General features: G+C 33.8%; 1 protein-coding gene across 1 annotated transcript; it reads left to right on the top strand.

Moving 5' to 3' along the window:
* Window positions 1-35,276: 35,276 nt before the first annotated feature.
* On the top strand, window positions 35,277-87,799 carry PIG-U (phosphatidylinositol glycan anchor biosynthesis class U). The gene is made up of 12 exons (XM_035354532.2): window positions 35,277-35,606; window positions 38,942-39,006; window positions 42,301-42,372; window positions 58,865-58,927; window positions 59,037-59,137; window positions 66,332-66,432; window positions 67,136-67,233; window positions 67,341-67,486; window positions 72,547-72,690; window positions 73,091-73,215; window positions 77,013-77,155; window positions 87,474-87,799. The coding sequence occupies exons 1-12, from the start codon at window positions 35,465-35,467 to the stop codon at window positions 87,579-87,581; spliced, it is 1,308 nt and encodes a 435-aa protein (XP_035210423.1). The 5' UTR covers window positions 35,277-35,464; the 3' UTR covers window positions 87,582-87,799.
* The last annotated feature ends 38,465 nt before the right edge of the window (window positions 87,800-126,264 follow it).

Raw genomic sequence — 126,264 nt, 5'->3', positions numbered from 1 at the left:
AAAAATGCTTTAAAAAAAACAAAAATTTTGCATCATACGCAAACTGGTAGCTTAAATTCTTCATTTCTATGACTCATCTTTCTGGAAAGTTGCCATACAAGAAACGTAATTATTAGCTCAGTCGGCTCTAGACTTCATAATAAGAAAATAATGATACTATTTCGCGGTATCCTGCTGGAGAATGGTTCGAATAAAACTAAGTGGTAAAAAAGGATTTTCTTATCCTTTTTTCTGTTACTTTTAGAGATACACTGTAAAGTTTTTTAAAAATATACTTTTGTCTATAATCTGTTGAAAAAATTTTAAAACAGCCATATAACTATTCTTTTTAATCACTCTTGAATTAAATGTAAAATTAACCGCACCTGTATTCGTATGTAGAGACAAGGCAAGATAAAATAAAATGTAAAAATTTTATCGTCGGTAAAAAAGCAATCCTTATTGATAAAATCATAAGGCTTAATTATCTACACCTATCATAATTCAAGATCATCGCTGAATTTTTAACAAATAAATTAAATAAAACATTTAGTGTTTGCAAGGAATTTTTAAGAGGTATTAAAAATTTAACATTTTATTAAACTACAAATGAATTAACTGGCAGCAGAGAAATCCTTAGACAAATAAAGATAAAAATATTAGCAGATTTTAAGGCAGCCTTAAAATTTATTTCTGCATTGTTTACAAAGATCATTTTTTCTACTAATGTTCATATACTAAATACATGAAAGCAAATACTGTACTGTTTCGCTGATTAATTAATATAACAAGGTCAGCAACTCCATAATTTCTGTTAAGTAGGAGAGTTTGATAAGCCCCGTACTATAGCCACCAACTGCAGTTTTTTTTTTTTTTTTTTTTTTTTTTCTTCTATTTTTTGACTCGAAGCATAAGATATTTTATGTTTTAAATTTAATCAGGAAACTCAGCGATATAAAAGAAGTGTATATTTGTCTTTTGAATTTAATAAACAAAGAATTAAAAGAAATGTGTTGTTACTGCCCGAAATAAAATATTTTTATCTTCCACGCGGCAGTGTGTTGTCGTTCGGAAAATAGTAAGATATTATTTTTTTATATTTAATCTGTCTGTTATTAATTAACAAACTAAATTCTTTAAAAGCAATATATGCGTATCTTAAAGACGTTATTATTATTATTATTATTATTATTATTTTACTTTTAAATCTGATTAATTTTGTTTTTACTTTTAACATGACTGATTTAAATAAATACATTTAATTCATCATATATCTAATTAAAAACATTCAGTTTTTTAATGGATTTCCATTACATATTAATACGAATCACATATTATACGAATTACATATATACAGATGATATTTAATGTTCCCATGTTAGTCTAAATGCATATTCATTTAATATACTATAAAATGTTTTGCTATTCCACCTGAGCCACTTCTATTGATAATTCCTAGGGATAAACCATACTAAATTTTAAAAGAATGCTTTCCGACGATGGTTAAAACCTGAACTCTTTCAGACTTTATTTTTTTTTAAGACTACGTTAAACCAGTAAACTCATAATTTAAAAGTACAATTAAAAAAAATTCATTAACATTTACATCGGTATTAAGTAATGATTAAAATAAAGAAATATCTTTATATATATAAGCGGCTTAAGTGTTTGTCGCCGATAGTTTATTGTTGCCACTCTGGAAAATGAGCGCAGAAATTAACGTTACCGCAGTTTTTAATTAATATCTCCGCCCATTAAAGTCGTACAAAGATGAGAATGGTATCGATGGATTCGGAGAAGTTTTTGGAATCTGAGGATATGCGTCTCAAATTTCAACTCGGCGCCTTTCCGTAGATATTCGAGAAAAAAGAATTTGGCACGTACGCAAATCCCTCTATTATGGAAAACCCAAGAAAGTGGAAAATGCAGAGAAAACGTAGGGGAAAATTAGTTTTTAATTAATATCTCGGCTAGTTAAAGTCCCACGAAGACGCGAATGGTCAAAATGGCGTGCCACGGACCTGCGGAATCCAACGGTGCGCTTCGCTAAGCCCGGGAGCAGCCGTTTCGGAGGAGATGACTTAGACACATCTATATTACCGAGCTATTGCAGGCGCCACGTTGCTGGTTCCTTAAATTAAGCCCAAGGGCACATGACATAATGAATTCTGGAAATGGAAGACATCTCGGAAGAGAAAACTGAGAAAGGAAAAGTGAGAGGGGTTACCAAAAGGAACAAGGCCAAAGGCATCTGGCAGGTGAACGGAACTTGACAAGATGAAGAAAATACGAATGAATCCATGGCAATTCAGAGCAATGACAAAGGAGGAGATGATGTTACTTCCCCCCCATATATATATATGCGGGTTAAGTGTCTGTTTGTCGCCGATAGTTTATTGGTAGCTTGCGTAACTGTAGTAACAAATGGGGTGGAGTTGCCACGTCACAGGGCTGCCGTTTCAATTGAGACGTAGACAATTTCCTGTAAAACTTTGCCTTTGCTATGACCATTAATAAGTATCAGGGCCAAACGCTTCAGCGTGTTGCATTTTTTTACCTGAGCCTGCATTTGCACACGGTGAACTTTATGTTGCCTGTTCAAAAGTTCATGAAAGAACGGACGAAAAGTTAAAAATAATTGATGGTCCTCTGCAAGGCGAGCTTAAAAATGATGGAAAGATCTACACAAGAAATATTGTGTAGCAAGAGATCTTTGACATGTGAAATAACATTTTATTACTTAAATCACTTTTATTTATTGAGCTAGAGGTGGCTTAGCCACCGCTAGCTTTAAGAGCCACCGCTAGTGGTTTCTTTCATTGCACTCTACTTTAAGCAATTAAGCAAGTAGAAGGGGGAAACCCCGTTGGGTAGTAAGCAAAGGGGCGTCCTCGCCGCTTGCCTTGAGTTTGAATTAGCAGACACCTTTGCACAAATCATTTTAATTACGATTTATAATATCTAGAACAGCGGTCATTACGTATGTCAGCCTGGCTTTCTAGTATATATATATGTATATATGTATATATGTGAATGTCATAATATGGAAATGGAAACCAGAATTTCCATTTCCATATTATGACATTATCCATTCAGGTTTCCAGAAATGGAAACCAGATTCGAAATTTAGTATGTCGAAGAATGGAACGCCAATTTAAAATTAAAACCTGGGCTAACTGTTTTTCTTAGCCTTGAGCTCGGTTTATAAAGACAGAATACTCTAAGTATTTCAAGGGTGAGCAAGGTGGATTTCTATTATTCAAAGTGAAGAAAAGTTTTGCAGAATATTTTAAATAAATCGGTTATTATCCAAGACCATCTCTAATTTTAGCAAAACTAAATTGAACAAACTACTTAATTTTTCAAAAGTACTATATTGTGATTTTTTTTGAAGGAATTTGATTGAATGTTAAATTTTATCAAACTGAAAATATGAAATAAATACAAAAGGGTAAAAATAAAACTTTTATTAAATTTTAGATATAAAAATATTAAATTAATATAAAATTTCAAATAATATCTTTAAAATTCTACTAAATTAAAAATGTATTAAAGTAGAAAAAGGAATAAAATTTTGCACATATTTTTACTTCTCGAGCAAAGATTATTAAACGATTTATTAAAAAGGCTCGATTTTCTCATTAAACAAATATTAAAAATACTCCAAATTAAAATTCAATTTTGTCTAATTTACTGGAAAATTTCCAGTAAAGACATAAGTTCATAAGTTCTGTTGATAAGACTTGGAGTTTTATGCTGAATTTGTTTCCCTCGCTGAAATTACCACTTATGTTATCGAAGTTTTACTTGTTTTTTGCACGTAAAAAACATCGAAACATATGAACAATGTTTTATCAGTCAGATATTTTTCTTTTTTCCCCATTTAAGAGCTAACGCTGAACACCACTTAGGAAGAATGATGAATAAAGGAAAGCAAACAGAATTCTACTGATAAATTTTGGTATACTTTCATGTACTTTCAGAAGGTTTTGTATATAACACAACAAGAAAAATTTAAGTGGTTAAGTGCCTCATTTTTAAAATATGCTCTTTTCTCAGAGATAGGATTTATCCCAAACAGTTAATTTTTTTTATTTCTATTTTAAAGTAATAAACAGGAATAAAATTTTAAATGATAGATAAGTAGTCAGCATAAGAAAAAGAGAAGAAAAAGACCAGTTAATGGTATTCATAAATCCTGTTTTATCAAAATGGTGGGGAGAAATGCAGAATTTGAATTAATGAAACCAAGAACCATTATCTCTTTTTTAATTTTTTTTTATTTATTATCAGTTGCAATATATTTTATAGTTTTAGCCCAAAAGGAGTTATTACTATCGAAATGGAATTTTGCGTCGAATCACTATAAATGCATCGTTTCACTTTTCATTCGAATTTGTGGCCATTCGGCAAAATGTAAGACATTTGTCTTTCAAATTGAATATGTCTGTGGTGGATTAAAAACTAAGCTATTTGAAAGTAATAGATGCAGTTCTTAAGAATATTTGTTTCTTACTTTTGAATCGGATTAATTTAAATAATAAAATGTATTTAATTAATGATATATCTAATAACAAATATTCAGTATTTTCATAAAATGTCGCTATGTATATCATTTACTTCATATTTTCAAAACTTTAATGAATTTTAGATTAACAAGCTCAGGGATCTGAAAGCGAGCAATGACGACACTGTACGGAATAAAACATTTTTACTTTCTTGTACGAAGTAAAGGAAGTACTATAATTGCGAAAAATTTTGAGTGTCGTATTTCAACAGAAATATTAATTTTGAAAGTTCTGAATCCATTTCCACATTTTTTTTTCTTGATATCTGTACGTATGGACACAACAAAGAACTTCTTTCCCAAAACAAACTGTAAAATAGATTCGGAAGTGAATTTTTTTCGTGACATCTATGTACGTACATTAAGAGGATATATATATATACATATGGGAAAGTTTTATACTCGTTATGAAAAAATAAAATTAGAAGAAGTTTGATTGCCATACAAAAAAAACTGACCGGGAATTTAATTTCAAAATTTTCAGTTTTTGATGTCATTTTCAACCTGTCTTGAGCGATCTGCTAATTATGTTAGAATCAATCGAGGAAATAAATGTAAATGAAATGCAACCAAATAAGTGTATAATTTAATAGAACCCTACAGGGAAGTCATGTTGTGGCCACACCAGATTTTTAGAAGACAGTTTATCGGAAATTCTAAACATATGCTGCTTTTGAATATTTTGTTATTTTGATCTTCAATTGAATTTTATTAGGCGTAAGGGCGAAAACCGTGATATGTAATAAATAAAGTTAGCACACAAAACTTTAATAATAAAAAGACAAAAGAAAAATAGGTAGCTATCTTGCAAAGAAAACTGAACACTGATATGATGAACCAAGAAAAGACTGAAAAAAATAGAAAAACATATGCCAACACTTAACACTGCATCACGAATTCTAAACATAAGCTGCCATGCAGCTTTAAATTTTTTGTTATTTTGCTGTAGAATTTCATATGGCGAAAGTGCGAAGAAAACGATGCTTAATAATAAAGCTAAAAATACAAAAAAAAGGGGTTAGACCTACCCCTTAAACGCTGTTATAAGGTATTTCTCTCGCCTTCTTAGCTCGACACGTATTCCAGAGGTCTGTGGTTCGAGTCCCGGTGAGGGCATTGCTAATTTTTCATCTCGCCTGCTTCCAAAAATACCTAACGTCGTTACAAAGTAAACAGAGCGTTATCACTGCATGTTGCTTCTTTTCTGTAGAGAACTGTTTCCAAAAGTTAAGAAAAAAATTATATGAACGAAAAAACTACATGAAAGATTTTGATGAAATATGGGCCAAACACGAATTATTATTTACAGAATTACATAAAATTATTTTGACAAAAAATTAAACTGTAAATGATATTATTGAAAATAATGCAGAGGAAAAGTATCTATAGAATAAAGTAGCATAAAAATCTATAAAGGATGTTCCAGTTAATCGCTTCAATAAGTAACAGCCGTTACTCCCTTCTTCCTGGCAAGCGTTAGGTAGCGGCGTGAGTGCAGTACCATGCCTCTAGAAAGCATCTCATTCGTACTCAGTTAGATTTTTGATAAATATTTAGTATTCAGAGATTGAGTCCGCCAGGCCATGCTCACATGGATAGCATGGATAGCCTCTAGCAAGCTTGAATTTCAGTAGGCAGCAATATTAAGGAAGATTTTTAGTTTGCATTTATTGTTACGTAGAGCACCCTTTAAAAGTGTTCCATAAAAACCAGTGAAACATTTTATCGGTACCCGTAGAATTCCTATGGTAGCTACTAACTTTTACTCGTTTCTCTACTGATTTTGATTTGTAGTATCAAAATGCCTCGAGAATCTAGTAAAACTTTCTACCGGTACCACCTATACAATTCTACTGGTTTCTATTAATCTTTACGGGTTTTTCTTAAAGGGTATCAATTGATACCCATACAACCAACATCGATGTCAACAAAACTTTGCACTGGCTTGTGTTGGTTTACGTATACTGACTTTTCTTACTGCGTGTTACTGTTTTTCTTATTTCTATCAATAGAATTATATTGGTACCAGTATGGTCGAAATGGATGTCATTATACCTTCTATTGGTTTATATCGGTTTGTGCAAATTTTCGAACTGACACCAACAGACCTATTATAAACAATGAAAGCTTAGAGAAATTAATACTGGTATCAGTAAACCAAAATTCATTGGTATTTATGGTGTCTACTGCTTATTTTAAATTATTTTTTTAATTATTATTTTGTTTATTTATTTGGTATTAATGCGATTAAGTTTATTTCAGTTTTGTTACTATAGGAACGTTTAAAATTAAAAATCATGCAGTGAGCCCTCTCGTTCCGACCACTTCCCTAAGATGACAATCTTTGAAAGTGAAGTATCGTGAAAGTGAAATTATTGCTAAGAAAATAAATAAAGAATTTTTTGACTGAACTGTGCGGAAAATTTCTAGCCGGACAGTGATACGAAATTGGGGGCCTGAGAAGTAATTTTACATGGCCAACAGGGGGCTGTGTATGTATGACTCTCGGCGATACCATGCCTAAATGTTTTAAATTAATTAAATTCGTTGTAAGTACGTACTTTTCATACAGTTTGTCTTATGTAAGTACTTAGTGAGTATGAAATAAAAATTTTACTCACATTGAGCACTTTTTTTAAAATTTGGGGCCGGTAATCTAAGGAAAGTACGTGGGCAGTCAATGGCCTAGGAACGGTCCTGCACTACATTTCAGTTCTGTATTTGCTGTCAATACGATGATTATATGTAGTTTTAAAAAATAGATGTGGAATGAACTTGTAGAGACATTAGGATTTTTGATGCTGAGAGGCGTGCAAAATGAGCAATGCCCTCGCGGGGACCACGAACCTCTCCAATACGCGCCGCGCCGAGCGTGCTGACCATTGCACCACGAAATCATGCTAAGAAAGGCGGGAGAAGTACCTTATAAGCTGATCCGTGCGACTGCTACCGAACGAAAAAGCGACAGAATCAAAACATTGGGTCTTCTTCGTTATATACTCATATTCGTATCCCAAGCCATGCGACTGGGATAAGGAGGGAGATCTTCCACTTTGAAACAATTAGGAAATTTAGTTCGACAGCTGATGGTGGTGCTTCAGTATTCTAGATTTTCGATTTTTGATTTTATTTTATTGAGTTGATTTTTCTGGCAATGTATCGTAATGTAATATACGAGTGTGCTGCAACCCTCCTGACTAATAATAATCCGCCTCGTGGTTAACGCAGTACACCGAACACAGACAAACAGAAATACGTTAGAAGAATTAAAACAAAAATACAGTTAAAACATCAAACCAAAATGTCCAGTATTGTTCTATAGCTATTTATAAATTTCATCTAAGCCTTTGAAAATCTAGACTCTTTATTGCAGCAGTAGAATTCCTTTATGTTACCATGTTTTTCTCTAACATGTAGCAATAATACGCAGTCTTCGGCGAAATGTCATGCATTGGCTTCAGCACTAAAAAAACTATAGAGATTATTGTTTTGAAAAATTAAATCTTTTCCGGTACGCCAGGAAGGGTCCGTGTTCAGTAATTTTATTGTACTAATACAAATCACATATCATTCTCATATTTTTAGAAACTTCAAAATTCAACAAATAATCTTTCCTTTTCCCGAAATGTTCCATTTCTCTTTCCAGTAATGATAATAGAAATCCTTGATTTTACCAATAACATTTTTTTTTTTTTTTTTTTTTTTTTTTTTTTTTTTTTTTATGCTTGATTATTGAACGCATTCCCGATATTACTCACAGCAGCCTCTTTGGCCAGCATGTCGACTCTCTCGTTCATTTTTCTGGTATATATTTTTCTTGATTAAATAATTTTTAAATATAACTCAATCTGGGCAGAAGTAAATATATGTGTTATAAAAATTAACGAACTGTTGAATTTAAATTAACTGCTCCCTCCATACTTGTAAGAAAAAGAGAAAAAAATTAAACGCAAGAAAGAAATGTTAACATACCTGCATTATTCTCATTGCTAATTTAAAAAAAAAAAATGAATATTCTTAGTTATTTGCCATTCTTGTGTTTGCTTACGCGTTTAATGGCATGTGATCAATAAATAAAGCAAATGATATCTGTAACATTGTGTTAGTCGAATAATACTTAAGCAGCAGGAAATAATAAATAAAGACTCTACAAAATAAGAACAGAATTTAATACAATAAACAAAGCTTTTTTTCAAAAAAAATTTAATTTTTGGTAACAAATTTTTCAAAAGGTAATTGGTCCCATATATATTTTCTCCCTCCTTCCAGCATGCCTGCCTGATGCCACAGTTAGAGCACTCGGCGCGTATTCGAGAGGTCCAAGGTCGAGTCCCGGGAGGGCATTGCTCATTTTTCATGTATCCAGCCTCAAAATAACCTAATGACTCTACAACCCTGCATATCAAAAGAATATCACTGTTAAAAATAGCATTAAGATTAGTATCAATATTAAACTATTTGAATACATCTTAACAATAAAAAAATGACACTCATGTCCAGTGGCTTTGATGAGAAAATGTGCATATAATTTAATCTGACTCACGAAATACATTTATTTTTATTTGGGAAGGTATCATCCCATCCATGAATAGGTTTCTGCCTCCTGAAAAATATCTTCACTGTTCGAAATTTAACAAATACTTTTATATTAAAATTGCTCAATCTTTATTGAGGACGAGATGGGCGACGTCTACCGATGAGCGAGAAAAATATCGAATAACAATCTAATTATAGATAGCTCGCCATCCATTCAAAACATGTTGAGGTTGACGGTTTCGTTCAACCCCCATTATATTATTGCGTGTTGCATTACAAGGAAAAACGCGAAATTCGAATAGGAAGGCTATCATTACTTTTAGCAGTAATGTGTTCTTCGTATGTTTTCCTTAAACAATTTTATTTCCTTTCTTTTCTTGTTTAAATCACCAAAATATTTAATGTTTCAATGGTCATAATACATTTTTGAGCCGCTCCTATATAGAAGGCCAATTATTAGTTTTCAAATGTTGAGATGGAAAATATTACGTATTCTCTTTAGTATGAAAAAGGAATCGGCATTTTTCACTTGAAAGGTACTTTATTGTTAAATGCTTTAATTGGGAAGAATTTTGTTCACGTTCTGTCAAAAAAAAAAAAAAAAAAAAAAAAAAAAAGTACCAACTCGCACTTTTTATTTTCCCCTTGGAGGAAAAAAAAAAAAAAAAAAAATTGCACCCATATGTTTGGCTCTTTCCGCAGACCAAACGTCGGTCTAAAGTAGTATCGATTTTGGAAGGGCACGCGGAAGTTACAAACTAGTATCGATCTTTGGAATGACACGTGGAAGTATGTGACCGACTTCAGAAACAATGTCAATCATTGCGAAACGCTTACAGTATTGCATAAAATATTTAACCTAAACACTATTATAGGAATATATCTGTATACAATAATTACTATACTGTAAATGTATTAATTAGTATTCCATTGCTACCCGCATAGTTTGCGCCATCTTATAATTCACAGTCCTGAATTTTTAGCATGAAGTTAAAAAATATGCTTATATATTATATGGAATATATCAATGCTGAATAGTTTTAACATTGCGTCTTCGGCCATTGGTTCGGCCCTGGCGAAAGCGAAATCGGCAAAGACCTGTGATCGGGGGGTGGGGGGGAATTAATGAATACGCGGTAAAATTTATTTTCTGTATAAATTAGAAAACCGTTATGTTGGCATTCGAAAAGCATTACAACCGCGCTAAATTTGGATACTCTAATAGACTTAGCCAAAATCGGCCATATATTTAAGCTAAATTTTATAAACAAAACTTTTTAAATTAGGTTGGTATCAGTTTTAAAAATTTTACTATAAAATCAAAGCGAAAATAATTTTATATCTGACACTGATGTTTGCCTCGATTACATAGCCTTAAGACTTTTTAAAATAATAAATAAATAAATAAAGTAAAAAATTAATAAATTTTTCTGAAGCACATACATTTTTCTCTTCACACACTCTTCTTTTCAGTTACGATGACTTTAGAAAATGAATTTAGTTTTACTTTATACCTTCAACTACTACATTTAATGCAATGAAGTAATATAAGTTTTGTGGCCTTCAAGTTCCTATCTAGGCTATGTGGGCTTCTGTATAGATTTTTTACACACTACTGCTGTAGGTATTTTACATAGTTTCCGTATCATTCACAGTACAGATCAAATACCGTTTACGAATTTTGTACATATACAAATAATTTTAATGAAATTACTCGCGAAATTAAATTATTGTATAATATAATAAGAATTGGAGCAATTCAGCTTCCAAGATTGCACACGATAAGTTCAAAGAGCCACTTATCTGAGCTCTGCTATGAATATTTTACATTTTATTTATTTATTTAATTTGTAGTTACAGACATATATGATTTCTTTTATCTAATTTTAATTTCATGGGGCGGAAATTTTGCATATTATTTTATTTTTAATATGTTTGAAAAAAAAAAAAAAAAAAAAAGCTTTGTAGAAAGTGATGATGGCAAAAGTAAATCTCTTCTATTTTTATTTCCTTGCAGGAAATAAAGGAAGTATTCTAATCACAAAAAATTTCGGATATATTATTTCAACGGAAATACCCATTTTAACGGTTCTCGAATTCGTTTCTACTATATATATGTAATTTTTTGAGTGACATCTGTACATATGGGCAGAATAAAGGACTCTTTTCTCCGAAACAAATTGTAAAACGTATTCAAAAAGTATTTTTTCATGACGTCTGTGTGAACGTACGTATGTAGGTATCTCGCAGTACACGCCCTTTAACCAGCTTAGAAATCCTTACAGCTGGACTTTAGTTTTGCAGAACAAATGGCGAAATCTAACTTATAATGCGATATGCCGGTTCCTATACTTATATTTCGTAAAATCTTATACTCATTATGAAAAAGATAAAATTATAAAAAATTGGTATAAAAAGTTTGGTACGATAAAAATTAACCTGGTACGATTTTGGTACGATCAAAATTTCCAGCATTTGATATCATTTTAAACATGCTTCGTGGAATTCATTAATTAATTTAGAATAATTCGAGGAAATGAGTTTAAATGAAGAAAGAAATCTTGTGGTGTTCTCATCAGATTTTTTACTTCCTTGTCGTATTGTAATCGCGAAAAAGTAAAAAGGAAGTATTGCAATCGCGAAAAATTTCAGGCATCATATTTCAACGAAAATATCCACTTTGACCGCTATCGAATGCAATTTAACGATATTTTTGCGTGACATCCATACGTAAGGATTGAATGAAGGACTCTTTTCCCCCAAAAAAATTATAAAACTGATTTAAAATGATTTCTAAAGAAAAATTTTCGTGGCGTCGGTGCATACGTATGTACGTATGTATGTACGTATCTCGCAAAAACTCAAAAACGAGTAGCCTCAGGACGTTGAAATTTTGAATATGGGATTGTTATAGCATGTATATGTGCACCTCATATTTTGGTTGCAATCGGCCGCACCAAATATATATATATATATATATATATATATCCACTTTGTTACTCGGCTCAGTAATCTCAGTTTCTTTATTCTTATATGTTTGTAAATTGTGCACTCTTAGCTTTAAAAATGATTGAATTAAGTTGTTCTTATCTTCCGGTTAAGGTTCTTATGCCTTTAGTAAATCTGCATAGAATATTTTTGGAATTATTAACAATTTAAAAGTTGTTTAAGTGCCGCTAAGCCTAATTATTTTTGCAATGGCGGCAATGTTTGTTTACATTTGAAACAGCAGAATAGTAGATTTGTTGCCAATCTAAAGAAATAAAGCTTCGCAATAACAAAGATAACGCCTTCTTTTATTATTGCAAATTAAATCATTCTGGAATTTATTCGATAAATAAGTGTTTGAGATTTACTTCATAATTTTCAATACAGATATTTTGAGTTTTTATGTATTTTTTCCTTGTCGCGAAGTGAAAACTGAATTAATTGAATGAGAAATATGAATCGTCTGTGAAAATCTTTTTTTTTTTTTTTTTTTTTTTTTTTTTTTTGTGTGTGTGTGTGTGTGTTTGTTGTTGTTGTTTGCTCAATTTCTTTTATACATCGTTTTAGTTTTAGATTTATTATAGTTTTTGAATAGAACACGTGGCAACGATTAGATAATTCTTAAGATGATATAAATTTTGTGCATTCTGAGTACAAAAAATGAATGAAATGTAACTCTGTTAAGTGAACCTAGGACCAGAGTGTCGATATGGTAAACAAATATAGTGAATTTTAAAGAGTGCATTTATTATATTATGGTCTGTGAGCTAACGACGAAATAAATTTAATTCAATCCAATAAGTTTAAACGAAATGCAAGAAAAATTGCATATAATTTTATATTCTGTACAAGGAAGTCATGTGGTGTATACATCAGTTTTTTTTTAATTTTTTTAAATAAGCCTCTTCGTGTATTTTTCGAATTTGCTCCATCCCAGTTCGTTCAAGAGAAGAGGTGCGTACTGTTAGGGTTTCGCAATTCTTAAAATTTTCTAAGGAGACTGGATAAAAATGAAAATTTGACTATTTATTGAACCTTCAAATGATAACAGCTATTACGAATAATTAAACATATCTCTACATACCTTTAATCAAGCAAAGGCTGGAAATATTTTATGAACAATAGCTGACCTGAGCAAAGCCTGACATTTACAGAGTATTTTGTCTCTACAGCACTGCAATGTACAAGCAGATTAGAGTAAAATAGAAGAAAAATTAATTGTATAAATTAATTGTAAGGTTATAAGGTTATATGTAAATAACTATACGGGTAAGGCTGACATTTACAGAGTATTTTGTCTCTACAGCACTGCAGTGTACAAGCAGATTAGAGTAAAATAGAATAAAAATTAATTGTATAAATTAATTGTAAGGTTATAAGGTTATATGTAAATAACTATACGGGTAAGGCTGCTGCTAGTCATTAGTAACATCTTCATAATAGGCAGTGAATGGAGAAAGACTATTAGCATATCCTGGAAACAGTTCTTTGTTCTGAGTTTACAAAAATGCGTTTCTAAAAGCTTCCAGATGGTCACCAAAGTTGGCAAGAAACAGCCGAATGCTACCACTTGGTTGACAAAGTTTGCTGCCAAAGCTCAGTTTTCGCAACTTATATCTCCGATTCTGCTGATGTAATTTACACAGTTCCAGTGTGTATTTTCACATGTTGTAAAATAATAAAGAGTTATATAGATAAAAATGCAGTTAATGAACATAAATTATAAATTACGCAAATTGCACAATGAAGGAATAAGAAACAAATAAAGAATGATGCCAAGCCTGCAGTCTGAAAGTTTCAGATTAAAGTTTAACTCCTGAAAAATAGTTTTAACTTTAAATCTTGTAAAAAAATTTTTTTAAATATGCAGAACACTTTTTTGTAACAATTTTTAATAAATAATGAATTTAAAAAGAAATGTAAAATATTGTATAAATATTTTGTTTTTCTTCTCAAATAAAAGTAATATGTTCTTGCCAACCCAAAAATTAATAATTTTACTGACGAACAATATTGCAAAAGTAGTGAATAAAAAATCACAACCCGAATAAATGAATGGAATGTATAAGAACTAATAACACAAATAAATGAAAAATCACAACATGTGTGATATTGTTAATGTGCGAGTATGCTTTTGACACTAAACACACCTTAACATATACTCTGCAGTTATACAGAAGGTATTGTATATTTTGCAACATTTGAAAAAAAATCCTAGAAGAGCAAACCAACAATTCTCTTAAATTCCTAATTTAAGAGAATTGATTTTAATTCAATTTTGTTGAAAGTGCTAAAATAGAGTTAAAATTTATATGATGTACTAAGGCTTTTAATAAACTCATTTTGCTACAGTCATTTAACAAACGGAATTTACTTATCGCTTGCTGTCACTATTTCAAACATCATTATGTATTACAAATGAATTCTAAATGCAGTCCCTACATTTAGAATCATATTATATTCTTCTGCTTTCTTATTTAGTACGTTACTAATTTATCTCATTAGTCTGTGCTCTACAGAGCAAGGAAAGAAGAATGGAAAATTAGAAGAAAAATATAATTACATTCAATTAGTTCTAATAGTCAAAATATATCTATTCTCAATTTATACGTAGAATATTCTTTTCTCCATTCTTTATAAAGTTCTAGTCTTGGAAATAAAACTGCTTAGTTGGAATATCTATCATGATTGTGGCGTCAGCCATTTCATCCATTTTGGGAAAATGTAATTAATCTTATCGCATGTTTTTGCTCAATTTAAGTCAGATTCATTCTGTTGATTTTCAGTGCAGGCACACCGGTTCATATTAATAAAAGATGCATAATATTATATGGAATAAGTGTATCGCCTTATGTATTACCATTGCTGAAATTGCTGAAATTCAATTTTCAATAAATTATCAAAATTATTTCAATAAATTAATAAATTTTTCAATAAATAAATAAATTAAGCCTGTGAATGCTAAATTAAAATATTCTGTTACAAAATATCTTTGGAGTCAAATCAATTATCTAAATTATAACATGCGCTGTAACACAAAATAGTATAATGCAACTTAAACACAAAATAATATGTACATGCAGAATGAATTCAATTTTAACTATATGATTGGGTCCTACTTGAATCTAATTCGCTTAAAAGGCTGCACATAGCAAAGCTGAGTCAAAAATCTTAATATAATCAACAGTAAATGGTTAGTATAAATATTCAGCTACAGAGTTATTTGCAAACATGCAGCATAACTCATTCTCGGGGTAACCCGCTCTACTCGTAATTAACTCTTCTGCTGTGAACTCTTAAATTGTGCTACTTAAATACTATTTACGAACTCATTGAAATTTACATATACGTCATTTAAATTTGCATTTTGACAGGCAATTGAAACCAGAAGAGTAAGGAAGGTTTCTTAAAATAAAAATAAATTATTAGTATAAAATACGGTCTTTACAACTCTACTTGCCATTAACATTGCTGCACCATGAAGGCGGCACGAACAAAAGTCGAGCTTGCATGAAAGGCATTACTTGTTGGATATACAGATGATTAGCATTTCAGTGCACGCTCACAAAGCAGGTATGAGCAACGCTACTTACGTGTATAAATGAAAAAAAAAAAACTATACAGTGGGTTTCTCAGTTGGAAATCGCGTTTGAACACTAGTTGTTTGTTTAAATGGTCGTGTTATGCATCGTGCAAAAAGAAGAATAAACTTCTACAACCGTATGTTTGAATTCGACGGCGGTAGTGGCGTATTGAACTGAGGTTTATTATTTTATGGTATTGCTGCTCGCGTTTGTCGAAATCCCATGACTCTCAGGCAAATATGGAATCGAAAGGTCCAGGAAGACCATACCGAAAGCCATAGAAGAACTCAGTTGCTCCGGGTTACTGACACTAAAGAGAACAGACGTATTATCTTCTCGATTTCAAGATCGAGAAGATGTGGCTATACAGTCCCTCAAGGGACTGTACAGCCACATCCGTACCCTGAGTCAGAACTTGGCTCGCGCACAGGAAACAAATGTTCGTAAGAACAAGTGCCACGACGTTTGAGCAGCATGGACTGTCAGCAAGGTAACTATTGCTGCTATTTTCCTTGACACTGCAGCAGAGACAGACGGGCCTACTGTGGTAAGGCGAACGACGACACAGGAATGACACCCCGTCGTTTCAGACGAATCCCGTTTCTGCGTACAACATCCTGATGGACGCATCCTCATGTGGAGATCAAACGTTGTCATCCTGCATATTGTCATCGGCATATTGTCTCAGCACTTGGTGGGTAGGTCTGATCACGGCCAGGTCACGATCTGAGATGCCACTGGATACGCATTCTGATTATCTGTTGTTCGCATAGCCCGGTAATGTGGACAATCGCTGTTACAATTCTGACGTGTTAAGGCTATGCCCTGTCCTGGAGGCCTGCGTGATGCCATTGCAACAAGATATACCAATTACCTGTTGATCCAGTTTTAGTAAATGTACTGTTGAAGAAATACCTGTTAAGAAGTGGACAAAAGCAAGCTGGATGTCTCCATCCATAGCCAACATAACCGAACTACATGTTGTTCGTACTGTCCTGACCTTTCTCGATATAGAGGGTGTTCGAATGTTTCTCTGGCCTGCATGTTCTCTAAATTTCTCACACATTGAGAACATCTGGTCATGGGCTGTCGAGAGACTGACAAGCCACCACTCGAGAGCCAATACGATTGAGGAGTTTTGGCATAGAGTAGAAGCCAAATGGAATCAAGGATTCGTATCCATCATCCAAGCTCAATTTGATTCTATACCTAGCTGGATTATAGCAGTTGTTGTTATGAGTCGTGACAGCTCTCCGTACTAAATTCTGCACTTTGAATATCCCAAACCACTTTCAATTTTCATCATGTCTTTCTCACATTATACTGTATATGTAGAAATAAAATGCTGCTATTTGGCTTTCCCTCCTGGTGGAGCAATTTTAATGGACAGAAGTATAGTATATTCGCCTTGTGGTCTAGAAGGTAATCATGTCTCACCATCAGCACAATTTTCTGACTCCATCTTTCCTGCATTCTTCTACTCATTTCCTCTAAATCATTATATCAAAATATCTTGAGTTTTGAAAACTCTACAGCTTTTATTGCTCTTGTTTATCTCATTTAACAATATTGTATTTTGTTTACTTATACTACACTTTAACGCCAGGAATCATGTTAATTAGGTCATCTGCTGATAAATTTTCAGCATAAAGTCTTTATTCTCAACGGGTCAGTGATCAGCGCCCCCTCCCTCTCCTATGGATTAATGTTAAGATTTAACTTCCTTCCAAACCCTTTAAATAAAACTTCTGCATCAAAAATCAACAGTATATTTCCAGTTAAAATTTCCTCAAGTTCTTTAATTACCAGTACGCGAATTTCTTAGAGGAGTGGGGAGGGATTATGCACATCCATATACGGATAATTGGGATTTTATTCTATAAAGGTGAATATACAGATACAAAACTTAGAAAATATAATTTAGAAATTAAGCTCCACATTTCTAAACATCCAAACACTTTCAAAACTCATAATTTATTTTTAAAATAGAGCTGAGACCGAATAAAGGTCTCTTCTCAGCTGTAATCTGAGAATCGCTAACCGTTACACCACGAAAGAATGCCGAAAGGAGGAAGAAAATACTCTATAGAGCCTGCAATCAGAAACATTGGAGTAACCTTTAATGAGTGTAAAGCAGATTGCATGGCAGTAACTAGTAGAGTTCATAATCCCCTCCCACTGCAACTAAATTCTTATACTTTCGGGGGCGTTTGACAACTACCGTAACCAGGTACTATCATCTCTAATGATAACAATATTCAACTTGAAATTTAAAATATATTATTTAGAGCTAATAGATGTTGTCATAGTTTCAAGAATTTGTTAGTGTCTAAATTATTAAACTGTAAAGTAAAAATAAATCTTTTTACAACTCTTATTAGACCTATTATATTGTATGGTAGTGAATACTGGTCATTAAAAAAACACATGATAAAAAGACTTCTAATCTTTGAAAGAAAAATACTGCGAAAAATATATGGCCCAGTTACAGAAAATAGTAGTATTTTGGAGAATTTTGTTTAACCGTGAAATATATAGATGATATAAAGAACATAATATTGTTCGAGTCATCAAATCTTATTGTATCAGGTGGCTTAATCATATTTTTAAATGTGGCAACTTAACCCTGTTAAAAAGGCGACCTTTGCAAGTGTAGAGGGGACCAGGAAAAGAGAAAGACCTCGCACAAGATAGATAGACTGTATGCAGGCAGACCTCAAGACTTTAAAAATGAATCGTTGGCGGACCGTAGTGACTAATCGGATCCGTTGGATACGTACCTCGTAATTTAATCTCTAAACAAGAGAGTAAGTGTATTGCATGGAAAGTTGAGGAAAATTTTTTAAAGAAAATTGACAGAGATTAATCTCTTCAGTTTGCCGAACAGAATTACTTTTTAGATTAAAACATTACAATAATTTGTTTTCTTTAGAAAGAATGTATGCCAAAATAGTCAACAGTTTTGTACCTCTTAATCCAAACCAACAGAGCTTTGTCAAAGCTAAGCCTGTTTTATCTTATGTATTTTTATCTACAATCGGTTAGTGTTAAAATTCGAAAACACAGAAAATACCTTTTCATCGCATTTTTACTCCTCGAAACATGTGCATCATTTAATCTATAACATTTTTTCCTGAAAAAAGTAATAGATGAGAAGAAGAGGCTGGGGAAAATCTGAAATTAGTCCTTGGCAAATTTTGATGCTAGAGAAATCATAAGACATTTAATCAATCTCATTGTCTGTTTTGTTCGGCAAAGAAGAAGGCTTCTAATTTACTTTTCGAATTTTGAACAGTCTACTGTTATTGAGTAACAAACTGAATGGTGCAAAAGCAATGCATTATCAGTGTGGGAAACAGGAGACATTCGGTTTATTTTCCATGCTCCTTTAAATGCAATCTACGCTATTATGAAGCTATTCGGCAAAAGTTTTTCTTTTGTTTCCAGTGACGGACTCTAGTCTTTACAGGCGTTGGTCGCTACTAAGGGCAGAAGCGGTAATCACTTTATTATGGAGGCACTTAACAGGTAGGCCTTTTTTGCCTCCTATGAAGAGACAGACAGTTAACATCCCTGCCATCTCCGGGATTCGAACTCAGGCTTTCGGTACGGCAATCCGAATCACTAATCACTTTATCGTCTGTGTAGCATTTGGCAAAAGATAAGTCCTGAAATTTATCTTTCAAATTTAACTTGTCAGTTATTAATTAAACACTGAGCGATTTAAAAGCAAAAAGCGCGATTCTTGTTAATTTAAATCATGATATGACTCTTTTTAAAAATGATAACCATGTTATTTCATAAGATTTGGAAATTTCAAAGCAAGAACTATAATAAACCACATTTCAAAATTCGTCATCAAAATCGTTTTTAATACGGGATCTCTGTATTAAAATTATCTCTGTATTAAATTTAGTTGTTGCCAGCATTTGTTAAAAGTGCCTTGATATCCCTTTCAGAAACTTTAATCTTAACTAAATTATTATAAATAAATCCTCCAATTTCGCTTTTGGATATATAATTTCTGTGACTAAAGTATGAAAATTGTTGGGTTGGATTTATTTTTTTCCAGTTGCCGGTATTTGTAATACATAAATGTTCCATAAAATATTTTCTGCTTTTGAAATTAGAAGACGATTGTGATATTTAACCAAGAGGAAATAATCCAAATTTAGACCTTATAAGGTATTTCTCCCGCCCTCTTCGTATGCCTTCGTGGTGTGGTGGTCTGCACACTGGGCACGTATTCCAGAGGTCTGCGGTTCGATTCCCGGCGAAGGCCTTGCTAATTTTTCAATTTTCCTGCCTCGAATTAACCTAATGTCTCTACAACCTACTACTTTTGGTAAAATGAATATTTCAGAAGTGATATTAAAAGTGAATCTAAAAAATGATGTGAAAATGAATATTAGGAAGTTACCTTAATTAAGTGATTTTTGAAATGTAATTAAAACGGATTTGGTTTCTTCAATACTACTTTTCGTTTAAGGTGAGATATAAATTCATGTGTGTAACTCTGTCTTCTTTTGTTTTATTGTTACTACTGAGGAAGAAGAAAGTACTAGGTCTGATAGTAACTCATAGAATACTATGTGCTTCATTCTTCTAGTTTTTTTTTTTTTTTTTTTTTTTTCGCATGATCTCAGCTAAAACCTTTCTAGACATTTTTGTGATTTTTCATTCGTCAAAAGTTTTTAAAATTGTTGCAATTTGAATTTAACTTGCCTTAGTGAGGAGGCTGCCTGTACAGCCAGTATACTCTATAGTTCTGTGAGCAGTCTTATAAATAAAGGCGAGTAGCTATCTATTCGCCTTTATTTATAAGACTGCTCACGGAACGGAAGAAATTTCAGAATTTCCTCTTACCTTGGCCGTGGTCAACTTGAATAAATGAGCTGTTGTTGGCCGCACTTTGGCTCCCATCCATTGTAGATATTCGATAACAAGAGAGTTCGAAAAACTTTCAGACGTTGTCACATTTGGCAATGTTACGGCAAATGTTGACCCCTTCTTGTTAAATTTATCATCTAGTCCGGTAACTATCAAAAGACAATTTATTTAATTTTACTTGAGTACTTTTTAACTAAAACGCAATAAAACATTTATGCCAATAAATGTACAAAATTACAACAGATATGCAATGCAAATATACTCAAACTTTCAGCAGCAAAAAGTTAAATGTGCATAAATCCAACTGTATGCTATTGTTTTAAATGGCCGAACATTTGCAGCTTAATGGATGGACAATACCCATCCGTCATTTAGTTGTCTTATCACCGTGAAGATTGCTGAGAGTGCACTACAAGGAACGACCGAGTTATGCATGTGAGACAGGGAAAGTTCCGTTTCAGTTTTAATGGAAACACCCTCGGAGACGTATGCGATGGTCTCCTACCCCTCTTTTACAACTAAAGCTCTGGAGAAGACTTTCAGTTCACCAATATTTTAGCCTCTCCCTGCCACACAAAAGCACTATCTACCAAATATATATATATATATGTATCCCAAGTAGCACAGCAACGTCGTAACGACGTTGCAAATTCGTCGCGGATGTCATAGCAAAAACGTTGCAATATGTCGTCTTTAAGACGTCCAGATGTCCGCGAAACTCCACTGTTTTGCAACCGTTGCAAAGACGTCTTTATTACGTCTTTCGTCTTTGCAGATGAGGTTTTTGTCACATAGACGTCGTTATTGCGTCTTTCGCAGGTGATATTTTGGTTGTGAAAGTATTGTATCACGACGTCTTAAGACGCCTAAATGTTCGCAAAATTAGTAGTTGATTGCTCCTTTTTTACCACGTTACGGAATCCAACGCTTCCACAGACATACGGATAGCAGTTAAACATCGTTGAATTTCATCCGTTCCGTCATCCGTCGCCGCACGTCGAAGGACAGCAGATGTCAATCAAAATGAATTCGCTTCCTGATTGGAGAAACGCATACGGAACCCGTTAATAACCCAGTAGTGCAATTCATATCCCGGCGAATAAGTTGTTTGTATGGGAGTTTTTCGTGGTTCTCTCCCAGAAAAAATGTATATGTTACTACCAAAGCCCGAAGTCGGCAGTTCGCGAATTGGGCGGCCAAGTCGCGAAACAGCCAATATCACCTCACAATGACTGGCTAATGTCCGATCTTTCCTTGATTTCAGGTTTGGCCAGCCAGTTCGCGAAATGGCATGGAGCCATCGGCCAAAGTCAGAAGAAAAAGGTCATGAGCAAATTTTGGGTGTTTGTATACCGTTGTGAAAAATTGTATCTTTCAAATATTTACAAACGTAAGTTATTATTTTGTTTATATTTTACTTATATCTTTGAATAATGCGTGCTGAATTTCATTTTTGACGTGTTTGTAGCTACGCGATTTTTTAGTTGTTAGGTTCTGGCAAAAGTAAAAAATATTGCTAAGTCTGTTCTATTCTTTTTTAGTTTAAGATTAAATTATGCAGTTTTATTTTAGTTATAGGAAGAGAAGGCATCTTTTGTGATATTTAAAGATGCGCATAATGAGTTTCGATGTCCTTACGTCTAATAAATGTGTTTTATTAAACAACTTGGAGTTTTAATGAATCCTTATTGACTTTGAAGTATTTTGGGAGGCAATTATTTGTCAACCGTAATGCTAATGATAATCACATTATAGCCAGAAGAGTTTTCCGACGAATCCGCCCCTCTTAGGCGCTTAGGATCATCCTTCGGAACAAAGGCCAAGGAGGTACGGTGGCCCTAGGTGGGCTGTAGTCTGAAGGGAGAAGTTTTAGTGAGTAAGGATTTCACAGTACAAGAAACCATCTGGTGTCTTATGAAAATTTCCTCTCCCTTGGAGAAAACAAATAAACAAAAAGATAATCACTTTATCTACTGAATTAGTTTATTACAGAAAATTATAAGTATCATCACTTGTTACAACAAGATGAACTTTTAATTCGAATTTCACAGCAGTTTGTTATTTTTACATCTGCAGCGATTTGTTGAGCACTTGGTAGTGCAACTGCATCGAGTGTAGCCTTGGAAGCCGGTCAGCGATTGTGAAGAGGCAACGGTTCGTAATGATTTTTCCTCTGTGCTCACGGATTCCAATGTATATAGTTTGCAAAATGGAAAACTCACTTCTGGAGTACACTTGTTAGAGAACACCATGTCCTGTTCCTAGCTTGTAGAAAGCGCCCTCAATGTTCATGACAACTGCAAGGACGCTTCGTGGATCACCGCGACCTCTGTCAACATCTGGTATGCGGATGTGTACATTATCTCCAACTTTCGCTAGTGGAAATTTTGCATCTGAATTTTTTAGCATCTTGACACCTCGAGTTTGTAAGCTAGCATGGGCAGCTGACCTCTTATTCGTGATTTCTTGTTTATTATAATACAGTCTACAGGTAATTTTTCCTCCTTCGTCTGCTTCATCGCTTATTCCACAAATTGTGTACACAATCTTTCCGAAGGATCCACAAGAATAAGCCGAACTACACTCTTGTTGACATACTACACAAAATTTGTTCCCTTTTTTCTTTTATTTATTTATTTATTTATTTTTCACAGCAGAAAAATTTAAAAAGCAGAAAAAAGGAAGCAGAATTTAAATATGATGTTCCCATTTTGGAACAATGGTCCTTAAAGCGTTAAGAAGCATATGAGCACAAGATTCTTTGTTTGCTTTTAGTTGCTTTTATATCAAGAAAATGTTCAAATCCTTTATATTTAAATGACTCTTTTTTTAGAATCGAAATTTTCAAATGATTGAAGTAAAATTGGATTTATGGACGGTTGAACAGTACTTTGGCACTGAGAACCCCTAATGGCACTGAGGCACCTTCTAATGGCACTAAGCACCACTCGTAAAATTTTTCCTAAGTTTATCACAAAAAGCTCATTTCAGTAAATATTAGGAAACCTAATAAATAAAGCCATAAAAATTCTAGATACCTGTGAGCAGTAGTTCCTGAGAAAAGCTACATCGAGTATAAAAAAATCACGTTTGAGGGGAAAACGCGTTTTTATGTAAAAATCTTCATTGGTCAAAGCAGTCGATGACAAATTAAAACTAGATTTTTTACAGTTCTAATTTTTATAGAGATTAAAGAATGGTATTTTTAGAAAGATAAAAGTATAGAGAATTTGAAAATGCAAAAATCCAAAATCACCATTTTTGGAAAATTTTGGGGTTCCAACACCCCTTACCCCAAAATAAATATCAGTTCAGTATCCAAAATTTTACGTAGAATGGTTCAAAATTGGTAACTGAGGCAGTTTTAAAGATATCCCTAACGCTCTCTGAAAAAAATATCGAATAATTTTTCCACGTTCTTGCACAACTCTTAGCTGAATATTTATTAATAGTATTCGTCAAATAATTTATCATTTGAATTATATTTAACAGAATGCCAAACATTGCGCTTGAGAAATTTTTCGTTGAATCCACCGACTCGTTATGGTTTCCAAACTCTACAAATGGCTATTGAAGGCTATTTGAAAGGGGGGAGAGTACTTCCATCAGTCCTTACGAACAGATCTGATTGGATTCCGTTGAGGAATTAAGCTTGATAACTGATCAGGATCTTGATCGTCGCCGTCATCATCATCATCGTCAGAGCTGGGATCGCACCTCCACGGCTTCAGCTGGCTCACATGAGCAGTGGTAGTGAAGTAGCGACCTCGATTCTTCGCTTCTAGTTGAGTTATGCTGTGGGTATCGCTAGGTAATATTTCGGTTATTATAAATGTCTCTCGATATTTCGGCTGTGTTTTGGTAGGTTGACCTGTAGCCTTAGGAGCATATCTCATCACAACTATTTCTCCTTGCTCAAATATTAGTGTACGACCCCTCCTCCCATCGAATCTCTCTTTCATGTTCACTTGCTGTTAATCAATTCTTCCTCGCTCTTGGATTTCTCGCCGGCCTTTCCATGCATCTGAATCTTCATCTGCTAACTTCCTAAGTATTCCATCATTAAATCTGGGAGAATACCCATATAGCATTTCAAATGGAGTCTTATTTGTAGTTTTGTTTACCACGTTGTTAAGATTTCTTTCTGTTTCTTTTATTTTTGAATCCCAATCTCTGTGTTGTTTATCCGTCAAACTTGTCATTATCGTTCCTAAAATTGTTCTGTTGACGCGCTCTACAATACCATTAGCTTGGGGGTGTTTGGTAGAATTCAAAGTATGATGTACTCCGTTATCTGTACAACATTGCTTAAATTGGTGAGAAGTAAAACAAGATCCTCTATCACTTGTTATTCTTTCCGGTAGTCCAAAATCATTAACAAAATTCTTCAAGGACTGTAAAACATTTTTAGTATACTAGTGTATTATCAGGTTCTGTGTTCCTCCTTACTTGCTTAGGGAACATTTAACGTCCTGACTCGGAACAGGGAGCTTACTAAAGCTATGTTCAATAAATTTGGGAAGTAAACAATACACACAGGAAGGGTATACGAAACCCTTTATTTTTCTCTCTTTACAATGATTTCCGGACTTCGGAATACAGAGACCAACCACTTGTGGTCTGAACGTAAGAATATAAAAATATTAACTAAACTCTAACTAAACTAACTTTGGACTAATCAAACAAGTGCCTACTCCAAGATTGGCCGTAAATCAACAAGAAGCCGTATGTAGTACAGAGAACTGCTAACACTACGATACGTTTAAAATTATCAAGAGGATTAAACCTCTGTCCTTGAAGGCAACCAGCAACCGAGTAAAACTACTATGGCAAGCGGCCTGCTTCTAGTAGCTCCTTCCTCTCTCTTGCTTGGCAAAAAGCCATAACTTAAGTACTTGGCGTTCGCAAGACAAATTTGCATAAATAAGTTAAAGCTTTTAATTCTGGCCGGAAGTAGAAAATAAGAAGTGATAGTAAAGATTTAAAATAAAATAAACGTTAGTAAAACTTAAGATCCTTACAGTATTCTTAACTTCAAAAATTCTCACGAACCTAGTCATGTTATCAATTACCACTAATAGTTCTTGATTACCTCTCGCACTCTTTACGAAAGGACCCAAGTGATCCATGTAAGGAATTGAAAACGGTCTTTTACCAGGTTTTATGGGATTTAACAGTCTTTGTTGCTTGCCATCTGTCGCTTTATTCATAAGGCACTCAATACATGCTGATATATGTCTTCGTACGCATCGTTTCGGGCTTGGGAATCTATATAATTCCTTAATTTTTCTAACTCTTCTATCCACAGAAAAGTGACCAAATAAATCATGGAATTTCACCACTATTCCTCACGCGTTTAGGAATCACATAGTCTCTCCCTTCCATCCACTACGGTTTTCCAAAACAGTCTATTCTTTTTAAACACGTAATTCCTAATTATTTTTTTCTCCTCAGCAGTTCGTTCCTCTTGTTTCTTCTTGAAAATTTCAACAATTCTTTTCAGGTCTAAGTCAGCATTTTGTATCATTAGTATTTTGCTCTTCTTCGGTTAGGGCAAACTTCAAAATTTTCAGCTATTCGCGTCATCGTATCATCAGCTTCTGATACAGGACCTCTGCTCAAAGTATCAATATGAGACAGTCTTTTTCCTGAGCTATGCTTTATCTCAAAATTTTATTCTTGAATCAAACTTACACCAACGGGCTATTTGACAATTTGTAGTCTTCTTCGCATTCATATACATTAGAGCTGGACAGTCAGTAATAATTGTAAATTTTATGCCAATTAAGAACTGTCTTAACCTGTCCAACGTCCATACGATGGCCATTAACTCCAATTTGCTGGAATGAAACTTTCTCTCTGCTTCTGTTGTTTTCTTGCTGATGCAATAAACAAGATGCTATTTTCCATCTTCATCCCCGTTGCATTAGCATTCCACTCAAACCTCCTGCACTTGCATCACAATGGACTTCAGTATCTGCATGCGGTTGATAGTGAGCTAATATGGGCTTATCAGTCAGTTGTTTCTTCAATAGTTCGAATGACTTCTTTTGTTCTTGCTTCCACTCGAAGTCTCGATTCTTCTTTGTCAGTCTGGTCAATGGTTCGCTTTTTAACGCATACTTCGGCACAAATCGTCTGAAAAATCCAGTCAGGCCCAAAAATCTTCGCACTTCGTGCACATTCTTTGGTTCTGGAAATTCTGTTATGGCTTTTATTTTTCTAGATCCCGGCCTAATATCATCTTCGTTTACAATAAAACCCAAGAAATCTACTTCTCTTTTCCTAAATTCACATTTAGATAATTTCAAGGTTAAATTTGCTTTTCTTAGGCATTCTAATACCTTCTTTAATTTGAAAATCATCTCTTCCCAAGATTTTCCAGGAATAAGTATATCATCCATATAACACAACACCTTAGTATTCAACAAGGGGCCTAGGACATATGACATTAGGCGCTGAAACTCAGCTGGAGCATTTACTAACCCAAATGTCATCCTTTCGAACTGTCCTATTTCATCTGGAGCAATGAACGCCGTCTTTAATTTAGCGTCTTCACTTAACGGTATTTGCAAATAGCAATGGGCTAAATAGTGCTAAATAGTGAAAATTTTACATCCTCCTAAACATTCTAAAACATCATATATTCGAGGCAAAGGGAACTTATCCTTTATCGTCTGATTATTAAATCAATTACCAGTCTATATCCCCCTGCTTTTTTCTTTTCTAGTAACACAGGACAAGCGTAAGGCGATCTAGTTTCAGAAACTATCCCATTATCTTTCCATTCCTTAACAATTTCTTTCATTACGTTACGTTCAGCTGCATTCGTTTTGTATGGGCGAGAAGACACAGGCTTACTCCCGTCAATTTCTTTGATGTCCATTTTTATTACGTTCGTGCAACCAAATTCATTTGAATTAAGAGCAAAGCAATCCCTAAATTCATTTACTAATTTTAAGATATCAGTTTTATCATTATCTGTAGTTGCCTCATCAAATTTTATATCATCTATCTTTATTTGGTGAATATTTTGAGAAATGGAAAATATACATGGTTTTGTTCTTCATCTTTGTTTATATTGGTAGTGTCTACTTCCTTTAATTCCCAATCTTCTGTTATATCTATTACCCTGCTGATACACTGATTTTCTTTTAATCTGATATTATTGTGTCCTATGTTCATAACTGGTACTATTACCCTACCATTTGTAACCTCCATTACTGAATCCGGACTTCCATGCTTGTTTTGAAATAAGATTAGTCCATTATTTATATCTGGGGTTACAGAATGCACAAAGTTTATCGTGTTACTTTTTATTTCTATTGATTTCTCAAAATATAACTTAATGTGTTTACGATCCGTTTCATTTATCAGTTGCGCGAATGGAATTTTATTAGCATACCATATGTTAAACGAATCCCCTATTTTCCCATAAGCCAATATTTGATCGTTTAAAATATCTCTCTCAATAATTAGGTCATACGGCTGTACCTCATCATTTACAATAAACAAATTCGTGGTTGTTTGAATTTCGTCGATTCGAAGTGAAACATGAACTTTTTCCAAGGTCGCTGACGCGGGAGGCATTTGGCGTCACAATCAAGCTAAAATGTTTACGCTTACATGTCAAGCAGCGCTCTTTTAATTTACATAACGAACCATGTGATTTTTTTGCAGACATAAAAATCATCTCCCGTTTCGTTTCAAACTTTCTAATTTCTGTTCGCGTTCCTTATCACAATTTTCGGAATTGTGCTCAGAATTATTGCAAAAAATGCAAATTTTCTGAAATGTGCTCAGTGCGGTTGAGTTAGTAATCGAATATTGCTGCTTACCTTTAAACTTCTGAAGTCTATTCCTCTTTTCCGAAAATTTATTAATTGACAATTTATAGTCTACGCTTTTAACTTATTCATTATTTTCCCTTGTTTGTCGAAACAAAAATGTTCGTTCTCGCGTTTCTATTTCCCTTCTAAGAAATTTTAATAATTCTGTTACATTCCAAGAATCGTCTTTTTCATGCTATCTATAAAAATATAGCACAATGGAATCTGGAATAAGTTTGGTTATTAGTAGTGGAAACAACAAACTTCCATATGAATTCAGTTCGACACCAAGAGTTTGTAAACCCCGCACTTGGATTTCTATCGTATCGTATAACTCCCTTAACTGTTTCAAATACGAAGCTGATTTTACTGCATTTAAATTTAACAAATGGTTAATATGAGATCTTACAATAATTTCTTTTTTCCCGTACCTTTCTTTAAGCAATTGAACTGCTAAATCATAATTATTTTCCGATACCAATAGTCCTTGAATACTAATTAAGGCTGGTCCTTTCAAGAAAGCTTTAAGATAATTATATTTGTCTGCTTTAGATGAGCGTTCGTTACTATGAATCGCATTACCCAACTGTGACCAAAATTCCTGAAACTTCTCTAAAATACCCTCAAACGGTTCTACATGAAGTTTCGGCAAATTTATTCTCGGTTTGTCTGGTTCACTATTCGAAATAAGTGAAGAATTATTCTTCAACGACAAATCTGCCTTATTCTATCTGAATTCTGAAGATAATTCTTAACTTTCGATTTCGCGTAGATAATACGTTCTCTGTATTCCTGATTATTCTCGACTTCTGATTCCAGATCAGATACTTCAGAAATTAAATTCTCAATTTCTAGATCTAACTTAAATATCTGATCTGCGTTTTCTTGTACATTCATCTTACATTCTTCTAATGATTTTGTATCTACAATATCCTGTTCCAATAATTCAGATATTCTGTTAATTACTTGTGTTGTTAACCTTCTTAAAGTTTTATGTTTCGTTTTTGCTTTATCTAAAGTTTTCTTTGCATTCTCATCCATAATATTACCTAATAATATAATTCTATACTTATAAATTCTGTTAGAATTATTCTACAGTTCGCATGCATTCAAATCTTTAAAAACGAAACTTACCCCTTCTTCCACGTTCTTGGCATGCGAGTCATTCAATTGCATGTTTGCATCAATCACCCCACTTCTGAAATGCTAGCTTTAATTTCCGTTATTAATTTCAGGACGGCTAGGGGTAAATTGGGCTTTCACTTTTCATTCAATCGGGATAATTCTTGCATTTTATAAATGCTTTATTATTACAGTAAATATATACATATATACATATCATTACGGAACATTCTTAACCTTAATCACATTCGCTCGCCTCTCGATTCTCGATTGCCATCATGCGTCCCCTATCGGCGGCTTTTCTACAATGCCATCTATCCGCAGCTTTTCTACAATACGATCTATCGGCTGATAACACTACGTACATCCAAAACCAGTTCAACTCTGCAGACGACACATAGGCGTGGGAAAAAATTCGCCAATTTTCTTACTTGGCGAAAGATGCAATGACGTTACCGAAACCTTTAGGTTTACGAAGTATTTCAATGTAATCGATGTATATGCCCATTTTGTGCTGTAAAAATAACATTTTGATGAATGAATTGTGTCATGGTGAATCTGTAAATGTTACTTCGTTTCCTGAGGTAAAAAATTAACCATTTTAACGTCAGAAGAATTAAATGCTCCCCCAAAATTAAAATTGACCATTTACCCAAATAGAGTTGTGGCGCCCTCTATTTTTCAATATTGATACTAATCGAAAAAACGCTAGAAAAACAAATGTGATATTCGGCAAGCATTTTTTTAATAATATAATAACGTGTGCCATTTGGCTGTTCAGTAATATTCCTCAATGCCGTTGTGTATTGTCCGCTCTGGCGGCAATCCCAAGCTGAATATTTGAACGTATGCCATTTTTTTTTAATTCAGCAGAATTTTGAGGATGTATTGTATATAGCAGCAGACTTTTGCAGTACTTCACGGCACTTTTTTTACGCGATGATACACCGCTAAATTTGCGGTAAGACATTTGTCAACAAACCGCCTTAAAAGGTTTGAGAATTTGAATTTTGTAAATAAACGGGTGTCAACCTTTGTAGTGTCAACTTATGTTTATGCAATGCTGATTTTGTCAAGAAAATAATAAAACGTTTCGAAACAACAATATATACAAATGCTAAATCTTAATGAATTATCAGTTAGTGATCTACAATGAAAAGTAAATAAAAGCATATAAATAAAAAAATTATTAAAATTATTAATTAAAATCAACTAAAGCTTTAATTGCAGATATAATTAGCAAATTAAGCTAAGTAATGACTTAACACATTACCCCTAATATTTGAAGACATTTTTAAATCCGTTTTAGTCATGCTTAACCCTTTCGCCGTCCTCTCTTGTCCGAGAAAATTTCCCCCCAACTGCCGTCTGTTTTTCGTAGCGTGTAATGTTGTTTTCTCTGCACATCATAACTTCCCATACATAACTTTCGTAGTGGATGAATGTCAATGAATATTAAATAAAATTAATGCAAAGAAATTAAATAATGAAGAATCTGCATGAATACATGTACGTTTCTTGCACTGGGACAAAACCGACAGTATCTAGAGCCATCAAATTTTGAATAATGTAATCCTCTACTCGAACATGCGCATCTGGACGGCCGAATTTCGAACACTGTTCGGAAAATAACAATTTTATCTCCAGTGCGGAAATTCTAAAGATATTCTGTTTTCAAATGTATGTGGTTTACGGGCGAAGAGCATGATATTCAATAAATATAGGTAACACACAAAACTTTAAAAAAGTTCCCTTTGGACGTAATATAAAATCTGAGTGCTTCTAGATTTTATTTCATTTATCTTTTTTTTCCTATTATTACGCTCAGAAAATTTTATGCTCCGAATTTTATGAATTATTAAAATAACTAATTCACTTTAATGTTAATAATTTAATGATCATATAATCAAATAAATATAATGGTTTTGTAATATTATTATAGTTTGTAAAATCACTGACTGAAAATGTTCATTAAATTTTAAAAAAAATATCAGATCTTGTTTAGGTGCTACTTTGGTAGAGGGTTGCACAGATTTTGGCAATTTTTCTTTTGGCGAGTAATACGACTTATGGTAAACCCATTGCTGGATAAGTTATTTATGGTAACCGATACTTTGTTGACATTTTATTTAAAAAATAATGCGTGTTATTATGCATAAATTCCGTGTTTTAAATATTATTTATGGCTTCTAAATATTAAAAATCAATTTAATTTTGCATTTTTATTTGAAATAAAAATTTTATTCTTTATCATGTTTAATGAAATTTTATGCTGTGGATGATGTAATCAGTGACGTCACTTTACTTTAAAAGTAATTGGTTTTAATATCTATAAATTTAATCTAATGTTTTAAACATTATTTATGGCTGTTAAATATTAAAATACAATTTAATTTCTTTTTTAAAATGATTTTATTATGTATGATTATTTAAATAATTTTAATTCTAGGCGTGATGTAATCAGCTCTCTGATTGGTTATAGAATATCTGTGTATTAATGAGCTGTAAGTAGCTCCCTGGTAGGTTGCTGAAAATTTGTGCCTTAAAATTTAATTCATATCTTCGAATTCCTTCAAAAATGTCTCCTTCAAAGATGAACGTTGTTTTTGATAAGTACCAAGAATTTTTGGTTTCGGAATCAAAAAATTGTCCTTTGAGACCTTATTTTCGCCAGCCTGGCTTTCCTAATCAAAGATTTATTTATAAATTCTTACAAGGGTTAAACAAAATTTATTTTATATTTTTGGAGGAAACGTCGCTAATTGTTTCTTCAATGAAGTGCGAAAATATAGATCACAGATGAAGACCGTTAGAAGAGTCGATTCTGAGACGGCCGTATATGATATTGTGGTCATGTTGGAAGAAATAACCGCTGTAACGGTAAGAAAATTATTAGACATTCCTCCTTTTTTACCGACAATAAACTAATTGCTGTCATTTTAGCTCTAGTGTACGAAGCGTTCTTATTTACTTATTTTAAAGTATTTAATTTAAGTAATATTTTAATTCTTTTAAACGTTGGTATAATGGTTTTTAATTCGATATTCAATTTACGTAATATTTTAATTCAATTAAACGTTTGCGCAATGTTTTTATAGTGGTATTTTTATTCTATTTCTATGCTATATGAAAGTAATAATTTAACCTTTCTTTAGTATTTTCATACTCGTAGTAAATGTATTTATTCTATATAATATATATATATATATATATATTATATTCTATATTACGTATTTTAAAGTATTTAAATTTAATAATATTCTAATTCTTTTAAATGTTGGATGATGTTTTTTTTTTTTTTTTTTTCGATATTCAATTTCAGCAATATTTTAATCTAATTAAACGTTGGCACAATGTTTTTATAGCGGTGTTTTTATTCTCTTCTTTGCTATATGAAAGTAATAATAACCTTACTTTAGTATTTTATACTCATAGTAAATGTATTTATTTACACTTGCCTGCCATCTTAAAAAACGACATTTTCAACAAAAAAATTAATCCATTATTTTTAACGATATTTATTTTTTTTTTTAAGTTTCGAATACAGTAAGACCCCGCTTAACGCTGTTTCGTTTAGCGCTGTTTCGGTTTAGCGCTCTTTTATTTCAACCCGGGGATTCCACGAAATCGCTCGCAGCATACGGGTATTCCCGGAAATATGCAGCGATAGGTTTCAAATACATATCCGAAAGAGTGTACTTGTATTTCTTGTTTGGTGCGGTGTTGTACAGACATATTTTGAAGGGGTAAATATGGAAGATGTCGAAGAAATAATTCAAGAAGCAGCGGCTAGTCTTTCTAATGATGAGCTGAAGGAATTAACTGAACAAGAAGAAAACAAAAATGTTGACAGCAGTGATTCAGAAGAAGAGCAAAAAGAACTTTCGATGGCGTTTGTAAAAAGGAGTTTGTCTACCATAACTGAAATAATGGATCAATTCATTGAAAATGATCCGAATTTTGACAGGAGCTCAAAAGTAAGGCGTGGTGTTAGAGATGTTCTATCCGTTTATGAAGAACTTTTAAGAGAACAACGCAAAAGAAAAAGGCAAACAACATTAGATGCTTTTGTCACAAAAAGGCAGAACACTGAAAACGCGGAAGGCTAACTAAATATGATTGACTTAGAATTTTATTTGTTTTTTTTAAGAATATTCGTTTTGTTATTTATATTTTGTTTTTATTTTTGCAAGAAATAATAATGTGGTATTAATTTGGGCTTTAAGAAATAAATGTTTGGTTTTATTTTTATTAAAAAAACATACTTTTTAAATTTAATACCTAACCAATTTCCTAGCCATCTTCCACTAACCCCAATATTTACATGTAAAGATAGCCTCGTTTAGCGCTGTTTCGCATTACGCTCTACTTTGATGGAACGTATCCCCCGCGTTAAGCGGGGTCTTACTGTATTTTAAATGATAAGTGTTTTGGGGCTATCTCTAGATTTGTACTAAAATTTATGTGTTTTCAGGTTGGAGATCTTAATTAGTTTTCTTTTATTGGGAGATAGCAGACTGATGATTTTGTTATGGAAATGCATTTCACATTTTGTTTTAATAAATAATCTTTGATTCTAACAAAACACCAGGGAGCATATTATCTATTTATTCTTTAATTTAAAGAGTTGAATGAATTGATCTGATAAACTTTATGAGTTGTGGTTTTAAGTGAATTTTGTTTAACCTAAAGAAGTTTTGTATTCAAAATCTTAATGAGTAAGATAAGATTTTGTTTACTTTGATTGTAAGAGTTTTTTTAGTTTTAGATTTTTATGTCGCGGCACCAAACAGAAGTTAAGTAAAACAGTAGTTTAAAATTAATTTTAATGTTTTTTTTTCTACGTAACAAGATTATAAGAATTTTGCTGTATTCCTTTACATTGATTAGCTATAAAATTGCACACATTTTACATGAGTTCACCTTTTGGGTTGTTTTTTTCTTCTTCATCAATAAAATTTGCAGTTCTGTACGTTTGCAGTTTACTATGCGTAAAAACAGCGTTTTTCAAGATGGCTGACGTTTGTAGAAACTGCGCCAACGTAAATCGCCAAAAATCCGTGCAACCGTCTACCAAAGTAGCACCCTAGTTTAATTTTACCTTATTTATTCCAAAGTATCACGTACTATCAATCTTATTTAATTTTACTTTATTTTTACGCAAGATTAAGTTCATAAATTTTGTGCTTAGAGTTTTTACCGTTTTACCAAAGTAAAGATGTTTGTACAAGAATTATGCGTGAAAAAAATGCGCGAAAATGCAGTAGAAAGTGCTTTAATGAGATATATTAAATCCTATTTGGAGAAAACTGTGGCTTTCATAATCTCATCACAACACAATGTATCACATTTAGTAATTAAAAAGATTTATGCGAAACAAACGCCATAGGTTTCAGTGTTAATGAAGTGCTGACATTGAATTCAGGTTTTGAGAAATCATGCTTGAATTCAGATTTCACTCAGAAACTGAGACACTACGAAGAATTCTTTCAAAGAAGCCCAGAAGGTTCCAAAATTTATTGTTTAAGCTCTCTATGCTTATAAAGTCAAAATGATAAGTCGAATAAACTTCACCGTACAGAGAACGCAATTTCTCTGCCTTCAAAATTTTCTTTTTGCGTATAGAGGGTGTAAATATATTCATTTGTGTAAAGGAGCTATTTTATTTTGTTATTCTTGGCGTCTTCCAAAGAAATCTTGCATATTCTCAAATATTATCATGCGCGTCTTCAGCAAACCAGCCACACACATTCATCATTCTCAGAGATGCAATTTCATCTAATGGCAGTATCGCAACATTGTTTTGGTGCGGTTTCGTTTCTCTCTGCGGAAAGCCGCTTAGCAAAAGCTATTTGTCAGTGTTTTTGGCAATAATTTTTATGCAAATAATCATACGTGGCCTTTTTGAAACAATGTGTTTTAATTGTTGTTTTAATTGTAAAATTAAGTGAAATTTATAAGTGAATGCAATGTCCGTTCCACCTCCATTGGTGTTTTTATGTTTTTCTCTAGGATTTTTAATTCGTTTAGTATTTTTGAAATCAGCTTTTCTAACCAATGCTCTTGCCTCTCGAGTTGAAATATCAACACCATTAACATCCTGGAAAAGAGGTAGTTACTGAAATCACTTTTAATAATGCACTGTATTCGTTTCAAAATACTTAGTAGAAAATCATGCTTTTAATGATAAGCCAAATAATTTACTACAAATTTATAAAATAGTTCATTCTGGCTGGATTTTAATCAAACAGAATACGAAAATTAAATTTTCCACTTACTTTTCTTTAAGTCTACTTTAAATCAGATGTAAAAGACTGAGTGATATTTGAATTACTTTCTAATGAAGTGACTATCCAACATGTATTTGTATTAATTTGGGAAATTTATAATAACAGATGTATTCATTATGAGAAATCTGATTGATAAAATACTTTTAAAGAATTACATCTAGTTCCATTCTTTAGTTTTGTTTAATTTATTCATAGTGTTGATTAGAAAGTCAATTCTCATGTTCGAATGAGTTCTCTGCTGTAAGATTAAAATACATGATATTAAAGATCTTTGAGGAAGTTATTTCAAGCAACTTTACACAGATATATTTCACTTCAGAAATTTATTTCAACTGTGTATCTTGGCCAAGCTAGTTAATGAATTATTTGAAATCAGGGTTGGATCCTAGCAGAACCCACACCCTTGCCACGATAACACGAATGATTTTGGTTGGCGATAGTTGTGCCAATCTTGGTAACCCTACTTTGATACACTAGATATTCGAAACACATAAATCCTTGAACTAAATGTAATGTGCAGAATCACCCATTTATATGTTGTGTATCGATGTGTACATGGACAAAGTCAAAGGAGTGTGTAATGCCAAGTTTGTGCAATTCTCTAATGTTTTAAGTGAAAATAAGTCGATGTGTACATGGATACAAAGTTTGTGCAATTCTTTGACTTGGTATTTTCCAAGTTGGCAATTTTGAGAAACATGCAAAGCAGTGGGTGATTCTGCACTTTCCCAGTTTGTCGCCAGCTCTCCTAGAATTTTACCGAAATCAGTATGCTGATATTGTTTTTAGGAACTCACTTTTGCATTCCAGTAATTTAGAAGTGAATGCAAGTCCTGTGCTTGAATGAAATACTTTTCTATTGATTGTGGTATATGTGTTGAAATTTCTGTTTTCTGTATATTTCGTTCGTTTATTAAATGTGAAAGAAGTCATTGATGAGTTTTTGATTTAGTTATTTGTTAGCTGCAGATTAATTTATATTATAAAAAACAAATGAGGAAGTGTAATCAAAAGATTCCCTTTTGTAAATGTAAATTCTTTTATGATATAATTTCATGAACTGAAATATGTTTTTAATTGTATAATGTTAAAAATGATGTACTTAAAAACCAAAATCAGATGAATTATGTAGTTACATAAGTAAGTAATCGAAATCTGCACTAGACTAAGGTTGCCCTTTTTTTTTTTTTTTTTTTCTTCGCTAATTTAAAATTTGACATTGGTGCATTTCTCTTCCATTTGATTTGTTTAATTATTTAGCCTTCTTGAGCACTTGAGAAAAAGAAAGGTTAGCTTAAATGCCTTGTTTCTAAATCAGAATACTACATTCTTAAATTCCCTCATGTTTGAATTAAAACTTATTAAAATACGTAGGTTGGGGCCAACTATTTTTTTTCTTGAAGATGCCAGTCCGGTTGGAAAATGTGACATATGCAGACGAAAGGATAAGGTCTTAACTACATGTGTGGACAATGAATAGCACTGAAATATCGTAACACTTGAATTTATTACGGTAGTATACAGGGCTATATGGCTTTCACCGTGCAAAAGAATGATAACACAATACACATAAAGTTGACATGACAAACCTGGGCCTAAAGACCCTCAATGTAGTCCCCTGCTACTGTCACCACGTGCTGCCAACAATGTGGAAGGTGCTGTATACCATCAGCCTCAGCATTTGCTGCACCATGTGTGAATCGGGTCATCTGTTGGCGCACAGCATTAGCAATGTCCTCTCAAACCACCTACCACGTATTGGTTCCTTAATCTTGGGAATGAGATCAAATTAACAGGGCGAAAGGTCAGGAGAGTACGGTGGGTGCTTCCAATTCTTCCCATCCCAACGTCGGAGTGGCTGCCGTACACACTTTGCTTTATGTGGTCTTGCATTGTCATGCAGAATTATTGCACTGTCCACAAGATCCGGACATTTATCCCGAACGCCATGTCATACGTGTCGCACCAGGAAATCCCTGTAGTACTGTGTGGTCACTGTTCTGCCATAAGGAACAAAGTGGCAAAAAATGACACCCCTGATGTCATATGTGACGATCACCATCAATTTGATTGGGGAAGGATTCTGACAGACCTTCTGCTGCCTTGGTGATCCAGGATGTTGCCACTCCGCAGACTGACGTTTCAGTTCTGGTTCGTACACCCTGGCCTAAAATTCATCAATGGCGATTATTCGTGACAAGAATTTATCGCCGTTCTGTTGCCAGTGGGTAAAGTGGTCGGAGCATATTGCATAGTGCACCCACCTTTGAACTTCCATCAGTGCATGCGGTACTCACCGCGAAGCGATTTTGCATAGCTGTAGCTCATTACACAATATCCTGTGGACGATGCGTTTCTCGATGCTACTTGTCCTCTCTAACTCCAGTAACGTCCATCATCTGTCTTTATTCATGAAATGCTCGATTACAGCACTTGCCAAGTCGGTCCGCACACTTACTGGTTGTCCTGAACATTGCTCAACACTGGTTGACAGACGTCCTTTCTGAAACTTTCCTACCCACCGTGCTACGGTATGATATGGTAGGGCATTATTCCCACGGGCTTCTACTAATTCACTGTGACATTCCATCGCATTTATCCCCCGGAGAATGGCTATTTTGATGTAAGTGCGCCGCTCAACACGAGTTACTTCCATCTCACATGACACTCACCAGCTGACTGATTTCAGAACCCTCGCTACCACAGAGACAACTATCACAGAGCCATCTGTTGTTCTGCATACGTACTATGCCTGCAGAACTTCCAAACAATACATATACGTTTTGTGATTCGTTCACATATCTACAAGAAAAAATAGTTGCCATGTCTTTTGCCCCAACCCTCGTATATTATTCTTAATTTTATTTTATTTATTTAGTTGAGTTGCCAGTACATGTTATTGACCTGGTTTGAAAGTGTTTAATAACATGAATTTTATAAATATTAAAATCCCCTACACATATGAAATTCAAGGGAACATTTTTAGTAACTTGATGTAGAAATATTGTCATTAGCCAAAGAATAATTAGAATAATTTCCTAGGTAAAGCAGATAAGGTACTTTCATGTTTGTATCTTTGTTCCTTTTTTTTGACATAATGAAAAGTCTGTTTTTGAAACTTTATATATGCTTCATTAATTATGGTTCTTATTATAGCTGTTGAAGGAGTAAGTTTATTGAAACATGGAACAGATCCTTATGATAGTGATATCTTTCATGAGGTGTGTATAGTTTCAGATGTTTGTATAGTTTCAGGTGTGTTTAGTTTTCATTTCTTTCAACTGAAAAGCATAAGTTTGATCTCTCATTATAAAATTTTAAATAACCCTTTGGATATTTAAAAAAAGGAAAAAAAAAAAGTTCTTCTTCAAACATTTTCTTTAAAAAATATAATTACTTAAAATTGGATATATTTCATCACCTAAACAAATTGCTAAAATGTTCTGCTTAGATGCTTTATGTGTTAACCAGCAGACAAGTCGGCCATTGAACTCAGTTGACCACTATCTTACATTCTTTAGAAGTAGTTTGATATTTAGAAAGTCATTTTGTCTAAAAGAAAATCTGAATATAATTTGCTGACATCTTTTAATGCTGTTATGTCTAATTCTGGAGGTGGTAAACCAGAAATACAATTTGGCATTTGCATTTGCAAAATGAAATTACAAAAGAGATTTATGTCAACTGTAAGTAAGTTGGCTGTACAATGATGATACTGCCTGCAAATACTGATTGCAAGCAAAATTGTTATTATGCAGATAGGAATTATGTCTTGAAACATCCTTTGAATAAATATTATAAATAGTCTACTACATAAGTTCATTTTATTTTTAAATACACTTCCTTCTACTTCCTATAGTATCAATCAGTTTCAGTTACTTCATACATTTTTGCCAGTTAATACCAATTTTATTGTAAAAAAGTTTTAAGTGGTGGTTTCCTGTTTTAAACCACTTTAGCAAACACTTGCCAGCTCTCCTGGTTTAAACCACTTCAGAATACACTTACCAGCCCTTGTAGAAAGCAAAAGTAATTATTATTTACATTGAATTTTAGATAATTTCTTCCATGATAGATTTATAAAGCTTCTGAAATAATTTTTTTTTATCATTATTTAGGATATGAGGATTTATTATTATGAGGAATATTTTTCATTTTAAGCATTGGACATTTTTTTTATAGGCCCATTTTCTAAGATCCCTAGGAAGAATATTTTACAAGTTCAGTACTTTTATTGCTATTAACTTTCTAAATTTTTTTTAAAAGTTTCCTACTATAATGTTTATTTTGTATATTTTTTTTTAAATCTTGTATGCTAAAATTACTTAAAAACTGGAATTATGTATATATTTTAGGTACTGTTCTGTTATTGGGACTGGAGTTGCAGCCAAATGCTCTGTTAAACTTGTCATGAGAGTGATTTAAGGAAGTTGTCAATGTTTCTTTTAAAATTGTTACAATGTTTACATTTTAAAAATGTAAAGGAATGCATTTCAATATTGGCAATGAGAATACAAATTCTAAAGATGTAACAGTCACTTTTGTTTTTATTATTCTTGTATTTACCATGGATTTTAAAATTTAGGACTTACCTAATGATGAAACATCTTCCCTTCAACTTCTTCAGGAATGAGGAATCGTTCACTCTTAAAGACAGTGTATGGAAAACCATAAAATTAAGTTCTATTACAATTCGAAAGAAGTACCGGAATGGAGTTGTGAAGATCTGGATTTGAACATTTCTTGTGTTAACCATAAGTAAAATTTTATCGGTCCCGATACTTGTTATCATTCTCAAAACTTTTCAAAAGTTATGAGAGTGCGAAACAGACTTCAACATGGCACTGAACGTAACCAATTAGATTCTTATTTGACTTAATGAGGTGACAGCAGTGTCCTAAAATGCAAATCTATTCATACATTTTAAATGCTATCCACAGTTTCATGCCTCTGCATTAATCTTAATTCACTGAATTCTCTTTTAAAAAAATTCTTTGATAAGTTGAGAGGGTCGATAAAATGAGTACCAAGTTTGCTTGGGGACTAAACACTGGGTTTCACGTGACAAGCTCACCACTTGTTCAGACGATATGCTCATGCACCCCGGGGCCCAGAGTCTAGAAAGCAAATTTCAGGGCACTGCCACCCATGGCCCTCTAAGGTCTGTTTGTACGTACCACTTAGTTTAGTTTGGCAACAGAAAAATAATGTTTTAAAAGTATTTTTAGAAAAACAGTAAACTGATATAAAACAATAGAAGCTTAGATGTATACCCTCTGGTTATGAATTGGCACTAAGTACGGGACCTGAATGATTATCCATTTAACAACCAGTGTTTAAGAATTCACGAGTTCTTTTGAGCCTAGGAATAGTGAACTTTTCAAGAATCATCCTAATTTTATGCAGTTAAATGCATCATCTCAGTTCAGTGAAGTTTGGAGAGAATCATTCTTATTCTATGCTTCTGGTTGAATCATCCCAATTCGTTGAAGTGAATCTGGATGTTCTCTTTTGAAGAGAATTATCCTGATTTTATGTGGTTTGAAAATGAACTGTCGGATTTCTTTAGAACCGGAATCCTCATCGAAATAAAAATTAGACGCTGAAGAGTTTCATTATGAAGTTCTGTCTACAGAATAAATTGTTCAACATATGGTTGATTGTATACATGGAGTAAATAGTGTAGTACAGATTCCTCCTACTATTACATGAATTCTTTTGAATCATTTCAAGTGCTGAGGGTGGGACAAAGAGAAGTTGTACAGAGATATTATGATGGTGATCAGGGTGTGCTTTTTAAAGAAGCCCACTTTATCACCACAAATCCTTATAAGAAATCTTTGAATTGACCATCAAAAGATTCTAGGCTCACTCCTCATACAGAAGAATGTAAAATGCATTGCTGGTTCTTTGTGAAGACATTGTATGAGCCAAAGGGGAGTCTATAACCTCATGGCTTTCTAGCATGTAGTCATGGCAAGACATATTTTTTAAATTTGTAAACATCAACAGAAAGATAAAGTTTTAAAAATATTTTTAGGAGAAACAATAATTGAAGCTAACAATAGATGTATGGCTAACACTTAGATGTATGGCTCTCTGGTTATGCCCGAATGACATGCAAATGAAACCTTTTAAAATTTTGAAAATCTGTTCAGTTAATAATGTATGGCCTGTTTTTAATTATAGAATTATTTATATTTTTTCTTAATAATTCACAGCTGATATCATATGGAAATCAATTTGTTATAAAATAGTTTAGCTTGCTACTTTTATTAAGGGCACCCAGGTAATGGATTGAAGACTGTATAGTAATTTATGTTTTCTTATGCTGTGCACCAACATGACTTTATCATAGTATTTTTAAAATATACAAAGTGTGACATTTATATTTGAACATTGAAATTACTTTTAGTAAAATTTTTGCTTATTGTTTTTATGTTTTGTTTTGGGTGACCAGAATGTGTTAAAATATAAATTTTTCACATGTTAATAAAATAATTTTATTTTTACAGAGTCCGTTGGCATTGATTATTTATGATTATCTTTTAAGCTATCCTGAGGAATGGATTCCAGTAATTTTTGCAGTAAGTAGTCTTGTCTTGGTTGTATTTTCCATTCTAACGTTTGAAATCAGATTTATTGATTTACAGAAAGTAAAATTATTGTTATAAAATATTATAATAACTGTCAAGATTTCAAGGTTATCCTGTTTCGATCAATTCAAATCACACATAACAGCAAGGTAAATGAACATTACGAATCAGGTTTCAAAACTGCCAAGTTTATTCACTGAAGTGTCTGGTGTGCAAATATAGAAAAATAACACTTCTCTGACTCCAATGGAACCAATATTTTATTCCTTACGAAGTTATAGATTCTTATTCATAAGATTTATTTACATTTTACACGCACGTAGCATCGCGTGACAAAAACTCGGAGCTTGTTTACTTCGTTCTTTGCGGAGACTAGAAGGTGTTGCCATTCCGCTTTAACTAAATTTAATTAGAAACTTAACGGAACTGAAGCGACACTACACACCCCCTTCCTAGTGAGAGCGATTATGGAAGATAGTCTTTAAAGTGACTGGGGAACTTCACATGTCTGCCGGTTCTAGTAGTCTTAGTTTTATGATGAGTTTCTGAATTTTCTTCAGTGTTCTTGAGTGCAGGTGTTTCCCCAAGTTCCGCTTTCTTAGAATGGGAGTTTTGAAAAGGAATATCAGAATCTTGCACTAGGAAACATGGCTTTAGTCTGTCTATTGAAACTCTTTTAACTTTTCCTTGGATTTCAATATCGAAGTACTTATCCTTTCTTGCTCTTACAGGATACGGTCCAAGATAGACAGGCTGTAGCGACGAATTATTAATGTTGTTGTATAGGAATACGTGAGAACAGTTGGAAAGATGTTTAGAAACAAAGACTGTTCTATTTCCATGGGTGGTGGTAGAACTTGGCTTCATAGCTCTTATTATTTTCTGAAGGTTTTGAGAAAATTCAGACTGTTTCATATGAGGTACTGTTGAAAAGAATTCGCCAGGTAATGCTAAAGGAGTTCCGTATACAAGTTATGCGGATGAGCAACCTAAGTCTTCCTTGATGGCAGATCTTATGCCTAATAGAACGAAAGGCAATGCTTCCAGCCATGATTTTGATTCGAGTAGATGACATTTGAGACTTGCTTTTAAAGTTCGGTGTTGTCTTTCGATCAGGCCATTTGCCTGTGGATGGTACGCAGTTGTAGTGTTTGTATGAAAACCAAGATATTTTCCTAAAGCTTGAAAAAGTTGGCTATCAAATTGCCGACCTTGGTCAGATGTTATGCGATTCGGAATTCCAAAGCGTGAAAACCAAGTATAAATCAAAGCTTTAGCAATAGATTCTGCTGATTGATCTTCTAACGGTACCGCTTCGATCCATCGTGTATAACGATCGATGATGGTTAGAAGGTATTTGAATCCTTTGCAAGGAGGTAGCGGACCCACCAGATCTATGTTTAAATGCTGGAATCTGTGTGGAGGTACTTTGAATTCTCCCAAAGATGAATGTGTATGTCTGTGAACTTTAGATCTTTGGCAAGATAAACATGCTCTAGTCCATAGTTGGCAGTCTTTATTCATATTGGGCCATATGAAACGTCGTGTTATCAATTTTATCGTGGATCTTATTCCAGGATGAGATAAATTATGGATTGAAGAAAATATTTTCTGCCGAAACTTTGCAGGGATGTATGGTCGATTATAATTTGTAGAAGTATCACAGTAAATTTTCTTGTCGCTGTCCGGTATAGGGATCTGTAGGATTTTTAAGTTTGGGTTGTTTTTAAGTATCTCCAAGTCGTCATCTTCTTGACAGTCTACTATAGTTTGTAAGTCTATTGCAGATGGTACAGAAATGGTGTCTATGCGAGAGAGAGCGTCAGCGACGGTATTTTCATGCCCTTGTATGAATCGGATATCGGTTGAGAACTGGCCAATATATGACAGTTGTCGAGCTTGTCGTGGGGAAGCTTTTTCCAAATTTTGTTGGAAGGCAAATGTTAGTGGTTTGTGATCCGTGTATATTGCAAAAGTTCGCCCTTCTAAGATGTATTTGAAATGTTTTACTGCTGTATAGATGGCTAAGAGTTCTCTGTCGTAGGCACTATATTTTTGTTGTGCTGATGTCAAATTTCGGGAAAAGAAACTTAAAGGTTGTTTTTCATTATTCACAATCTGATGTAAAACGGCTCCAATGGCAGTATCGGAAGCATCAGTTGTTAGCGATATTTCAGCCTTTTCGGATGGGTGAGTTAAGTTTGTGGCATGAATAAGTGCATCTTTTAAGATCTGGAAGGCGTTTCTTGTTTCTGCCGTCCAGGTTATTTCTTTTCTGCAGTTCTTTTTAATACCACTGAGCAATGTTGTTAAAGGTTGTTGCAGTTTTGCACAATTTGGTATGAATCTGTGATAAAAATTCACCATACCTAAAAATCGTCTTAAACTAGTAAATGACTTTGGTTCTGGGAAATTTTTGATGGCATCAACTTTCGTTGAGAGAGGTTTAAGTCCTTCAGCTGACACTTCGTATCCCAGGAATGCTAGTTTTGCTTGACCAAATTTACACTTTGCCGCATTAATACACAGGCCATATTCGTTTAGTCTCTCAAGGACTGCTCGTAGATGTTTTTGGTGAGTTTCTTCATCTGGGGAGGCTATTAGAATGTCATCCAAATAGCAAAACATGAATTCTAGTCCATTCAACACACTGTTCATGAAACGTTGGAACGTTTGGGCCGCATTTCATAGGCCGAACGTCATGAATGGGAACTCGAATAAGCCAAAGGGAGTGAGAATGGCCGTTTTCGGTATATCTTCTTCGCGAACTGGAATTTGTTGGTACGCTCTAATGAGGTCTATGGATGAGAAAACTCTTTTTCCAGCTAAAATGGAACTGCAATCTGTTAAAAATGGTAGAGGGTATCTATCAGGAATCGTGACGTTGTTTAACGCTCGATAGTCTCCACAAGGTCTCCAATCACCTGATTTCTTCATAGCGAGATGTAGTGGGCTCGACCAGTTACTTTTGGATGGTCTGCATAAACCCGTTTGGAGCATAAATTCAAACTCCTTTTTAGCCGCTTTAAGTTTCTCAGCTGAGAGTCTCCTGGCTTTAGCGAAAACCGGTGGACCTCTGGTTTCGATATAATGTTCGATGTTATGATTTTTAACTTTATTATTAACTACATTGAGTTTTAACAAATCCGGAAAATCGTTAATGATACGTTTATATGGATCATTTACGGCATTTAAAATCGGAATATTATTATTGTTATTTTGAAAACAAGGAGTTCCATTGGTTGTTAAGAATGTAGTACCATCAATCAACTTGCGATTTTTAGAATCTACCAAAAGGTTAAAATTTGCAAGAAAATCCATGCCTATTATCGGTTTGTTTACGTCCGCAATTACAAAAGGCCATGTGAATGATCGTCTGAGTCCAAGATCAAGCTTGTGTAATTTTTGGCCATATGTTTTAATTTTCGTACCATTTGCAGCAAAGAGTTCTAATTTTGAAATGTTTTTTTTATCTGCAGGCAAGGGAGGAATGACAAATTTCTGCCCCAGTATCTATTAAAAATTGGGTAGCCGATTCTTTGTCGCTGATGAAAAGACGACTCAGCTGCACCCCTTGTCCCTTCGTCGTCAATGAGAGACGGGGAGCTGGTTTTCCGGACTATTTGTCTGTGATGTTGATGAGTAGTTGCAGGGTTGTTTACACTTAAATGACTTATCACCGAAATTTTTATGATAGTAAGAAATATCACTAGATCTGTTACCACTGTAACTCCTATCTCGTGATTTGGATCGGTTATGATAATAGGGACGATTATGACGTTGCTTGCTTAAAGCAGAAACTTGTAAGCTAAGTTCACTAACCTGTTTTTGTAAACTTTCAATCACTTCCGTTTTTACCGTTATGGATGATGCAGCAGCTATTTGGGGAGTAACAGGGTTTAATTCCCAAATCTTATCGGCCATTGTAGCCACTTTTGACAAATCTTCACTACTAACAGATATAATGCTACGCATATTAACGGGTAAACGTTGTAGCCACAATGTTTTTAGGAAATTATCTGTTACTTTATCGCCAGCCAAATTACGCATCTCACACAGTAATTGAGATGGCTTTTTGTCACCCAGTTCTAACTCACTCAGTAATTTTTGGGTTTTTTGAGTCTCTGAATCAGCATATAATGAAATTAGTCTATTTTTAATTGCCTCATATTTATTATCTTGTGGTGGACTTAGCAGAATATCAGATACCTGTGACAAAATATCAGGTTCAATGGAACTTATAACATAATCATATTTTGTTTGATCTACACTAATTTTTGCATTTCTAAATTGTGCTTCTAGTTGAATAAACCATATTTTAGGATCTGGCTTCCAAAAAGGAGGAACTTTAACGCTTACCTTGGCGACAGATGCAGTTGTTGCTTTGATTTCGGTTTCGTCTTCGTCAGCCATTGTAGAATTCGATCACGCCGGGATACACCAGTGAAGTGTCTGGTGTGCAAATATAGAAAAATAACACTTCTCTGACTCCAATGGAACCAATATTTTATTCCTTACGAAGTTATAGATTCTTATTCATAAGATTTATTTACATTTTACACGCACGTAGCATCGCGTGACAAAAACTCGGAGCTTGTTTACTTCGTTCTTTGCGGAGACTAGAAGGTGTTGCCATTCCGCTTTAACTAAATTTAATTAGAAACTTAACGGAACTGAAGCGACACTACATTCACGTCTAACACACATTCAACTGACACTGCCAGATCCAAGAACAAGAAGTATAACATCACGAAAGATTTATGCCCTCTTTGGCGATTAAAATATATTTCCACATAAAATTTCTTACACACAGGGCCCGGCTGAACAGTAGTTCAGAATAAGCAAGATTATCAGTGTTACATGAACATTTTCAAGAATTATTTTCTAGAATCATTATGCATTTCAATACAAATTCAAGTTTTTGTAATCAAGAAATGTCGCATGAACATCAAGAACGTAAAACTTACCATATGTTTCAAGAATAACAAGTAAATTTTCATTCATCAAGGATTATTGTTATAACATTCCTGTTCAAGCATCAGGATTTAAATCAAGAATTTATATAACTCAAGATAATATTAACAAATGACATTTCAAAATCAACTAATATACTAAAGATATTACAAAAAAATCTGTCTTTTTTTTTTTTTTTTTTTTTTTTTTTTTTTCAGAATTAAATTAAAATTGTAAATACACTTATACATTTCTACAACCTTAAAATTTTCTAATATATACATTTCGTTAAGTATTAAACATACAATACTTTAAATATTAAGCATAGATACACCATTAGTAGCATTAAGATTACATTTTCAGTAAGAAATATACTATCATACAATATTAATACTCTTAGCACTCTAACTCTGGACGGAGGTAATGTTGCTATGACTTGTTGCATCAGTCGAGAGTTATAACGTTGACACAGTACACAGTTTCTTATTACACGTTTTACATTTTGTTGCATCGGTTGGGAGTTATAACGCTGACACAGTACACAGTTTCTTATTACACGTTTCACATTTTGTCTTCATCTAATTATCCAGTATTTTTCACGGAGTAACATGAGAGTGCTAGCTACACCTGTATGAAGAACTCACTCGTGCATCACGTACCAAAAGATCTGTAAAATGAGTTTTTGGAGGAATAATTATAGGATGCTTTTCATGAAAACTTAAAGTTGATTTTTGTAGTCTTCCTCCTACTAACAGAACTATTCCTAACTTAGAAAAGGATTCAGTTCATAAATGTTTGAGTTTTTGAAATCAACTGTCCAGACTTTAAACTATTAATTTCATCAGAAAAATGTTCATATTGAACTTCTTTTATCAAATATAATTCTGCGGAAAATAGTTCTTCTGCAATCAAGGGTCCTGTTTTCTTGTCAGTTTTATTTTTCAGATTGTGAATAAATCGAAATATCCATGCAGTCACTCTAATAGCTCTAATTAATTTACTATAATTTTCAAGATTCAACGGAGAATTAGATTTTTCTGCAATAGATGGTGGTAGTATTGTGGTATTATTTATACACTTTTTTCTGCTCTAATTCAGCATCAGAAAACTGTTGTCGCAATCAATTTACTAGGCCAAGCACTCACTGATTCAACTAACCAGTCTGACCCAGACTGCCATAATCTTGAAGACAACAAATGTTCGGCTGAACATTCCCGAGATAAAATGTCCCCTGGATTGGACTTCCCATTACAATGTCTCCAGTTATTTGGGCAAGTTAATGATTGTATTTCAGATACTCGATTTTTTACAAACATTTTCCATCGTTCAGGAGCACTAGGAATCCAGTGAACCACTATCATACTGCTAGTCCACAGATAAATATTTTCTTCATGAATTGAAAACAGCTCTTTTAAATTTTTAGCAAGTCTTGCCGATGTTAATGCTCCTAACAATTCTAACCTTGGAATTGTGAGTTTTTGTTTTATTGGTGCAATTCTAGATTTTGCCATAATGAATGCTACCTGCCCTTCTTCAACCGATCTAAAATATGCAACTGAACCATACGCTTTAATAGATGCATCACAAAATAAATGCAGTTTGATGTCTTTATTTTGATTCAATTTGCCGGGGAAATATTCTCGAAAAATTTCAAATTTCTTCAATTTTTCGATTTCACCGCTTCACTCGGACCACAACTGTTTACATTCTGTTGTAACTTTGTGATCAAATTCTAAACCCAACTGCCAAAGGTTTTGCATTATCAATTTTGCACGTACAACAAATGGTGCCAAGAAACCTACTGGATCAAAAATAGTAGCAGTCACCTTTAATTAATTTCTCTTTGTGCTTTTTTTACAACTATTTAATGTTTCGCACAAGTTATCTATGTTCAAGGAAATTACATCTTTACTCGTGAACCAATCAAGCCCTAATACTTTTAAGGAGCTATTTAGTTCATTTTCTGATTTAATTATTCCACAATCATCCCAAAGTTTTTTGAGTTTCTCTGAATTTGTATTAAACTGACGCAAATTCATTTCGGCATCTTTAAGCACGCAATAGGCTCCAGTACTTAACTTAAAAGCCTATTCCACAGAATCTGCACCATAGAAAATATCATCTACGTAGATCGAACAGTTCAACATCTAAAAAATATCTGGATTTTCTAACCCTATTTTCTTAATATGCTTTTTTATAGTGCACGCCAGAATGAAAGGGCTACATGACACACTGAAAGGAACGCGAGTCATTCTATAATGTTTCAGATTGTAATTATTATCAAAGTATAAAAACCATAATATATCTCTATCAATTTCAGAGATTCCAATCTGGAGAAAGGCGTTTTAAATGTCTGCTGAGAACGCATGTTTGTATTGTCTGAACTGCAATATTAAGTCCAAAACAGAAGGATTCAAATTTGGGCCAGGCATCAAACAATTGTTCAGAGATACCCCATTACACTTCGAAGATGCGTCAAACACAATACGGACTTTAGTTTTTGATACATTTTTTCTTACCACTGGAGAATGTGGCATATAATAAATACATTTCACTACTGTCACAACTTTCAATTTTGCACTTTTCAATTATTTCATTTTTTAACTGTTCATTTATTATGCTATCATAATTCGCCCTAAGCCATTCATCATTTTTTAGTTTATTAACCAAAGATACTAGATGTCACTCGGCATTTTCTAAATTATTACCCAAGTTTTCATGATGTGATTTCCATAACAAATGAGCTACATATCTACCATTAGTAAAATGCAATTCTTTTTCAAATTTCTCAATGACTGATTTATCGTCGGGATTCTCCTTCTCCTCTAAACCCAAGTGGTCCAGAGTCCAAAACCTTTGCAAACAGTCATTAACTGAATTATTATCTTCCTTTTAGCAGTGAGAAGCACCAGTTGTAAAAATACAGGTACTAGACTGATCACCTTCCAAAGATCCAATGAAGGACCAACCAAATATAGAAGATACCGCAAATAATTTATTACTTACTCTGTTTTCGCCTGTTTGCACTTCCCAACATGAATCAGATCCTAACAATATTTTTATTTCAGATGCTTTACCATTATCGGCTAATTTTAGATTTTCTGATTTTAATATTTCTAAAATGTTTTTGGAGGAAATTTTTATGATTGCTTCAGAAATTGTATCTGTAACAAGAGCTTCAACAGTGATTGAGGCATTAGGGCAATGCCTCAATCACTGTTGAATTAGCAATGAATTAGCAATGACTGAAATTACCTTTTCAGGGTAATTTGAACAACATTATATTCCATTAGTCTACCCTGGATATACCCAAACGGATAAATATATAACCTTTCTTTCCTTAAAGTCCTTAATTTTAGTTCTTTAGCCAAATCAGATCTAATAAATGACCTCTGTGTTCCACCATCAATTAAGATTTTTACTATTTGGCTTCTAGTATTATCTGTATCTGAAGCATAAACAGTGCAAGTTTTGTAAGTATACACCTTTATCAGCAGTTTCAGAAACAGTCTTAGAGTTAAGCGACAAGGATGCAACTACGTTCTGCTTAGAATCTGATACTGAACCTACTTTCTGTTTAACATCTGAAACTGCTTCCACTTCAGGAACAGTATTTTTACAAAATAACTCATTGTGATTTAAACCATTACACAACTCACAAGGCTGAAGTTTCATTTTACATCTGGAGGATACATGGTCTCTCTTAAAACATCTGTAACAATGTCCATGGTTTCTTAATACAGTCAAAAGTCGTTAGTTCGGACACCCATAATCTGGACCTCAACGCTAAAACCTTTCTGCGCATGCGCATAGGCATTTACGCGTGCGTGTAAGACCATTACGACTGCGCAGAATACGTTTTCACGTGCGCGTTTAATGTATAACGGACGGTATAAGCTAAAATTATCTAATTATCTATTTCAGTTAATGTTGATGATTGCGTTGTTCCTTAATCTTCGAATTGGATGCGGCTTATTATTTTTTGCAGACTGTAAGAGCAATTAAATTAAAATTAAACTTGAACTTTCGATTATGTCAAATAGAATTTCCGATGCTGGAGCTCCCAAAGGATCTACAAAAGAAAGTATGTTTCGATGTCCATCAAACAAAAAGTGGAATTGCTGCAAAAAATGAATAAAGACATGAAGAAGGTGACAGAGAGGTTAGTGAAAACGAAAAAATTTCGATTGACTAGTTAGTCGGTATTCTCGGCACAGCAGTTACGGGACTTGAACAGCGGAACTTTGTAACTGAACAAGAAATTATGTCTGTTTATAGAATTAAAGAGAAAGTATTATCACATAAAACGAAGCAACTTAAACAACTTACATTGAAAGAAATGTTTAACAAAGTAAACAAATAAATATTAAGCTTTTTTTTTTTGTACATTTTGGTACCCTTTAGATCATAATTGTTCTTTATTTCATAAATTACGGTTTCATATTTTTAATTTTAGAATTTCTGCATGCCATCTTATGAGATTTAAACTGATGATCTATAATCCGGAAAAATCGATAATCCGGAATCGCCGAAGTCCGGACGAGTCCGGATTAACGACTTTTGACTGTACCAATCAAATTTTTATTCCAAAACTATGACTGCTTTAAAAGTAAAGTATGATTTTCCTTTCATTAGCAGTAAAGAAAAACACATCGGTCTTACTTGAAACTGCAAACTACAATGAAGTTTCATAATGTATGCTCTATTAGCCTCAACTCAAACACATAAAAATTAATGACTTTTGACTGTATCACTCTTTTTTGCTCATTTGTTTTCTCACATTTTCTTACATCATGCGTATTTTGATTACAATAGAAACAATATGGCTTAGTCACCGTGGCTAACGCCGGAGCAGTAGGAACGCTTGCCCCTTTTAAGTAATTATTTTTATTCTGCTTAACACCGTAATTTGTGACTCATTTCTTTGAGTTTATTATTAAATTAGAAGCTTCCCGACTCTCAACTTCCAATCTAATGAATTCGAGAAGTTCCGTTAGGCTATATTGCTGTTTAGAGTTTCATTTTCTATTAAACTCCAGATTCATATCGTCTGGTAAAAGCTTACTTCACTTGCTAGAAATATTTATTATAGCCCATATATTTTGATAGTGAATAAAAACAGTGCATAGTTGGCGCTGCTGTTTTGAACCGCATGCTTTTAATAAAGGATTTTTATATTATGCATTTTGAATTTTTGATGGTTAGTTAGCTACTGAGCATCAACAGCCATTTCTGTTCAGCTTCAAAACTGCAAGCATTTTCTTTCATTTTATTCTGGAAAATAGACATTTTTGAGTTTGGATTTGCTAATAAATTGGTGGTTTTTTTTAAAATAATAATAATAATTATTATTATTATTTAGCTTTTTATTGTGGTTCAAATTTTATACTATTTCAGAGGAATAGGTATATTGTTTGCCAAGTTTTTTCTGTTTCAATTTGCTAGATATTTTTTCACTTTGTTTAGGAGGAGGAAGGTTATGGTTCGGAAGCTCATAAACGTTGAACATAACGAATCTGGGAAATGTCTCTTGGAAAAGGAAAGGAAAAAAAAAAAATGCATGTGTATGGAATTATATAAAGTGGATGACTGTGAAAAAAATATGAAAAGCAATGCTTGATTTTTAGGATTATATGTCACATACGATGTCAGCATAAATAATATTACCAAAATGTGAGACATTTGCTGATAATTTGAAAAACTGTAAAGGTATCTTGCTCGAGATTTTAATGTTTGAATTGCATAATTACAGTACAGTCAAAAGTCGTTAATTCAGACTCGTCGACTTCGGCGATTTCGGATTATCGATTTTTTTGGATTATAGATCATCAGTTTAAATCTGGTAAGATGGCATGCAGAAATTACAAAATTAAAAATATGAAACCGTAATTTATGAAATAAAGAACAATTATGATCTAAGAGGTATCAAAATTTACAAAAAGAAAAAGCTTAATATTTATTTGTTTACTTTGTTAAACATTTCTTTCAATGTAAGTTGTTTAAGTTGCTTCGTTTTATGTGATAATACTTTCTCTTTAATTCTATAAACAGACATAATTTCTTGTTCAGTTACAAAGTTCCGCTGTTCAAGTCCTGTAATTGCTGTGCCGAGAATACCGACTAACTAGTCAATTGACATTTTTTCATTTTCAATAACCTCTGTGTCTCTTTCTTTACTATCGGAAGCGAATTATAATGACGAGGAACTTGTTTTAAATAATATCAAAGACGGAGAGCACATTGAGATGAAATACTACATTTAGTAAGGAATTATAAGCCAAATAAAATAAAAACATCTGCCCTGAAGATAAGGATAGTGCTGACAGATCAACTTCCAATTAATTTTGCGCCTTGGCGTCCCCCCCCCCCGAGCAGCGTGAAATTGATAAACAGATTTTGGATTTCGAAACATTCTTTCGCTTTAGATCCTTTACATATTAGCAAATATATATTGGAAATTCTATTTGATATAATCGAAAGTTCAAGCTTACTTTTATAAAATTGCTCTAACAGTGTGCAAAAAATAATAAGCCGGATCCAATATCCAATTCGAAGATTAAGGAACAACGCAATCTGCAACATTAACTGAATTAGATAATTTTAGCTTAGCTTATACCGTCCGTTATACATTAAACACGCATGTGTAAACGTTTTATGCGCATGTGCACATGCACATTTGCAGCCGTAAAGGTCTTACGCGCACACGTAAACGCCTATTCGCATGCATCGAGTTGACGCATGCGCAGAAAGTTTGTAGCTTTGAGGTCCGGATTATGGGTGTCCGAATTAATGACTTTTGACTGTATTCTCAGTAAAAATTTTTGACAACTAAAAGTGTTGAAACATATTGCAAAAGAATTTGGGAGTCACAGTTTAATTAGTGAAATTACATGCCAAAGGCTTGAAATTATTTAGTTGATATTATTGATGTTAAACATTAGCATAATAATGTGAAATGACTATAAAAGGAAAGTGTTAACGACTAAAACTGAAACTTCACCTTGCAAGCCGTTAAAGGCATACCTATAGAGTGTCCTGATATTCTCTGATTATCCACCCAATCCTGACGATTTTGACATTTGATACTTTGACAATACCGTGCAGAGCACGGTATTGTCAAAGTAGTCAACCCAGATAAATGCATTGTGTGAAAGTATATTTATCTGGGAATCCATTAATGTTTGCATGCACATTACAGCAGCACATAATGTGCATGGTTTTAAAATTTGAAAGTCATGTTTATGGTTTCTGCTATGAGGTATTTTTGGTGATAGCTTTTTTTCAAATTTATACAACTTGCTGATGTGTTTTCAACTTAAAACAGGTCGATGTGAGCAGTGTCAAGTTGCTTTGTGATGCTGAGAACTTTGAAGTTTTTTTTTTTTTTTTTTTTTTTTTTTTTTTTTAAGTTGAAGCAGGTCGATGCATACATGGAGGCTAGGCCCAAGTTATTTTGAGTAAATAAAATCTATGAAAGCCCGTGTTTAAATTACGGCAAAAAGTTTTGTTAAAGAAGGAATCTTCAAAGTTTTTTTGTTTTATACCTTATTACTCAGTTTCCTGTACACATGGCAATTTGGCAACAAGAGTTAGTTCCTTCATGATTTAGCTGCACAGTAGTAAACTCTTTGACATTACATCTATGGAAGCTTTCCTTCTTTACATACACATTCTTTGGTATGGCTGTCCTTATAGTGCAGCGGTTTGCAATCCATCTGGCAACTGAAAGGGCTCAAGTGCTATTTCTTGTGAGGACATAGTTAATATTTCAAGATTTTCTGCTTTCTAATGAATTTTTCAAGATTTTCTTCTTCCTCAAATCTAATGCTTGTATTGTGATTCCTCAAACCTAATGCTTGTACGGTGATGCCTGAAATAAATTGCAGTGGGTGATAGCACAACAACCTTTATATGGCTGACAAATCTCACCTTCCTTTTCCAGTAACCTTTTAAATTGGATAATTGTAAGAGTTGATAGTTTTTCTTCCATGTGTCCTTGTCATGTAGTGGTCAGTACTTCTGCTAAGAGTTAGACAATCCTGTGTTTATTTCCTAGAAGCAAAGTTGATTTTTTAACATTTCTTGCTGGGGGGAAAAAAAACACCTAATGATTCTCCTATTAGTTTCAACTTTATGATTCAGTTACAGGGGTTGGACAGAAATATGGAAACACCTGTAAAAAAACATATTTCTTTGCTTAATATGGGTGTAGGAAACCCGTTGGCATCCAAAACAGCTTGCAGTCTTCTCGGAATGAATAAATACAGTTCCTGTATGTTTGCCAAGGGAATATTATACCATTCTTCCTGCAAAACGGTGGCAAGTTCAGATAATGATGTTGGCGGTGGATAAAGAGAACGCACTTTCCGTTCCAATGTAGACCACAAAGGTTCGATAATATTCAGGTCTGGTGATTGTGGTGGCCAGGGGAGATGGGACAACTCATCCTCGTTGCTCAGAAAACCAGTCCTGGACAATGTGAGCTGTGTGAACAGGGGCTTTGTCATCTTGGAAGACACCATCACCATCGGGGAACAAAGTTTGTACCATGGGATGAACTTGATCGGCCAAAATGTTCACATAAGTCTTGGCAGTCATGTGCCCTGACACTGTTATCATGGGGCTAGCAGAGAACCACGATATGGCTGCCCAAACCATAACAGAACCCCCGCCATGTTTCACTCTTGGCAACAAGCAGTCTGTATTATAGGCTTGAGATGGCGTTCTCCAGACGTAAACTCGGCCAGAAGTGGGAAACAATGTGAAAGAAGACTCGTCAGACCATATTACTCGCTTCCACTGCTCTATAGTCCAGGCTTTATGACTTAAACACCACCTTTTCCTGTTACGGAAAAGGTGTTTGAGTGGCTTCTCAATTGCAGCACGGCCAGCAATTCCCTGTTTATGAAGCTCCCTTCTAATTGTTTTGGTACTCACAGGGTTTGATAACACAACATTAATTTCAGCAGTAACTTTTCCAGCTGTGGTCTTCTTATTTTTCGTCACAAATGCCCTTAATGATCGTCTGTCACGATCACTCAGGACACACTTTCGTCCGCTCTGTGATTTAGCAGATGATGTTTTTCCGCTTTTCAAATATGCGGAATAAATCTTCGATACAGTACCTCTTGAAACACTAAACACCTCGGCTACCTTGCTTACGGAAGCACCTACCATACGTGCTCCAACAATTTGCCCATGTTCGAAGTCTGTTAACTCTGACATAATGCAATGACAACCTCACATAACAGTACTCCGACAACAACTGAACTGTTTAGCACATTTACGAAGTTGTATAGGTGGCGTCAGTAGTCAAAAACGCAAGCGCCAACTACATATTTCATTAAAATCAATCAATCTTTTCAAACATGCATTTCACAAGGTGTTTCCATATTTTTGTCCATCCACTGTATTTCAACTTTCAGCTTTTCTTCAACAAAAAAATATATGATTAGCCATATCCATAATCCGGACCTCAAAGCTACAAACTTTATGCGCATGCGTAAATGCATAATGCGTTTATGAATGCGTGTTTAATGTATAACAGACAGTATAAGCTAGGCTAAAATTCTCTGAGGCATTTCAGTTAATGTTGCAGATTGCACTATTCCTTAATCTTCTAATTGGATCAGGCTTATTATTTTTTGCAGACAGTTAGAACAATTTTATAAAAATTAAGCTTGAACTTTTGATTATGTCGAAAAGAGTTTCCAATTCTGGAGCTGCCAAAGGATCTACAAAGCGAGAGCATGTTTCGATGTCCATTAAACAAAAAGTGGAATTGCTGCAAAAAATGGATAAAGGCCTATCCGTCTCAAAATTATGCGAGAAGTGTGGCATTGGAAAGTCCACTATATGTGACACAAGAAAAAGGAACTTTTTGAATTTTTTGTGGAAGCATCTGAAACAACTTACATTGAAAGAAATGTTTAATAAAGTAAACAAATAAATATTAAGCTTTTTTTTTTTTTTTTTTTTTTTTGTAAATTTTGTTACCCTTTAGATCATAATCGTTCTTTATTTCATAAATTACGATTTCATACTTTTAATTTTATAATTTCTGCATGCTATCTTTCTGCATCCCAGATTTAAACTGTTGATCTATAATCCAGAAAAACCCCTAATCTGGATCGCCAAAGTCCCGACAAATCCGGTTTACGGGCTTTGTACTGTATAAGAATTTCAAATCAGAGGATTCTTTCTGAAACACTCTGTACATTATTTGATTTATTTGATAGCAAGATTTGTTGCCGTACTACATATTTAATAATCTTATCTGAGTTAAGGATTTGTCGTTTTAGATAATACTGTTATAATTATCAGTACAGGTATTTGTTTATGCTCTCAGAAGTGCAGCTCTTTTTTAGAGATATTCATTTCTGGGAAAGATTTATCAGGATGGGATCACTGTGTGTTGTTTGAAAAATTACATACTTTATTGTACATAGTACTATTTTTCAACACCCTGAAGTGGTGCTGTTTTCACTTTGAAATAAAAATATGCCTACAAGAAATTAATGTTGTTAAAGTGTATTGCTTAATGCAGCACAATTTAATCTTTAAAAAAAAAAAAAAAAAAAGAGCTTTAGCATGAATTTTTTTAATATGTTCTTAACTTCCTATGATAGGTTAGTTGCAATATTTCTATTCTACTTTTTGTGTATGCTGTCATCTGCATCCAGAATAATATTTAATGGTAATTAAATTAAATTTAGTTACATATTGATAGCAAACTTCTTTATGCATTTGCTCCCACCTCTTTCTTTCTTTTCCCTCTGCCCTCAAATAGTACTGTGCTTTTTAAATGCTTTAATGTTTGTTTTATCATTTTATGTCAATAAAAGGGCAAAATGTAAAAACAAATGCTGAATTTTAAAATTTGGATTTTTTTATTGATTTATGTTAATTAAGAGCAGAGATTTAGTTTTATGAATCGGCAGGAGTAAATTTTATTTTTATTTAAAAAAAGAAGTAAAATATTTGTATGATCTTTAAGCTCAAACTTTCTTATATACCCTTTACCTGGCTTAAAAGTGCTTAGGCCTTTATTTTCGCATTAAGCTCAAACTTTCTTATATACCCTTTACCTGGCTTAAAAGTGCTTAGGCCTTTATTTTGCAATCGTTGGTTGTATTCATATATTTTCAATTACAGAAGTATTTTAAATGATGAAAATATTCATGTTTTTGCAGTGTCAAATTTAAAAAAAAATTCTACAAATAATGATATCTAACTATACATATCAGTTTCTATATGTAGTTAGTTTAACAATATTTAATATTAGTTTATTGTTTTTAATATCTAACAATATTTAATATAAGTTTACTGTTGAAACAAAAAATGTATATAATTTAATAGGCTGTGTAAGGAAATTGTGTGCTGTCCACATCAGATTTTTTAAAATTACTTTCATAATATGAATGTGTTGTACATTTTACAATAAAGTATGTAATGAAAGATTTTTTTTTTTTAATTTTGTAAAATCTGTTCATTATTTAATGATGTTATTTTATTTTTATTGTTTTTCCAGTTATGTGATGTAATTACTGCTGTAGTGCTGTCATTCACTTCTAAAATTTATCTGGATGAATCTGTAAGTAACAAAAATATTTTGGTTTTTATGTGTATCTTTCTATTTGTTAATATGTTTTAATGTAATAAGTGTATTAGAGATTTGTAAAGGTTTAAAAAAATTTTTTTAGAGTATAAAAGAGAAAGAATTATCAAGCGTTCCACCAAGTGCTAAGTCGCTTCTTTTAACACCTGAGGATGTGAAATGGGTGCCTTTTTATGTAGCATTTGTGTAAGTTCGTATTGATTGATACATTTCTGTAATATAACTTTTAAAGATTTAGTAATAAATTTAAGTCTTTATTAAAATTTCCTTATATAATTAAGGAAATTGTATTGTCAGTTCCATTGTTCACTAGTGTTGGAATGTTAATCAGGGTAACAGTTTTATCAAAGGATAAAATTTATACAGTAGTCATGGAAGAAAGCATGAGATATTGTTGCCTAGGATATACACTATATATGCTCACTGATTTACTAACATCATTTGATACACAGTTACTAAAAAATACAGATACACTGAAGCCCTGTATCCAAAGTGATGCTTTCCAAGATAGTGAATTTGCAGATACATGAATTTGTAGATAATAGAAAATGCTACATAATATAGAATATTCATGTAACATATGTAGCTGCAGTTAAGTTTAATTGATAAATAATTCAATTGAAACATTTCTCACATTAAACAAAGGAAATAAAAATTTTCTGTCTATTATAATATGTAACATATGTAGCTGCAGTTAAGTTTAATTGATAAATCATTCAATTGAAACATTTCTCACATTAAACAAAGGAAATAAAATTTTCTGTCTATTATAATATGTTATATACTTCAATATTAAATGAAAAATTCTAAATAACTTTTACATTAGAGTATACTCTCTCTCTCTGATATTTTAGCTCAATCCAGAAAAAATTACTGGAAAGATAAAGAAATGCTGTTCTTTTACTGTAAAGCATAATATACAGTCAAAAGTCTTTGATCCGGACTCGTCGGGACTTCAGCGATTCCGGATTATCGATTTTTCCGGATTATAGATCAACAGTTTAAATCTGAGATGCAGAAAGATGGCATGCAGAAATTATAAAATTTAAAGTATGAAACCGTAATTTATGAAATAAAGAGCAGTTATGATCTAAAGGGTATCAAAAGTTACAAAAAAAAAAAAAAAGCTTTATATTTATTTGTTTACTTTATTAAACATTTCTTTCAACGCGTGCATGCGTAAATCATACATTACGCATAGTCAAAATTAGAAAATTGCAACCAGAAAACTATTTAATGTGTACACGTGATATTTATAATGACGAGGAATTTTATTTAAATCATATCATAGATGGAATACATCGAGATGAAGTAGTACTACATTTAGTAAGGAATTATTAGCTGAATAAAATAAAAACATCTGCCCTGAAGATAAGGCTAGTGCTGAAAGATCAACTTCCAGTTCATTGCGTGCCGCGACGTCCCCCCCCCCCCCGCAGAGCAGCGTGAAATTGATAAACAGATTTCTTGCAGCAATTCCACTTTTTGTTTGATGGACATCGAAAGATGCTTTCGCTTTGTAGATCCTTTGGCAGCTCCAGAATCAAAAATTCTTTTTGACGTAATCGAAAGTTCAAGCTTACTTTTATAAAATTGCTCTAACAGTCTGCAAAAAATAATAAGCCAGATCCATTTCAAAGATTAAAGAACAACACAATCTGCAACATTAACTGAAATAGATAATTAGATAATTTTAGCTTAGCTTTTACTGTCCATTATACATTAACCGTGCATGCGTCAACGTATTATGTGCATGCGCACACGCATATGCGCATGCGTGAACGCTTTATGTGTTGACGCATGCGCGGAAAGTTTGTAGCTTTGAGGTCCAAATTATAGATCATTCTGGATTATGGATGTCCGGATTAAAGACTTTTGACTGTATTACACTTATGGAGAAAAATTTAAAAAAATGCCATCTAAAAATTCATTTGACTTGAACAATTTTGCAACTAAGAAAAATGGAACTTGAACAAGTTGTTTATTTTGCAAATAATATATCTTCAGAAACCAGAATTGTGTGTTTCTGCAATAATTATATTAAAATAGAAACATAGGAAACGTAATAAGTAAAGTGGGATTAGAAAAAAGTCACTTGAACATTTAAAAAATACATAGGAAAAAGTAATAAGATTATGATCACCTCTAAATAAAATTAAAATGCAAGTTTTATAGTGGTTTTCTATGCTGTTTATTAGATTATCTAAGAGATCCTACTGTAATAAAGCATAAAACATATTGAAACACGATGATTTATACTTTGAAACTCTCGAAGAATGTTAAGATCTGTAATGATGCTAGTCAGTGCCTTTTGCAGGCCATTCCTTCTATGAGTGCAGCACGATGGAGATGACCATTATCACCCTACTAGGAAAAAGTAATTTCCAGTTGCTTCCCTAAACAACATGCTATAAGGATCAAGAACTCCATCTTTGTCTATTTCAGCATTTGTACTTGCACTGGCCACTACCTTTGCATCATTATCTTTCACAAATGTTTTCAGGTTTTGCTTCCTTCAGATTGTAACACATCTGAAATCACTCCCCCTCCCCCCCCCCAAAAAAAAGAAACTTCTCAGTAAAAAGAATTCAGTATTTACATATTAGCACGACCACATAGGCACAATTTGGTAATTTTTTACTGAAGAAAGTAATGACATCTTATACATATTACACACACACACACACACACACACACACACACACATATATATATATATACATATGTTATTGTTACAGTTTTTGTATTGATTTATTTAGTTTGCTATTTTTAATAAAATTGTTATTAAATTGTTTCGTTTCCCCATGCACTGCTGCATGTGACTTATTTGAAGAGAAAGCTGCGCTGGAAAAATTAAAAATACAGGAGCACGAACATTTAATAAATAGATATCTCAAAATTGTACGCTTTTGCTTTTCAGGGAAAATCGAGAAAGTACCAGACTAGGCTCATGCTGAGTAAAAAGCTTATAAAAGCAGGATCAAATTGAAGTTGTTTTATGAGTTTGTTTAGGAAACTGCTGTTGTTTACTGTAGTGAATTCGCGAGACTAGGGTAGTGCCGCCGACCTGAGAAGACATGATTTTAACGTGCTTTGTCAAAATCTGCTTCAATCCATAGAAATACAGCAATTAAAATGGAAGTGTGTGTGCGCAAAAGTCTAACCTACAAGAGAATATAAAATTTTTGTGTCTAGTGCCAAAACTGGTATTTTTGTGTGCATTTGTGTGAAATTACCACATTCCGCAAAAAGGACATACTTAGTGTTCACCTAGCTGCTGACCCCTTGACGGCAAGCCAGCTGCCAACTGCCACATCATGCCCTAGTAGAGTTACGGCTTGGAAAGAAATAATCAAAGTTCGAAATTGTGCATTCCTTGTAAAAATCAATATCTTAGATTGCACTAATGCTACAGTCTACCAACTAAGAGGACTAAGGAAGAATTTTTGTATTCTACCATTTAAACAGCGTGATTAACCTCTAGCAGCAATATTTAAGTTTTTCAGCATTTAACTTTTTTTTTGGACTTTGTCATTATTATTATTATTATTATTATTATTATTATTATTATTATTATTTACTTTGTTATTATTTCTCTTTTTTTTTCCTCAACTGCTTGGCATAGTGTTAGCCATTACCATATTTTGAAGTCCACTTCTTAGCAAAGTTTGTTTAGCTACACAGGGTCAGTCCCTTGGGCAAGAATATTATAGTAATATGTAATGATAGTCTCGTAGAATTGTAATACCATAACGCATGCGTTAACAAGGCAGTGCTATCTACCATATTTAAGATTAACTCTTGGTCTTCTGTTTACTGTTTGGTCTTTAACCTTTCAATAAACCCATGTTTCTTCACTTCGTTTAAGGTTTTTGATATTCAGCTTAATTCAGTAACTTTTGTTTTGCAAAATGTTTTATTTATGCCCACCATTTACTATGCTCTCTGATTAATTATGTAATTTAATGTTAATTTGAATTACCTTGTTTAATTGCTAATTGATTTATTTGTTTATCTGATTCCTAATTATTTTTTTCTGTAACTTTTCATTTTATGTGTTTAATTGTTTGTAATTATTTGGACCAAATTTCTTTAAATTATTTTTACAACCATTTGTTTATTTAATGTGTTTAACCTCTGTTGGATATACTTAAGTGGCAAAGTGTTATATACAGTGTGTTAAGTAAAACGTGACTAGTTTTACCCAAAGAAATAGTGATCCAGTGTTTTAACTACATAGTTATTTCTTCAACAAATTAACAGTGGCATACATGTCATATGTTGCGCCAGTCAAATATAGCGGCTGATGAAGACAATTCCCTTTTCGACTGTAACATAGATCGAATAGCACTAATAGATTCCGATACAGCAGCACAAAAAGAGAAAGTTGTGGTTCTCTATGAGAGTAATCAAAAAAGTGTCCACAACACAAAGGGAAGGCAAATATCTACTGCCGACCAATTTAAGGGAGGATATACTTAAATCGCTAGAAGCGCTAAAACATCTAGCATTAGAAGGCCCAACATATATTGCAAAACCACCAAAAGAGGACGTAAGAGTTAAAACCTCTAGTGTACTCTCCTGTGAACTCTCTCACATGCACATGCAACCGTCTCCAACACAGCGCACAACTTTCAAACAATTGTCATATGCACAAGTGGAAAATCCCTCTGTGTCTCATACCCTAATTCTATATTCAGCAGCGGAAGATAAGTCAACAGAGAACAAAGAGCTAAAAGCTGCACTGAGCGAGCAATTTCCTCTTCCCAACCTTGGTGTAAAGATTACTCAAGTGAGGAATCTTCAGAAATGAGGTTTAGCAGTCGACTGTTTCTCCAAGGAGGACATAGATAAACTTGCTACCACATTACAAAAGTGCAAGAGGCCTGACATTAGTCAAAACAAAGCTGCTAATGACTAGACCTTCCCAACTGGCAGTATACAACATATCTTCAAAAATTCAACAAGAGGTAATTGAAAAAGCACTGAGTTGTGAATATAATCTCATGAAATCCAAAGTATCACATAGAATTAAAGAAGGTAACAATGGAGTCAAATGGATACTGGAGTGTCAGCCCACGGCATATCACCAACTCGTGGAATTGCCCAAACTCTTCCTTGAATGGAGAGGCCACAGAATCTCTGAGCATTTTAACACAAGAAGGTGCTGCCAATGCCAGGAGTTTGGCTCCACAAAGCACGAATGTACAAATACATTTTTAAATAGTTCTGTTGAATGTTTTAGTAGTTTAAAAGATAACAACTGTGAGATTTTGCAATATTGAACGAATATCTGAGGAAATTTAATCACTGTTTTATTTATTGTGGTAATAATAAATTTTATTTTCTTTTAATTGGACTTGTGCATTCAATTTATCACGAACTTGTACGCACGCAGCATTATGCTTCAGTAAGGTATTTATCCCTGATATGACAAGTGTGTTTTTGTTCTTTTTGTTCTTATGCAAATTTCATGGTGATCACTTTAAGAGTAGATAGATAGATGTTTCCTTTATGATTTTACAGGAAAATGCTATATTCTTGCAGAAATTTTATTGCAGTTTTTCACTGCAGGCATATTTCACGAGTATATATTTTAAAATAAGTTAAAGATGAAAAAAGTACCATAACTTTCATATAAAAAGTGCTAGAATGAGGGGAAAAAAGGAATGCATACAAAAATGTTGATGCTGTTTCCTAAATCAGCATTATGCATGGTTGCCAGAATTCAGTGCATTCTGAAAATCTGGCAACTTTTTCTAAGGTGGTTGCAATTCTGCATTATACCAAGAATTCAGCACCAATTTGTGATGCTCTAATTACAATGATCTCTGCATTATTGCATGCCAGTGCAATTTACAGTCTGAGTCAGTTAGATATAAATCATTTGTTGCATACAGCCTTCTTTTATGCAACCTGTCATTTCATGTACTATATCTGAATAGTTGAGTTCTTGTAGCAAAAGTCCTTGCAATCTGAAATGACATCAATGTACTGTTATAGCCACAGACGCTTGGGCTATATTATTAAATATAGGGAGATCAATGACTGCGTTGTAAGCACCCCATAATTTTGAACGTAATATCTTACTGCATATGTAGACAAGTCTTTTTGCACCATATTTCTGTACTAGATATGTAATGTAGCTGTATGGCTCATACAGACCAATGTGCAAAATGGGATTTGTGCATCATAATCGTTTTTAGTTTGCCATGTAGCTGTATTTATCCTTCCTGCATCATTTAGTTCCACATTCTCATAACAATGGTCAGATTTCAAGCCACATGAGCAGAAATTTGGATATTTCCTCCCTCATTTCAGCATACCTTCGTGGTGTAACGGTTAGCACACTTGGCATGTATTTTAGAGGTCCAGGTTCAATTCCTGGCGAGGACATTGCTTTTTTTTCATAATCTCCTGCTTCAACAAAAAATCCTAATGACTCTACAATATGATAATCAGTACTCACTTATTATTCTTTCTCCATCAAATTTGACAATATGTTCCATCTTTTTCTTGATGCTTACATTACACATCTACAAGTTTAGAAATAAGAAGGAAATCCAGTTCTCCTATAGAAAATCTCTTTTATGCTGATGCTTGGTTGCTTTATAAGTGCCTATTATTCGTATATATTTGCTGTACTGTGCTGTATCTATGATGCAAATTTCATAATGATCAGTTGCTTCCTTCATGGCACTGCAGTTTTAATGGCCAGCTGTGTAGGAACAATGTTGCCCAAAATTTTTAACCTTTTGATCCATATATTTTTAACCTTTTGATCCATATATGATATGCATGTAGATATGATTTATTGCAATTTACCTGCAGATATTTGTGATTATTCGTGACCAACATATGAAAATTGGAAAAAGGAGAATTTTAGAAGAAAATAATGTAATAATAAATAAACATGTAACTGGAAACAGTTAATTTATAATTTATAATTATAAATTAATTTATAGTGACAAAATGTATTTATAATTGTATAATTTTAAAAAGAAAAAGAGTCTTTTCATGATTCTGATCATTTTCAAAATTCATTTATGAGATAATTTTCAAAAACTGTCTCCCAATCTTCACTTTGAGGATCAATGATATAGAGCATCCATTTAATTTACATTTAAAAAATTGATATTTTAAAAATCAAATTAACGAACCAAAATTCAAGCTTTTACTTGAATTTTGGTTTGTTAATTCAAGCTTTTACTTGAACTTGGATAAGACTCAAAAATGTACTGTCGTATATTTTTGAGTAAAACTATCTTGATAATGCACTGTTATATGTTCATTTTATATGATACTGATGAAGGAATATTCTAATTTTTGGCAATTTGTATTTATGACAGCATGAAATATGTTTTGTATTATATTTTATAGGTACCTGCTATGTCCATATTCAGTAGTTTCTTGTGGTGGAAAGTCTACTGTGACCTTCTCAAATTTGATTTTAGCTTTCTTTATATTGTCTACGGTTGCTGGTTAGTATGGAGTTGAATATTTCTATCTGCAATTCAAATGGAATAGTTTTAAGAACCATTCCTTTAAATTAGAGAATATTTAAAATGATTGATTGCCAAAAAACATTTTTCCCTTCTTAATTTTTAAACTAAATATGGGTATGAAAAAATTGTAAATATATATATACAAAAAAACTTTTTTAATGGTAAATCTAGACTATGTTCCTTCATGGATATGGTTTCTTGATTTGTGACAAGCATGTCTTAAAAGTGTATGCAGGAAGTTTTGAACCACTGTTTTATGCTGTTCTAAGTTATAACATACTTTAACAAATCACACTCTGGGTGAATGAGATGATATGATTAAATAGTTATTTGTTATATATATATATATATATATATTTACATTCTGTATTTAAATTTACATTGTTAAATTTATATTCTGTAATTTAATGCCTGACAGTAACAATGCCTTGTTCAAGATGCCAGTTTTTTCAGTATTTTATTTTGATTTTTTTTTAATTTAAGCTACATTAGTAGGTAGCAAAACAAAATGAATATAGCATAGTGTTAAATTATAAATATAAACTGAAATATAAAAGCAAACAAAATAATTATGGCATAATGTTAATTATAAACTGAAATATAAAATGGGGTCTTAATAAGATTGATATCGTGATCTGTTCCTCTGAAACTAAATAATATGTTATTTTCTTTTCTTTAGGTAAATGGCTTTCTGCATCTCTCTTATTGTCTGTATTGTCTTACCATTCATTTTATCACATAAGTCTTCTAGTTCCATTAATTATGTACATACATCAGGTAATTTGCATTCTTTAAAATATATGTATATTTATTGAAAATTAAAATGCTTAAAAATAATTAAATGGACTAAAAAATTACACTTAATTTTATATTTTATTTTTCAGAAAAATTCTGGGAAAAAGAAAGTCCTTCATATTACAAAACTTCTAACTGTAGTAGTTGTATATTTTCTAGCTACAATTATATTAATTATGACATCACACAAATTAATAGGATCATGGCATTTCTTACAGTCAACTTATGGTTGCATGTGAGTAAATTTAGTACTTTTTATGTACGGGTAGTTTTTATATTTCATTACTTATTATTTTTAAAGCAATTATATATGCCAAGATTCTACTGAAGAATACTATTATTTTATTGAACATGTCTCATATATATGTAAGATAAAAAATACTTAAATCAAAATGAACCCTGTAATTTCCCTTCTCTATTTCTAAAAATCGTAACTTTTATGGACTGCATCGTTTCTAGATCAATCTGTATTGCAATGCCTTAGAAGTAAGCCTAATGATGTAACTAATTTGGAACCTAAACTCACAATTTCAAGAACTGAAACCTTTCTAACATAAACCAAAACCTCCTCTTGGTGAGCCTCCATGTTGGATAATTGTGCACTTTTTAGCTTGAGCTCTCCTGCAGTGAAGTGCAACTTCGCTCCATTTCATTAGTCATTCTACTAACTATGCCATTATCTAAAATGTGATGCTCTATATAAAATTGTGGGGTATGTATTGCACCCATGATTATGTGTGTTGAAGAATATGTTTTCGATAATTAATTCATAGCCAGCAATAAAAGTTATATTCAATTCGCCCACATCTGTCTACAAGTCTTTTCTTTGAGTGTCATCTTTTGAACTACACAGTAAAATCTACCCAGGATGTAACGCAGAGAATCATCCTCAGTCTGTTACAGCTTACTCCAAGTCATAATATTACATAGTGTTACGAAATATTCAGGCGGGTCAATGGCATTCACTCGCAAATCCCACTTCTTATGTTTAAAGTCCAACGTAAAGTCGTACTTCTGCAAAAGAAAATATAACTGTGTATGAAGAGCGGCATTCCTTCAGCTCACCAAGTAACAACAAAACAGATGTCACCATCCCTCTGGTGACAGAATTATTACTAGCCGGCTCCATAGAAAAGAATAGCTTCAGATTTGGATTAATTGAATACCCTGAAAATAGCCCAAGAGAGGTATTAGTGGCCTCCACATTAGTAGACCTTTCGAAAGATTTCATCCCTGTGAGAGTGGCAAATGTTAGTCACAGACCGAGAAACATCCAAAAGGGGGATGTGCTAGCAGCATGCACTCCAGTTACTTGCGTTTACAAAGCCCCACTTGAAATTCCGACTGAGGCAACTAGGAAATTAATGGAAAAACTTCTTCAGAGTTCAAATTTAACCTATGAACGAAGACATGCGGCAGAGAAAACAATTAAAGAATTTGAAGATTTATCTTCTAGGTCATCCAGAGATGTTGGCCACACAAAACTGACACAACATCGAATTGATACGGGGGATCACTCTTCAATAAAGCAGCATTCCAGACGTTTACCATTCGCAAAACAGGAAGAGGTTGGAAATCTTCTGAGGGAGATGCAAGAAAATGTTATCATCAAACCATCCACAAGTCCATGGGCATCACCTATAGTTCTCGTCTGGAAGAAAGATGGTTTGACAAGTTTTTGTGTTGACTACCGGAGACTAAAAAATTTTACTAAGAAAGACAGTTACCCTTTTCCCAGGATTGACGATACTCTAGACACCTTATCAAGACACAAGTGGTTTTCCACTCTGGACCTTAAGAGTGGATATTGGCAAGTGGAAATTCATCTCGACGATAGAGAGAAAACTGCGTTCACTACCGGTCAAGGACTCTGGCAGTTTAAAGTTATGCCTTTTGGACTCTGTAACGTCCCTGCAGCGTTTGAACGTCTGATGGGGACAGTGCTTCGGGGTCTATCTTACAAATCCTGTCTGGTCCTACTTAGACGACATCATTATAATGGGCTGTACTTTCGAGGAACATTTAGAAAATATCAGGAAGGTGTTCCAGAAATTGAGAGATGCCAACCTTAAACTGAGTCCTTAGAAATGCAAGTTGTTCCACAGTGAAGTTACCTATCTCAGGCACGTCATCTCTGCCGAAGGTGTCCATACAGATCCAGAAAAGGTGTCGGCAGTTCAAGACTGGGAACGTCCTGTGGATATTCATCAACTACGGAGCTTCCTGGGACTCTGTACTTATTACAGAAGATTCGTGAAGGGGTTCTCCAACATTGCAAGGCCTCTTCATAAATTAACAGAAAGTAAACAAAAATTCGTGTGGACTGAGGAATGCGAGAAATCCTTTAATCAGTTGAAGATGGCATTAACATCTACGCCCGTGCTCGCATATCCCTAGACAGACAAAAAATTTATATTAGACCCAGATGCAAGCAACGAAAGTGTGGGAGCTGTCCTTTCTCAAATGATTAATGGTCAAGAGCGAGTAACAGCCTATTGGAGTAAGTGCTTGTCCAAACCAGAAAGGAATTATTGCGTCACCCGTAAAGAATTGCTTGCTATCATCAAGGCCATAAAACATTTCCATCATTATCTCTATGGCAGAAAATTCTTATTGCGGACCGACCATGCTTCTCTAACTTTACTACTGAATTTCAAAAATTCCGAAGGACAAATAGCCAGATGGATTCAAAGACTGCAGGAATATGACTTTGAGATAAAACATCGTAAAGGCTCCTCCCACAGAAATGTGGATGCTTTACTCAAGAAGCCTTGTCCTGCACACTGCAGCCATTGTTCAAGAGCCGAGGCTAAGTACGGGTTGGCGAATCTGAGTATCCAGCAAGTAACATCTTCAACATCAACTGATCCAGATCCGTGAAGTGATGAAAATGTTAGAGAAGACCAATCAGCGGATCCTGACATTAGGCCAATAATAGAACTGAAGGAATCATCCAGTACAAAACCCAAGCAGCGGGACATTTCCATTTTCAGTCCTGCAAAGGTACTATGTTCTCTGGGATTCACTCCACTTTCGAAATGGAGTCTTATATCGACTATGGGAAAGCGACGATGGAACTAATAAGAGATGGCAGCCGCTGCTTCCTCGAAACCAAATACCTGATGTTCTGAAGGAAATACACAGCAGCTCAACAGGAGGGCATTTCGGCTGCATGAAGACACTAAACAAGGTCCAAGAGCGCTTCTTCTGGAGTTCCGTGAGAAACTGGTGTCAGAAGTGGGATTTGCAAGTGAATGCCAGTGACCCGCCTGCAGAGGAAAGCCATGGAGGAGGAAATGAAGACTTTGATGGACTTCCTAGCCGAGATGAAAGCTGAAATGAAAGCCGGACAGGAAGAGATGAAAGTCCAACTGGAAGAGATGAAAGCTGGACAGGAGGAGATAAAGGCTGAGATCAAGAGCGAAATAAAAGCCATGCAAGAGAAATTCGAACAGATGGAAGTGGAACAAGAAAAGATTAAATATGAGATCGTGGAGCTTAAAGAGGATACCGGAGCAAAAATAGCAGCTGTGGAAGAATGATTTGAAGAAAAATTGAGAAAATTTCAGAAAGAAGTAGATGTTTCGAAAGAAAACCGGACTGAGCTTAAAAACGAAGCTGAAGATTTCAAGGTTCCCCCAGTGTGTCTCGTCTAGCGAGCTGATAGTCAGTCATTGAGCGAGTGTCTCGAAGTCTAGCGCTGAGTTGGTCATTGAGTGCATCGAGAGAGCCTTTTAGTGCATTGCAAATTAGTGCATCGTCGAGTTTTGTCTTAGACTGTGTCGAGTCGAGAGCTATACTCTTGCGTATCGTCGAGTGCATCGTGTGGAGAGTCTCGAAAGAGCGTGTGGAGTTCCGGGAACGACCAAGCAGAGTTGGGAGCTGTACTCGGGTGCTTTGCAGTGAAGCTGTCTCTACCGTTATTAGCCTGACAGTGTGAAGGCTGTGTCGCTGTTTATAACAGTTCGACGACTGTAAAATGTGTTTTCGAGCTGTCCTTACGATACTGGCTAATAAAGTGTGTTTTGATACTTCACCAAGTGTTGTCGTTATTCACTCCAAATCTACGAACGTGAAGGAAGAGAAAAACACAACAATATTAATATATCTATAATGGAGAGGTTATCATTGCGGGGGAAAAAGTGTGAAAGTCCATTGTAATGAAGGAATTATTATAATACACTGAAGATACTGGTCAGTTAAAAATATAATATGAAAATGTATTAAATTAATTATTGCTGATTCCATGAAAAAACACTGACCTTTTTCAATTAGCTTTTTCCAATACAGTCCTCACAAATTAAGGAAATCTGAATTGTGTTTTGTCTTTCCAGTCTGCTTGAGGGAAAATTCAATTTGATAGAATATATATATACACACACATGTAAACAAATTCTACATGGTACATCTGCACGGTAATCAAATTCTTCCCATACTCAGTGTAGTACGTACACCATGATGATCTGCGGTGCATGCTTTATCCAACCACAGACTTCCTCAAGGGACATGGGCATTAGTAGCACATAAACTCTTTCTTTAATAAACCTGGCAAAGAAAGAAATCATATGGTGTTAAATCTGGCGAACAGTATGGCCAGGGGAGAAGGTTGTTGTCTATTGTTGCAGTATGTCCACCATTAATGAAGAACACAAATCAAGAAGATCTTACACATTCCTGTGAAAATGGGGCAGAGCACTGTCCAGTTGAAAAATGTAATCATCATAATTGTCTTTTAGCTAGGGTAACAACAAGATTTCCAACATGTCTAGAAATGAGTCACTGATCACAGTTTCTTGTTCGAAGAAAAATGGGCTGTGCACTTTCTTGTGGGACATCATACAGAAACATGCACAAAACTCATGCTGCACTGAATCCATAGATCTGGACTCTCAAAACGCAGTGCACAGAAAGCCTTTCCCTGTTGTGTATTTTGGAAACTGATGCTGCGTCTGCTCAGTAAGCATGACAAGCAAACAGCAGGTAGCACATGAAAAACATGCATAGTTGCCAATGCTTACGGTGTAGGTTTTACAGGGATAAGGAAGGTAATACATCAATTTATTATTCATTTTTAAAACTGCCCATTCATTTATAAGCACCCTGTGTGTATATATATATATATATATATATATATATATATATATATATAATAAGAAAACTTTCTATCTGCCATCTTTAAGGTACAAAAATTCAATTTAAATCCATGAAAAAAGATTACTTTATTTTGAATATATATATGCTTAATATTTTTTACAATATATAGTAATAAAATGCTTTTACCTTTTCTCTCTTCAGACTGTCAGTTCCAGACCTGACACCAAACATAGGTTTATTTTGGTACTTTTTCACTGAAATGTTTGAACATTTTAGAATTTTTTTCTTATGGACATTCCAGTTGAATGTTTTTGTTTATACTGCACCATTAGCCATTCGCTTAAGGTTAGTAAAATTTTTATACTTTCTCCTTTTATGTAGAGAATGGTTAATTTTTCTAGTTGTTAAATTTGAAAAAAAAAATTCTCTTAATTTTTTATAAAGTAAATCACTTAAAGTAATTTAATTGAATAGTTTTGAAAATTGCTTCTCTCTAAAGACCTAAACCAGTATCCTTATTTTTTATTGAAAGAGAGAATTTTTGTTTTGTTTTAGATATAATAAATGAGTACATGCTACCTTTTGATTTTTTTAGGTGGGTAACAGCTGTTATATGAATCTGATTAATAAATTTTATATTTTGCAATCTTTCTCAGTATAAAACTTTTTCCAGAAATGATGAATTAAAATATTATTGTATGTATTTTGCATCTCACTTGAGTAATTATTTTTCTTTTGCATTTAGGAAGGAACCAATTTTCTTGTTATTTATTCAACTCATTATCATTACTATTTTCAAATCATATCCATGTATTGGGGATGTTGCATTCTATTTCTCTTTATTGCCTATGTGGAGTCATCTCTTTCATTGTAAGTATTTAAGTGATTTAGAATTTATATTTTTTCATCAAGTATGCTTTGATGTTTGCTGTATTTTAAATTAAAAAATTATAATTTATCTACAAATTTTTTAAATATGAAACTGATAAATTTCTTCCATATGGGAAATTAGACTTGCATGTTAAGTTTCAATACAGATTTTTGCTAAAATGGGAAGCTAATAAAAGAAGAGAAAGCATACCTAATGGTTGTTTAATGATTCATTGAGCACCATGATAGAAATTTTTAATATTTTCCCATTGGTCTGCTACTGTGTTTTACAAACCTGTCTAGAAGGTCTTAGAATCAATTTAAACTCTGTTTAAAATTGGAAAATTTATTTTATTTATTGCTAAGCTACTGAAAATTTTAGTTTTTAGACATAATATAAGGATATTAATGTTCTATTAATTAAAGTCCTTTTCTACTATTCTGCATATTATTATTCAAGTAATGTGCCTGATTTGATCTTTCTAGTTCTTTCAAAGCTAATCAACTGACTAGCTGGGAAAAGCAATAACCTCCGGTAAATAGAACGCCCATCTAGATTGAGATTCAACCTGAAAATTTTTCATTACAACAAACAGTTTTGGTGTAGACTACTGGATCTGGAATTATCATGTTGTTGACATCAGATTTGCTGTTTATTTGATCGTTATTAAAATATTTCAATATTTCAATGTCAAAAAATTGCAATTTCAATGTGAATAGCTGCTGGGTTTCATAAAAGCTGTGTATTGTTACTTTTTTATCACTACCTCCTGATTCTGCAAATAACTAATTTGTTCATTTCTTGCCTGACTTTGATGTGATAGTTATTACAGAGCCTTTTTATGAGAGAGCCAGTTCTGATTCTCCATCACTTGTTATGATCAGGATAAGCATGTAATTTGCTACAGACAGTTGATAAGCAGACACCAAAAAAATTTTTTTTTGGATCTTATTTTTTTTTTTTTTTTTTTTTTTTTTTTTTTTGTTGCTGGAATTAGCTTGTGCAACCAGCTCAAAATTCCAAGTTACTACAAAGAATTACAATGAGGTATGATGGTCTGATAAAAATGCTCATCTTTGAAGATCAGACTTCCGTGTCATGTATTAGTTCTAGAATTGCCGTATGTCTTTGAGTAGGCAGATACAATCCAAGGATAAGTTCACAATAGTTAACTTATTGTGACTATCAAAATTAAATATGGAAATCTATGTACAAAATATAATATTAAGATACATTGGATTAAGGCACATGTGGGTTTCCATGGTAATAAGAAGGCTGATGCACTGGCAAAAGAAGCCACACTTGGCAACTCTAAAGAAATTAAACTGCAGGGCTCTAGAGGAAAGACTGATGGAATTTTATACTATAGTATATATGAAAAATGGAAAAATCTTTGGGAATCCTTGGAGAAAAATGATATGTGTACTATACATTTTTATAAAAGGAAGAAAGTGCTGTACTGATATAGATCTGAATCAGGTTTTGACGGGACATGGATGTTTTCCCATGTATTTGAATAGATTTGCATTCCAAGAAAACAATCTTTGTCGGCTATGCAGAGTAAGAGATGATAATGCTCATTTCGTTGAAATGTGTGTCTGACTGCTATTATGAGCAATAAAATGAAAATTGAATTTCCAAGAGATCTTAAGGCCTATAGTAAAATGCTGCTTTATTCAGAGAAATAATGAATATTATTAACACACAGAGATATTGGGCTGGAGTAGATGTGTGAATGATATGTATCTATTTTCTTTCCTTTATGTGTTGTTTTATTACATGTTTAACTGTTTATTCTTTTTTTTTTCCCAGTTTGTTTTTGTTTTGTCGGGCTGGCCTCTAAAGACTTTCTGGCTGAATCATCAGCTGGGGGCTTTGTCCTTGTAGTAACATGGTAGTGACAATCTAAGGAATCATAATTTATGTATTGAAATATTTATGGTTTTTACCCCAACAGTGTATGTTTTTACACTTCTATGGCCTAAATCTTTGAGATAAGCATATGGCTATCATCAATCACAAGAACTATTCTTGCTAGTATGTCTAACTAGAGATGTGTACTATAGTAGCGGTTGTTTACATTTCAGGTAGGAGGTAAGTTAAGTGAAAGATTTGTGATTATTTTGTTTTCTGCTAATGCTGGCTATGGAAAAGACAAAGCAATGTTATAATGAGTATTAAGGCAAAATACATGTAGAACTATTCTTGCTAGCATGTCTAATTAGAGATGTGTACTATAGTAGCAGGTTGTATACATTTCAGGTTCATTGTATTAAGGCAAAAAGCATATACCAAGATGTAAAAACTTAAGTGATTTTTCCCCCCCCCCAAGATATCCCTATGCAAAATGAGCTTGAGCTCATTCCTCTAACAGTAGATGGCTGTAAACATTCTGTTATGAGTTTTCTGGTAGTAGACAGACAGTACTGCTAGTATTAAATAAGTAATGTTTCTATATTCTTGGAACACCTTAAATGCATGCACCTGGAATTTTTTAATGCAGTAATATGGAATTGTGTATTTTGCCCTTTTGGTAGCAATCCTGTAAGGATCCTAAGTTTTACTAACATTTATTTTATTTTAAAACTGTACTATCACTTCTTATTTTCTACTTCTGGCCATAATTAAATGCTTTAACTTGTTTATGCAAATTGTCTTGCTAACACCCAAGTATTTAAGTTGTGGCTTTTTGCCAAGAGGGAGAGAGAAGGAGTTTTAGTAAGCAAGCCGCTTGCCACTGCAGTTTTACGAGTTTTTACTCTGTTGCTGGTTGCCTTTAAGGCCAGAGGTTTAGCCCTCTTGAAATTTGCAAACGTATTGTAGTAAACTTACCTTAGCAGCTCGGCGTACTACATACATACTCTTTTAAATAAAGGCCAGTCTTAGTGCTAGGCATTTGTATACTAATTCAAAGCTTTTAATAAGAAAGCTTTTAGTTAGAGTTTTTGTTATTAGTTTTATATTCTTACGTTCAGACCACAAGTGGTTGGTCTATGTATTCCGAAGTTTGGAAGTACCTGTAAAGTATTGAAAATAAAGGATTTCATATACCCTTCCTGCTTGTGTCGTCTGCTATACACAAATCTTGAACATAGCTTAAGTAAGCTCCCTGTTCTTATTCAGGACATACCATGTTTCCTAAGCAAATCAAGAGAAACACAAGTCCTGATAATTCAAAGCTCATTTTATCCTTTAGGACTTCAAGAGGTAATCTGTTTCAATTTTTTAAATGCTTCTGCTCAGCACATGGGGGTTGAGCTACATGCAGACGTACTGAGGAATTGTGTAAAATTCAGTTATCATGCTTATTAGTATAATTTTCAGTTTCATAATCTAGAAACAAGGGCAAGCAAGTGCCTTATTCCTAAAGCCTATAAGAAGGAACATCTGAGCCCATACATGAGAATGCAGCAGGGAAGTTGTGAACATGTCAAAGGTGACTCAGAGATGAAATTTTATTTCCGAGTTTATTCTTATAATTATAAATTTCCTTTAAAGTTTTTTTAAGCTGTAGGTATGCTATTAAAGTTACTGGATCTTTTTTATTGAATTTAATAGGCCCATTTCTTCAGGAAAAGCAAAAACACAGTGCAGATTGATTCATTTATAAAAAATGGTAGCCAAGCTGAAACTTTTATTATTTATAAAAATAAAAATCATATTATTAGCTATATTTATTTTTATGAATTAGGACACAGAGGATTATCCATTTGGAGTTAAATTTTACTGTATAACTGCTAATACTCTTAAAAATTAATTTTAATAAGATACCTTATTTGCTGTTTTATATTTGCAGTTATGCGACAAAGGTTTATTGTTTCTTGCGTTTTGGCTAGTTGCACTCTATTAGCACCAACTTTATGGCATTTGTGGATTTATTCTGGAAGTGCTAATGCAAATTTTTATTTTGCAATAACCTTAGCTTTTAATACTGGTCAAGTAAGTACATTTTGTATTTCTAAGTCTTGCACTTTACCTGTGAAAAACAAAACAATAACAAAAAACAAACAAACAAACAAACAAAAACTTATTTTTATATTTAATTTGTCCAATATTTTATTAATCCAATATTTTATTTATACTAGTTTGTTGTAAAAAGTACCATTTCTTTCCCCACAGATTTTTAGGGAAATACATCTGTTTACACAAAATTTGTTTATGTTAATTTTTTACTAATATTACAAATATAGAAGAAAAAATTTTGAAGTTTTCTTGTAAAATTGACAAAAAAATAAAAACATTTAGCCATAAGAACATGATAAAGAATAATAACATAAGAATAATAAACATAAGAATAATATATAAACATAAGAATATTGTATATAAAAAACTGAGACATGCAGATATTTTTAATTAGTATCTGCCATTTCCTTATTAAAATCTGATAAATATTCTGCCTATTGTCTACTTTCTGACATGTCTTTCTGTATAGCTATTCTTACTTTGTAATCCATTCATTTTATCTGATTTATTCTGGAGGCTTTATTAGTGTAACAAAATTTAATTACAAAGCAATTTTCAATATTATATCTGAGCTCAAAGAAGTAAAACATCTTTCCTCCCCCTTTTTTTTTTATAGCAGCCATTAAAAAAATTGTAGTCTATTTAGTTTTTAACATCCATTACATCAAAAATCTCATAAGGTATATTGTGAAATTTTCAAATTTAAATATGTTTGTAAATTAGAATATACAAAGTCTTTATACAAAAACAGAAATTTTACTTCCATTTTCAATATTGTGCTTATGCAAATTAGTAGAAAATAGAAATATCTTCACAAAGAAACAAGCTGATGCAATCAGAAGAGGATTTATGAAATGATCTGTCCATAAAATTATGTCTTGAAGCCACTGGTGTTAGATTGGTTTGTTAGTAGAAAAAAGGGCTAGGAATAGGTGGCTGCATCAATCTATAGTTCATATTACCTTACTTCATTCCATAACATTAACTCTTTGAGGGCCATAACATTAACCATAACATTAACTCGTTGAGGATGGGATGGCCACTATAGTGGCTATAGCATCCCCTGTTTGAAATGATGTGGTTGTCCCCTTTAGTGGCCATGTCTTTTCCCCCATTTTCCAGGCTGAAAGAGTGGGACGAAATGCCAAATTTGACGTCTCTGGGGTTTTATTCACTTATCTCTTTCTGTTTTGTGTTAAGGATCCGGTTTTTCCCAATCCTTTTCTTTTCGTTCTTGTAGCTGCATAACTACAGAATTCGCAATAATTGTGTTTGTAAAATGTAAACAGAGCCTTGCTTTAGAATATTGCATATTTTCATAGTTTTCTAGGAATTTACATTTTTCTAGCAATATGCCAAAAAGGAGAAGAGGGCTGTCTGAGGAATAAATACGAAAACTTCTTCAAGAGCGTGATGATGAAATATATATATATATATATGTTTATAAATCCACGTGCAATTACATGTATATAAGTGCATATGTGTGCCTGTGTGTGTACATGTACGTGGGTTTATAAACTTTATTCTCATTTAAGGGTATGCATGCTTTCTGTTTTATGTACATATCTGCACTTATACCATATTATTTAAATGCAGACATACGTACTACATGGGTATGTAGGTATACGTTCCAATAAACAAATATAAATTCCCATGTACTTGTATACAAGTACAAGCAGTTTTTTCTTACATAATTAACAGTTCTGTTCTGCCATTTCCATATACAGTCAAAGGTCTTTAATCCAGACTCGTCGGGACTTCGGCAATTCCGGATTATTGGTTTTTCCGGATTATAGATCATCAGTTTAAATGGGGTAAGATAGCATGCAGAATTTATAAAATTAAAAATAAGAAACCGTAATTTATGAAATAAAGAGCAATTATGATCTAAAGGGTATCAAAAGTTACAAAAAAAAAAAAGCTTTATATTTATTTGTTTACTTTATTAAACATTTCTTTCAACGCGTGCATGCGTAAAGCATACATTACGCATAGTCAAAATTAGAAAATTGCAACCAGAAAACTATTTGATGTGTAATTGTGATATTTATAATGACGAGGAATTTGATTTAAATCATATCAAAGACAGAGTACATCGAGATGAAATGCTACATTAAGTAAGGAATTATAAGCTGAATAAAATTAAAACATCTGCCCTGAAGATAAGGAGTGTGCTGACAGATCAACTTCCAGTTCATTATGCACCGCGACGTACCCCCCTCAGCAGAGCAGCATGAAATTGATAAACATATTTCGGAATGATTAGAGAATCAAAGGATATGCCTTAATCCATTTTTTGCAGCAATTCCACTTTTTGTTTGATGGACATCGAAACATGCTTTCGCTTTGTAGATCCTTTGGTAGCTTTAGAATCAGAAATTCTTTTTGACATAATCGAAAGTTCAAGCTTACTTTTGTAAAATTGCTCTAACAGACAGCAAAAAATAACAAGCCAGATCCAATTAGAAGATTAAGGAACAAAGCAATCTGCAACATTAACTGAAATAGATAATTAGATAATTTTAGCTTAGCTTATGCTGTCCGTTATGCATTAAACGCGCATGCGTAAACGTATTATGCGCATGCGTAGACGCATATGTGCATGCATAAAGGTATTATGTGCATGCGTTAATGCATTATGTGTTGACGCATGTGCATAAAGTTTGTAGCTTATAGGACGGAATTATAGATCATTCCGGATTATGGACGTCCGGATTAAAGACTTTTGACTGTATATCTGTTTATGCTGAAGTGACCTTTATACACAGAAGTTTACTGTGATGGTTTTGTTGTTCAAACAAATCACAACAACATAAATATAAATTTTGTGTCAAAGAAACAAAAATAGTTTTACAATTTCAGTCTGAAACCTGGCAATCGTACATACACTAAAACTAGTCAATCACTTTGAAAGGTTTTGCCTTTGTAGAAGAGAAGAATTTCATCACTGTGTTTCTCCATACGGCACGTCTCTAGCCATTAGATTCCAGATGTACTGATAGCACATTTTAAAAAGTACACTGTGCAAAATATTAAGAGGACAGTTTTGTATCTCCCATTCTACTGGGCCAATTGAAAAAATTCAAATTGCATTTTTCATGTCTCGAAAGCACGACTTAGGATATATATTAAATTTATATACAGTCAAAAGTCATTAATCCGGACTCGCCGGGACTTCAGCGATTCCGGATTATCGATTTTTCTGGATTATAGAGTTTAAATCTGGTTTATAGAGTTAAACGCACATTCGTAACACGCATTCGTAAACGCGCATTCATTAAACGCGCATTCGTAAACGTATTTTGCGCACGCGCACATGCAACGCGCAGAAAGTTTGTAGCTTTGAGGTCCGGATTATAGATCGTTCCGGATTATGGGTGTCCGAATTAACGACTTTTGACTGTATAGTATTGTTCTAACATAGGTATTTTGATACAAAATCAGACTTTTCCTGAAATAACATATCAATTTTTTTCCATATTTCGATTCTACGACTCAAATTATCCCTAGATGTTAAATTTTGTAAAATTTGGTTCAAAATTTACAGAGAAATTCAAAAATATATCTTGGTGCAATTTTTTCAGTTGCGCCAAGAATAATGCACATGGTCAACTTCTTAATATATAGGAACCTATTTTCCTTACCCTTCTGAAAAAGGCACCTCTTTCCTATCTGTTTACATCGTAGATGAGCAGAAAAAAAAAGAGTCACATTGTTCTTACTTTCAAATAATTTTAACAGAGTGCGTAAACCACATTTTCGTTATTATTGCGTTCAACAAACCACATTTTCGTTATTATTGCTTTCAACAACTATGCCAAATTTCAAAATGCACCAATATATAAATTCACGTATATCTTTGAAAATTTTGAATAAAAAGCTCTAATTTTTGGCAGGTATGCTTAAAAATACATCTACTTTAAGATGATTGTAAAAATTTTATAGGTTATAATTCAAATTTTTTTTCGAAAAATTTAGAAAAAGCGAATTTTGTTTGGAATGAAGCTAAATTTCCAACTGTGTAAGAAGGAATCAAATAAGTTTAATAAAAAAAAAAAGAGATTTATGAATACATACCAAATTGAATTAACATTGAGGAGCTAAAATTTTGAGAGCTAATTATTTAAAAACTACTTGTGCAATTTTTACAAAACTTGGTAGTTTAGCATAATTTGAGTCATAGAATCGAAATATGGAAAAATAATTGGCATGTCTTTTCAGAAAAAGTCTGATTTAGTGTCAAAATACCTGTGTTAGAACAGTGCTATATATAAATCTAATACATATCCCAAGTCAAGCTTTCGAGACATAAGAAACTCAAGTTGAATTTCGTCAATCAGCCCAGTACAACGGGAGATACAGAACTGTTCCCCCCCTTTTTTTTTGTACCTCCATATCAGGTCCCGATTTCATGGTAAAATAATTTTGAAGTAAGATGTTCAGAATGGATTAGAGTAGATTTGTGAAAAGTCATTGTCCGTTGAGCTCCAAGCAGAGTCGTAGCTAGGGTTTTTAGCGCCCAGGGACAACTGAAGATTTCGCGCCCCCTACTGCTTGCCAAGGATGGAAACATTTAATTCTAAAATGTCGTAACATCAGTTTGGCGCCCCTTGGATTCTGCGCCCGGGGACAGATGCCCCCCTTGCCCCCCTCTAGCTACGCCCCTGACTCCAAGAATACAAACAGGATGTAAAAGCTCTCAAATAATGTGCAAATCATTGTTCTAAGACAGTACATGTTTCCCATCTGTATTTCTGAATCTTGACCTTTTAACTGATTGAATGGCTTTACCATTCCTCTATTGTCTGAAGACAACAAACTAATTATCGTGTAACTTTCGTCTCGCAGTTTTTCAGCCACTATGGATAACAAACAATTTTCCCTTCAATTTGGAAAACTCTTTGCACTGAGAAATTACCTTAATTTTAATATCCAAGTGAACACGTTCCCTTAGTGAGGCTGGGAATTTAGTATAAAAAGACAAATGGAATTGACATTTTGAATTATGGTTTTGCATACTAAATAATTTGACTTTTTTAATGACTTAAATTCATTCTATTATTAATACCTGAAATATATCACTCACTAATTTTCAATAAACAGTATAAAATGGTGCATGATTAAATAATACTAATTTTTAAAATTAAAATATGTTATTCTAAAAAACAGTTTTGAGTTTCTGTTTTATTCTGCATATATTTTGGAAAAGAACTGAATTTAAATTAGGAGCACATATGTACTTGAACATTGCAATACTAACAGTCTACAATAAAATAAAATGACTTTTAATTAAACCAGATATAATCTAATTTTCTGAATGTTTCCTCCTTAAATAGTACGTTATCAGGCATAATTTTAACAGTTCCACTGAATTTTCATTTTTAATCATTTCTATAGCATTAAGTGTTTATTTTTTTAATTAGTCGTTGTATGGAAGAAAGTTCAAAGATATAGCTATATTTGATAATATATACCAAAACAAATTTAAAATTATAAGGACATTTAACAGTAAAAAAGAAAAGAAAAAAGACTGAGATGAGGGCTAGTTAAGTTTAAATTGTCTATAAAGTAATCAAATAGTGTGAAGTAACATTAATATAAAGATATGACACATATAATTGTTGTAAGCACTTAGTAAAGACACATAATTTTGCAGTGTAATTTAAAATTCAAGCAAAATTTTGAAAAACTATAGTAATGTATTATAATATAAAGAATGACATTTTCTTCAACGGAAGTTTATACATTTCCTTCTACATAATGTGCAGTAGTTTCAATCTGGAACAACTGTAATATCAAATTTTCCATCTGTGACAAAAAGTATCTTGAAGTCTGGTCACTAATCCCTACACTTCCCTTCCTTTTGTGACACAGATGCATCCCCTCTGAAAATCCATTAAACAGCACACAAGGATCTTTGTTGCAAATAGGAGGTGATTTCTTAAAGGAGAGAAAGCATTTGGTTCATGATACCCCATCCTTTCAAGGCTTTTACAGCTGCCAAAGTCCTGTCCTCAAAATGTTAATTATACTGTTCCACATACTAATTGGTAACTTCAAAATTATGCACAGTTGTGGCTGTACTATTTATGGTATTGAGTTCAAAATTGGCACCACTTTTGTGCTTTCAACTATATTTTTACAGTAATAGCATAGTCACCTTTTTCAGTTGATCTGAATATGAGGACAGTTTGAACGACTGTCTAGAGAATGTTGAAAATTATTATTAAATCAAAGAATCATCTTATTTAAGTAAGGTATTTATTATGAAATACTAAAAACGTTTTTTTTATTTGATTATTCAGTTCTTTTGGGTTTTAAAAAAGCACATAGCACAAAATATCACATTTAAAAAAAAAAAAAAACCAATGATTTTTAATTGGTTTTATGTTGTAGGCTAGATTAATTAAAGCATTCATTAAGTGAGGTATCACTAAATTAAGTTTTTGTTGTGTATAAATTTTTTGTTTTGATGGTAAAAAATGCACATTAATATTAAAACAAACCTATGTCACGATTTATTGTAATATAACAGCAAAGAAATATAATTTAAATAAACTAAAACTTTTATACATTTAACCCTTTCACGACGGCACACCTTTGTTTAAGATGTTCATGGGAGTCGAAAACAGTCACCATACAGGACGGAGGTTTTGCATCGCTAAGCCTAATTTTATAAAAAAATCAGGAAAAAAAAAAGTTTTGCTTCTAGCATTGTAATTTTTATTATCATTCTAGATTCTTACTTGAGCTCATATATATGTTAAAATTAGCACTTAATAACATTTTTTTTTTTTTTTTTTTTTATTTTATATGAAAATATACTTAAAAAATTGCTTATCTTGTAAAATAATTTTCAGGAAGCGCTATTCAAATTATTCCAAAGTTTTAATTGATAAAATCCAACAATAAAGTTTAAAATTAATAAAAAAAAGTCAATAAAGACTATTTACAGTAAGAAGTAACAAAATTTTAAATGAGGACTGAATGTGGTAAATCTTGAAGCATGGAGAAGTAGCACTTTCTAACTCTTAGAAAAAGTATCACTTTCTAACTCTTTAGAAAATGAATCATCACTCTCATTTGCATTAGTAAATGGTTCACTAACCATATGAGGGTATTCTTCCTCTGATAAATAGCACCTTCCTGCCATAATAGACTGGAGGTGAGGCTTTCCTAAATAAAAAGAAAAGAAACGAAAATATATCTGGAGGCAATGCAAAACATAAAAGAACTCCACAAGAAAACTGTTGGCACCCTAAAAGACCGTACATAGTAGAGGGGGGAAAAAAAAGGAATTGGATATAAATCAGACATATGAATGTTTTCATTAGCACGCAGCGATTTAAAGAGCCCACCTCTTTTTACGCTCCCCCCCCTAACCCTCGCAACAGCTGATGAGTAAAATACCAAAGTCAAACAGAATATATCTAACTCAAGGTCAGAAACCTAAAACTGTGTTCATTTCAAAAGTAATGAACATAGGATGCTATCTAGTAGCCTTCAGAAAAACGTTCCACCTTAAAATGCGTGTACGCATCAACTGTCCTCTGAATGCAATCTCTAGTGATGCGTGGATGGGATGCCCAGCTGTAAAAGATGTTCTTAGGGAATGCGTATATAGGACGCCCGTCCTGAAAGGGTTAATCAAACTCAAGGGTACTTTAAACTGAACATTTATTTATATACCTTGAATTACACAACATTATGTAGTTACATGTTACCTTGAATGCACAACATTAGTTGTTATATTACTAAATATCTTGAATTACGCAACATTAGTTGTTATATTACTAAAACTAAATATGTTGTGTATCAAAGTATAGTATCCATATTACATCCAAGCTTGAAAGCATAAACTTCAAGGGTGGAGGGAATGTATATCGCAGAGGCACCCATCTGATCAATGGTAGTTTGAGAACCTGATCCATAAACACTGCAGTTTCATGTATAGCAAATCATATTGGAGAGTTGGTGCTTCAGAGCCAAGAAGTCAGATGTCATCATTGAAACGCTTGAATGCAAGTACACATTTAATCACTGTAGTTTCTTCTAGTTTGTTGTTTAACTTCTTAGGGACAGTTCATATCGCTGAGGGAAGCCATCTGCTTAGTGTTTTGATGCTTTGAATTCGTCTGGGTATGTCTAGCTGTGGTGCCATTTGCAAGGGCAAATGCTTGAATATTAGCCCTGCAGACAGTCAAACACTTTGCTCTTCTGTCAGCAATCCATTCTTAGATGATGTGTTCTAATTCAGGAAATAATGATTGCTGACCTGACCCGCACTTATGACATTTCCCTCATCATCCTGTTGACTGAGGTTATTGAAACCTAACTGCCATTTTCAGATCATTTGTGGATCCAAATTCTTCTCTTTGCAGAAAGCTGTTAGAGTTTTTTATGTGGATTCTTCCACAATTTCTTTCGTGCACTCGATGTAATAGCACTTACGTTTTATCTCAGTATCAAAATTTATTATTAAATCAAGTTGCTAAACATCCGTTGCTAATGCTAGTAATTGAATACTGAAGATTCTAATATGGGGCATTTCTAACATAAGCCTGTTTCATTGGCATTAAACACATTTTAGATGAAAAAACTGAAAACTGAATCAGCTAACTTTTTGATGAGTTCATTGCTTATATAACTGTGTACATTAGCTGTTATACTATGCAGTTTTGTCTGCAATCTATACTATTAAAATCTGTTTGTATGTCTGTTTGTTTATACCATCATCTTCTCCGGAGCTGCAGGGAATTGATATTCGAGAGAGGTATCTCCGGATTCCAAAAATTCATGGGAATCCATTTTAACCATTCTCATATTCATATGATTTTAACCAGCTGAGATATTAATTTAAAACTCTGAAAATACTATATTGGAAACAAAAATGTAATTTACGAATTGGTTGTAGCAGGTTGTGGGAGATATTAATTATTGATTGCTACAGGTTTTTGCAAAAATGCATAAGATAATAATTAAAACTCTGAAAATGCTAATTTGGCAACAAAAAATTTATTTACGAATTAGTTGTTTGCTTGAAAATCCCACTCATCTGGCAGGCTTGCCCGCTAGTTTTTATAATAAAACTTGAAATGAGTAAGACATCCATTACTATATTTGAAATCATGTGCCTGAGGGTTCATTTGTATTAGCTGCTAATTACTTCTTCATTCCATATTCATTTGCTATTTCTGATTTAAAATGGCAGTTGGTTTGTGTTAGAAATGTCTTAAGTGAAGTGTTTCTAGATTTTTTGTGTTGCTACATTACTTTATGCTTATGTCAGTAAGGCAAGTGCAGTTGCTATATAAGACATAATAGTATTTTTAATTTATCTTCCATGCAGCCAGGCACATAGCCAGTTTTCAGATTTTTGCCATTCAGTATGATATGAAACCTTTTATATATCTTTTAATTATATTTATGTATTAGTCTGAGCAGTTAAAAAATAGTAAGAGCACTTTTCAAAAATAAAAATCTTTCTTTTATTTCTTAATAATATATATATGATATAATTAAAATGCATTTAATTTATTGTGTATCTAATTGACAGTTATAAACATATTGCCTGGATGTTTGCTGCTGTTGTCACTGCGAGTTTGTTTTTAGACCTTAGAAATATTTAATAATTGTAATGTTAAAGTAAGTTCATAAGTAAAAATGTAATGTTAACAAAGAATTTCAAAAATGGATTTCAAAGTTTTCTCCATAGAGGAGTTTGAACTTTAATTAGTTAAATACATATATGAATTAATTAAATGCTTATGTAAATTAAGATTTCTTCTCTTTTTGTACTTTATCAAAATAAAAAATCTGATAGTTATTTTACATTAAATGTGTATAAATTCAAGCATTTTTATGATTTAATGATGTTTTACTCATTGTATATTTTTGTAACCAAATGAAAACATAAGAAAGCTGTTTTGTTCTGCATTATAGAAAAAAAAATTAATGAATTTCATGATTGATAATTTTTTGTATACTTTCATTTTTTTAGGAAATATCGTAGAAACTTATCATTTTTCTATTAATAAATATTAATATAAGAGCACATGTAAAATCCTATTACAAGCATTGAAGTTTTCTTTAATTAGGCATTTTTCATAGTGTTATTAGCAAGAATACAAATTTTCATGTCATAAGAAGAAAATTATCTTTTACAAAATGTTCTAGACTTTTATTATATCAGGTAGAGTGTTTTTTAGTGTTTTTTTATCAGGTACATAATATTTTAAGTTTATATATTGTATGTTTAATATTTGCCTCTTTTTTTTTTTTTTTTTTTTTTTAGGTTTTTCTACTTACAGACATACTGTCAGCATTCATAAAACGGGAATATTATTTAGAAAATGGGGTCAAATATGAAGATGGAACCTTAGTATTATTAAGATTGCAATGATGTTACGGAATATCTAGTAGACAACAAAGACAGATGAACAAAGCTATTTAATTATAAGATAATTGAAGTCATTAAAATTTTTTCATGAAATATCAGTTATTTCAGAAGTGTAAAATGCATTGAGTATGACTTCAAATTATAAAAACGATAATTTGTAATATATTTTAATTATTATTGTTTAGATTTGTATTCAAGTAAAATTTCTTTTCATCAGCAAACTAATTGTTGTAGTATTTATTTTGTATTGAGGCATATTTTTAAAGTAAAATGTTTAGGGAAGCCTTCTTTATATTATTTCAGTTAAGTACTTTGAGTAAATTAAATAGAAAAGAAGCATATATTTCTCAGGTTAATAATAATAAAATTCACCAAGAATATAAATAAATACTTGCATGTTGTTAGTTATAACTGTATTCATGAGTACATGGAACATAGTGGGAGAGCACGATATAAACCCGCGAGCATGCGCGCTAAAATTACGAACATGAGAAGGCGCGCTGGGTATGTCATACCCGAAAGCAATTAGCGCGTTTTAAATTACATTAATAATATAAATATTAGTATAAATGTGGATTAACATAAAAAACAATGAACTTTAGAATATTTTAAAGAATATAATAAATGAAGTACTTAACATACAATTATTTTGCACATCTCTGGCAGACTGAATACATATGCTCTATACAAATACTGATATTGCATTTCTTGCACAGAAACCGTGTCTTTGTGTCCTTGTTTTTAGGTCACTCAGCACATCTTCTGCAAACGTTTTTCATCTTTTTAGATGGTGGTTCCATGTTGCAATTTCCTGAAATTATTTTTTTCTTTTAGTTTCAAAGGGATCATGATTTGCTGCCGCTGTTGATTTGAGTAATCTTCCACTTTCGAGTAACCAGTATTTCCTAGAATTTTAAAGATAATGTTTTTAGAACTATTCCTAACATTCATTCGGAATTTGTTTTTCTTCCATACCAAGCCATTTTTACCAACATAATTTTTATCATTTCATTGGTTTTCTAATTCACTATCTAATTCAGTGTTTGTACGACTGTCTGCTGATGAATTATAATTGCTCTTGTGTTCTTCATATATTAATTCTTCTTCCTCTTCTCTAAACGTTTCATCATCTGTTGAAAGGTTTCTAGCATATTTCTTAACCTTTTCCATTTCTTTATAACTTAGATGCCGCGCCATGCTGACTAACTTAGAAAATGAGGGTGAAAATCTGAGAGACGCGAGAAGGTACGCGGGTGTCACGTACCCAAATGGTACAATTCCTAGAAAAGTATTAAGAATCACTCCACGGATTTCCCAGCTTCATGAATGTGACCTTGAATTCAACTATGAAAGGTTTTGTCCATTTCCAGGAAAGGGGTTTTGAGATAATTGATAAAGAATATGCCCCCGGGTTAAAAATTGCTTGGTGTATGGATTAAAATTGTCACATAAAATTTACTACATCTGATAATTAATCACAAATTATCTCTTATTTTTTCCAGTAAGACCATCCTCTAGCATGTTCAAGTAAAAAGATATTTTATTGATTTAGTTATTGTTTATTAGGTTTCCTTTGATGTGATTATTGTTTCTACTTGTTGGATATGATAAATTTGAAAAATGCAAAATATTTTCACTTGTGAGAAATATTTATTGTAAGCCTCATTTACAAATGATCCCATGAAAAAATGTACAGTTACACCTTTTATGGAATAAGTGAATATGAATCTGCTGATGTTAATTTATGATGCAATAGTATCATAGCAAGATTTTCTCCTACCATCTGATATTGCTGTTTTGAACAGTTTATTCTAAATATATGATTTTTTTATTCTATATCTTAAATTTTTAAGGGGTGAATTCTTAAAATTGTTTCAAATGTTAAAACTAGAATTTGCAAAGCAAGATGAGATTATGATGTATACAATTTTTGATTTTCTTCCCCTTTTTGAAATATTAATGGCAAACTCTTTGAATCATGAGGCTGCACTTAAGTTTTCAGGCTGCTGTTTATTGTTACTACTATTAATTATCAAATTCTTTATTCAAATTTCATTTGCAAGATCTCATTGTTAATAACAAAAATCTGATTGAACAATTAATTACAGAACACTTTTTACTTTTTTATGAGGTCATTGAAAAAGTTAACATTATTTAATTAGAGCATATTACAGCATGCCAAGCTAAAAATAGGTTTTGTTTAGTGTAAAAAAAAAACAATGAATTTTAAAATCAAGTATCCCTGAACGACCTTTCTGTTATGAACAAAAATCATGACTATATTGAATAAAAGCAATATAATATAGATCAGAATTGCTAACAAGCAATAATTTCAAATAGGTAGGTCTTTTCAGAGTTGTGAATGAAGCAGTGAACAATTTGTATTTAAAACATATGATGTAGACTTTTAAGAGCTGTGAAGTTAGGAATATATAAATATGATACGTTGATACAGAGGTTTATACAGGGGTTCTACTGCATTCACAGTATATAAATATGCTTACTGATTGTAAATTAATATATTCTGTAAGCTGACTTTAAAAATTTGGTCAACTCATCATGATTATTAAAACTGAATTGTGAAAGGACTGTAAATTTCAAATATAGCCAATTAAATTATATTAATCTTGTAAAAGATAACAATTTGACATTTTACCTGTGATTTAAGGCACAAGACACAGTGGAACTTCGAATCATAAATGTCTGTATGTTACACATGGGCAAAACCATGAAAACCAGCCATGCAGCAGCCCATTCATGTGGGTTTGAACATGAGCCAGGTTGAACTACTAGTATACAACGGTCTTAAACTCTCGGCCACTGGTGGGTCTGAAATCCCAGAGAAAGGATGGATTTTTGTAAGCGTAATGTATCTGTGTGGAAAGGAGGGACTCAAAATACATGGTGAACCAAAAGTCCTTTCAAGAGGTTCATGGTAGAGGAAGAGGGTGGAGACCCTTGGATCGTGCTGCAGGAGTTCTTTCTAAAAATTGGGGTGGAAGCATAATGGTTAGCTAGTTTCAGCAATACCTTAATCACCTGTAGTATTACAGAGAAGCTGGCCTAGCTTCTGCCTGTTCTTATATTGCCACCCAGATGATATAGTAGTTAGTAACACTGATTGCTGCACTAATGTGCTTGGGTTTTAATCTTGAAGAAGGCATGAATGTTTGTAAGGGTATCATGTCTGTGTAGCAGTGGGGACACTCAAAATACAAAGTTAGCTGAAACTCCTCGAGAGGTTGGTGATAGAGAAAGAGTGGTGGGAGACACTCAGACCACACCCTGGGGGTTCTCCCTTTGAATTCTGTTCAGGGCAGAGGCATAGAATTAGCAAGGCCTAGCAATATCTAATGGATGCACATGTTCGACCTTACTTTAACCTGTACCTGTAAAGACATTAATTCAAGTCATACTCTAATTTTTTTCAAAACTGATCAAAGCAGAATTTTTAGGGAGTAAAAAACTCTGAACTCATCTCACCATGAACAAGTCAACTCAGGAGCAAAATATCTGATCTGTGGTCCATAAATATTAATAGAACAAGAAAGAACTGGAACAATTTAAGAAGCAGCCACAAAAGTGATTTGCTAAGAATTGTCTTCAGAGGATGAGGAAAGAAGAAATGATGATCCTTATTCCCTGAACTGCAAAATTTGTATGAAATGGGATAAGGTGCAAAGTTTCATGGAACAGTGTCATCCTGGTAAAACAGTAATGAGCTACAGCATAAACATTATGAGTGAAAATCCAATGTCTCACTTTAAAACCACCTTAAAATGTTGACACAACAAATCACATTGGACTAATTTTGAGTGAAATAGAGGTACAGTGTGTGTTAAGCAGTGTTGAAGGATGCTAAAAGAAAGACAAAGAAAAGATAAAAGAAAATGCATCAGAAAGACAGCTACCTGATATTTTTATGGAAGGGTACTCCTTATCTGTACAATACAATAACATCACTTCCCTTTTACTCCCTCGCCACTTTCCTTTGTAGAGATGTGGTATAATTAAATGAAGTTTTTGTCTGTTTAATATTGTTCTCATTTTTGTTTTTATACATTTAGTGACTTTATTGGTTTTTGTGTCATGAGCATGTGCACAAAGTACCATTGTAAAGTTAAAATTAGCCTTCATCTATGGCTTCAGGAGTGGATTAATATTCTTAAATATGTTGGTTTATGAATACTATGGGTAATGAACCGGCTTCAGGAACAAACTGCATCTATGAACTGAAGTTTTGCTGATCTAAATTTGTAATCTAAATGTGATATATAATGCCTGCTCTTTGTTCACATTTACAGAACATTATTTTCTAAATTACAACATATGTTAAATTTTCAAAATTATTATTTCCTTTATTTTTAATGATCTAATTACTGAGTTATTCTTGGGGCTAGTTGTACAATTTTATAATAATATAAACAAAACCCTTCTTGCTAAATAACATTATTTCAATTATATTATACAGCATTAAAATGGAATATCCAGTCCTCACCTCTCAGAGTAGAGGTATCGCCTGAGCCATGGGCTAATTATCGGGTCTTATCTTTCCAGCTATACATTAAATAGATTCTAATTTTGTGAGTTTTAATACCCTAGCATTAAGTATTGATGTCTTCTGACTAGAAGATGTGTTGGCCTCACCAACATCTTTATTAAGTGCTATTTACATTATTTACAGTGATCCATATCTTGCAAACATTGACAATATATTTTACAATGATCCATAACATTCAAATATTGATTAAATAAAAGAAAAGATATTCAAAATTATGTATGATTCATTATGCAGTTGTTAAGATTTTCAAACATAATATATACAGCAATCAAATATTTTCACAATGACATTTCAAACGTAAGTTCAGTTATACAATTGAGAGTTTATACATATAGCATTTCTTCGTTGATATAGATAAATTCCATTATTTTTGACAAAATTTTCCGACCTTTATCATTTGTGACGAATTTACATAAAAAGTTGAATGTTAGAGTTTGAGGAAGAAGTTCTTTATGTTTTGAAGCCATGTTTGGGCATTCCACTATCATATGAATAGCATCTGCTGTTATTAAGCCACATTGGCACTTGCATGTTGAGTCTTTCAACTTAATTCTGTTTATATAGGAGGAGAATGCACCATGGTTAGTAAGAACTTGGTTGAGGAAGAAGTCACAAAAATGCCTCTTTTCTGTTGCTTTTGGTAGAATTCTGTAGGTGTTTCTACCAGTTTCCTTCTCCTGCCATCTTTTTTGCCAGATCTCAACGGCTTTCACCTTAGCTATTCTTGCTAGATAACTTAGCAGTTGTTTACACTCCACTTTTTCCAGAGCATATATACCCTTCTTTGCCAATTCATTGGCCTTTCTCATTTCCTATGGAGCCTTGATGGCCCCTAATCCAATGTAGCCTTAGTGTCAGATACAAGCTTTTTAACATCAATTATGTATTTGTTGTAAATATCCGATTTTAAGACAGCTTGACTGTCTGTATAAATATTTACCGTCATTTTGTTTAACTTAGCCAAGATAAAGCTGTTTTCAGTGCTTGAATTTCGGCTTGATATACCGATCAATTTTTATCCAGTTGGAATGAATAGCCTTCTTTAAATTCACCATTCCAAAATGTGCAGAATCCTGCCACCCGTACCATCATCATTCTTTGGCCCATCCGTGCATATTTCCAGTTCCTTATTTATTGGAGGTTTATCATCCCAGTGAAATACTTTAATCTTTGCTGGGTGTTGATACCATCTATTAAATTGGAACTCTATTTCGTCTCTTTGAATGTTAATTTCTTCGAATTTGAAATCCGTCCGGCCTCGCTTAGTTCTTTGTATTGCACATTCCAAGTCTAATTTAATATCTAATGGGATTAATCCCGCTATTATTTGGAGTGACGATGTTGACGCTGTTTTGTAACTTTTGGTCATAGCTAATAAGGCAATATGTTGCATTGTATTGGCTCTGTTTCTCATTTCTCATTCTGACGGTGGGTGGGTACCACCAGGCTGAGCTAGCATAAACTGCTACTCGCTCTATAGCTCACATACATAATTCCTCCACTTCGTTGCCGATACTCCGAAGAGCCAGTTTCTTTTAACCGTTTTACAAGCTTCAGTATTCCAGAACACGATATGGGGCCATTATTCGTCTTCAATCCTTTCGCTGTGCGAAATTTTCATAATCAACAGTTGTGTCATAGTGGTCTCACAGAGGTTTGCAAAATTAATTTGCATAATTCTGCTGAATCTCTCGCATGCCAGTGCCATCTACAGGTGACATTTTTAACTAAATTTTTTTTGCTGCTAAAAAAATCCGACGTCCTTGTGAGCCCTTGCTTGCAAACCGCACTTCTTTATCATAATTTCTTCCTTTTTTATGAATTTTTAAAGTTTTAACAAACTTTTGCCTCGCCCTGTACTTACAGTAAACAAAAATATCTCTTATTTACTCCTTCCAAGAAAATATTACTCGTTCCAATTCTGTAATTATAAAAAGCCAGAAATATGTGAAAAAAAAATGACAGAAAAAGAGGTGTAAAATTTATTTAATAGAGAAAACTAATGCATATTCTGAGACAATTACTTGGAAAAAAATTTTTCCATGAAAAAATTAAAAGGAAGGTATTTTTAATTAATTGCATAGCTATTAGTGGTTTAGAAAGTCCAGGCATTCTCATTGTTTACTATTTTACACACCTTAGACTTTATGTAGTCCAGGTGCGGTAGCCATGTTAGGCATTCGTATATTATTACGCCAAGATATTTAATTTGTTTTTGCCCTTTTATGGTCACATCACCCAATTTAATCGAAGGGGCTGAATATGCCGATCCTCGTTTCTTAGTAGTTACAAACATTGAGCTTGATTTCTCTGATGAGAATTGTAATTTACATCTGCTTGCTCAGTCAGATAATTTTTGTAATGCTGTTTTAGCTTTATTTTGGATTTGCATATGTGTTGATCCTGTTAGTGTTCTGCGTAAGATTGTATTTGAATGCCTTCTCCATAATCAATCTGTAGAGCCGTATTCATTACAATGTTCCTGAAGAGAGGTCCAGAGTTATACAACAATGCTTTAATGATATCTTAATCTTTATTTTGAAAGTTACAGCAGCAGCAAGTTCCTTGTTGTTCTTTTCATTACTGTGCAATGGAAATAGTGTTTTTCCTCTTGAGAATTGAGCGTAAATATAAGTAAATGGTGCAATTAGTAGACAAATCAAGAAGTTACAACCCAGTTTTCTTATGTTTAACTCTTTCAGGAGAAATTCAAAGAATGATTAGAAAGGAGTATTGGTTGTAAGTTAGGATATGAAGCCTTTTTTTTTTTTTTTTTAAAGGAGTAAATATGAGATATTTTTGTTTATTGGAAGTACAGGGTGAGACAAAAGTTTGTTAAAACTTTAAAAATTCATAAAGAAGTGCGGTTTGCAAGAAAGGGCTCGCAAGGGAGTCGGATTTTTTTAGCAGCAAAAAATTTTAGTTAAAAATGTCACCTGTAGATGGCACTAACATGCGAGAGATTCAGCAGAATTATGCTATGACATAACTGTTGATTATGAAAATTTCGCACGGCCAAAGGATTGAAGACGAAGAATGGCTCCATAACGTGTTCTGGAATACTGAAGCTTGTAAAACGGTTAAAAGAAACTGGCTCTTTGGAGTAACGGCCGCGAAGAGGAAGACCCTCGTTAATGAAGGGCCGAATAACTATGGTGAAACCACTATGAATGCTATATTCACTCATCGATTCGACGTATCCTCCACAGGATATTGCATCTCTGTCGCTACAAATTGCAGTCACTTCATGAGTTAAACCACACAGGTATGAGGGAATCATTTGCAGAGTGGGCTATGGCAAGAATTGAAAGCAACCCTCAGTGATTGTCCAACGTTTTCTGGACGGATGAGGCGCATTTCACATTACACGGGAATGTCAACATCCAGAACACTCATATATGGGCGTCGTCGAATCCTGCATCCAGCCAAGTTGACAGTCTGGTGTAGCTTCTCCTCATCTTTCATTGTCGGACTATTCTTCTTTGAAGAACTGTGTCCCATATCAGGCTGGAAAACGTGCACGTTATATCACTCATTTGCGTGTCAAAGTCGTGCCTGTATTAAATCAAAGAGGTGTATTATCTGTAATAAACTTAATGGAAGCTGGCGTACCACCACACTACGTCAATCCAGTAAAACGATTCCTATTGAGTACTTGTGGTGAAAACAGAGTGATCATTCGAAGTTGCAAGATCGCATGGCCTCATTATTACTCGACCTCCCTCCGGTTACTTTTTGGTTGTGGAGCTATTTGAAATTATTTGTGTACCATTCATCCCCTACAACATCGGCCGAACTCAAAGATTATGTCGTGAGGAGTCTGCAATTCATTCCGGTATGTTGCATTTAGCTGTAACGGGCGTTGTAGGCCTTAGTTGTGTCGGGCAATGTTCTGCAAGTCACGTTAAAAAATTGTTATTGCAAGAATAAATGAATGGAACGTGCTGTTGTCCTATTCATTGTGTTTCACCTCTACCGGTAACATTTTAACTAAACATTTTTTGCTGCTAAAAAAATCTGATTAAATTTGCTTCCTTCTGAACCCTTTTTTGCCAACCGCACTTAACAATACCTACATTTTTTTTTATTGAAAACTCTGGCTCTCATCTTTTTGTAATGCTAACCATTTTGCTCCAGGACAAGCAACTTTTTTCCATACAATTCACAGCACAATCAAGCAAGTCCCGACCAGTGGTTCTGTCTTTCAGTGATTCTAGGCCAAGTAATTCCTCTGTGGTAACGAAATTTTCATTAATTCCACGACTAAAGATGAGTAATTGTGCAGTGTCTTTGTTATCTGTGCTGTCATCTAGTGATGCCAGCTAGTTGCTGTTGAAAGTTTACAAGGTCTTCCGTTCTTCTTTTGAAACTTAACCTGAATGATTTTTCCACTTAGTTTATAGGAAATGAAATGCTACATGGTAGCCATGATAAGTCATGACATCACATTGTTGCCATTTCTTGGCTTCACTTTTGTTATGCCATGCTTACTGCTTTTATTCTAACCTCCGAAGTGTGATATTTTATTTTATTTTTACAAGTTTTGAATGAAGAAAAAATTTCTTTTAAGTTCCTCATAACATATCTTGTAACAGTGTAACAGGTAAATACAGTTTTGATTCCAAAAAATTATGTAGTTTTGTATTATTGTAGTCTGACAGACAAAATGTTAGCAATCCTATAGAAGCTCCAGGTTAGCGATTTAGGCTTGTAATCGTTATAGACTTGCACCTTTTACTAAGCTGAAGAAATGGGAAAATGGGTTCTGCATTATCAAACAGATTAAGAAATTCTGTTTAATAATAAGGTGTTTAGAACTAATAAAATGTAAATACAAGAATATATCTTTTTCTCTGCAACAGAAAAAAATTCAATTTTGACTACCTGGGTTGGGTATTGCATGAAGAAGACTAAAAAGGTTTGTTGTGAGTTTGCTATATTTATTGTACTTTAGATCAGCATATTAAATCAGCAAAAAAATATTGTTCTTCTAACTCCATATATTTCATATAGGAAAATTAATCATCCTGTAAATAGAAGCGTTGATTTCTGTATTACATCATTAAAAGGTTACTTTGTAAAGACCTTATTTCAGTTTTCTGACAGAATGTATATTTTAATGATGTACTATGTGTGAAGTGAGTTCGGAGACAGTATTTAAGCAGCGGTTTAAGAGTTTGTAGCAGGAGAGTTAGTTTCGAATTTATGCCACATCTTTGAAGTGGCTTTGTACGTGAATAGTTGGTGCTTAGCCACTCTCTTTAGATTATATTGGTAATTTAAGTTCGGCTTTGCTGTGTGCAGGCGATTTAGCGGTTTAGATAAATAAGCAACCAATTTTGTAGCCCATCTTACTTTATTGTGATTTTACATCTTATTTTTCTGTTAAATTACTTAGCCACAAGTGGTGGTAGATTGTGAGCACTGAGCGAGTGCATTTTCTGCTATTTTTTTTAAACCACCTTCTGCAGTCATATGTTCCTCCAAGACCTTTTAATTTTTACAACTAACATTGATATGCTAATATTTTATTAAAATAATTAGTGCAAAAGATGAAATTCAGTGAACACTTGTGAGATGAGATTAATTTGAAGGAGATCATTCAGAAGTATTCTAGATTATTTAAGTAGTGTCCTCCTTTCCCTAATTCATCATAGAAGATGCTTAACCTTCAACAATTTTTTTCTTATGGGAAATATTGAAATCCAGCTGCAGTGAGAATTCTGTACTTTTTTAATAAGGGTTACTCAATATGGAATTCATAGAAGTTGCTTAGACCGTTTCGTTCCTGATACGGAAAGGCAAAATTAATATTTTACTGACATTATATTGTGAAAATGATGATGAAAAATTTTGTTCGTCATAATTGTGAAATCAAAATGAATTAAGAATTATATTTAATTATTTTTTTCAAATAATTTTAAAAACTTGCTGACCTAAAGATTAACAGCTTGTTTGTTAATACTGAAGTATAATTTAAAAATTTTCTTTTGCTACCTTTTGAAAGAGATATCTATATTCTAACCATAAAAGAAGCTCTAGAACCGTGTTTCCCAACGTGGGAGCCCACGCCCCACAAGGGGGCAATGCGACTGTTAAGGGGAGCGATTCGAAAATGGACTCGTCCAGAGTTTAAAGGGACAAAGGACGTTCTAAATATGTTTCATGAAGTCAAAATTTTTCGAAATTTCATTTTTTATTCCCCAAAATAAAGAAAAATGTAAGTGATGTATACGTAAAAAAGTTTTTAAATTCCGGTGGATTTTAAATATTTTATAAAGAATTCGCTGTAGACATGGACATTTAAATGCTTTTAAAGGCATTTAAATAACTGATACATTATGTTTTCCAGACGTTTCTCGCACATTTCAGCCAACGAATTTATTTTATTTTTTACTGTAGGAATGGCAACCGGTATATTATTCTTCCATTGAATGGCAACAGCAGCCTGCTTTCAGCTTTGTTTATATTTATCTTATATTTGTTTCTTTCAGCCCTTAGTGTAATGAGGGGTGCAAGCAAGAAAAAACCGTTCGACGGTATTCGGAGGCATATTTAAAATTTGGTTTCGTACCCGGTCCATAAACGGTCAACTTTTGTCTTTTATGCCAATAATGCCTGGCCAACGAATCAATGAAACTAGGTCGTCTTGAGGCACATTTGAAGGCGAAGCATAAGCTGATATTAATTCAGATTTGAATTATTTTCACACTTTAAGGAAAATTTTTGAAAAAAGAGTAATATTAAAGTCTCTATTTGCTGCTCATAATGCATTTGTTAATCATGCTCTTGAGGCTATTTATCAAATTTCATTAAAAGCCGTACTACAGGGAAGAATTGAATCAAACCATCAATATAAGCATTTAAAACTGTTCTAGAAAAAGATGACAATGACGTTAAAGCTATGCCACTAAATAACAATACTGTTTGCAGAAGAAAGATTAAATGAGGATATTGAAATAAAACTTGTGGAAAAGCTAAAAAAAAAAAAATTTCGGTGCAAATGGATGAACCAACTTTGAAAGACAGTGGAGCCGTACTTGTAACTTATGTAAGATATATTCATTAAGGGGATTTTGCCGAAGAAATGTTCTTCTGTAAATCATTAGAAAGCACCACTGCCTCCAAAGATATTTATGCTAAGCTACAAAATTACTTAGATATAAAAAATATAATACATCTTGTACTGCAGATGGTGCTCCTAATATGATGGTTGAAAAATAAAATAAAGCAGGGAATAAAAAAAAGGGTTGCTTAAAATTGATAAAAGATGAGAATCCAGAAATGCTTCTTGTGCATTGTGATATTCATAGAGAAAACCTGGTAGCTAAAAACAATTCGCCTGTTCTAAATGAAGTACTAAATTCAGTTATAAAGTGTATCAATGCTATTAAAGCTAGGGCCAAATGTGAACGTCTTTTCGAGTTATTTTATGAAGAACAAAATGAAGTCTATATGAGACTTGTACTTCACACTGAAGTAAGAAGGCTGTCGAAAGGGAACTGCTTGGAAATATTTATGGAACTATTTGATACTCTTAGTTATTTTATAAGCTGCAAACCTGAGATGAAAAATCCGTTAGCGGATGATAACAAGGCATTTGTGGGTTATTTAGCCGATATCTTTGAAAAATTAAATATATTAAATAAACAACTTCAAGGAGCAAATAAAACTTATGTCGATGCAAAAGGAAGATATTTGGTTTCATTATCTTTGTTGAATTATGTCAGGCATATACTATTTACCACGAAAATTTTGAAAAGTATCATTGGCTCCAAAAATGTGACGTGACTACCGCTATACTTGTTATTGTCGATCATCTGAAAATTTTATCGGCTGATTTAAGAGATTTTATAACTTAAAACAAATTGATTTCCCAACTTGGATGATGCAGCCAATGCTAGTGGATATGGCTGATTTTTCAAATATGCAGTAAAAAGAACTCGCAGAAATGCAAAACGATGAGTCAATTAACACTTTATTTAATATAAAAGGAGCGATGACATAGCTTTGTGAGGAAACCAGAATCAGATATCCAAATGCAGCAAAATTTGCAATAGAACTATTGTTACCGTTTCCATCTTCATATTTTGTTGAATGCGGATTTAGTGCCATAAATGATTTGCTGCTAAAAAAAAAAAAAAAAAAAAATCTGAAATGTTTCAGATTTTAAATTACTTCCAGAGGGCAGTTTTTTAACGTTTTGTGTGTTACCTTTCTTTATTAAATATCATGTTCCTCGCACTTAAACCATAAGATCCAGTGCAACAGCAATATCGCAAAATAGTTTTAAAACGAGCATATCTTTAGAATTTCCGATACAGAGACTCACGCGCTGGAGATAAAAATGTTTTTTCTGCACAACGTTGCCATTGCTCGCTTTGAAATCCTTGAGTTTGTTAATCAAAAATTCGTCAAAGTTTTAAAAAATAGGAAATCGATCATAAAACAAATTTCAAATTTCAAATTTGGTCTTCCACATGCTCATATTGGTTGGAGGATTACGTTATTCAAAATTCGATGACTCTATGTACCGTTATTTTATGACAATGTGAGAAATATACATACATTTACGCAGATTTTTATTATTTAATTTCTTCAAATATAATGCAGGACTCTAACATTTTATGGCAACAGTTTGAAAAGTGAACCGACATTTATCCGTCCGACGCAAAATGCCAAAACGAAACTAATAGTCCTTCGGGATTCAAATCCCTTTGGACTAAAAAAAAAAAAAAAAAAAGAATGAAAGAAAGAAATCGGTTGGATATAATGAAACCGGGAGACTTGAGACTCAAGTTATCTAAATTGGAACCTGACATAAAATTTCTTTGCAGCAAGTATCAAGCGCAAGGAACTCGCTAAATTTAAATAATAAAAATTACTAATACTTAAAATGAAAAACTTTCACTAAAATGAGTTTTTTCTTGAATTTCAGTTCTCCACGTTTTAAAGTTCACTTACTGTGTTTGCTCACAAAATTTCGTAGTAATTTCTTCCTTAAAGCTATCATTCAAGTTTCTTTCGTGAACATTTCAATTTTTAAATATTAAGAATTATGTATATGCTAGGGGGAGCTTAAAAATTTTAGAGAGGTATAGGTGGGGCATAGCACGAAAAAGGTTGGGAAACACTGCTCTAGAACTATTCTATTTCGAACAATCATATCTGCAAATCAGAAATTTCAACGCCTGTCAGCTCATTTTTTATAATTTTCGATTGTAATAGCGCTTTTGAGTTTATTTATTTTACTATTTCATTTACTTTTACACGATTTTTCACATGTTTAACTTTCCTAAACATATTGATATTTTTCAGTTAAAGCATTTCATTTTATAACCGTTAACTATTATTCATAAGCAGTTCATTGAATACTCCTTTATTTAATCTATATTTTATAGTTCTATTTTAATTTACATCTTCTAAAATTTTTCATTCTGTATTAGCATTACCGTTACTAATTCTACGTTTTATTTCATTATTAACTTCACTCTCATTCCCAACCTTAATGACTTCCTGCCTATTGAGGTATTTCCTTATAATTTTTACTATCATTTCTATCTGAATGCATGTTTTTAAGCTCTTTCATGTTACCAATATTTAGTTTCGAACCTCGATTATAACAAACACTATATATTCTGAATTTTTAGAATGAAATTTGAACTTTTATCCATAATTTTAAAAACATATTCTATGATCATGTACTCATGCAGAAATCTTCCTATTATTTTTTACGTTTAATCCCATTTAATTTAATATTTTTTTCTAATTTATTACATGCATATGTATGACTTTTGCATCATAGGAACTTTCTACGCTAGGGGCGGGCAATAGTTTTGGCTCGAGAGCTACATTGAAGCGGAGGGATACCAGAGGGCCGCACCTTTTTATAACGATTACATTCATTAGTTAACTTTATATCTCAGAAAATAAGTTAAATAAAATAGTGGCAGTTTTATTCAGTTTATTTATTGTACTAATTTCATATCATCTGTAACTGCAAGCACATTTAATTTTAGAATCAGCTTAATGAGACAAACGTACCCTATAACACTTTTGAACAATTTTTTTGAAATCAGGAGTGAGATTACTTTTTGAAATTCTCATCCCAGCGAGTTAATGTCAGCCAATTTACATTTGTTGATCTTTAAGCAAGAATATCTTTGCTCGCAAATATATGTCGACCTAAATATAGAGAACATTTTCCCAGCAAATTTTTTTATACATAGAAATTTTTCAGTAAACAAAGATTTGTAAAAGTCATTGCCATAGCATTAAACATTTCCTTCACGCTGTGATATTGTAAGGATCTTAAGTTTTACTAACGTTTATTTTATTTTAAATCTTTACTATCACTTCTTATTTTCTACTTCCGGTCAGAATTAAAAGCTTTAACTTATTTATGCAAATTTGTCTTGCGAACGCCAAGTACTTAAGTTGTGGCTTTTTGCCAAGCAAGAGAGAGGAAGGAGTGATTAGAAGCAGGCCGCTTGCCATAGCAGTTTTACTCGGTTGCTGGTTACCTTCAAGGCCAGAGGTTTAATCCTCTTGATAATTTTAAACGTATCGTAGTGTTAACAGTTCTCTGTACTACATATGGCCTTTCTGTTAATATACGGCCAATCTTCAAGTAGGCACTTGTTTATTAATCCAAAGTTAGTTTAGTTAGAGTTTAGTTAATATTTTTATATTCTTACGTTCAGACCACAAGTGGTTGGTCTCTGTATTCCGAAGTCCGGAAATCATTGTAAAGAGAGAAAAATAAAGGGTTTCGTATACCCTTCCTGTGTATCTTGTCTACTTCCCACATTTATTGAACATAGCTTTAGTAAGCTCCCTGTTCCGAGTCAGGTCATTTAATGTTCCCAAAGCAAGTAAGGAGGAACACTGAACCTGATAGTGGCGCCCGACGAAGAAGAATAAACATGGCCGAGTTTCAAGAAGAACCTGTGCTGCCTGCAGAAGCGGCTCAGAATCCAGAAATGCCAGCTGCCGCCCTGGAAGGATTTGGTTACATCGTCCAGACCATGCGCGCATCGATGAAACCAGAAGCAACATTTAATGGAAACTCACCGGTAACCAGTTTTTTGGGAAAATTGGATGACCACTTCATGCTGTATCCCGTTCGTGAGTTCCAGAAAGTCACCTTAGCTACCAGCGCTTTGAGGAGCCAAGCGCTTAATTGGTTCAAATGGATAGGCAGAAGCCTCTTGGGTCAAGCGGAAAGTCCCACCTATACTTACGAAAATTTCAAGACTACCTTAGTAAAAGCCTTCCCTGTCGTAAGGGATCGTGCAAAATTAGAAACGGAACTTTTCAGCATATATCAGCAACGAATCGAAAATCTTTCCACCTTTATTTTAAGAAAAATTCACGTCTTCAAACTCTTGTATGGAAACCGTCCGGATCCTGAGATAATTCAAGTGATTTTGCCGAGGTTACTTCCCCAAGTACAAGACTTTATTGAATTAAGGAATCCGACTACACTGGAAAAGTTATTTGAGCTAGCAATCCAGTTTGAAAGTAGAAGAACGGCGGACGTTGAAAGAAGACGCCAGTATGAGCAACGAAACCAATTTGGTGCGCCAAGACCACAGCAAAGTCAAGAACACGGCTACGGAAGCAAAGCGAATCAGTAGGCAAGGAAACCTGAGTATCCAAAAACAATCGGCGAACGTCGTCAGTTCAATAGTAATCCAGGAAAAAAGTCTGAAGGCCAGTGGAAAAAGAAGGAAAGCATGGAAAGGAAAAAACAAGATTTAAACTAAAACGGATTTCTGCTGACGGGAGGGTGCGGAAATCCGAAGGCCAAGAAAACCCCTCTTCCTTCAAGTTAAATACAGTGATGGTGAAAAATTTGACTCTTCCAAAGATTGAAGTGTTGATGAGTAACATCCCAGCCACCGCACTCCTGGATACAGGCGCGCAGTGTTCCTGTGTGGCAGAAGATTTTTTTAGGAAGTATTTTCGTAAATACCGCATATATAATTCGGATAATATGACAGTGTTAGCTGCGCAGGGAGAAAGATGCAAGTGCATAGGTAAATTACCGCTATACGTTCGTATCAAGGACGAACAAGTAAAGATTATGTTTTTTATAGTAAAGAATTTGCAAGGACATATCATCTTAGGGATAGATTTTCTTTCAGAGGCAGAAGCAACGCTGGATTTTAACGAAGCGTCCCTTAAGCTGACGATGAAACCAGTTCGAGAAGAAAAAACAGAACCACCAATGTTAAACCTTGACCACCTGCCTAAGGAAGAGCAACAAAAAATCCGACAAGTGGTAACTGAATTTGCTTCGTTATTTAGTGATATTCCAGGATTTACTAACCATAGTATCGACACCGGAGATTCACTGCCAGTTCGCCACAAACCATACCGATATGATAAGAATAAAGAAAAAAATATAGAGTGGCACATTAGAGATATGTTACGTAAAAAGATCATAACGCCCATCTCAAGTAGTTATGCTAGCCCGGTTGTTTTATGTAAGAAAAACAATGACTATCCAGTAACATATCCAAAAAGGTGGCGTTTTGCGATTGACTATCGTAAATTAAACTCCATGACTAAATATCCGGTATATCCGTTACCTGTTATTGAAGAAATTCTAAGGAACATAACCTCTACCAAATACATGACTACTTTAGACTTAACGACTGGTTATTTTCAAATAGGGGTTAGACCGGAAGATGTGCCTAAGACTGCTTTTATAACCAAGTCTGGCAGTTATGCATTCCTGCGTATGCCGTTTGGCCTTTCAGGGGCACCGGCAACATTTCAGCGATGTATGGACATTGTGCTAAGGCCTGTTCTTGGAAAGTCCACATTTATCTATTTAGACGATATCATTATTACTAGTGATAATCTGGACCAACATGTACAGGATTTAAGACAGGTATTTTCATTATTAAATGAGGCCGGTCTAAACGTTAATGTCGAAAAGTGCAAATTTGCAGCCTCTGAATTAAAATACTTAGGTTACAAAATATCTCAGAAAGGAATCGAGACAGACGAATCAAAAATAATCGCTGTGCAAAAGTATCCGCCGCCAAATACGGCGAAGAAGCTCTCTTCTTTTCTAGGACTTTGTTCATATTATAGGTCCTTTATAAAAGATTTTGCAGCTATTGCTGAACCATTGTTAAAATTAAAAAGGAAAAAGGCAAGATTCTCGGGGACGGCCGAAGCCAATAGTGCTCTCGAAAAATTAAAGCAAGCATTAACGCAAGTCCCGGTTTTGAAATTTCCTGAAAAGGATGAGAATTTAGAAATTTCAGCGGATGCTTCGGATTATGCGGTAGGAGCGGTACTTTCGCAAAATCAGCAGCCCGTGGCATTTTTTAGTCGAACTTTAAATCAAACACAAAGAAATTATTCCGCGACCGAGAGAGAGGCACTTGCAGTTCTGTTAGCAGTGCAAAAGTTCCGAGTCTATTTTGGAAGGGCGCCAATAACAGTGTATTCTGATCATGCGGCGGTAACTAGATTGTACTCAGGGAAAAACTTATCCCCAAGGTTAATGAGATGGGCACTCAAGTTACAAGAGTATAATCTGGTAATCAAGCACACCCCCGGAAAGGAAAATATCGTAGCAGATGCCCTATCCAGAATAAAAATAGATGAAGAAGGTAATACTGTAAAGGTGGCAATGCTCACAGCATGTACAATAAATTCCCGAGAAACTGTAATAACCGAACTGGGTAAGGATCCTGAATTTAGAAACATTTATGAGTATTTAAAGGATCTTGAAAATTTTAGCCACCAAGATATTGTGGCGATAAGAAATAGGGCGGCCCATTACGAACTAATAGATGGTCTATTATTTTATACAAAAACTACAAAGTCCAACAACGAATTTCGACCTGTTATCCCAGCTAGTCTTAGATTAAATATCCTGCAGGAGTTACACGACTGTCCTTTAGCTTCTCATGCTGGTATTCGAAAAAAATGAAACACTATCCAACGCGTACGCGAAGCAGTCTATTTTCCTGAACTTCAAAAGTTAACAAGGGCGTATGTCCAGTCCTGCCCAACATGTCAAGCAGTTAGTTATATTAATTTCTGCCCGGCCGGGTTTCTAAATAGCATTAAATCCGAATTTCCAAATGAAATAATTGGCATCGATTTATTGGGCCCTTTCCCAAAAAGTCAGTTAAATAAAAGTCAGTATCTCCTTGTTATGGTTGATCATTTTAGTAAGTGGACCGAAATTGTTCCCTTAAAACGAGCCTCCGCGAAATTAGTTACTGATTCTATTTTAAATAAATATATTTTAAAATACGGGGCGCCCCTAAAAGTTATATCGGATAATGGTCCTCAATTTGTAAGTAATATATTTGAAGACATGTGCCAAAAACTGGGCATACGTCATTTAAAAATGGTCCCGTATCGGCCGCAATCAAATATAGCGGAGCGGGTCAATAGAAATATAGTGAAAATTATCCGTAGTTATGTTAAAAATTTTCATAAAAGCTGGGATAACTATGTCAATGAATTAGCTTTCGCCCTTAGGACCGCAAAACATGATACAACGGGCAAAACTCCTGCTGAGTTATTTTTAGGCAGAAAGATTATAACGCCGTTAGATAAATTATTTTATGTTCAAGAAAGAGCCCCAGAATTTAAGATGGGTGATATAGAAAAATTAATTAAAGAAGCAAAAAAGAACACTGAAGTAGCACAGAGAAAACAGAAACTTTATTACGATATGAAACGACGGGGAGTAACTTATAAAATAGGAGATGAAGTGTTACAAATTAAGCATTCACTTTCTTCAGCACCAGAAGATAAAACTGCCAAATTTTTTCTATGATTTGAAGGACCATATGTCATAGAAAAAATAACTCAGGCTGTAGTGGTGTTAAAAGCCAGGAATGGTGAAACATGCTCCGCAAACATTGACCAGATAAAACCATTGTATAACCGTAATAAAATGCGGATATTTAAAGATCTTTTGCAGGATCCGGCACGGCAGGCACAAGCTCCAGAGGTGGAACAACGACAATCACAAGGGCAAGCCATTAGGAGGCAGGAGCAATTGAAAAGAAAGTTTCCCCGTTGGAAAATTGAAGGTAACAAGAAAAAGAAGCCGTTCCACCGACCAGGAAAGAGAGAGCACGACCACCCCCAGAATGAAGAAGGGAAAAGTACGACGAATGCAAAGAGAGCCAGGAGAAATAACTGCAACTATAACCCGGCTCCCAAACGAAAGATCTACCCATCGGACAGGAGTCTACGCAGCAAATGTCGACGAATTGCTGAAGGAACACCAGCTGCGGAGGCAAAGTTACAAGGAAAATTTGAACAGCCAGCAACGAGATCCAAGCAGGAACGAGAGAGAAGTGTCCCGGTTCCGCCAAGACCAGCTGCCATCAAACGGCCAAGACCACAGGCAGAGGCTAAAAAGAAGGTCTTCAAGGGTGACCGAACTGGAAGGAAAAGAAAGCTCATAGAGGAAGGAACTGAAGGGCGAACCCGCACAAGAAGGCAGATAAACCAAATGCTAGTCTTCGCTACCTTCCAGGACTGGGCAGAAAAAAGGATGTCCGAATATCACAAAGATAAGTAAAACTTTATGTTACTTTGCATCCTTAAGTTAATCTTTCATTCTTACTGCAAGTGGCAGAATTCAAGACGTTTTACCTCATGTGAGGTCTACCTTTATCGCCAAAAAGGCGAGAAATGAGTTGTTACCTATTTTGGTATTATGTTTTTCAATTACTCGTGAGTAAAACTAAAATTAATGTATAATAGGAATGTGTAAATACTTGAATATTGTAAAAGTTATTGTATAAAATTTTATTTAAAAGATTCTGGCAAGAAAGAAGTTTTAGTCTGAAAGACTTTTGAAATGTAGTATTTCAATGTAGAAGAATTGGCACTTGCTTGGAAAAGAATAGAAGTTAACAATGTACTACTAATGTATGTTTTAAAATGCGTAAAATTAACAGCATGTTAATATGTCCTTATATACAATGTGAACTGTTATTTTAAACGTTAAGAAATACTGTGATATGTTAAAAGTGAAAGTAATGCCAAAAATTGTAACTTATTCGTGTGACTGTAAAAAGAGAAAATTATTGTGAATATGTGTTAAAGGTTGAATGAATGTAGTTAGGCTCTCTGACGCTACACTTCAGAATTAGCCACTTTCAGAATAGTACCTCAGGGTTTAGAGATGAATATAAGGTGTGTTATGAGGTCTTGTTATGTTGAATTTTAACACGTTAGTGTTTTGATTGCAGGCGGTAGTGTTGAACACTTGTACATAAACACGTTCGTGTTTGGTGTTTTCTTTTACAACACATATCAGAGAGCACGGGGAAAGAATTAAATAACGTCATGAATGAAATAAGAATGTTAAGAGAAATATAAGTATTCATGTTACTTGCCATTTAATTGTGTAACATTTCATTAAACTAGTTTTCCTTCCAGATCTCTGGAAGGAACCAGATTTCAACTAAGAGCTCCTGTTTAGATGCAGTACAGATGAAAAGTAATTGTCCGTGGAATTGATTATGTAAAAACGACTTTTTTTTTAAATTTCTAGTTTCTAGTGAGAAATGTTTGTAAAAGATTAGCCTCGCGTTAGATTCTAGAGCTAAAAGTTTTCAACAAGGTCGTTTTAGACCTCAGTTTCAAACTAATTAACTCTGGCGGGAAGTATGTAAGGATCTTAAGTTTTACTAACGTTTATTTTATTTTAAATCTTTACTATCACTTCTTATTTTCTACTTCCGGCCAGAATTAAAAGCTTTAACTTATTTATGCAAATTTGTCTTGCGAACGCCAAGTACTTAAGTTGTGGCTTTTTGCCAAGCAAGAGAGAGGAAGGAGTGATTAGAAGCAGGCCGCTCGCCATAGCAGTTTTACTCGGTTGCTGGTTGCCTTCAAGGCCAGAGGTTTAATCCTCTTGATAATTTTAAACGTATCGTAGTGTTAACAGTTCTCTGTACTACATACGGCCTTTCTGTTAATATACGGCCAATCTTCAAGTAGGCACTTGTTTATTAATCCAAAGTTAGTTTAGTTAATATTTTTATATTCTTACTTTCAGACCACAAGTGGTTGGTCTCTGTATTCCGAAGTCCGGAAATCATTGTAAAGAGAGAAAAATAAAGGGTTTCGTATACCCTTCCTGTGTATCTTGTCTACTTCCCACATTTATTGAACATAGCTTTAGTAAGCTCCCTGTTCCGAGTCAGGTCATTTAATGTTCCCAAAGCAAGTAAGGAGGAACACTGAACCTGATAATATGACAGCAAATCAGTAAGTTAAAGCTACAGCTCCTTAGGTGCTGTATCGATATCAAGCAGCAATGGGGTAAGAGAGCAAATTGAATTTGGGCTTAGTTTTCTTAAAATCCTGAAATCTTCTTGTGACCTCGTCTTCCAAACTCTGCAGATGATCTCTGATCTTAGCAGACACACTTTCAGATACTTTTTGTTTTTCTAATAAAGGTAAACCAAAAACGAAATTTTCATTAATTCCACGGCTAAAGATGAGTAATTGTGCAGTGTCTTTGTTATCTGTGCTGTCATCTAGTGCCAAAGAATTCCAAACTTTCTGCTCGCAGTCTTCAGTTGTTCTACGAGTTCGTCACTGCTTGAGTCGATGCGCCGCACTGTAGTCCTTCTTGACAATGCAATGCTTTCTAAATATACGTTTCTCACATCAGAGCAGCAAACACGGACACCATGCACTGCTCAATATACTCGCCATCCGAAAAAGGCTTGTTAAAATATAGCCAAGGTTGTAAGTTACCATGAAACTTCCTTCTGTAGCACTATTTTGAAGTGTTGGTTGCTTAGTAAATAATATTTTTTGCTTCTTCAGCCTTTTCAAACACTTCGCAGCTTTTATTTTGCGTTTATTGTGGGAAAGTTTGCATCCAAATTCACCATGTTTTGTTTTGTGGTGTCGTTTCATATACTCGCACTCTTTAAATACGGATATCATTTCATGACGCAATAAACACACTACTTTATCCCCTTTGTTACCTAAGAAATATTGCTTGTCCCTTCTTCATTATACACTCGACATTCATACCTGATTTTACGCTTTTTCGGAGGATTCATTGTTCCACTAAAGTTAGAAATTAATCAGATCAACCGGAGAAGCATTGCGCATACGTATCTGATGGAATTATTTTAATACTTCCGTTCTTATCCTTTCGAAATAGACGTGGAAAAAGGTAATCCCGTGAGCACAGAGAAACGATGTTTTGTTTTCATATGATTTCCAGGTTCGGTGTGACGAGTGACGTAACCTTTGCATATTATTCTGATAGACCAGTTTTAATTACATTGTAAAATATGGCAACATGTATTCAATTAAAAATAGATCGCCGACTGTGTTTGGCGGAAATGTTATATAATATATTTTTTGCTTTGCACTTGTTAGCATGTTAGCCGGTAGTTACTTTTCTTGTTTTTATTTAATTTGCTTATTATAAAGGTTTCTTTTGCGCATGCTTGTTGACGTGGCTGTCCTAGTGGAAAACACCGAGACGAATCTTTGTCTCTCACGGGAAAGAAATCTCCGTTCGAGGTGGATTTTTTGACTGTCTTGGCCGCTGCACAAAACTCTTTGCAGCCCACATGTGGCACGCGGACCGCTATTTGCTCACCCCTGTTCTACGCATTTTCGAGAACTGTAACATAATTAATGTTGCTATACATTACCTTTTTCCGAGACGAAAGCTCCAAAGACTATCTAATTCATTCAAATTTTTCTACATTGCATACTACCTTAGTAGCGAATTCCCATCTTAAAACTATTTTCTTAACATAATATTAAGAACTAAATACGAAATAAGCACATCCAACTGTAGAATATTTACTATTTTACCCAAAAAAGGATAGAACCTTTACCGAAGTTTAAGTAATTTAACCAGAACTTCCGAAAGCAATAAAAATGAGTCTTAAACTCTTATCGACTTCAGATTTACTATGAGTGGGAAAACATGGAGTTTTCTTTATTTAGACTTATCAGTATGCACAGAAAACCGTGAATCATTTTGTAGTACAGTCAGCATTTTAGATACATTTACAACTGATTCAACTAACTCTGATTAACTTTCAGTTAGGATTTTTAAAAGATAAGCATATTTATGCCGCATATTATTAGATTAGTACCAAACATTTTTGTGAAAAAAATGCAAGAAGATATTGAACTCACATAGTCCCTCGGAAAAGCCCATTCTTTGAGAATAAGTAAAACTTTGCTTATTTTCGATATAATGGAAAATCTTGTAATACGTTATTATTAAACCTGAGTATCATATCATTTTCTATAAACAGTATATGGTGTAAAAAATGCATTCTTATGATAACTTATGAAAGCTTAGGAAATAAGAGCAAGGTAATGAGCCAGTGTTTTTAGAAATTTTCCTGTACTTTATAAATCTAATTTTCATATTAAAGCGAAAATTCAGTGAAACCCTCATTTTTCCTATATGAAGACACGCACATTTTCCCTACCAGACGAAAATCGGAATATTTCACCTTTCCATTGATTTATTTAACTTTAGACATATACTTTCATTGCAAAAGAAAACATTTTTTTATTTAAAAAATAAAATATGTCCTACTAAAAAAAACCTTGAAATAATAACGGTCAGGTACATACTCATCCCTGAATAGTTCAGTTTCAAACCCAACTTTGATCATTTTTAACGTTATATGCATCGATTTTCATCTCCGTAATATTAGCGTTCTTAGTATTATAATAAAAAAATTCTAAGATGGATATCCTGTTTTAACCACTTGCGCTGAAAAAGACATGCCACGCACGTCGAGATGCTTTTGTCTCCAACCGCGAGCGACGTAAACACCACGTCGATAGGCATTTGTCGCAAACATGAAAATAACGTGGTGCACACTTCGCCTAACAACGAGATTGTTTATTTCTTGAGTTACAGCTCTGGATTGCACTCGCAGACGCGGAGCGGCGTAAATGAGACACTTTACCGCTTGTTATATTGTAGCGCACGGCACCGCAACCGTGAAGTTTAGTCGTAGCGCAAGTGGTTAAGGTAGTATGAAATGTAAAATAATAATAATAATAATAATAATAATAATAATAATAATTGAATGAATTAGGTAGTCTTCGGAGTTTTCATCTTGGAAAATGTAACATTTAGCAGTGTTAATTGAATTGTAATTCTCCAAAATGCGTAGAAGGTTCCTATAATGCAAACATATACGTACAATTCTAAGAAAATGGAACATTATTTGCGCGTAATTTTGTATGGAAAACGAGTTATTTCTCATTAAAAAGATATTAGTAAGGAATATTAGATTATATGATGCGGATTTTATGAAGAAATTTCCGTATTCGGGATGTATGAAAATTAATGTTTGAAAATATAACCTGTAGATCTCGGTAAAATATCTCTTACTGTTTCTTTCCTTGATTCCTTCTGAAAATATATGTATGTGAGAAAAATAAAGAATATGCAAATTATAATTTAATTTCCCTTTTTTATTCTAAAAATTAGTAATCTCCTTGAACTGCGTCTTTTCGAGACTAATCCGTGTCATACGACTCTTACATAACTCTATGATGTAAATGGAACTAAAAATAATTTTATAACAATAAATAATAATTTTACAGCAGTATTACTTATCCAATCAAAATGCACTGGGAATCAAAACTAACTCAGTCTGAAGTAAGATATCAACCTGAACATAACCATAACACTTACTCGCTACTCTTTAGACTAACTGGTCTGCTGTTTCCTTCTCAGTGCAAAGTTATCAAAAATGTGAACGTCTTGAAAATAATCACAAATAATGTGCCAAGTTTTTTGCGGCCACAAAATGTGAATTTAATAAAAATGAAATTTAATCCGGCTCGATCTCTTCCTCTTCAATATAGATTGACGCTCTAAGCATCAAGGATCTATGCCAAACAACATTGCTACAATTCTACCTCTCAGTTTTACTACATCAGTACTTCTAAATTTTGCTTTCATTACATGTATATTGGTTACGATATGTTGTGTAAACAGGGGCGTAGCTAGAGTTTCCATCGCCCGGGGACAACTGAAGAATTTGCGCCCCTTTCTGTGTGCCAAAAGTAGAAAACATTTCATTAAAAAATTTTGTAGCATGAATTTGGCACCTTTTGGATGCTGCGCTGGGGGACAGATGTCCCCCCTTGCCCCACCCTATCTACGCCACTGTGTGTAAAGATATAGTAGTTTAGATAGATGAGTTTAATTTCGCTAGACTTAGATGGTAAACTAACTGACTGAGTCGAGCCGGCAAAGCTTGCTTATACACTGGTGTGCAAAAATTAAGGACGAGACGGTTTTTTCAATATAACTTTGTACAAAAGCTTTCCAAATCAACACATTTAATACCGTAAGATCTCCAATACGTAAGGACATGAGTAATGTAAGCAACACTTACTAAAAGAGAAATCAGAGGGATAAATAGAAGCTTTATTGAAAAAGTAGCAGGGAGCGCAATGCGACTGAAGGCCGAAACATCCCTGTGGTGGGTGTCCAGCAAGAAACATCCGGTCTTTAATAGGGAATATGATCTCCCCTCACTGCTAGGCAGGTTTCACAGCGTCTGCCCATGCTGAGAATGAGGGTGTCAATGAAATGTTGAGGCATTGCTGCCCATTCGTCTTGCAGCGCCAATCGAAGCTCCGGAATCGTTACTGGTGGTAAGGTACGAGCTGCCAAGCGTCTGCCTAGAAAATCCCATACATGTTCGATGGGATTGAGATCCGGAGATCGTGCCGGCCAATCCATACGTTCAATATCCTCACTCTCTAAGAGCTGTTCGGCAGCTACTGTTCGATGACATGGTGCATTGTCGTCCATGAAAAGGAACTGCGGACCCATAGCGCCTCTAAAAAGACGCACATATGGAAGAAGAATCTCGTTACAATAACGGGTCCCGTTGACTGAACCTGCGTCGAAGATGTGAAGGTCTGTACGACTACCAAGCATGATGCCTTCCCAAACGAGAACACCACCACCTCCATACCTTTCAATGATGTTCGAGGGATGACAGCGGCTTCCCCGCTCTCTCCAGATGAGTATGCGATGAGAATCGCTACTCAGACTGAATCTGCTCTCATTTGTAAAGAGTACTCGTCCCCATTCATTGTCTCTCCAATTCCGGTGTTCCCGGCACCACAGAGAACGCCTTCTCCGATGGGCAGGCGTTAGAGGTACACCCCGTACAGGGCGTCGTGCAAACAGACCACCACCCTGCAGTCTTCTGGCCACGGTAAAACGCGATATCGGTCGTCCAGTCGCCTGTGCGTATGTCTAGCGATTTCTCCCGCTGTCTGCCGCCTGTTTCTTCTGGCCTGTAAGGCAATATACCGGTCATCTGCGGGTGTGGTTCCTCGTGGACGACCACTACTAAACCCCCGGATAGCTGCTCCTGTAGTTTGAAATTGTCTCCAAAGTCGTGAAACGATGCTGTGAGCAATTCCGAACTCTGCAGCCACACTTGTCACACTGCGGCCTTCCTCCAACTTCCCAATGATTCGACCTCGGGTAAAAGCATCCAGATGTCGTCTAACAGATTGATTATTCGCCATTTCTCGCTGAAGCAGCAACTCGGTGTGATTTTAACTGCTATACGGCGTGCAATCTCTTTGCCAGAAATACTGATCTTACACCGACAACATGCTTTATACTACTCAGACACTCCCCCATTACGTCTACCTGCATATCTGCGCATGTGCTACCGTACATCACCTTACTTAATCTCCTGATTGGTCTTTCTGTTTGCTCTGCCTCTTCGTTCAGCTGATATGTTAATTTTTCGACTTCGTCCTTAATTTTTGGACACCGGTGTATGCTTTCCGCAATTTCTTCCACAAGCGTCTAAATCGGTTGCGAAGGGTCAAAACACCTCGACTTGTCTACAATACCGGTCAAGCTAAATTGAGAAAAATGGATATAATAGAAAGTTTCCTCCATGTAATATAGTTCTAACATTTCGAGACGTCATATTGTAAAAATTACGCAATGAAATATAATTATTGTTGAACAAAGAGAACGGAATGAAAAATTGTGTGAAATCATAGATAACCATTTAGCATTTTATTTAAAAATTTGCTGTTATCATGTCAGTCATTCGATGACCAATATGGGACATTTCCTTTCTTGACATTATTGGCGAAGCTGCAAATTCCAGCTACCCCGACCTTACCCACTCTCAATGAAAAAAAGCAATTAAAGCATTCATTCACTCACTGACCGGGAGGAGAAGAGAGCAACTGCTAAGGCATTTACTTCCTCTTTGATAGATGTGTATAATTTTAAAGCTTCACGAGGCTGGAAAACCACTACGCAGTTCCGGTAAGATTATCGTTATGAATATGTTTGTCAATTAACTGGAGTATTTTCTTATTAAATCAGGTAACGAAACTGTTACTTTTGTTGCTGATTTGACTTACGTTTCTATGACAAGCATAAATCGCATGAAATCCGACCTAAAAGAAAATGGTGGATTTTCGACTGCGGGGTGAAAAACGACCTCTGAAAGTCGGTGCACACAAACTCGAATCAAACGGCATGATGAGCTAACTTTAGCAACAATACCAAAAAAAGTTCACAGGTTTTTTTTTTTTTTTTTTTTTTTTTTTTTTTTTTTTACAGAATAAGCCTTGTAAATGCGTTCAGGGTTAGATTGTCGTGAGGTATAGCACGATTATATGGCGATATTGAGAAGGCACAACTTTGTCGACTTCCGTTCGTTCGCAACAATATTCTGTGCCGATGACTTTACTTTGATACAGGATCAAGTAAAAATAGACTACACACAGGAAATGTAGATATTTTTATTTTCTCGCTAGTTAATTTTTTTTGTTTTGTCATGTAAAATGTTTTGTTCAATTTATTATGAAGCTTAAACAATATTTCGCGGTGGCTCCTTGGAGTATGACTGTTTGGGAACCACTAATAAGTTTGCTGTATTCAATCCGATGTTGTAAATTATTTGAGAGAAGATTATGGAAATGCATTCCAAGGACATTTTTAAAAAAATATTGCCAACATAGGATAATGAACTAAAAGTCACTATATAACGGCACATTCAAATGGCAACAGTAAACTGGTGTCACGTAATCAAAACTTATAGTCTGAAAGTCTACCGTTGATTTATTTCTTAAACTGGAACCATAAGTCTAAGACCAATCCTTCATGAGACCACTTAGCTGCATGGTTAGTTTTGTGGTTTTCTTTATGTATGACGCGAATAGGAGCCAATTTCCGTTAGAAAGTCCTCTGTAAAGGCCTTCCTTCCCTTAGGCATATAGTTCTCGTGTGCTTTGCCATATCTGAATAATCTAACCTAACTTGTTATAAGGGACAAACGGTTAGGAATAGAAAAGTCAAAGGGAAAACGACTGACAGAGGACACTGCCACAGCCAGCGCTTTCAGTTTTAATCCTGAATACGAATCATCCATAAAATAAAATATGGTAATGAATACAATACTGCTACAACGAAGTTTAGTGAAAATTATTTGCAATGTGATTTTTTTGAACGAGGAGGAAAACTATCCAAGACCGAAATGTTTTATTTGTATGCTCTAATTGCTTAAACTTCCCAAATTCTAGACATGGAAGAATTTTTTATTTTTTTATTTTTTATTTTACTCCTGAAGAAGAGGGAATCTGTGTGTGATCACCCTCAAACCCGGTAGAGTTTCGTTTGAAATCTGGGCAAAAACAAGGTTGTTATTCTGCCTAATTTTAGATCTGATATGTATCTATTAAACCATAATAAAATTTATCATTCAAGTGCGTCTGTTAGAAATTCCACTGAATTTTGATGATGAAGTTCAAGAAATGATACGTACCTAACTTAACGCATCAGGTATTATTGTAAAAATTATAGTTAAAATAATAGTGAATTTCTTGCGTCTACAAAATAGATATATGCCGAAATTTCTTAGAGGAAATATTTATTGCAAGCTTCATATGCAAGCGATCCATTTGGAAAGAAATATCTGTAGCAGGTACGTAATGTATGTCGTTAAAGCATTTTTTATTAATTATAATAATATATTTTAATTTATTTCAATTAGGTATATTATTAACAGTAAAATAAGTTTTTTTTTTTTTTTTTTTTTTTTTTTTTTTTTTTTTTAAGAAATGCATTTGTTGGTTTTTAATCTCCCAGTTTCTGATTAATTTCGAAATGTAAATTAAAAATGCGTTTTTCCGAACGGCAGAAATGTTGAGAACTAGCTACGCAAGGCAAACGCCTCATATTCCGCGCCGTGTATTAATGCAGCGTATTTAACAAAACGAGTGGATGATACTATAAGGTACTTTTCCCGCCTTCGTGGTGTGGTCGTTTGCACGCTGGGCGCGTATTGCAGAGCTCCGCGGTTCGATTCCCGGCGAAGGCGTTGCCTATTTTTCATCTTTCCGGCCTCGGAATAACTCCATGTCTCTACAGTGGTGCCCGAACTAAAAGGGTTGTTGATGATAATTCTCCACACCCAGCATTTGGAGATTGGGTCCCTTAAAAACCCCATTCGTCTTTTAAAAGGGGGAGTATATAAGGTATTTCTCCCGCCTACTTGGAATGTCTTCGTGGTGTGGTGGTCTGCACGCTGGGCGCGTATTCCAGAGGTCCATGATTAGATTCCCGGCGAAGGTGTTGCATATTTTTCACCGTTCCAGCCTCGAAATAACCTAATGTCTCTACAATACATAAACGGAAGCATATAAAACACAACGGTCCAGATATTTGTGAAACACTCCGCTACGGATTTTCTGAAATAAAAAATGCACAATTACATCTTGAGTAAGTCTTTTTTGCTTATTAATAAGGGGGAACTTTTCACGTGACTTTAATTTATGACGAAACAACATTATTAGTTCAAAGAGGCTTTGTCCCTGAAGGACTATTGTTTTTGCTTTGCGATTTTGCGTCGGAACTCTATAAACGGCGTATCACTTTTAAAATCGTTTCTACCAAATACTGTCACCTTGTATTATATTCGAAGAAATTAAATAATGAAGAATCTGCATAAATGTATGTTTCTCGCATTGTGATAAAACAACGGTACCTAGAGCCATCCAATTTTGAATGACGTAATCCTACTGCGGATATGAAAAAGCCCAAATTTGAAATTTGGAATTTGATTTATTATCAATTTCATATTTTGTAAAACTTTAACAAATTTTTGATTAAATTATTTTGCGACATTGCTGTTTAACTGAATTTTATTGTTTACGTTAAAGGAACATGATATTTAATAAATAAAGGTAACACACAAGACGCTAAAAAAAAAAAACTTCCCTTTGGGCATAATTTAAAATCTGAAACCTTTCAGATTTTTTTCTATTTTTTTTTTTTTTTTTTATCCTAACATGTGGTTGTAATATACTGAGCAGCATAATTTTGTATTCTTCTATCGAATTCCTAAGGAATTAATTCCTAAACAGGTCTATTGTAACTACTTAGCTGAGAGCTTAAAATTGTCCCAGATGTTAAACTGGAACCTGAATACTAATCGTTTTTCTTTTTTAATATTTAAGAAATTCTTCATTCTCCCTCTCTCTATCTTTTTCTTTTACCTTCCTCTCCTTGCAGATAAAATTATATTATAGTGAGAAGTCGAAGCCTATGGATAAATTGTGGGAAAAGAAAAACAAACAGATGAGTTCTATTCTTCAAATTATTTTATTAAATGCTTTCAAACTTTGAAAAACTTTGCATTTTACATAAAGACTGACAAATTACATGAGAAATTTGCCAATCAAGCAACCGATTGTTAAATTACAAAGCAATCAAAATTTTCACTTTCTACACGCCTACCAATTTAAATAAATATTTGCTTACAACAGAATGTTTTGCTCTAATTAAATTCGCTAGCGCATTTAGAATTTTTGTTATTCAGTTGTCTGCATACTTTTAGTGTTATATAGCCTGCATCACCAAACACAAAAACTGTGCGAAAGCTTTCAAGTTAGCTTATCTTTATAGCATTTCATGTTCGTTTTAGACAAATGATTTATGTTTCTAATAATCTTTTCCTTGACTAAAACAACAAAACTTAAATATTGAATTCCTTATCTAAATAGCAATGAAATTTCCGAAATTAGAATTTTGATTGAAATATTTTCGACTATTGCTGTATCTAATTTGAATACTTTTGCTTTACGTTCATACGCATATAGATCTAATGTATGTGGAATAGTTCGAAAACGGATAACTAAAAGCTCACTCACATACACATATGCATTGATCAGACGAATTAAGAGGTATTAGATGCTGGAAATGACATGAAAAGTTACAGTGGGAATAATGGAAACATATAATACCCTTTTTAGATCGTAAATGAAAATTTTCAATCGTTCTAAAATATCAGCTTTCAAAACTGAAAGTAAAATGGGTTCGTTTCTTCAGGAAAAGTAAACCAAAAGCCAAAATTAATCATTACATTAGCAAATGATAAACTGCTTAATAAATGAGACTATATGAGAGAGATAAAAGAGTATAAGAGAATAATTAAGACTATACATGAGAAAGTTTAAGAAATAAGCATGGACATCGAAATACTTTTTAGTTCAGAGGGGCTTTGTCCCTGAGGAAATACTGTTTTCGTTTTGCGTCGAATCACTCTGAATGTCCGTTTCACTTTTCAAAGTGTTGCCACCAAATATTATCGCCCTGTATTATATTTGACGAAATCAAATAATGAAGAATCTGCATAAATGTACATATATTTCTAGCATTATGATAAAACAATGGTACCTAGAATCATCCAATTTCGAATGACGTAATCCTACTGCGAATATGGGCATCTGGAAACCCAAATTTGAAATTTGGAATTTGTTTTGTTATCGATTTCCTATTTTGTAAAACTTTAACGAATTTTGGATTAACAAACTTAAGGATTTAAAAGCGAGTAATGGCAACGTTCTACAGGAAAAACATTTTTATCTCCAGCGCGTGAGAGTGTGTATCGGAAATTTTAAAGATATGCTCAACTTTAAAACTATTTTGCGATATTGCTTTTGAACTGAATTTTATAGTTTAAGTGCGAAAAACGTGCTAGTTAATAAATAAATGTAACATACAAAATGTTAAAAAAAAACGTCCCTTTGGTTGTAATTTAAAATCTGAAACCTTACAGTTTTTATTAGTCCAAAGGGATTTGAATCCCGAAGGACTATTAGTTTGGTTTTGGCATTTTGCGTCGGACTCATAAATGTCGGTTCACTTTTCAAACTGTTGCCACAAAATGTTAGAGTCCTGCATTATATTTGAAGAAATTAAATAATGAAAAATCTGCATAAATGTATGTATATTTCTCGTATTGTGATAAAACGACGGTACATAGAGTCATCGAATTTTGAATAACGTAATCCTCCAACGAATATGAGCATGTGGAAGACCAAATTTGAAATTTGAAATTTGTTTTATGATCGATTTCCTATTTTTTAAAACTTTGACGAATTTTTGATTAACAAACTCAAGGATTTCAAAGCGAGCAAATGGCAACGTTGTGCAGAAAAAACATTTTTATCTCCAGCGCGTGAGTCTCTGTATCGGAAATTCTAAAGATATGCTCGTTTTAAAACTATTTTGCGATATTGCTGTTGCACTGGATCTTATGGTTTAAGTGCGAGGAACATGATATTTAATAAAGAAAGGTAACACACAAAATGTTAAAAAACGCCCCTTCGGGCGTAATTTAAAATCTGAAACATTTCAGATTTTGTTTTTTTTTTTTTTTACTTATTTATTTATTTATTTTAACATTTCTAACGGCACGCTACAAGACAACTGGACATCAAATAAAATGGAAAACAAAGACGAGAAGATTGACATAAGTATATCTATAAACGCAAGACGTTCCTCGCCAACTACTAGCTCTGGCAAATCGAAGTACGAGGAAGAGTATGGCATTTGCGGAGATGTGGCGAGTTCAAGTCTTCCTTAGGAGGCTATGACACATGGTTATAGTCCCTGATAAACAGGACTTTTCTGAGAAACAAGATTCTGGTAACACTGGTTTAAACGGGAGGATTCCTAGAAAAAAGAGCCTCGCCTGAAGCGAAGTCCCGCCTAGCTACGGAAACAATGTTGCGGCTACGCGGGATTTTTTCAAACCTCACCGAAAATGTCTCAGCTGGACCTCTGTTCCGGGTAGAGAGAACCAATCAGACGAAAGTTCTGCTTCTGAAGCATCACGTGATCCCAATCTGAGTGATAATCTATTAGTATTTGGCGTTCAAGTCTTTGTTGAAAGACTTTTGTGAAAATGGTAACCTAGCTACATGGGTTTCCTGGAATTGTCCCTTTCGACTTCCCGCGTAGCCGAAACATAATGTGATTGGGACCTTTAGGGCCTTATCACTTCTATCGAAGCGCGCGGCTAGGTGGGACATTTCCGAGAAAAGAGATTCTAGTAGCACTGCTTAAAGCGGGAGGCTTCCGAGAAATGTTTCGTTTAGCTAGGCGAAACATTTTGAAATTTTTCCGAAAATGTTCCGTCTGGAGAGAGTTCCGCGTACGTTCAACCAATCAGACGAAAGTTCTGCTTCCGAAGGATCACGAGTAATTTTCAATATGGTGATGGCTCTCGTTGTGAAATCATTCATTCAATCATGGGCAGTGGAAATAGATGCCGATTTAATTGAAGAAATATCGAAAAAACCGTATATATATTGCTCTTTTGTTGTAGTATAACCAAGTCATTTTTAAATGTTTATAACAATTCATTAAATTTATAATCGTGGAAATTTCAGAGTAGACAATAATATTTTATGACGTGCTCGGTGATAACGTGCTATTTCTGATCATTTGTTTACAAATTATTCGTCGCCAAAAGTTCGCCAAATTTGTCGTATTTTGTGCTGATCGTGTGAAAAGAATGTTATTGTTATATAATAGAATTTCTTTCATTAAGGGCAATAATTTTTTTTAATATGTTTGTATATGCTATCTAACTGATGCTGCGGCTGCGCAGTAAGCATGACAAGCAAACAGCAGGTAGCACATAAAAAACGTGCACAGTTGCCAGTGCTTACGGTGTAGGTTTTATAGGGGTAAGGAAGGTAATACATCAATTGATTATTCATTTTTAAAACTGCACCATTCATTTATAAGCACCCTTTTGCAGCAGTTGTGGCACATAAACGATGAAGCTTGGCATTGCTGTGGCTGAGTGTCAACGCGACATCAAATAACGACACAATAGGATTAGCTCCATGCTTTATTTCAATTCAAGAAGCAGATCAATATTCGTCACTAAATAAGATTATTTTAAATTTAATGCGTCATACTTTAAACAAAGAAAGGCAGAAAAGCAGCAGCGAGGTTTTGTAGTGCAGGAGGAGAGGAGTTTCTGTTGTGTCGCTAAATGGCGCGCATTCGTTATTTATAGTAGCGGTTACGTAATAAGCTAGCATATTCTAGAAGGTACTGGTCTAGGGGGAAGATCCTGAATGCAGAAAGTTAATTAAAGGTTGCTGCTTCGCAAAGAGCAAAGCCGTCCTATTTTTGTATATTTTACATCTTCAAGATGTTTCTAGGGGCAGAGAGAGTCAGGAGCGACACTGATGTGTTGGAGATGCTTACGAAATCAGTCATGGCTAGATATAAGCCGGAACAATGCAACAGATTTCTTTTTAGGCCATTCAGTGACTTCAAGGATCTTGGAAAAACGAGTTCCTGAGGGCTTTTCTAATAATTGATTTGATGGAATTCTAAGGGAGACCAGGTATGATGCTTGAAGGACAGAAGCTCATTTCTTAGCCGAGAAATTAAGCTATGCTTCATTACCCTGAGCTCGACAATGGGCAGGAAGCCATTGAAATACAACTTCTTTGTCATTGCTAGAGCGCCAGTTAAGGAGGGGGAAACAGTAGTCGACAACTGAAATCGGGAATCAGTCTGTAAATCAATAGCTTAAAGAGCGGCTCTGGAATCTGATAAGAAGACACCTTTGAAAAATGCCCCAGACGAGTCTGTAGCTGTAGCACAGCTTCGTGGGCGGCCGCAGTCTCACCGTGAACAGCAGTTACACATGGGCCAATGGGTGCGTATAAAGAAAATAAAGTTAAATTTCAGAAATACACCTGCACCTTCACAATAAACACCTGCACCAGCATTAGTGAGATCACCCATTCTGGAACCATCAGTACACACTACTATCAGTATACCATTCTTTTTCCGGGTATCAAGAATTTATAGGTTTGTATTGTCAAAGCTTTGAGCACATTTTCATTAGTGTGGATTTTAAAAACTTCTCGTTCAAGTCTGAGGTGGATGGAGAAATCCTTGTTTTCAATAGAACAACGAACGAAGTAGCAAGAAATGTTCAACTTAGAATTTAAATTCAAATTTGAAATTACTTCAGAAACTCCCTAGACAAAACCACATTGTTTCTTCAGATTCCGCTCTGCCCAAAGGAAACCTAATCTCAAAAGACAGGCATCCTTGGTTTCTGATAATTTTCTCCTAAAGAAAACTTTCTCGGATAATCACACTAATAGGTCTGTTATTAGTACATAACTGCATGCAATCAATATGAGTTGTTTTCACAGCACCTGTAAACGCAATGCCTGATTTTTCAAAGTCTCCAGATTACTAAGAATTTGTTTAGAAGACGTGACTAACGATTATTAATATTTTAATGACAATAATGTGTCATTAAAATATTAATTAACACACTAAATATTAAAAGAATTATTATGACATTAAAATATTAATAAAATTAACATGAAATATTGAACCGTGAAACGAAACTTTCTCACGAAATTAAATAAAATAAGAGCAAAGTAAAAGAATTCAAACAATGTTTACGAAATGAATAATTATCTTGGAAAATAAAAGAAATATTTTAAAAATGAAAAAACTAAGATGCATATTATAAATCAACCGTGTTTAAAATAGATAAGATCTTAGAAATTGCCCAAAAATCAGTTCTTACGTAAGGAACGAATTTAGAACGATTACGAATGAGACGAATCATTACAGAAGGGAAATAGAATAAGAAATAAAATGTCTTAGAACCAGAAAATATACACTAAATAAGGTGACTGATTAGGGAATAGACAAAAAGCAACCAAAAATATCTGAAAGATTTCAGATTTTATATTGCGCCCAAAGAGACTTTTTTTAATGTTTTGAGTGATTTCTTTCTTTATTTAATATCATGTTCTTCGCCCTTAAACCACATAAAATCCAATTCAACAGCAATATCTCAAAATATTTAAATACAGCATATTTTTAGAATGTCCGGTAGACAGTCTCGCGCGCTAGAGATAAAAATGTTATTTTTCGTACAGTTTTGCCATTGCTCGCCCTGAAATCGTTGAGTTTATTAATCAAAAATTCGTGAAAGTTTTACAAAATATGAAATAGATAATAAAACAAATTCGAAGTTCGAGCGTCAGGTGCCCGTGTTTGGTTGGAGGATTACGTTATTCAAAATTTGATAGTTCTATAGAGCCATCAAATTTTACTATATAGGTACCGCCGTTTTTTTCACAATGCGAGAAAAATAGATACATTCCTGCAGATTCTTCATTATTTAATTTCTTTAAATATAACACAGGGTGATAATATATTTGGTGGCAACAATTTAAAAAGTGAAACGGACATTTATAGCGAAACAACGCAAAATGCCGTTTCGAAATTAATATTCGCTCTGGGCTACCGGCCCTTTGGACTAATGACTGGCGTAAAATGCGCGAAAATTCTTGGAAGGATTATAAATTTTCTTTTAAAAATTATTTGTATTTCTCTCTCTCCCTATATATATAAAATTTGAATTTTGTTCGATTTGGGTTAGGGCCCCGCCCTCGAGCAGCCTGTTGCTAAGCGCTGTTCAAACAAAGAATGTATATTGTGAGATTGTACATAAATGTTCCAAGTATCCATGTACAATCTAACAATACATATTCTTTGTTTATTCATAGATGTTCCTTGGTTCAACTACATATATACTGCGATTCTGCTTGAGTTCGTCTGAGTATTTATTGCCGGGCCAATACTTCCCAGAATTCATAGCATGAGAATGAAGCATGAGCATGTAGTTTAGCTGAGTAATCTCTACAGAAGATATAACTAGATACTATAGATATAACACAGGAGATATAGTAACTATAGAAAAAAACTAGAACAACTATAGAAAAATACGAAAATTAAGAAAAAATGGCGCACGGAGCCCGTGAAAAATAGCAGCACGAATTGAGTTGAGAGGCTAGAAAGCTTGAACTAACCGTGCAGGGAGGTGACGTCAACCAATGAGGACCAATCGGCGCTGCTGGTGTTGAAATCAGTTCACAAAATAATTGTTGTTAGGATGTTGAATGATAAGTAATTATTCATTAGTGGTATATTACCTACTAAAATACTCAGAAAATTTAAGGCAATATCAGGGTGATATCGAGTAGACGGTCAAAGCACTCAGTTCTCAAATAATGTTTTTAATGGTGGTCATTAATTATCCTTTAATTAATGAAAAGGGTGGCCAGAAGTGATGATCATTTTGTTATGGAGGCACCTAATAGGAGCTCATCGAACCTCCTATGGTTTGGCTTTATGAGATTACGGCAAAACCTCGAGGGCTATCCGCCTGATATATGCCTTCGTGGAGGACTTTCTAAGGGAAACTGGCTCGTATACACGTTACACGTGTGGGAAAACACGAAAATACCCATGCAGCCAGTCCGTTCGCGGGATTCGAATCTCGAACCGAACTACCAGTGTTCAACGACTTTACAGCTCGGCCGTTGGCGGGCCCCGTTACCTGCTATGCAGGGACAGACAATTTACATTCATAGGCGGCCTCGAATAAATATAAAAATACAGAGATTAATCCTCAACTACAGAGAAGTGAATTTTCATTTTATGTGGGTGCTGAACTCTACATAAAGGCGCTTCTTATCCAAAGGCAATACTCACTGTATACATTTGACATTTTGAAGATAGGTAGTTGAAAGGACAAAGGAAATCCTTTCAGTTATCCGTTTATCTTCTTATCTTAAGATTAACAAAATCAAATATTAAGGGACAGTGTTTCAAATGCTTTCCCCGGAAATATCCTGTGGTAATACAGCAACTGGAAGCGTAGAGGAAATGCAATTTCTAATTCTGCCGTTATTAAC

This window comes from Stegodyphus dumicola, chromosome 12, assembly GCF_044657685.1.
Source record: "Stegodyphus dumicola isolate Sdum_Otavi_A_Nest chromosome 12, ASM4465768v1".
Classification (NCBI taxonomy): Eukaryota; Metazoa; Arthropoda; class Arachnida; order Araneae; family Eresidae; genus Stegodyphus; species Stegodyphus dumicola.
This window is presented reverse-complemented; position numbering and strand designations above follow the sequence as displayed.

Bases quoted from the DNA above. Each gene is read 5' to 3' on its own strand.
- PIG-U (XM_035354532.2), top strand. From the start codon at position 35,465: ATGTCCGTTCCACCTCCATTGGTGTTTTTATGTTTTTCTCTAGGATTT. The intron at 58,928-59,036 runs GTAAGTAACAAA...AAATTTTTTTAG, and splicing joins AAATTTATCTGGATGAATCT to AGTATAAAAGAGAAAGAATT. The intron at 67,234-67,340 runs GTAATTTGCATT...TTTATTTTTCAG, and splicing joins TAATTATGTACATACATCAG to AAAAATTCTGGGAAAAAGAA.